Here is a 144,179-nt window from a genome sequence, read left to right on the forward strand (position 1 = left end):
AAAAAGTTTCATGCATAGTCTTTTATTTATTTTACTTGTTTGCGTATGTATTTATCATAGTGTTATGAAGAGTCACAGTTGCCTGGCCAGCTGCAGAACTATAACTCTGATCATCACTTCTACCCATTTCTTTCCCTGGCCCTTAAACCCTGCCTCAAAATACCAACCACTCTGCATTTTCTATTTAGCATCCTCTTGATGTCTTAGAATACTTTAATCTAACATGACTAAAAAAAAAAGTTGTTTAGTTCTAAATGTCCTTTGAGCTTAAAAAAGAAGGGTGGGGGGCAGGTATTATGCTCATAGCAGCACTATTCACAATAGCCAAGAGGTGAAAGCAATCCAAGTGTCCACTGTCGGGAATGGATAAACAAAATGTGATATATACGTATAGTGGAATATTATTCAGCCTTAAGAAAGAAGGAAATTCTGACACATGCTACAACATGGATGAAACTTGAGGTCATTATGTTAGGTGCAACAAGCCAGTCACAAAAATACAATTACTGTGTCATTCCACTTGTGTGATGTATCAAATTCACATAAACAGGAAGTAAAAGGGTGGTTACCAGGGGCTGGGAGGAGGGGCACAGGGGAGTTGTTATTTAATGGGTATAATTTCAGATTTGCAAGATGAAAAAGTTCTGGAGATCTGTTTCACAACAATATCAATATGCTTACTACTGAACTTTACACTTAAAAATGGTTAAGATGGTAAAGTTTATGTTATGGGTCTTTTACCATAAAATTAATTAATTAGTTAATGCAAAAAGGTTATCAGGCTAAATGTAGCCTTTTTTCCCACTGAACACTACTAAATTATAATTCATGTTGCTGTATGTTGTAGTTATTTTTACTGTTGTAAGATACTATTTTCCTTCTTTCTACTTTCTTTGGTTTATTTTGGTGGTTTATTTTGCCTCACTCATTTTCAGCATTTTTTTTTTAATTTATGCATTGATGGCTATAATTTTTCCTCAATATTATATGTTTTAGTGTAATATAGCTAATATACCACATGTTTTAATATGAATTATTTCTGTTATTTGCAGAACATGTTCTAAGTTACATTAAAACTTCTTCTTTGACCCATGGGTTATTATTTTTATTACATAAAAATTATCAAAAGTATACTTTTTAAATTACAAACACATTAGGATTTTCTAATAACCTTTGGGTTTCCAGCTCAATTCATTGTGTTCAGAGAACCACAATATGTGGGTCATTTTTCAAATGTTCATGTGATTGAAAAGAACGTCATTCTTTTTTTTTATTTTGGAGTATAGTTACGTCGTGTTAGTTTCAGGTGTACAGCAAAGTGAATTAAGTTATACACGTATCCACCCTTTTTTAGATTCCTTTCCCATATAGATCATTACAGAGAACTGAGTAGAGTTCCCTGTGCTATACAGTAGGTTTTTATTAGTTATCTATTTTATATATATTAGCGTGTATATGTCAATTATTTTCTAATTTTGTTCACAACTTTATATTTAAGCCATGAGCTTTTTAGAAGTATAGATTGTTTAAATTTCCAAATAATGAAAAATTTCAGTTTCTTGTTTTGGAATTCCTCAAATGTTTCCTTCTTAATAAGGGCACCAGTCACTGTTTTTAGGGCCAGTATAATACTTGTTCTTTGAAATTTGCTGAAATTTGCTTTACAGCTTAGAAAATAATGAATTTTTATAACATTATATGTGTCTATCAAATCAAGCTTAATTGTGTCATTCAAATCTATATTTTCTTCTTACATCAACAAGAGATGTTTGGTAAATTCTCTACCATGACATTGGATTTGCCAATATCTTCTTACAGTTTTATAAATTTTTGAATATTCAAATTAATTTATTAGGTGTATACATGTGTGGAATTTTTATATCTTCTTATGAACTGAAATAGTATTGTATAGTAAACCTCTGTATCCCTAATGATGCTTTTTGTTCTAAAGTTTTTAATATTTTTTATATTAATACAGTCACACCAGCTTTCATTTAATTAGCATTTACCTAACATACATTTTCCATCCTTTTACTTTCCAACTCTCTATAGCTTTATGTAGGTCTGTCTTACAAATCAGTATATGGCTGGATTTTAAAAATTCTACTCTATCACTCTCTCTTTTTTCATTGGCAAGTTTAGTTCATTTATATTAACTGTGATTATCATCTTACTTTTTTACATTCAATTTCCCTCCTTTTGCTATATTCTTTTTCCTTACTGTTTTTTTTTATTTGATATCTGTAACTCTCTCTGTATAGAGAGTTGTACCACAAACTGGATGGCTTTAAAACAACAGAAAAATACCGTTTTACAGTTCTAGAGGCTAGAAGTCTGAAACCAAGGCGTTGGCAGGGCTCTGCTCCCTCTGGAGGCCCTGAGGGAGAACCTTCCTTGCCTCTCACCTGCCTCTGGCAGTTCCTGTTTGTAGTTGCATCACTCCAATCTGTGTGTCATTTTCACATGGCCTTCCTCCCTGCATGTCTGTGTCTCTGCATCCAAATGTTCCCTTTTTTCTTTTTTTTTCTTGGCCATGCCACACAGCTTGCACGATCTTAGTTCATCTGTGAAAGCATGGAGTCATAACTATCGGACCGCCAGGGAATTCCGCAAATGTTTCCTTCTTAATAAGGGCACCAGTCACTGTTTTTAAGGCCCATCCTAATCTAGTATGACCCTCATCTTAACTTGAGTACGCGTACAAAGATCTTATTTCCAAATAAGGCCGCATTCACAGGTACTGGGGGGGTTAGGTCTTGAACTATCTTTCTGGAGACAAATTCAACCCACAACACCCTCCTTTCAAGATTAGAACTTTAAACACATTTTCATCTTCCTTTCTTTCCCTTTATACCCTGTCATCTTGGTCTTGTGATATTTCTTAACATTTAGATCCTGGGCTGTTATGTACACAATTTCTCTCTTCATTTTGCTTATCTTTTTACTTTTATTCTGTTTTATTATATTGTGGGGTTTTTTTACACAGTTATTTGATCATTCTAACTTTCCATATCTATTTGTAGCATTTCCTAGATTTGTTCCTCTTCACATTTGAAGGCTTGCTTGAAAACCGTTTGTGGATCTTTGTGTAGTGACCCTTTTGAAGCCTTGTATGTCTGAGATTGTTTCATTAAGCTCTGACATACACATGGAAATTTCAAAGGATATAAAATTCTAGACTAAAAGTTTTGTGCTTCAACCCATTGAAACATTACTGTCTTCCTGCATCTGTTTCTAATGGGAAGAAGAAGAACATCATTTGTTTGAAGGTCACGTGTTTTTCTTTTTTGAAATTTTAGGAGCCTTTGTAATCTGAAGTCTTTCTCATTTCTTCAATTCTGGGGAAAATTCTACATCGTTTCTTCACATACTTTCTTCATTATTATTTTTCTCTCCTTCTAGAATCAATTATAGTAGACGTTAGCACTCTGTCCTCCATATAGCTTAGCTTTTTTTCTATGTTTTTATTTCTTTTCTATTTTGTATTTCTTTGTCCTCTCCTGCTTTCTTCTTGGGAGAGTTTTTCAATCTGTTTAACTCATCAGCTGGTTCTTCTATTATTTATGCCAGTGTGTTCTTATTTCAAATTATTTTCTTTTTCATACTTGATATTTATATTAGGTTCTTTTTATGTTTTTGTGCCTATATTGTCCATTTATATTTTTTCACATATGTATTAAGTTTGTTTATTTATTTTTTGGCTGCACTGCACAGCTTGTGGGTTCTTAGTTCCCCAACGGGGGATTTAACCTGCGCCCTCTGCAGTGAAAGCATGGAGTCCTAACCACTGGATGCCAGGGAAGTCCCTTAAGTTTATTTAAATATCTTGGTCCATTTGTTTCTAATACTCCCAGGGATCTCTGGTTTGTTATTTTTCTTTTGAGATAATTACACTCCACAAATCTATCATTATTTTAGCTAATGAAGTCATACTCCCCAGGGGTATCTAATAATGGATGATAGGAAAGGGCTCAAAAACGTGCAGGAGCCCACACCCTGGCTCTAACATCCTGAGTACAAGGAGTAAGCAGGGATGAGCCTTAGAGTGGAAAGTCCCAGGAGTCATAAAACAAGTTAATCACCCACTTCTGTCACCAAGCAGCACTTCAGGTCAGGACTCGTGCATGTTGATGCCCAGATCAACAGCCCAGACCAATTAAATCAGAACCCCTGGGGATCTTGAGGTGGGGAAACTAATCCATTTCAGACTTCTGGCACCAGAACTATAAAAGAATAAATGTGTGTTGTTTTAAGCCACAAGTTTGTGGTCATTTGCTACAGCAGCAACAGGAAACTAATACAGCTCAGCTTTCCCTTTTTACTTCAGTCACAAGAAGCGTATATCAATTTTTATAATTAAAAAATAAAAAGGAAAAGGGATTATTTCTGATTATTAAAATTATCTTTGTATCCTGTGAGATTTTTTAACATGTATGCATTACATGTTCAAAAATAAAATATTTACATTAAAAAATAAGCTGAAGGATGCAGATTTATGTTGTTATCCATGGACCACGCAGCAGTCTGACATGTCCAGGAGGAATGTGGGTGTCATGGGCCAAACAGCCCAGGGACCTTGCCTTTGGCAACTTCATTTTTGTTTTTTATGTTATCGTTTGTTTCATTTGTTTGGTTTCCTGGAACCGTGTTCCTGGTGGAAATATAGTATCTCAGAGGTGTATAATGACCTACCAAGGAGACAACGTTGTGATTTCAGTGTGTTAGCCTGCAGCATTGTTAACCAGCCATATTACCAACAACTTTAATAATGACAAAAAAAACAACCACCTTAGTGAATATCAGCTTTCTGTGTGATGAGGGTATTCACAGCTACTCTCTCCTTTACTAGTGTTGGTCCAAAGATGTGGAAATAACCCCAAGTAAATCTGACCCAGTTTCTTCTTTGTTCTATTTTTTATCTTGACAACCCAAGCCCCTGAAGACTGGGACATCCCCAGTGCCTTAGACCCTGCCCTTACAGTGTTGCCCCCCCATCCCAACCCCACCACCACTTCCAGAATGTCCTTTTTATACTCCCAGAAACACTGTACTGCCTTCCCAGAAAAGGAAGAGACCCAGGACTCTCCATGCCTTCCTTCACTTGGTCCAAACTGTAATGTATGCAGCAAGAATTCCATGATGTTTGTACAAGGTAGTTGGCATTTTCCTAAATTCAAGACTTGTCTTCTTTTACTCCCCACTCCCCAATTTTGTTTCTTTAGCCTTTTTTTGTTTTTTGAGAGTGTTTTTTGGGTCAAGAATGGGAATCAGTAGTATGTAACCTTGCTCTTATGTGTTCATATTTCTTGGGTATCCAAATTTTCTAATTTTCCTAAAATGACTCTGTATAGTTTAATTTAAAAATAAGTTTCACCTAAATTTATTTTTAAATTAATGTCATTAAATTGTATCCTAGTGTTTTCCAGTCAATTAAATCTTGCAACAAATATTTGAGCTTATAAAATGTTCTGGGATGACATCAGCTAAGTTGCAATTGTCTGTTTAAATCGAGCTTCTATTGTTCCTTTAACTATGACAGTTATATGAGCCAACCAGAATGTACCTCTGCTCAGGAGAATATAGGCAAAAATGATACATTAATAAGTTTTAATTTTACTCTGAGGCATTCTTTTTGAGTTTCAATCCAAAACTATTATAAACAGGATAAAAACGTCAGCATTTAGATTAATAGCAGGATTTGTGTAAAACATTTCCTTAATTATAATCTACTTAAATGTGTGTGTGTGTGTGTGTGTGTGTGTGTGTGCGCTGTTTAAGCGATTTTTTTTTTTTTTTTTTTTGCGGTACGTGGGCCTCTCACTGTTGTGGCCTCTCCCGTTGCGGAACACAGGCTCCGGACGCACAGGCTCAGCAGCCATGGCTCACGGGCCCAGCCGCTCCGCGGCATGTGGGATCTTCCTGGACTGGGGCAGGAACCCGTGTCCCCTGCATCGGCAGGCGGACTCCCAACCACTGTGCCACCAGGGAAGTCCTGTTTAAGTGATTTTTGTTGTTATTGGTTTCCAGAGAGAATCCCTTACTTGTGTTTCTTATATGACAATTTTGTGTTTCTGGGATGCAGAGTTGAAAAATATGGTGGCAGTTGTTCTGAAACACTTGTCTTCTTATTTTGCTCTTTTAAATTTTGCAGTCAAGCAATAATTCTCTTTTAGAAATACGTCTTCAAAAAAATTTAAATCTCAGTAAATCATGCAGAAGTAGAAGTTGACAAGACTGGAGGAAGTTCAGTGAATCTTGAAGGAAAAGTTTCAAAAGATAAAAGCAAGTAAATACTGCGAGGGTGTTTACTTCCTCTTGAAACTTAGAAAGACCTGAGCCATATAAGTGCTACATGAACCCAAGATGCTGGGTTTTTTCACTTTTCTGCTTTTTGAGAGACTGGAGACAAAGCCCACCTATAGCCATAGCAAGAGCTCTCGGAGCCAAGGTGGAGCTTTATCATTTCAAAAAAGACCAATTTTGATTATAAGAGCCTACACATGACTCAGACCAAAAACCTTCATACTCTAGAGACTCAAAAACATCCTAGAACTGGTCCCATTTTGACCAAAATAATAATAACAACAACAACAGCAGCAGCAGCAGGAGAAATAAACCATAGTATCAAGGTATGATGCCAGTAAGGTAACTCATGTCACGTAAATGAAGAAAAGGAAGTAGAAAAAAGGAACTAGTCACTTTGTGCAAAAACTGGGCCATCCTGGGAAGTTGAGACAGTCCTATTTGCAATAAAATGTTCAAGAGTTGGTAATATAGCAATGTAATCTGTGGCTGTATTCCTCAGGAAGTATTTCAAAACTGAGATTATCTCTTAGATCCAGAGGTGGAGAGGAGAAACAGAGGAACAACAGCAATAACATCAAAAACCCAAAACCAAAAAACAATGATGGTATAAGTAGAAAACAAATCATAAAATGGTAGCTATGCATACAACTATATTAATAATTGCATTTCATGTAAATATACCAAAATATTCTAACTAAAAAGACAGAGATTGTCAGATATGATCTTTTTTTAAAAAATGAAACAGTTATATGCTGTCTACAAGAGACACACTTTAAATTTGAAGACACGCTAGATTGAAAGTAAAAGGATGGAAAGAAGTATTCCATGAAATAAAAAGCTGCTGTGTCCATGATATCAAAGTAGACTTCAAGAAAAAGAGAATTTTATCATTTTACAATGATAAAAGGGTTGATTAATCGGGAAGGCAAAATTCTAAATGTGTATGCACTTAATTTTGAAATACACATTTGGAATTTTGTCTTCCTAATTAATCAAAGCAAAAATTGAGAGAACTAAATGGAGAAATAGAGAAACTCACTATTGTAACTGGAGAATTTAACCGCATTCTCAGTGGTTGATAGAACGACTAGACTAAAACTCCTTAGAAGTATAGAAGACACCTGAACTATACTATTAATCACTTTTATCTAAATTGATATTTCAGAGCTCTATTCTCAATATATGGAAAGTTTGCTAAAATAGAGCATATGTGCTGGTACATAAAATAAAGTTCAATAAATTCCAAAAGATTGAAATTTTACACAAAATATTCTCTGTCCACAATAGAATTAAATTGGAAATTAATTACAAAAATATATCTAAAATGTCTCCATATATTTGGAAATTAATACACATCTGAATAATATATGGAATGTATAAGTATCCTTTCTTCCTCTGTCTAGCTGTCACAGTTCTTCTTTTATGAGATAAGCACTGTTGCCAATTTCTCATAAATTCTTCTGGAGGTAGTCTATGCATTTTCAAACATTTATATATACCCTTCTTTATACAAATGCCAGCATACACTATGTTGCAACTTGTTTCCTTCATTTAACAAAGGAAGTCTTTCTATAATTAGTATATTTAAAGATGCCTCATTTGTTACAGTGTATGGTTAAACCATATTTTATTTAACCAGTTCTCCATTGATGGTCATTTGTGTTGTTTCCAATGTTTTGCTTCTATCTAGGGGTGGAATTGCTAAGGTCGAAGGGTAAGTGTATTTCAATACATGATTGAAAATTCCACACCACCTTCTCTAAAGTTGCACCAATTTATCCTCCAACCAAGAACATGTGAGTGTGAAAAAAGAAACAGACTCACAGATATAGAGAACAAACTAGTGGTTACCAATGGGGAGAGGGAAGGGGGGAGAGGCAATTGAGGGGTAAGGGATTAATAGACACAAACTAATAAGCTACAAGGATATATTGTATAACACGGGGAATATAACCAACACTTTATAATAACTATAAATGGAGTGTAACCTTTACAAATTATGAATCACTGTTTTGTACACCTGTAACTTATATAATATTGTACAGCAACTATACTTCAATTTAAAAGAAGAATATGTGAGTATGTAGAGCTCTCTTTTAAAGTATGTATACTCCTGGAAGAGCATCAAAGTAAGAACGTCTTAAAATTCTTCTTTGGAACTAGGAGTTGGAATGGGTGAACACGAACAATCAGTGTGTGAAATAAACTTATATTTAAAAATTCTACCAGCATACACTACTACCCACTTTCTCTTTGCAGAGTGCCCCCAGAGCATTTCCCCTGATGTGAGTTAATACAGGGATCTGGGAACACATGGGCCTCTCAGCCCAACATCCTCATCTCTAGACACGGTACGAACCCTGCTTCTGCCATTGAATTTGAGAAGAAACTCTGCATTTCTGCCTGAAAGCCCAGGATAGTTTATCCCTTGGCAATGCAACCAGGTGTGCACATTTTTTTAACCAATGTTCCTATTTAGCTTGTGAAGAAAATCTTAAATTCAACTCAGCCTCTGTCACTGATGAGATGAAAAGTCTAGAGCAATATGCCAGAATCTTGCTCCTGTTCCTGGAATACCACACTCCTACCTAGAGCAATATCCTGTCAACAAAGTGAACATTACAGCTCCTTGGTGTGTAAAATAGTGCTCAGTTTGATCCAAAGGAGACGATGTGGACCATCCTTTACTACTGAAATCAAAACTGTTGTTATCAATACTTAGTGGTTATTGGAAGGTACATTAGTATACCTCAAGGTTATTAGAGGCTTGAAATATGTTTGTTCAAAAACAAAGTAAATTTTTTTTTTTTTTTTCTGGTACGCAGGCCTCTCACAGCTGTGGCCTCTCCCGTTGCAGAGCACAGGCTCTGGACGCGCAGGCTCAGTGGCCATGGCTCATGGGCCCAGCCGCTCCGCGGCATGTGGGATCTTCCCGGACCAGGGCACGAACCCGTGAGTAAATATGTTTTTTTAATTAATTAATTTTATTTTTGGCTGTGTAGGGTCTTTGTTGCTGTGTGCGGGCTTTCTCTATTTGTGGCGAGCAGGGTCTACTCTTCGTTGTGGTGCGCGAGCTTCTCATTGCGGTGGCTTCTCTTGTTGCAGAGCACGGGCTCTAGGCTCGTGGGCTTCAGTAGTTGTGGTGCACGGGCTCTAGAGCGCATGCTCAGTAGTTGTGGCTCGCGGGCTCAGTAGTTGTGGCTCACAGGCTCTAGAGTGCAGGCTCAGTAATTGTGGCACACGGACTTAGTTGCTCCGCGGCATGTGGGATCTCCCCGGACCAGGGCTCGAACCCAAGTCCCCTGCATTGGAGGATTCTTAACCACTGCGCCACCAGGGAAGTCCAGTAAATATGTTTTTGCAAAATAAGAAACTGATATATTGTATAACACGGGGAATATAACCAACACTTTATAATAGCTATAAATGGAGTGTAACCTTTACAAATTATGAATCACTATTTTATACGCCTGTAACTTATATAATACTGTACAGCAACTATACTTGCCAGTTAAATCTTTGATATTAGTGATTTCCTATGTTTTATCCCTCTGATTTATATAGCCAGCTGGTCAGACTCACAGGCGATAACCTTGAGCTTAAGACTGGTGTCTGAAGTGTGTGTGTGTGATGGGGGAGGGGCAGTCTTGTGGGACTGAGCCCATAACCTGTGGGGTCTGATGCTGTCTCCAAGTAGATAGAGTCAGAATGGAATTATTTGTAGGACACCCAGCTGGTATTGCAGAGTTGCTCGGTATGAGAAAAACACCCACACAGCTGATGGTCACAGAACTGTTCAGTGTGAGTAGAGCTAGGAGGAGACACAGAGGACTTTTCTCTATACAAGGTGCTAGGAAAAGATTGATAGAGTACATCTAAAAAGAAAAGTAGAAGGATAAGACCTTAGAAGAAATTAGTAAACTAGAAAGAAAACATACACATACAAACACACACAAAAACAAGAAAAGCAAAAACTAGGGTCTTTTGGCAGCTTTTTTTTTTCTTTTGAAATAACAAAACATTGGAAACAACTTCAATACCTATAAATAAGAGAATAGGTACATAAAATGAGACCTATTAGTAGAGTGGAATAGAATGATGTCATTTAATGAATGAATGGGAGCATGAGTAAATCTGAAGAGCAAAGTTGAAGAACAAAATCAAGTTGCAAAATGACATGTGCATAAAGTCCCAAGTACATCAAACAAAAATGTCTATTTTATGACTGTACAGAAACTTCCTAAGAACCAAAAGTCTGGATAGAAAGACACTTACCAACTTGAAGAGAGTGGCTAGTTCTATGGAGGGAAGAAGGGAGAGAGGATGAGATCAGGAAAAGACAAAGAAGGGGCTTTAAACATACCTGTCTATTTTTTTAAAAAATATCTGAAAACAACAAGGCAAACATTAACATTTGTTAAATCTGGATCTTAAATGCGTAGATGTTTTGCCCTCTATTTTCTGTCTGAAGTATTTTGTAATTAAGAAAAATATTTTATAAAAGAAAAACTTGTGTTTTGACCAGGAGCTTATGTGAAATTATGTTTATTTTATTAACTTGTTTATCATACACTGTCTTCTTAAATATTACAAAGTTAAAATTTAGCTGGCTTCCATCCAAAACATGTGATAAATGAGTTTGCTGGGGTTTGACACTCTGTTCTTTATCTGTCTTTGGCTTGTCTGCCCTTTCTTGGGAGCACAGTGTTGTGGAAAGAACCTTGGCCAGATCAACAATAACAAAGAAAAACACTCTGTTTCCTATGTAGAGGAAGGATGGCATCCTCAGATAATAAATGTTTAATTCTATCAACAACTCAGGTTAAATATATTAATTATGGGCCCTATCAACAAATTTCACTGTTTCAGAAAGATGCATCTGTTCTATACACAGAAAAGCAAGCCATCCTTCAAACATGAAAGCTGCACAGGACGTACTGTGCTGGAGAAGGCTACCCCCTTCTGCAGCTAAGTGGCAGAACCCTGCCATGTGGTTCTCATCAAAGTCCTCAAAAGTGCGTTTCACATCATAATCTAAAGAGACGACCCTAGATTAAATGCAGGCCCAACACATATACATTTCAGGGTTTGGTTGAGGTATTGCGATTGTATAACATATGTAGTCATTTCTGGTACATAAATTGGATTGTTACAGGCCCTTACAGAATCCATAAAGAACCCTCCTACTTTTTATATTCTTTCTGACAATACTTTGTGTAAATCATTGACGTTTATCCGTTGAATTTTGTTAATTGGCTGGTATGGCTTCTGTGTCCTTGTCGGGTGACTTTGGGATATTAGTGTTGAGCAAGGAGAGAGGAAAGGAACACATGAGCCCCATAGGGATGGTGCGAGTGCTGGCAGGGTGGATGAGGGGAGTGGGGAAACCAACAGGGAAAGGGCAGAGAATCCACCCCAAAGCTAGGATACCCCCTCCTTACCTGCTCCTGAGACTACCCCCTGCTATGTGTCACCAGCCAAAGCGACCCAAACCTCTCAGCCCCCAGAAGGAGACAGAATAATGGTCCCCCAAAGAGGTCCGCATTCTAACTCCCAGAATGAGTGAGCATGTCCCTTACATGGCAAAAGGGACTTTGCAGAATTGACTTAGGTAAGGGTCTTGGGTTAGGGAGGTTATCCTATGATCTGGGTGGGCCCAATGTAATCACAAGGGTCCTTATAAGAGCTGGGTAGGAGGGTCAGGCTCACTGAAGGAAATGTGGTGATGAAAATAGAGATCAGAGAAAGATTCAGAGGAGACAGACAGACAGACGGATGGAAGACACTGGCTCTGAAGGGGGAGGAGGGGCCCTGAGGCAAGGAATGCAGGTGCATCAAGAATCCAGAAAAAAGCAAGGAAATGGATTCTCCCCTGGAGCCTCCAGAAGGGACACAGCCCCGCTGACACTGATTTTAGGCCTTCTGACCTCTTGTACTGTAAGACAATGAATTTGCTGCTTTAAGCCACTAAATTTGTGACAGTTGGTTATGGCAACAATAGAAAACTAATACCTCTCTCCACCCCAGTGAAAAGTGACTGACTTATAACTCCATTCCTTCAAATCTTGATGGCCTTTCCAGTTTTCAAAGTTTGTGTTTTATGACTACTGACTAGGTGGCTACGAGGAAACCTTGCTGTTGTGTTTTAATAGGCTGAGCGCACTTTACTATAAACAAATTATGAGTCTAATGTGAAAGACTTTCAGAGCTAAAGGCACTGGGGCCACAGAAGTGGGGTAGCATTCCACTTACATTTCAGCAGACAAGAAAGATGGGAGCCCCACACCCACAAGACAAGGTAGCCACTTGCATGAACACCCTCCTTGTCTTTCTTACACAACCTTGGGAATATATTTTCAGTTCCAGGAAAACAAAATTTCTCAACTAGCTGAAGCACTGAAACAAAACTCTCTCCTCATAAATATAAGCATATTTCTAAGAACCACATATACCTGAGAAAATATGAAACAGAACTGACACTTGAGGAAACATAATTTGCAAAGGAGACCTGAGGAAAATAATCATAAGTATCCTCAGAGAGATGAGAGGTTATCACAATAAGAAAGAAAAAAAATGGTATTAAAAAAGTGATCAGAGTAGTTGGAAAATAGAAACAATTATCATTCCCCAACTTGACAAACAAATCTCAGTACATGAGTTGAATTATGTAATGGAAATAAGTGAAGATTAAATTGGTAACCTGGAAATGCAAGCTGAGGTATTCTTCTGGAATAGAGTGCAAAATAAAGAGCAATGAATTTTGAGAAAAAGAGGCAAGGAAAACAGATACAAGAGTCCACGGAAAGTCTAGCAGGACTTGTGGGGGAAAGTCATACCAGATACATCTAACTGAGATTTTTGTTAAGGATAGAGCTATTTAGGTGCCAAAGAAGAAATAAAGGAAGGAAGAAAGGGGGAGAGGGAGGGAGGTAAGGAGGAATGAAAGAAGGAAGAAATGGAGAGAGGGAAGGAAGGAAAGAAGGGAGGGAGGGAGGGAGGAAGGAAAGAAGAGCAAAGTGCTAAACAGGCTACCTACAAATATTTTAAGTAGACTAGCATATGACCTCACATCTGCAAGCTATCCATAGAGGAATATATTATTTCTATAACAAAATCATTTTAAACTTAGAATTCAAATACAGAACCAAACCATCATATAATTTTGAAGGCACAAAAAATATTTTCAAATTACAAAGATTCTGTAGAAAGTTTACTTCTCATGGAACCCATTCTTAAGGAGTTACTAGATGACGTACTTCACTAAATAACAGCAACAGGGACTTCCTTGGTGGTCCAGTGGAAAATAATCCTCCTTACAATGCAAGGGACGTGGGTTCGATTCCTGGTCAGGGAACTAAGATCCCACATGCCGTGGGGCAACTTAGCCCACGCACCACAACTACTGAGCTTGCACGTCTCTACTAGAGAGGCTGTGTGCTGCAAACTACAGAGCCCACGCGCCCTGGAGCCTGCTCGCTGCAACAAAGATCCTGCACGTCTCAACTAAGACCTGACGCAGCCCAAAATAAATAAATAATCTTAAAAAAAAAATCTTAAAAAAATTAACAACAAAGTTGGAAAAAAGCCATCATGGAATTCAAGAAATAATGGAAAGTAATGAAACCAGTAAGATCATGAAATTTTACTTCTATATGGCTTTGAAGCATAATACGACTTAAGAAACCATTACTCTAAAAGTAGAGGAATCATGGTTTTAAAATAATAAAAATCTGCAAATAACGATGTCACATGCTTTTCAGAAAATCAATGCAATGAGTAGACAAAAAGAGGGATTGAAAGTGCCAAACCACTGCCTGTTCAGCTTCTGAGGGAAGCAGTAAAAAAGATGGATTGTCAATGTTGATAGAAAAACACAAAGTTACCAATTTGGATAATAATAATAAGATGTATAACTTTCAAACCACAAAAATATTGAAAAAGGAAGGATAGAAGGGATGGGGGAGAAGGAGGAAAGGAAACAGGAAAAGAAACAAGAACACTTAATAGGTTAAAATAAAAGTAAAATAAATGGGAAACGTACATCAAGGTAAGAAATATAATACTAAATATTTCAATTAATGCAGTAAAAATAAATGGGTTAAATCCAGTGTGTGTGTGTGTGTGTGTGTGTGTGTGCGTGTGAGCAGGAGACAGAGATTCTTAGACTGACCTTAAAACAAAAACAGAAATGAAATTTAGCTGTACACTGTTTACAGAATACACACATAAATCAAAATGACACAAAAATGGAAAATAATGGGGTAGAAACAGGTAAACCAAGTAAATGCTAGCACTTTGGAACTATTAATGTCAGCCAAAACATAATCAAGCAGAAAACATATTTTGTTTAAAAGATACAAATAAGAGAAGTGCCTTCTGTGGAATAGGGAGAGACAGAGAGAGGAATATAAGGGTGGCTCGACATACAAAATTTGATCAATATAATACAGCACATTTACAGAATGAGGGACAAAACGAACACGATTATCTCAATTGATGCAGAAAAGGTATTTGACAAAATTCAACACCCTTTCATGATTAAAACAAACAACACTCAACAAAGTAGGAAGAGAAGGAAATTATCTCAACATAACAAAAGCCATATGTGAAAAACTCAGAGTGAGCATCACACTCAATGAAAGCTTTTCCTCTAAAATCAGGAACAAGGCAAGAATGCCCAGTTTCACCATTTGTATTCTACATAGTTGTAAGCTCTAGCCAGAGAAATTACGCAAAAATAAATAAATAAAAGAGATCCAAATTGGAAAAGAAGTAAAATTATCTCTGTTCACTTATGATATGATCTTCTATGTAGAAAACCCTAAAGATTACTCACACACACACACACACACACACACATGCTGTTAGAACTAATCAATGAATTCAGGAAGCAACAGGATATAAAATCAATACACAAAAAACAGTTGCATTTCTATACACTAGAATGAACAATCTGAAAAAGAAATGATAAAAACAATTCCATTTACAACAGCATCAAAAAGAATAAAATACTTAGAAATTAAGTCAACCAAGAAGGTAAAAGACTTGTACAATGAAAACTATAAAACGTTGCTGAAAAATACTAAACAAGATATAAATAAATGGAAACACATTCCATATATATTGATTGGAAAACTTAGTATTGTTAAGATGTCAGTACTACTCAATGCAATCTACAGATTCAATGCAATCCTTATCAAAATCCCAACGTCATTATTTGAGAAATAGAAAAACTCATTCTAAAATTTCTATGGAATCCCAAGTGAACTTGCATAGCCAAAACAAGTTTTTATAAGAAGAACAAAGCTTTGGAACTCAAAATTCCTGATTTCAAAACTTACTACAAAGTTACAGTAATCAAAACAGTGTGGTACTGGCACAAAGACAGACATACAGACCAATGGAATAGAATAGACAGCACAGAAATAAACCCTTGTATATATGATCAAATTATTTTTGACATGGCTGCCAAGACCATTCAATGGGAAAAGGATAGTGTTATCAATAAATGGTGCTGGGAAAACTGGATATCCACATACAAAAGAATGAAGATGGATCCTTACCTAACATCATACACAAAAATAAACTCAAAACGGAGCCAAGGCATAAATGTAAGACCTAATACTATAAGACCTAAAACTCTTAGAAAAAAGCATAGGTAAAAATCTTCACAAATTGGATTTGGCAATGATTTCTTGGATATGACATCAAAGGCACGGAAAACAGAATAAAAATTTTTAATTGGATTTCATGAAAAGTAAAAAATTTTGTACATCAAAAGACAGTATCAACAGAGTAAAAAGATACCCTATGGAAAGGGAGAAAGTATTTGCAAATCATATATCTGATAAGGTATTAATACCCAAAATATAGAGTACAACAACATAAAATTTAACAACATGAAAACAAACAACCTCGTTCAGAAATAGGCAAGGGGAAACTGGAACACTTGTGCATCGCTAGTGGGAACGTAAAGTGGTACAGCTACTGTGGAAAACAACATGGCAATTCCTCAAAAAAATTAAAAATAATATTGCCACATTTTCAGCAATTTCAGTTCTTGGCATATACCCAAAATAGTTGAAAGCATGGTCTTGAAGAGATATTTGTACACCCATGTCAATAGCAGCATTATTCACAACAACTAAAACTTGGAAGCAACGCAAGCGTCTATCAATGAATGAAGAAGTATAATGTGGTATAACCATACAATGGAATATTACTCAGCCTTATAAAGGAAGGAAATCCTGCAATATTCTTCAGTATGGATGAACCTCAAGGACACTATGCTAAGTGAAATATCTAGTCACAAAAAGACAAATATGAAATGATTCCACTTACATGAAATACTTAAGATAGTCAAAATCATAGAGACAGAAGTTAAAATGATAGTTGCCAGGAACTGGGGGGAAATAAATGGGGAGTTACTGTTTACTGGGTATAAGATTTCAGTTATACAAGATGAAAAGAGTTATGGAGATGGACAGTGGTGATAGTTGCACAACATTATGAATACATATATAATATCACTGAGCTGTACACTTTACAATGATTAAGATGGTAAATTTTATATTATGTGTATTTTGCCACAATGAAAAAAATTAGAAAAAAAGAGATGCTCAACTTCCTTTATAATTAATCAAATAAAAATTAAAACAACAACAAAAAAGGTAGAGATCAAAAACACTGTAACAGAAGTTAATAATGTCTTTGATGTGTTAATTAGTAGACTGGATATGTCTGAGAGAAGAATCACTGAGCTTGAGGATATGTCAATAGAAACTTCCAAAAGCAAAGAGAAAAAAGACTGAAAAAAAAATGGAACAGAACATCCAAACACTGTGGAACAAATACAAAAGGTATAACATACACATAACAGAAATATTAGAAGAAGAGAGATAGAAAAAGTACACAAAAAATATTTGAAACAATAGTGACTGAGAATTTTTCCCAAATTAAAGTGAGACACCGAACAACAGACCAGGAAGCTGGGAACACCAAGCAGAATAAATGCAAAAACAAAAACAAAAGAAACAAACAAAAACCCAAAACCCTACACTTAGGCATATCATTTTCAAAGGGCAGAAAATCAAAGATAAAGAAAAAATAGTGAAAGAAGCCTTCAGGAAAAAATCTTACCTATAAAGGAACAAAGATACGAATTATATCAAATTTTTCCCCTGAAACCATGCAAGCAAGAAGAGAGTGGAGTGAAATATTTAGAATGCTGAGAGAAAAAGGAAGCCAACAACCCAGAATTCTGTATCCTGCAAAATTATCCTTCAAAAGTGAGGGAGAAAGACTTTCTCAGACAAACAAAAATTGAGGGAATTTATTGCCAGTAGACCTGCAAGAAATGTTAAAAGAAGTTCTGTAGAGAGAAGGAAAATGATATAGGTCAAAAACTCAGATTTTTGTAAAGGAAGAGCATTGGAGAATGAGTAAGTGAAGGTTAGATAAAAGCTTTTATTTTTCGTACTCTTATTTGTTCTAACAGATAACAGTTTGTTCAAAATAATAATGGCAACAATGTATTTTTGTGTATGTTTATGTATGCTTATGTATAAGTGAAGTGAATCACAGCAGTGATAAAAGGGATGAGAGGAAGGAATTAGGAATATTTTGGTTTTATAAGGCACTTGTATCACCCATGAAGCAGTATAAGGGTATTCAGAAGTGGACTTGGATTAGTTGTAAATGCATATTGCAACCACTAGAAAAAGTTTAAAAAGAAGTATAATTGCTATGCTAAGAAAGGAGAGAAAATGGAATCATTTAAAATGCTTGATTAAACCCACAAAAGGCAGTAAAAGAGTGGGAGACAAAAATAAGAACAAAGAACGAGGGCAACAAACAGAAAACAGTAACAAATATAGGAGATATTAATCAAACTATATCAATAACCACTTTGAATGTCAATGGTCTAAATGTACCAATTGACGTTTAGATTACACAGATTAGCAGTGGATCAAAAACAAGACCAAACTATATGTTGACAACAAATAATCCTCTTAAAATACAAAGACACATATAGATTAAAAGTAAAGGGATGGAGAGAGATATACCACGCTAACACTAATCAAAAGAAAGCAGGAGTAGCTCTATTAATTTCACACAGAGCAAACTGCACAGCAAGGAGTTTCTCAAGGATAAATAGGGTCATTAGATAAAGGGGTCAATTCTCTAAGATGATATAATAATCCTTAATGTGTTCACATCTAACAACACAGCATCAAAATGCGTAAGGCAAACACTGATCTGGAAGGAGAAATAGATGAATCCACTTATATAGTGAGAGATTTCAACATCCCTGTATCATAAGTAGACAGATCCAGTAGGCAGAAAATCAATAAGGCATAGTTGAACTCAACAGCACCATCCATCAACTGGATGTAACTGGCGTCTATAGACACATTTATCCAGCAACAGCGGAATACACGTTCTTCTCAAGCTCACATGGAACTTCCACTAAGATGGAACACTTTCTAGGCTATAAAACACACCATAACATATTTGAAAGAATAGAAATCATACATGCTTTCAGATGACATTGGAATTAAACTACAAATTAATAACAAAAAATAGCTGGAAAAATAGCTAGTGTGGGATGCTGGTAGCTGGGGGGAGCCGTGCATATGTAGGGCAGGGGACATATGGGAACTCTGCTTTTTGCTCAGTTTTGCTGTGAACCTAAAACTGCTATAAAAAATAAAGTAGAGGGGAGAATTAATACAGAAGCAAAAATTAAATAGAAACATTACCAATAAAAATGTAGACATATTATCAATAAAACCAACATCTTAAAAGTAGCAAGTGTGATCAAGAACATTAGCTGAAGATTTCTGAACCTTCTAAAAACGACTAACATTATAAACATATATTTATATCAAGCATGTCTGCTATTACTCAATCCAGAAACAGTGCCATTTAAGCAAAGTAAGCAGAGAAAGAGAGGTAGTGCCAGACTCTGATGAAGAATACAATGACAGAATTGTCTTATAATTTGAAACATTTGGAGAAAAATAGCCTATGAGAATTAAATGTATTCAATATACTGGAGTCAAAATCATCGAACAATTTAGTTTTAAAAGTTTGGTGGAAAATGAAGTGCAATTTAAAATCCTTTATTTTAACTGAGTGTTTCCAGAAAACAGTTCTCTCTCCTCACAAAAAGAAGCCTAATATAATCTCATCTTTAAGCTCTAAACTGATTTTAAATCAAAAACATAAAAGTAAATAATTTTAAAGCCTTAAATTAACTCAGCTTCACAAACTATTTGTGGCATCCTCATTTTATCTGTAATGCCTCTATTCAGTCCTCCAAACTTCTCTTTAAAATGATGAAGGCATACCACAGAAGGAAGCAGTCCTCTTCCAAACTGCGAGAGCAACTATGCTTCCATTTTCTCCGCCTCCGGCGAAATCAACCCTTGTGGGTGCTGAACTGTAATTTGGTCCTGAGCACTGTTGCGCAGTCTGTCTGTTGTCTTCAGTATAAATAGGCCATTTCAGAACAGAAAGGCTCAGATCTAATAAAAATGTGATGTGGCTGAACTTTGCCAAAAAAGAAAAGAAACAAAAAAAGAGACAGTGACAGACAGAGAAAGGAGGAAGATGGCAAAAAAAAAAAAAAACCCCAAAACAAACAAACACCAGCAACCAAAAAATAAAACCAAAAACAAAAACCCCACAGGCTGTAAAAATTCTCAAAAAATTGGACAGTGTCAAGGCTTTGATGGTGACCTTCGCTGCAGAAATTCTCAGATAACTGAAGAGCTGCTGCCCTCTCATGGAGAACTGAAAGATCTCATTTAGAAGCATTGATTCTGCAATCACACATTTACATCCTGCCTTCTCTTTTATTGGACTATTAAAAAAAAAAAAAGGCACAAACATTTTCTATAGAAAATGCCCATTCTTCTTGATACATAATTTTCCTTTAAAAATAATTAATTTAAATTTTGATGACCCTGGTATTATATAGCACAGGCATATGAAAGCACTAAAATATAGAATTTCACTTTAAGTTTTTACTTGGATTTAGATGTCAAACTCTTTGCCCCACACACGACTGTGGAGAGAAACAGTCTGATGGGACAGGTTACAATTCTGCCCTGAACACACACTTTACAAATCTAACAGTGAAATTTCAAAGTTTAGAGAGCAGCACAGTTGAAGGTTATCTTCTTGCCCCATGTCCACCTTCCCTGCAACATCCTGATTGAAAAATCAAAAATCTTTCCTTCTTATCTTTTGTATTGTTGCCTTCCCAATTTCAGGTCTTATCTCAAGCCATGCGATCCTAGCAATAGAAATGGGCAAGCTCAAGACCTAAAGTACAATAATAAATTCACTTCCAAGGAACTTTCATATCTTAGTAGCAGAGCAAAGCAACATGCCTTTTTCTGCAGGGGAGGATAATATGCTATAGTGTGCATTTTGATCAAGGGAAAAAATGACCTCAAAATCTAATTTTTAAATTGTCTGTCTTGTTCTACTATAATAGAATATAAATTCCAGGAAAGTAGGGAACCTGTCTGTCTTGTTCTAGGTTGTTAGGCAATTTGAAATACTTCTATGTGAATTAGAAAATTAACACTGGTTTACACAGTGACAGCCATCATTTTTCCACTAGCACTTGTGCCTTGGTTGCATTTCTAAGTTTTTCAAAACATTTGATGCCATGTGGATAAAAATTTCTCCATCCATCCACAAAATAAGATTGGTTTTCTTTTAAATTTGAATTCAAAGAGGATAAAGTTTTAGAAACTACTGTATTTACTTCAGTCTCTATTTTCAAATACTAACCTAATACTTATCCTTTATAAGACACATTCTTGAAAAAAAGAAAAGCTCTTTTTATCCAGTTTTATTGGAAATATATTAGATATTGTAAGACATTTAAAATGTATATCATGATGATTTGATATAAATATACATTGTGAAAGGATTCCTCCCATCTAGTTAAATGACGAATCTAACATGTAATTTATACAAATGATATTTATCACTGGAGCTTGAAATGGGATTTCCAATAGCTGCATCTTAATCACTTAGAAACTAAGTGAGTTTTGGTATTTCCATATCCTCTTTGAATGCTTCAATAAGGAACTCTTCTCCATCAAATTTGTGTAAAAAGTAAGGCTTTTCTAACTTTGTTCACCTACTTTTGACCCCACTCCAGTGCTGTACTCTTTTGAGCTTGCACTTAGACATTAACATGGTTTTAAAACAAATCTGAATTCCTGTATTGTGCACATTCTTCAAATTTTTCCAAAGTTGGAAGAGAAAATCTAAAGGAAAAAGTCTATTTTTGATTTTATCTCCAAGTATAGAAATTGAAGAAATCTCCAAAAATAAATTTTATACACACACACACAGTAGAACTTCAATGGGTGTTCGTCATATTATTCTTTATAACATATATACATTACCCATATTTTCTTATAAACGTGAAAAAAATTAATGAAATAAAAACAAGAGTACAGGGTTGCAATATTATCAGATTAAGCAAAATTCAAGGTCCAAATGAATTAAACAAGATAAAGGGGCGTTTATGTAATGATAAAAGGTTCAAGCATAAAGAATATGTACATTCTGTTTCCTTATGGACTAAATAACATAAAGCTAAAACATGTAGCTCTACAGGAACTTGATAAAATCATCTATCATGATAATATCCTTTAACTCTTTCAGAATTTGACAGCTCCAATACACAAAATAACAATGTTATAGAAGATGTGAAAGATACATTTTTTTTTTTAATTTTTATTTTTTTGCGGTACGCGGGCCTCTCACTGTTGTGGCCTCTACCGTTGCGGAGCACAGGCTCCGGACGCGCAGGCTCAGCGGCCATGGCTCACGGGCCCAGCCGCTCCACGGCATGTGGGATCTTCCCACAAATATATCTATTAAGTAAAATATGGGGCTTCCCTGGTGGCGCAGTGGTTGAGAGTCCGCCTGCCGATGCAGGGGACACGGGTTCGTGCCCCGGTCCGGGAAGATCCCACATGCCGTGGAGCGGCTGGGCCCGTGAGCCATGGCCGCTGAGCCTGCGCGTCCGGAGCCTGTGCTCCGCAACGGGAGAGGCCACAACAGTGAGAGGGCCGTGTACCGCAAAAAACAAACAAACAAACAAACAAACTTTGTTCTCTGTAAATGATGTGTATTAAATTTCTAATATCCATGAAGCATTTTAAAAAATGAATCAAAATTCCAACTCTATTATTTATTAGCTGTGTGACCTTGGAAAAGTTACTTAATTTTTCTGAGTTTCTATTTCCTTCTCTGTAAAATAAAAACTGTCACACCTGCTCACTGGATTGTTGTGACAATTTAATAATTTTTTTCTACCACTCTTAGAGACATCTGTAACACATGTGTCTTTACATAATGTATTCCATGCAGTACAGTGTGGTGAATGCATTTGAAGTTTAATGATTAATGAGTGAAAGCCAAGCACAGGAACTGGCACCTAGGAGATGGTAAATAATAGCGTTTTTTTTCTTTCTGTAATTATCTCTCTTCTTGGTACCATCTTCCCCAACTTGCATACTAGTCCTTTTCATTCACATCACAGCTCTCCTCTACTTGGGAAATTTAAATGCTCTGAACTCAGCAACCCCACACACTGCAACAGTGTGCCAGGTAAACTGCTCTTGCCCTTGGTTGCCCTGGGCTATACAACTGCAAATCTAAAATAAGTAATGATAAAATATGAACAAACCAAACAGTAATAAAAAAATTCTTGGCCACCAAGAAAACCTTAAAGAATCCCCCAAAATACAGAGATTTTATGTTCCACATTCTCTAACCATGACTGAATTGTAAGCTAGAAGTTTACAAGAAGAAAAACTAACCTAAAGAGAAAAAAACAAAGTCCTTACAATATGAAATTAAGACACTCTGAATAGTTTCCTACGCAAACATATAATTAAAATACATTACAAATAAAAGAATACTTGATATCAAAATATCTGGAACATAGCTAAACTATATACAGTAGAGAATATTTAAATGTTTCTATTACTAAAAAAGACTGACAATAAATAAGTATGCAACTAAAGAACACTTTATAAAATTATAATAAATCAAAAGAAAGCCGGAGAATTAAGAATCAAGGATGACCCAGCCCCCCACACTCCTTGGGGGTCTGGGTCATCATCCTTAATGATGCCCAGCCCTTCTGGGCATCACACAAATTTTTCATAGCAGCTTTGTTTGTAAAGCCCCAAATTGGACAATTAAAATGCCCTATAATAGGTGAATGAGTAAATGAACCGTGTACAGCCATATTATTAATTACTACTTAGCAATAAAAATAAAAGAACTGTTGATACATGCAACAACTTGGATGCATCTGAAGGGCATTGTGCTGAGTGAGAAAAAGCTAATCTTAAAAGGTCACATACTGTATGATTCTAGTTACATATTGGGTTGGCCAAAAAGTTCCTTCAGTTTTAAAGTAAAAATAAAAGACACATTTTTCGTTTTCACCAAGAACTTTATTGACCAACGTATTCACCCTTTTGTTCCACTACCTTCTGCCATTTCTCAGGCAACTTCATAATTCCATCTTCCCAAAACTTTTATCTTTTTGAGCAAAGAACTCTTCCAGGTGCCTTTTACAGTCTTCCAGGGAATTGAAAGTTTTTCCATTGAGAGAACTTTGTAAAGAATTTTGTAAAGAATAAATGGAAATCCAAAGGTGCAGTGTCTGGTGAATACGGCAGATGAATCAGAACTTCCCAGCCGAGCTGTAGCAGTTTTTGCCTGGTCGTCAAAGAAATATGTGGTCTTATGTTATCCTGATGGAAGATTATGCATTTTCTGTTGACTAATTCTGGACACTTTCCATCGAGTGCCACTTTCAGTTGGTCTAATTGGGAGCAGTACTTGTTGGAATGAATTGTTTGGTTTTCCGGAAGGAGCTCATAATAGAGGACTCCCTTCCAATCCCACCATATACACAGCATCACCTTCTTTGGATGAAGACCGGCTTTTGGTGTGGTTGCTGGTGGTTCATTTCACTTGCCCTACGATCTCTTCCATTCCACATTATTGTACAGTAACCACTTTTCATCACCTGTCATAATTTGTTTTAAAAATGGAACATTTTTGTTACATTTAAGTAGAGAATTCCATGGGGAAATATGATCAAGAAAGTTTTTTTTGCTTAATTTATGTGGAACCCAAATATCAAAGTGATTAACATAACCAAGCTGGTGCAAATGATTTTCAGCACTTGACTTGGATATTTTGAGTATGTTGGCGATCTCCTGTGTGTTATAACATTGATTGTTCTCAATTAATATCTCGATTTGATCGCTGCCAACTTCAACTGGTCTATCCGACCGTGGAACATCCTCCAATGGGAAATCTCCAGTGCGAAACTTCGCAAACCACTTTTGACACGTTTGATCAGACACAGCACCTTCTCCATACATTGCACCAATCTTTTGTGTGTGTGTTTCAGTTGGGTTTTTAACCTTTCTTGAAATAATAAAGCGTAATATGCCAAAAATGTTGTTTTCTTGCATCTTCAATATTAAAACTGCTACACAAAAATTCACCAGTTTTGATGTTTTTTTTTAATGCACGCTATGACAGCTGTCACAATACAATCTAACAAACTTGTTTCGAATGAAGTTAAAGACAGCCAAGTACTACTAGAGCCATCATACGGAAAACCAAACAAACTTCTTGGCTAACCCAGGAGCATTCTCGAAATGACAAAATTATATAGTGGAGAACACACTGGTTGCTGGGGGTTAGGGATGATGGGGGAAAGGGGAGGCATGACTATAAGAGGATAGAACAGGAGAGAGCTTTGTGTGATGGAACTATTCTGTATCATAAATATGGTGGAGGTTACACTAATCTACATATGTGATAAAATGTAGAAATACACACACCTATTGGACCAACGTCAATCACCTGGTTTTGATATTATAGTCATGTAGGATGTAACCACTGGGGGAGACTGGGTGAAGGGTGCATGGGACCTCTCTGTACTATCTTTGCAACTTCTTGCAAATCTATAATTATGCCAAAATAAAAAGGTTTTTTTAAAAATAAAGGATAAAATTATTAAGTAGAATTTAAAATATTGATAAAATAAAATCTTGTTCTTTGAAAATACAAATAAAACATATTAAACCCCAACAAGTCTGACCATACAAGAGAGAAAATGACAATACATAGTTAGGGGATAAGAAACAAGGTAAAACCCCAACTACAGAAGAAATTAGGAGACCTTATATATTCATCTATTTATATATGGCAATAAATTTGAAAATTTATGGTAAACTCATCTACTATAGGCCACTTTTCTAGCTAGGGCCTCCCTGGATGGCCACACAGCTTGTGCTCACTGAATTCACTCCCATAAAAGACGCCAGAAGTCTACAGGGTGGAGGGGGAAACACAATTGTATGCATGAGCTGCCCTTTTCTTGGTGCTGAGGACAGATCAATTTACAAGATTCCCTTGAGATAGCTTATAGATGCAAGAGCTACAAACATGTAAGTTGAATCCAGTAGAATATTTTTAAAAAATACAATTCAGACAAGTAAGATATATTCCTAGTATGTAAGGATGGTTTTGCAACAAGAAATCTTCAACATGATTCCTACATTAAACAAAACAATGAAACCATTTGCTTGTATCAATAGGTGGCAAAAAATAAAATAAAACTGAAAACATTCAGCTGCCATTCCTCATAAGACTGAATTCAAATATTAAAAGTAGGGATGTAAACCAATATTCTAATTAGGCTATTTATTGAAATAAAGAAAAAAGCAAATAGTACATTAAAAGGCAAAATACTGAAACTATTGCCATAAAATCAGGATCAGATAAAATTATCTTTACTCACACATATTATTATGAACCTAGATAATAAGAAACACTAAAGAGATTAGTATTAATAAATTCATTAAGATGATGTTTATAAGAAACATATAAACTAATTTTTCTTTATTACAGAGAAAAAGAAATAAGAAAAAAACCCATGATATACTATAGTAAGAATAAAATGCCTAGGAATATATTAACAAACATAGCTAGGGGGTTTATATGAAGGAGATTCTAAAATTTTATTGAAAGACATAAAGCAAGAACTCAGTAAATGGAAAGATATGCCATGTTTCTGGATGGGAAGACTTTTTAAAATGTCAGCTTGTAAGTTAATACATAAATATAACGAGGCTCCTGTCAGAATTCCAAAGAACTTTATTTTGTAACTGGATAAAATGATTGCTGAGATAAGATGTTAAAAAAAATTGCAAGGGGGAAAACGATTTATAAATACATTGCAAATCAAATCATTATTTGGACTACATTTGTGGAACAGAATAGAATCTAGAACTAATTCAACTGTGTATCTATTGATTGAAGAAACATCCATGACCCGTCTAGTACTTAGGCCTCTTCACCCCACATCAGGCACTCATACATGTTTGTAACTGTGATCTACTCCCAGAATCTCACTAGCAAGCATCTCTCCACTGGTGCCTGTCTTTCTAGCTCACTTGCCTTGATATATCCATTCCAAAATATTTGACCCTACTGGGAACACCCATCCTTTGGTTCTACAGTTTCCCCCCATCAACAATTTCTTGTTGACCTTGCTAGTTAACAATGGCTGTTCATTTATATGTGGAATCTAAATAATACAACTAGTGAATATAACAAAAAAGCAGCAGACTCACAGATATACAGAACAAACTAGTGGTTGCCAGTGGGGAGAGAAAAGTGGGGGGGGCAGTATAAGGGTAGGGTATTACAAGGTATATACTATTAGGTATAAAATAAGCTATGAGGATATACTATACAATATGGGGAATATAGCCAATATTTTATAATAATTATATATGGAGCATAACCTTTAAAAATTGTGAATTACTATATTGTACAACTGTAATTTATATAATAATGTACAGTAACTATACTTCAATTAAAAAAATGGCTCCAGCGTAGGAGGGTACCCCCAAGCACGTGAGTTTGTTTGTATGTCCTCCCAAAAACATGTCAAAAGTATATTAAAGAAATTGAAGAACAAATCTTCTTAGCAGTGAGGAACATTATTATTCTAGATTTATGCAAAATGGAGAAAAGGTGAATGGCTCTATTGGATAAAAGAGGAGAAACTGTAGGTCTAGAATTCGCAGGTGGAGAATACAAGAGGCCAGAGCCATTCTGCCGGGGGTCACAGAGGAAGCCCCAGGCAGTGTCAGGCATAGTGGAGATGGGAGGAAGAAGGGGACCAAACATTGTACACAAGGGAACTTTTGGATGTCCTGGTAATAGGAAGGTTCCAGATCTTGTGATAGCGGTTTCATAAGTGTATGTATTTATTAAAACCCATCAAATTACAGTCCTAAAATGGGTGAATTTATTTTATGTAAAATATACTTCAATAAAGATTTTTTAAATTGCCTTAGGAACTTATCCTCCACAGATACGAAACAACACATACGGTTATTCACTGCCCATTCACAGGCAACTGGTTGAATAAACTGTGCAACCCAGGACAATGGAGGACTTGCAACCATAAAAAAAAAAGAGGAAGAACGCTACAAACTGAGGATACATGGAGTGATTTTTCAGGTTACACTGTTAAGTAAAAAAGCAAGATTCAAGAGTGTCTACAGATGCTACCTTTTGTATAAGAAATGGAAAAAAAGAATACTGCATAATTTTTGCAAAAACAAACATAGGAGGAATAAACCAGAACCTATTGATAACTACTACATATGGGGAAGGCAAGATCACAATGGGGTCAATAGGTTTGGGAACGTGACTTGTCTGATTTAGCTTTTTATATGGTATTGACTTTTGAGCCATGTGAAATGTTTTAATTATTCAAGACTAAATTAAAAGGGGTGAAAAAAGTAACCCTAAAATTGAATATATGCAGGAACAAATGAACTTATATCAAATAGATAGTAAGACCACATAGAAAAATATGTATTCAAGTAATTTGAACACTTGACTATACATCCGTAGTGAGATAAACACCTTAAGGTTAAAAAGAATGCAAGTGAATTTTGACGTTTTCTTAGCAGGTTCATGCTTGGTAGATCTACTGGTATTATAACTCTGAAGTCATTTTGTAGAGTGATTTATTCGTATTTCTATTCATGAAAAGTGAACTGTGCAAGAGGTACGTGTAAACAGACATGTTTATTAATGTACATGGTTATTTATGCTCTCTATCCAGCACTGCAAGATTTATTAGTGTTGTTTTAGAGAAAACTTAGATGTTGTTTGTGTTTCTAACCGAAAAAAGGTGGTATGAGTGTGACACACAGGAATATTTAAGTAGCTTAAAATTCCTAGTGAAGGAAATATGGCTAAAGGCACGTGAATCTCAAGAGGACAGCTGCCTCGTGGCCAGGAGCCTGTCCTATTTCCTGACACGGTGGCAGGTGCAGACTTCAGAGGCTGGGACATGCAGGATGCCTTAGAGCCTGACGTGGGGTTGGCTGTCAACATCTAGGTCTTCACAACGCAGGGAACCTGGCAGCATCCTCAACAGGTGCCTCATTTGCACTTATTGGCTCTCCTTAGAAATCACTGTATCATTTATTTCCAGTTCACTCTTCTATGCCAGTTTTTGCCTGTTGAAAAGACCAAAGAGACAAACTGCTTGCAGAAGAAAAAAGGAAAATTCACATATACACGTATGGAATGAGAAACTATAACCTTAGAAAAATAATTTTCAAATGAGTATACCCAATTTTGTTCCAGAAAAAATTTAAATCTCAAAAGGAAAAAAACCCCACTGTTTTCTCTATGTGAATTATAAAAACTGACTTAAGAATAGAAAAGCTAAGAAGACCAATAATCATGATATGCTAATAATAGCTAAGCTTATTGAAGTGTACTCTGTCAAGCTTTATACTCCCTAATTCATTTAATGCCCAGAACAACCCTACAAAGTATTGAGACTATTATTATCCCATTTTCAATTTGAAGAAACTGAGAACCAAGTCTAGGAAACTTACAACAAACAGGCAATACCCATTTTTAAAATTAAGTATTCCAGCATGTAGAAAAAGATAGAATCCCCAATTTTATGAATCTTGCAAAACATGAGGTTAGCACCAACAGAAACAATAGCCAAGTCTCACTATGACTACGTAAGAAAAAAGCAGAAAGCGGTGGAAAGCTCTCCTAGGGAGAGTTCGGCCTGTGGAATTCTAAGAAGACCCCTGGCCTTGGAGAGGCTGGGAGGGCTGGTCGAGGAGCTAGCTGCATGTTAGTTGCCTCTTTGGAAGGCCGCAGACCCTAACAGCAGTTGTGAAATGGGGGGCTCCCTCCAAACACTTTGTCAAAAAGAGATTCAAAATGATATTAGAAACAAAACAGATGGCTGTAATTTCCTCTGAATAAATATATGTATTAAAATTACAAATTACATTTTTTCTATTTTACCTAGAAAACAAAGAAACCTTATTTTATTTTATTTAATTAATTAATTAATTAATTAATTTTTGGTTACGTTGGGTCTTCGTTGCTGTGCCTGGGCTTTCTCTAGTTGCAGTGAATGGGCGCTACTCTTCCTTGCGGTGCGCAGGCTTCTCTCATTGCAGTGGCTTCTCTTGTTGTGGAGCATGGGCTCTAGGCACACGGGCTTCAGTAGTTGTGGCTCGTGGGCTCTAGAGCGCAGGCTCAGTAGTTGTGGCTCACGGGCTTAGTTGCTCCATGGCATGTGGGATCCTCCCGGACCAGGGCTCGAACCCATGTCCCCTGCACTGGCAGGTGGATTCTTAACCACTGCACCACCAGGGATGTCCCAAGAAACCTTATTTTAAACCAAAGTACCAAATTGATTAGTCAGCTGGATAGACAGAAAAGTCAACAGCTTTTCCTTATTAGCAACAAGTTCATAGATTCTGAAATGAGAAGACCAACTCTACACACACACACACACACACACACACACACACACACACACACACACACACGAGTTCTTAGGAATAGTTTTGAAAAAGAAGGTTCAGGACCTATGTAAAGAAAACTATAAATATAAAAACAGTATAAAATCTGAATAGACAGAAAGATATCTCATTTCCTAATGGCAAGTCTTACCATTAAATTATCAGTTTTCTCATAATTAACATAGAAATATTTATCAGGTGATTCCAATTAGAATTCTAGTTTTTACAGACTGAAATGATTAAATTCTGAGTTTAAAAATTTTAATTATGCACTATTTCAAAGAAATTCAAAAGACAAACCACTAATTGTGACAAGACTTCAGGAATATATATTAGTGACAAAAGACTAGTATCCACATCACATTTTATAAAAGACCTCTATTAAAAAAAGGAACCACAAAAAGGAAAAATGGGCAAAGGATAAAGTGAAAGAATCATATGTAAAAAAACAAATTGAAAACAGTGAGAAAGGACTTCCTTATCAGCCATGAACATATTATAGAGCCACTAACGTCAAAACCTTTGTTTTGCCAGGCCTCTGCTACAGTCTGATGGAACCCACAGAGCCCTTCTAAGAACGTTTTTTAAACATAAATGAAACACACGGGACTAAAGAAAACCAATTGCACTGAAATCCATAACCTTCTAAGGTGAAGAGAGCCCAAAATAGAAGGCCAAAGTAGATTCTAGTACTTACGGGAATTTTATCTAGGGCAAGATTGGGGTAAGTGGGGTAAAGAAAGTTTATTTAATGTGTAGTACTGACACAACTGGCTACCCATATGAAAAATAAGATGGCTCCCTACTTTGTGTCATAAGCAAAAGTGAATTCTAAGTTATTAAGGATTTAAAAAGAAAAAAGTAAAACAAAAGTCTCAGAAGAGGTTAAGGAGATTGCATGTACAGTCTAAGAGCCGAGGAACCCAAAAGGCATAAAATATTAAAAAATAAATTGTAAGAAAAAATATAGCATAAACAAACTGAAAAACAAACACTGGGTTAGAAAAAAATGCTTAAAACTTACATATATATGGGTTAGTATCTGTACTATACAAAGAGCTCATATAACATAATAAAACCAGGAAAAAAATTGAACAGAAAAACTGACAAATGATATGAATAACCATTTCAAAAAAGAGTAACTCCAAATAGCCTACAAACATGAAAAAATGCTCTGCAGAAAATGCAAACTAATGTACATCAAAGTGGCAAAAATTAAATTCTGTGAACACCTCCTACTGCTGATGGGGAATGCAGGGGGAAAAACAATACCCTTACATATTGCTAGTAGAAATGTAAATTGTTACAGTTTTTTTTTGGTTTTTTTTTTGCGGTACGCGGGCCTCTCACTGTTGTGGCCTCTCCCGCTGCGGAGCACAGGCTCCGGACGCGCAGGCTCAGCGGCCATGGCTCACGGGCCCAGCCGCTCTGCAGCATGCGGGATCCTCCCGGACCGGAGCACGAACCTGTGTCCCCTGCATTGGCAGGCGGACTCTCAACCACTGCGCCACCAGGGAAGCCCTGTTACAGATTTTTGGAAGGCAATTTATAAGATCTATCAAAACTAGAAAATATATACACTTTCTTTGGCCCATAGATCCAACTCTTAAATATCTATCCCATAGAAACAAAACGATATGTGTACAAGGATACTTATTGCAGCACCATCTGCAAAGGCCAAAATGGAAACAATATAAGTGCCCATTCCTAGAAGAATGGTTAAATAAACTGTGATAATCCATACCATGGAATATTAACATTGTACAATCATTGAAATAGATAATAGATGCATCCAAGTTGGCTTAGAGGTATTTTCACAGTCTATTGTTAGGTAAGAACAGCAACATGCAGAGATGATTATACAGACAATCTCATTCTTGTAAAATAATGTATATATACATACTTGCATACGATTAAAGAGGCATGGAGAAATACAGAAAGGGTATACATGCCAGGTTGTAACAATGATTATCTCAGGTGGGAAAGGGGAAGAGTGAGTGTTGGGATGACAGAGGAAATTAAACCAAAAAACATGAGACCCTATAAAATAAGGAGTCCTTAAAATTATATATATGTATATATCCACAAATAAATATATGAAATAACCTCACTAAAATATTAAGTTACTTAAGAAGAATGGTTTTTCAAGTGATAGTCATCAACATACTGAATTCAATGTACAAAGAGCCCCTACAAAGACCATATACACTCACAGAGCACACATTTGGTTACAAGAAAAAAAATCCAACTCAAACTGGCTTAAACCAAAAGGGAATTTATTGGCTCACATAAGTGAAAAGTCCAGAAGTGTAGCTAACTTCAGGTCCAGTTTGATCCAGGGGCTCCAGATTGCATCAAGGGTCCAACTTGGACACACTTTTATTTTCTTAGTACCGCCCTCAGGCTGGCTCCTTTAAATAGAAAAGCTGGCTGCAGCAAGTTCAGAATTATCACACCACATCTCCAAGAAAGTGTCTTCTTCTGCAGTTCCTGAGGAAGCCTCAGCAAACATCTTATAACTAAGTAGCCTCATCTGAACCATTTACTGTGGGGACTTGGGGGGAAGTGGCACTGGTTAAAGATAACCACGTCAGCTCCAGAGCTGAAGGTGCGACAGTCCCATCCAAACTGCATGTGTGATGATGGAGGGCAGTTATCCAAAGAAAAAGTGGGAGGTGGATGCCAAATGGGCAAGCACAACATAACAGGAACAAGGAATAAAAGAAAATAATACAAATATCCAATAAAATATTAAAAGTGCCCAACCACACTAGTAATCAAAGAAATACAAATAAAATTACATAGTTTATTGTTTATCAGGTTAATAAAAGAAAAAGAAACATTGCTTTTGTGTGTGAGAGAGAGATGGTGAGGGGGCAGCTCCTGTGAGAACAGAAGCTCACAGTACTATTGGAAACGTTTGTGACAAAACAGTTGTAACTAAGAGGCACTAAAGCAAACTTTATACCACTATCAGAAATGTTACTGATTCCTAAATATGAAACAAAAAGCTAGCAACAAACAGTAAAATTTAAAGCCCATAATGTAACAGAAGTTGAGCATGTTTCTTTTCCTCCAACCTGATAGATGTTCCCATTAAAAATGATAATAAAAAATAAAAACGGAGATTCCTGGGTAAATCTATATTCCTTAGCTCCAAGTGTTGACTCAGCTTATTTCTTTCTGTTCTCTTCCTTCAACAACATTTCCAGACAAAACCCAAGATGAAATCTATAGTTGATTACCCTCAGCATAGCTGGGGTCAGAACTAGTATATCTTCTAAAACTGATTAAATGCTTTTATTCCTATCTCTAACAAGGGAAAATAAATGAAGGACGCAAAAACTTCATAAGTATGACTGATGAAATGGACCCCAAAATATAGAAGCATAATGCTTGAATACTGAAAAGACCTACAAGCTGTTGGATCTGGAGGATTATCCCAGTTCACTTGAAAATCAGTTAGAAAAAATATATATTAAACTGTATTTAAAGACATTATAGATATGAGGTAGGTTTGTGCTATCCCACACTTAAAACAGAATCATGTAATCATGTATATTTCAAGTATGCAAATTACAATGAATCAAAATCAAGTCCAATTTCACTGTATTCAGTTAGAAAGCCAAGTGTGAATTTATAGATGGCAACTGAGTACTTGAAATGAAAACATCCCCTAGATTTCAATTTTGAGCTGAAAGGCTGTTCTCAGATTTAATAACTTTTCCCATATCCAATTACAAATAGGAAATTAAGGTGCCCTAAGTCTCCTGATTTTGTACCTTTACTAAGTCAAAGATTTTCACTAAGAGACCACCTACTCTACTACCTTAACTTCTAGGTCAAATGATTTACACAGTTGGTTTACATCAATGGGATTTACTCTATAACCAAAAATCCTGAAAATCTTCTATTACACATAACAAAAGAATGATAAACCTGCTATGTTAAAACAAAAACTAGCCGTAGCAGAGGGAGCGGTGGTTAAGAGTATGGACTCAGGAGTGAAAATGCCTTGACTGGAATCCAGGCTCCATCACTGACTAGCTCTGTGATCTTTGGGAAGTTACTTAACCTATCTATGTTTCATTATCCTCATCTTTAAAATGGGCATAATGGCAGTACCAACCAATCTCTTAAGGTTGCTGTGAGGTTTAATGACATAATCCAGCACTTAGAACTGGACCTGACACCCAGTAAGCTTTCAATAAATGTTAACTATTACTGTTAATATAAATTGAAGTTATTTTTTTGTTTAGGTCTATCTCAGTACTCCCAGACTCAAAACACTATATTCTAATTGTTCTGATTTTCTCCATCTGCAAAAGGCACTTTTTAAAACTACTACAAATGACTGAGAAATGAAGAACTGACAAAATCCTGTTAAGTGACTAATTTTAGATATCACTACTACTTCACTTAGAAAACCTACACTATGAAACAAGAAGCTTGCAACAAAATAGTGACAATGTGAATAACACTGTATTCAGGACTTCCTCAGCTGATGAGAGTAATAGGGAAATGTATAATACTTCCTGCACAAATGCATCTAGGGAAAGCAGGCTATATTTATTTAAAAACTATAAAGGTTACAATATAAATCAAACAAAATTAGTTGTTAAAAGTTAAGTGACTCATATGTATCCAAATTCTGACCAAATCAAGACAATCCAATGCACAGAAAGAGTATTACATAGTTCAAGGAGCAAAAAGCAATAAACAGAAATGTCAATACAGAAACTACATAAATATACAAATCTACAGTTTTAATGTAACAACAAGTCGTTAAGTACATGTGTTAGCTATCTTTCTCCAACATTAAAGTAGTATATGTTTCATATTTAGTAAAAACATACATAATGCAGAAAACCTTTAATCAAATGTAATGTAGTCTAACAAGTGTGAACCACGTAGAATGTAAGGTTTTCTTATGTGAAGAGGTACATTTCAGCCCATTATCACATATATTGCAAAGGTGACCCACAAAAATGTTTATCATTTGTACCTGTATACAGAGAACAAACTGCCTAGAAATTAATATTTCTTATTAATCTTACTGAGGGGTATTAGAGTAACCTGCCTGAAAGGACAAATTACTTATCTGGAGGCTTAAAATAGCAGAGATCAATGTAAATTAAATATATGAGTGAAAAAATATACAGTGTACAACAGCAAGAGGTTAGAAAACTGAATACTGTGGAGAAGATTTATTAGTCTGTACAAGTTGGTTTTGATAAACTATTGGCTACTTGTTACAGTAAATTACCAAGATTTTCATTGCAACAGTATTTTCCCACACACATCAAAATCTGGGAGCAATATGCCTTTCTCAAATTATAATTTAGTGTCTTTTCCCCCAACCCTCAAAACACAGAAGTAGGCTTTTGAGTATCAACTAGCCATTTATGGAAGTCATAAGATACAGATATTCATTAACATTACACAAGCTACGACTGAAGTGCCTGCACAAACACCACCAACATTTATGGAAAAAGGTGTTGTTTCTAAAAGTGGTCAAAGTACTACATGAGTTACGTAAACACACCATTCCTGTCCTTCTGAAAACAAAATGGGGGGAAACCTTATTGCCATCCTGTCAAATACCACATAAGCAAAAATGCTGCACAAAGGGTCATGAATCCCATGTACATATCACAGAATTAAAACTCCAGTTAAGCAACTGAGCTACTTGTGAACTAAATTAAAAGTAAGACCAAACTTCTTTAACATATCGATGCTATTTTAGAAGCATCATCAGAACAAACAGAGATTTAATTATAAATTGGCCTGGACTACATCCTGTAAAGAGAAATTTGCTTAGTACTAAAAGAGAATCCATCAGCAAACATCCTAGAAAAGTTATGGAATCATGCTCTTTGTTATTTCTGAAGGGAAATTTGCCAGGTTTGATGATACCTGTATGTCTCTCAGTGGTCCTAGGAGTTCTACATACCAATTAATTCAGTAATTGATGAGTATTTAAATGAAAAGGACACCAGAAATAGACCTTGTATCAACATACACTAGATAAGTGGATTTTTAAAAAATCACATGATGAATGTAAATCATAAAATCAAATGTACTTATAAAGGTACACCTATTTTATGTTACATAAAAAACTGCAGATTGCAAACTATGCATGCTTACCATAATGTTTTACCTGGAAACAGTCGATAAGTGGGATTTCTCGCAAGTATTTACTGCCATGATACAAAACAAATATGTGCAAACTGCAAGGACCCTAAAATAGCAGTTGAAGAGTTTATATACAGAAAGATGACGTTATCCGATCAAATATGCAAGAGATGGAGCTCCCCAGAGTTCATAACACAGAGCAGTAACCACCACAGGGCCCTCCCCCTTGCCCTTCTTCCCTGTGTGTCAGTTTGACTCCTTTATTCTGGTTCTCACTTTCCCACAGTCCAGGCGTCTGAATGATCTTTTCAACAAGTTCCTCAAAAGCACACTGTACGCCATCACAGGTTTTTGCACTTGCCTCTGAAATTCAAGGAAAAATGTCAGAGTATATTCTCTTCTGATCATATTTCTACGTTTTTCTGGAAAACTATTACAGCAGAAATATCAGCGGATGATATATAAAAAGCCAAATCTCTCCCCACAGGTTTAAGATTAGCGAATTTCCTGCAACTCTCAAAGTTGAGCTATTTAAGTTCTATCTATAAGACTAGCGGTATATAAGCCCAAGATTTTGTGATAGAGTTGTAAATTTTAAAGCCCTACTCAAATACTACGCCAAAGTTCTTTCCTTAATTTTTTTAGTTCTTAATATTAGCCCCTGAAGCAGGTATCATTCCCGTTTTAGAATAAGGAAATCTAGGCTCTAAGTTAAACAATCTGGTTGCTCTGTGCCTGGGACCCAGCAGCTATAGGTGGTTGGATAAATGACATACAACCATGAACACTAGTCCCATTTTAAATTTATGCTTATGAGACGCATGTGGACACTTAGCCCTGCTCCCCAATCCAGCCCTGCTCCCCAATCCTGTATTTCCCCAGTGACTACCTTTTTTTCCAGTCTGAGATGACTATTTATTCCGTCATCTTAAAGCTCCTCTACCTCAGCTGATGATCTAGCTCTATATTGAGAAAACCCGAAACAACCTGGCAAGAACTCCTGATCATCCCACTGACAGGGTTCCCAGCCCACCCACATCTGTATCCTTAGGCTTTGCCTTCACTCCTGTTACAACAGGTGAACCATCCCGGCTGCCGTCTGAGGCCCCCCTTTGTCTAGTTCCCGGGATCCCATCCCTTCTCATTCACTGAAAAATCATGTGCCCTCTCTTCTGGATTATACCAGTCAGCTTCAAAGCCCACCAAAATTATTGTCCGTCTCATTAAACACCCACCCGCCCAACCAAACAACCTGCCCTCCAGCCCACACCTCCTCCAGTAGCCACCTAGTTTCTCTACTCTCTCAAAACTGTCACAAAGAGTTGTCCATATAAGTTGTTTCCACTTTATCTCAAAATTTTCTTCAAACTACTCTGATTAGACTTTTGTTCCCACCACTCCATGGAAACTATTCTTGTCAAGACTACCAAAGCCTGTGCCTTGTCAAATCCAACGTCCTTTTCTCATTTGACCCCTTGCAGCATTTGATGTGGCCGACCGCCTTCTTCCTTTAAACACTTGGTTCACGTGGCCTGCAGGACACTGAACACTCCCGGCACCTCCTCTCTCCCTGGCGTATCTTTCGCAGCCTTACTTGCTGGCACTCCTCTTTCTGCTGACTTCTGATTGCTGGAGTGCCCCAGCGTTCAATCATCAGCCCTTTTCTATCCAGTTTTTCCTGTAGTGATTGCTCTAATCCCATGACTTTAAACGCCACCTAAATGCCAGTGACCACGATGTCCACTGGTTGTCTGAAAGACAGGTCTTACGTCTAAGCAGAACTCTTGGTTCCCTATTCCTCTGCCTAAACCTGTTCTCATCTCAAACTTCCACATCTCAGTTACGGCACCACCATTCACCCAGCTGCTCATGCCAGAGACCTGAACTTATCCTGACTGCTCTCTTCCCTTATCCTCCACACACAACCTATGTGCTGTCAGCTCTACCCTCAAAGCGTCTCCTGGATCTGCCAACTTCCCACCAGCCATGACTGCCACCACAGTCAGCGCCACCAGCACCCCTCATCTAGGCCACTGTAAGAGAATAAGCACCCTCTTGCTTCTGCTTCTCACGGGCCATTTGCTACACAAATGAGTCTCTTTAAAAGAATATCAAGTCACAGCACTACTCCCTTGCTTTCCACCTTGCTTAGAATAAAACTCATTTCTTTACCATAGCCTAGGAGGTCCAACATGACCTTTTAAGATCTCTTGTCCCATCATCACCACCCTTTCCTCCAGCACACGCTCTGCTCCAGCCCACAAGCTTCCTTCCTGTTGCTCAGACACACTAAGCTGGTTCCTACCTCAGGAAATACTCGTTATTCTCTCAGCCTGAGACACTCTCCGTCTTGATCTTCATACCACGAATTCTTGCTCAAATGGCACTCTCTCAAAGAACTTTTCCGTATTACCTCCCACCCTGGTCATTCCCTCTTCCCTTACTATGTTTTATTTCCTGCATAGCACTACTTACTTATACGAGTCTGTTTCCCAGCCTGGAATGTAAACTCCCTGAGGACAGGAAGTTGGACCATTTTGTTCACTGTTGTATCCTCAGTGTTCAATAAATATTAATTGAACAAACTAACATATAGAAATGAAAGACACCTAGCAAGTAAGCAGTAGAGATACTACTCAATCCCTGTCTAAAATTCCCTACACCTTCCACTTACACCACCCCACTTCTCTTTATATGTGATGTTCTCCCATTTCCATTTCCTGATTCCTACTGGGTTCTAATACAGTGGAATAGCTAAAACAGTAATTCCTAAGGCTGGCTTCACATCAGAATTAACTAGGGTGTTTCTTATAAACTGCCTTCGAGGCTCTGTTTCAGACCCGTGATAAGTAAGGCCCAGAGAGTGTAACTTTTAAAAGCTCCCAACTGGTAGAGCCAGTCCACTATGCCAGACAAGGGGCCAACAAACATCTTCTGTAAGTGGCTAGAGAGTAAATATTTTAGGCTTTGACGCCATACTGCCTCGCACTGTAATGGCAACTCTGCCATGAAGCACAAAGGCAGCCACAGACAGCAACGCAGGTGAGCGGGCATGGTGTGTTCCCATACTAACAGTGGGGCCACATCTGGCCCGTGCTGTATTTGCCAACACTAGCTCTACCGTGCTTCTCACATATTAACGTGCATACAGATCACATGAACATCTTTCTCAAATGCAGATTCTAATTCAGAAAAACTGGGCTAGGGTCTGAAATGAAGCATTTCTAACAAGCTCTCAGGTGGTGCCACTGCTGCCAGCACATGAACTAGCAGGTGCGACTGCAGGGCTGGGTCCCTGGCTTTCCTGAAGGAGAGGAATGGTGTGACTCTTCTGTAAGGCTTCACATGATGTGAGATCCTATTCTTTTTCACAGAAAGAAAAATAAGGAACCTGGTTCTACAGTTGGTTAGTTTTATAGCACAAGACAACCATGAGCTATATACACACATTTTATGGTTCATAAAGAGAACAATGTAACAGAAACTCCATTTAAAAACTCTTCATTAATAATGAAAAGATAAAGATTCACACACCTACCTATAAATAACATGGAATGCTTCCGTGCAAACTTCAGGCCTTCATTTCTGTCAACTTCACGATTTTCCTAAAAGATAAATCAAAGATTAAGAAAAGCTACCAAAATATAGAGCCAAACTGCCAAGTGTCTGACTTCTCACCTTATCAATTTTATTTCCAACTAGCATGTTTACTATGTCATTTCTCGTGCAGTACGTTTCCAACTCATTTAACCAATTATCCAGTTTAACAAAGGTGTCTCTTCTTGTGACATCATAAACTGAAATAAAAAGAATCATTTATTAAATATCAAAAGTAAGAAACAATGGCATTACATTTCTGATATGTACTAGGAACTGACATTACTATACAGACAAGTCTGTTTTTTAAGCCTTCAATGCTTAAAAATCAGTGCCTACTGATCCAGATGGAAGAAACAAGTGTATTAAAAAAAAAAATGCATTTACACACATACTTCAACTTTATTTACATATGTTGTGAGAGAAATGAAATTATATCCTATGTGATAACTGAAAATTAAGCAAAACAACAGCTGTGTCTCCATTTATAACAATAAAAAAAGTTTGTCTGAAAACCAAAAGGTGTTTAGATTCAAATCTGTGGCAAAATACCAAAAAATTTTACATAAATTTCAGCATCTATGACCCTGTTACTTTATTTCTCACAAGGACCAGAATTTGAAAATTTGAAAAAATATGTGAAGTTAGTGGGTGGAATCCTGATCGTCTTCCTCTGCTTTCACTTTCATCTCCCATCACTCTGCATTTTACTAAAGAGCTTATTAATTTAAAGTGTTTTCTAAACTTAGGAGATGCTGAACCGAAACTATGAGAGTCACTGTCAAATTAACAGAAATGAAACTAAAGCCTCACAAGTCATGATATATAAGAAGAGATTTCTCCCTACAATTGATCAATATTCATTTTAAACAGTTTCTCAGGAATATTAAGAACAAGCACTTTTCAATAAATTACATTGAAAATCCACACTTGGCTTTTAAGTTCTGTGCGATTATAAATCAATAGTACTAAGTGCTCTGTGCTATTTTTCAAGACTAAGAAAACAGATTCTGCTAAGCAACCAACACTCTCCTTCTTTTATAATCTGGCAGTTAATATTTGTAAGCTGCTGACTAAAGATTGGTTTCTGGTAATACTCTAAGACAGACCAATGACAGGAGGACTGGTCCTCAATTATGTCCTCAGCAACACGCGCTTTTAAACCAGATAAATTATAGGGGTGTTTTATTTTAGGTAAGCGATTTTTAGGTTGTACTTTTAAAAATGTTTTCTATGTATCTTCTTTCAGAAAAATGCATAAATCCAAACCACTCCTTAGTACATGTGTCTGATCTTTATTTTTTAATTGCTAGACAAAGGGCTGAAACAAAATTTTAAAAGTGTAAATATTCATTAATATTACATGAAGTTAACGTAACTTCAAGTCACATAAAAGTAGCCCTAAAGAAAAATGAAAGAAAAACTTACTGACCTTCACAAACAAGGAAAATTAGAAATTCCCCAGTAATAAAACAATATTTTTTAAACGGTATATTAAAGTAAAACCTTACCTAATATAACACCCTGTGCACCTCTGTAATAGCTGGGAGTTAATGTTCTGAACCTTTCTTGACCAGCAGTATCCTAAAAGTGGCAATAAATTATTATTAAACAAAACAAAGTATAAATAAAAACCTTCAACATACTAATTTAAAAGCAGAAAGTTGAACAGCATTATTAAAATATCAAGCTCATTTAAAACTTAAAATTTAAATAAGACATTTTTTTTTTTACTGACAAGTGTAACATAAAAACTAACAAATACTGCCTCATCTCTAGAAAAAATGTAACAAAGTATAGGTTTTCTACAATTTTGAATTTAAGATTTTTATCACACATGAAACTCATTTCATTGAAAGCCATTGTTCTCAACTCCAGTGGCACAATAAAATTTCCTGGGAAATGAAAATACAGACGCCTAGCTTGAACCCATGAAGATTCTGACTTAACTAGGGTATGACAGAAGTTTTAATACTCTTCCCACCAGGTGATTCTGACACAGAATCAAGGTTGAGAACCAATGATTTAAAGAGAATTACAGGGGTGTTTTATTTTAAGTAGGCAATTTTTAGGTTGTACTTTAAAAAATGTTTTCTATGTATCTTCTTTCAGGAAAATGCATTAAAACCAAACCACCCCTTATTACATTTCTGACTCATATTAGGGGTAATGAATATAAGACGTACACAAGCTAGGAAATGTAAATTTCACAAGGAAGGGACCACATCTGCTCAATCACCAGTTTAACTCCAGAACCCGGAGAAATTCCTGCCATAGAATAGTTGCTCAACTTTTGTTGTAAACTAATTAGCAAGTCTCTTCTTCTGGGCCTGGTTCCTTCTGTCTTCTTTCTACCATCCTCGGACTGTGGCTCAAGTCTACCTAAGATTAAGCAAAGCAGCAGTTGGTAAACTGCTGCCTCAGCCCACCACCTGTTTCATTATATGTTTTTATTAAATAAAGTTTTCCTGGAACACAGCCAGACCCATTCACTTATGTACTGCTGGACGGCCCACCTTGGGGTTGAACTAAATATCTTCCAGTCTTTTAAGAAAAAGTTTGCAGTCTGCTAATGTAAAATAACCTGAAGAAAAGGAAAGACGTACATCGAATGTCAACAACTGCCGTCCCATGGCTGTAAGTGTGAGTTCAGCTGTGGGGCAAGCAGAAGCTCAGATGGATCAGAATTTATAACAACTATATAATTTATATGTTTAAATAGTCAGAAGTTAGATCTTTGCTTGCCTTCAAAACAGGCATTTGCAGTAAGTAATAACATCTTTGTAAGATAAAGGAAGCAGAGCTTATTATATGTGGTTTTATTTTCTGATGGAAGAAGAGAGGATTATTAAAGACAGAAACGGACAAAGCTGGAAAGGATCTAGAAAGGCTAAATGACAGAATGTGGGGAGTAGAAGTGAGGGAAGGATGTAGAGAAGAACCACCTCAGAGGTGGGTGCCAAGTAGGTGGTGGTGTGTGGGCCGCACTTTCGGGGGCACAGGAGGCAGGGCTGGGCCTGACTCTATTCTGTTTGAATAATCCTAGAAGGAGCATCCAAGTGGGAGAGGAGCTGATTTTATTTACATGAAGTAGATTCATATATTTCTAATCCTGAGTGAGAAGGCCTTCCTAAATATGACATGACACCCAGATGCATGAAGAAAATAACTGATTTAATCATGTAAATACTGAACCCTTGGTATGGCAAGAACACCCCTCCCCAACACCATGCTCTCTCCCCGCGCCCCCCACACTCATCCTCAACAAGATTTGAAAGTAAATGACAAACTAGGGGAAAAAGTCTGCAGCATATGACAGAGTTAGTATTACACACAAGAACATTAATGTATAGTCCTCTTAAATAAGATTTTAAAGACAGATGACAGAGTGGAAAAAATGTGGCACATGACAAAAAGCTAGTATTTTTATTATATAAAGACTTTAATCATGAAAAAGATGAACACTAATATAAAAAGGGCAAAGCATATAAGAAAATTCATTAAAATATAATCAATAAATATGCAAGAAAAAAGCTCACTAATCAAAAGAAATGCAATATAAGTGAAAAATTATTACTCAGAAAGGCAAAAATGAGAAAGATTAACAATATATAGTACAGAAGACCTTTTTCCTATACCCCAATGTTAAGTCTTCATATTCTTTGAGACAGTAATTCAGCTTCTAAGTATACACTGTAAAGTAACTGGACAAGTACACACAGATGTAAAAATTAGTATGCTCATCACAGCACTTCTGATCTTTGTGAAAAACTATTAACGGTGTAAATATCTTAAGATGGTCATTTAAACTGATGTACTTCTATATTTATTGACACAGAACAATGTACATAGTGTGTTGGGGGGAGGGTGACAAGCAGGTGAATCCTTTCTTTCAGAAAGCTGCATATACAACACGTGTAACAATGTGCATGTGTCTGACATATTTTATAGGATGTTCACTAAAATGCAGACATTGGTTAAAGATGAACTTTCTTCTCTCTTAATTTCATACTATTTTGATTATACTTTTTAGAATGAAACTATATTATCCTTGCAGTCAGGAGAAGCCTCTCTTATTTAAAAAATATTTATAAGCCTATGATAAAGATGTCACTTCAGTAATACCTGCCAACCTTTTTATTGAGCAGGAACTAGAAAGTAAATTAAAAACAAACAAACAAAAAACCTCTTGTATGAAAGTAAGATCTCACAGCAACCATCAAGCCTCAGATCCTATTCTAAATTGTATATGTCACAGCAGGAGCAAGGGCAGAAGAGATAATAAATCAAACAAGAAAAACACGGAAAATCAGGCTCCACTTCAGTTCGGAAAGAAGGGAGCATTCTTAAACTTCAATATATATTTTACTATGGTCTAGTCCAACATTTTCCAAATTGTTTCTTGTTACACATTACTGTACTGATTGATATTAAACATATTTTGGGGAAGGGACAAACAGGCTACCAATCATGTAAAGCATTGTATCTTAGAAAAAAACACAAAAAAAACATAAGACACACAGTCATTTGGAATAAAGTGTGTGTTAGAAATAGTGTGCCATTCAGAGAATGCCATTAACATGAATGAGATCATACAATGCATGAACACTTGCTGTTTCAATCTGTAATTGACACCCACCCAGCCAGCATTTACTACTTAGCCACCGAAGTATGACTCAATTTGATGACTGCAGACCAGTCCTAATATTATTATCATGTTATAAAAATATACTTAGATATTTAACTATAGCGTATGTGGGAATTAGCTTATGAGTATATTTTTATATGTAATATATTTAATATATAAGCAATCGTACTTAGATGGAGAGACAGAGATAGGAAGGAAGGAAGGAGAGGCGGAAAGAGGAGCAGACGGACGCAGACTGAGTAACCTGGGCGTTCCGGCAGCTAGTGCTACCTCATTCAGCACTACCAGGAAGAGGTCTAGTTAGCAGAGAATGCGGATCAGAACAGTTGGGTTACCAGGCAAATGAAAAGACGCTAGTAAGTAAACACTCAGCATCAGTATTTAAAAAAAATCCAAAGTTGGCAAGCTCAAATTTTATAGATATTTACACTAACAAACATGAAAAATCATTTTTTCTATCGCTTCATTCCCTTCTCCACAACAACTGTCTTTAGCATTAGTTCAGAGTAGGTTGTCTTTTTAAAACTTTAACGAAACACATTCAATAACAATGATTCTCTCTGGCAGACGATGATTTTTTTAATACGCTGTTTTCAAATATTCTGAAGGGATTATATATTTTAAAAATCTGAGTAAGTAAAACAAGTCTCTGCCTGATTACAGAATTATAAGATGTAACTATTTATGTCTATCCTTTAATCAACATCAAATCTCCCAAGTTATTAAACACACATTGTTCATTCACCTCTAGAACACTACACACATCAATTTCTGCTTCTTCAAAAAGTACAAGTTTAATATTTACACAGAATACATTTTAAAAATTCTTACCCATATTGCAAGTTTAGCCTTATTTCCATCCACTGAAATTGTTTTCACCTTAAAGTCAACACCTTGGAAAAATGAAAATTTTGATAAGAATTCCAGTAAAACATACATTTTAAATCAATTACCAAGAAAATGAAGAAACAGAAAAGCCACTTTATTAAATGCCCAAATTCACATCCGAATTCTTAGAGTTATGGATGTGAAGATAGAAGAAAAAGTGTCACTAAAGTTTAGCAGCTTAGAATTTAATCGAGAAAAATGAAAACCAAATGCTTGTAAAATTTATTCACCTACCTGTACTTCTTGAAAAAGCAAACGTTTTATTGAAAAAAATGAAAGTGTTAAGGTGTAAGGTGGTGATCGACCCGGCACATTAAAAGCCAAGAGCTAGAGTTCACCGTGCTGATGTAGAGATCTCTGGCTGACTGTGGGTTGGGGCACTTTCCCAGGGCCCCCTAAGCTATTATTAGGAGCGTTGTCCACAGCTCGCCAACACCCTAAGTCAGATTCTGGCTGTGGGCAGCTTGGAAGACTGGTAAAATTATAAAGGGGCCCCTCTTTTCTCGCCTTAAGAATTCTTTGTTTTTGTTTGTTTTTATCCTAAAAAACAGTATTCATTTTATATAACCTTATCAATATTCACTTGCTACTGCACAATTGCAAAAAGAGAATTTACACACAAAAACGTTTATGCCCAATCCTTTAAGAATCTTCATAAGTTAAAGAGGAGTGCTCGAAGAGCAGTGAAATCTGTATGTACTGATTTACATGAAGAGAAGACAAGTTCCGTAAGAAGTCACATTGGGCTCTACTACAGCAGCACCCAAAACCTCTCCCTGCCCTGGAAAAGGACTTGACACATGCCATCTGGCTTAAATGACAGTAACTGCCCACATGTCTTAAGAGAGTATCAGAAATAATGTGCAGTCTATCCCACTGGCCAGAGGGAAAATATTAACTCAAGACACTTGGAAAGAAACTTTCAAGAGATTTTAGCTTATCACAATTAATTCAAAACAGCCACAACTAAGATGATATATGTAAATGCTCAAATACTAAATGCTTCCTAGAACACCTGTCGCCAATATGGAAATATATTAGTAATTCTTGGATGATTTCTGATAATCCATTACACACACAAATTAGGTAATAAAAACGCATTTCAAAACATGCATTACACCAGGTCTTTCTGCATGCCAAAGATTAAAAAAAAACAGGTGTCTTGGGCTAAGGTGATAAAGAAGTTGATGAAGTCATTCCTAGAATGTCAGGCAACCACAAGTTAAAGGACAGTGCCAATTGCACAGTCCAAGGAAAACCTAAGTGCAGTTTCTTTGAGGCAAAACAAACAAAAAATTCTATATATTAAGTAATCTTGTATTCACCAGGTCTAGATAAAGAAATCTGCCACACCATTTTTATAAAAAATATGAAATTATTTACATTTTACTCATATAGCTTAAAAAAAAGACACCCAAACTTGAGAAAATGTGGATGAAGAAATGGTTCTGACTTGGTAGAGGTACTAAATGAAGGCCACTGGTAGACATCGCAAAGAGACGGCCTGTCACACATGCTCCACAGTTAAATTCTCAAGGTTCTTCAGAGAAGATAGAAAGAACTTTTCTATTCTTAAACACCTAAGACAAATCTGCTCAAGGGCAGACTGCTACCAGCTAGTCTACCCAGGAAAAGAAACTCAGTGTTCCCGGAATGTTTGTGTTCTCCTTCCCTCCCCCAATATCCTCTTTCTCTTTTATAATTTCCTGCATATATTTCTTGGCAGTCTAATGACTTTCTCTGTCGTACGTATAATTTGCATATCAATAACTGTCTCCAAGTTACTCTTCTGACATGTTAGATTTGAAAGCTACAGATAACACCCTCAGGAAACACTGCCCCTGGAGTCCTACCATCAAAGTCAAGAGACAGGCAACCTGAAAGGGTACCTCTCCTGGACACAGGACCTTCAGTTCTCATTCATCCTCCCCTGGTTCCTCTGGTGGATCTCGTGTGCAGACATTGATCTCTTTAGCTCTTAGATGCTCAAACTGCTTCTTCACCAAGTCTGGGTCTTCTGTTTTGCAAGTGGCTGTTAATTTGCCTTATTGGTGGCAGCAGTGGGAATATTTCTGATAAATTTTATTTTGCCAACTTCTCACTACATTTGATTAAACTATCTTTTCAACCTTCTCATGTGGATGACAAACGAGGAGCTCATAATAGAAGCAGACTGTTTAGGAAAAAACACTCCTGTGTTTCTCCTCTACAACATTGAACGCTTCTGTGACCCAATACGTAGGGTTTTTCCCACAACTACCAATTCTTTGACTTTCCAGGGACACCAGCTGGGTGTCCCACGATTCAATTCAGTTCTGACACGATCTACCTGAAGTTAAGAGATAGATCCCACAGGGTAAGGGCGAAGTCCCACAAGACTGCCACACCCCCATTTCAGAGTCCAATCTCAAGTCCACGTTGTTACCTGTGCTTCTGACCAACCGGCTATAAATCAGAGGTTCCCATAATCCCTCCTCAATTAGATTAATTTGATATAGTAGCTCAAAGAACTCAAGAAAACAGTTTACTTACTTACTAGATTATCATTTTATTATAAAAGGATACAACCCAGGAACAGCCAGAGGGAAGAGATCTGGGCACAGGGCAAGGTATGGGGAAGGGACACAGAGTTTTCATGCCCTCTCCAAGCATGCCATCCTTCCAGTACCTCCACATGTTCACCAACACAGAGCTCTCTGAACCCGTGGGGTTTTTTTATGGAGGCTGGACTGATTAAATCATTTGCCTTTGGTCATTAAACAAAACCTCCAGCCCCTCTCCGCACCCTGGAAGTGAGGGAGGTAAGATAGGGCTGAAAAGTTCCAACCCTCTAATTATTGGGTTGGCCAAAAAGTTTGTTTGGGTTTTCCATAGCATCTTACAGAAAAACCTGAACGAAATTTTGGGCCAACCCAATACATGGTTGGTTCTCCTGGCAACCAGCCTCTATGCTTAGGGGCTTTCTAGAAGTCACATCATTAACATAAACTCAGGTGTGGTTGAAAAAGGCTTGTTATGAAAATACAAAAGACATCCTGGGAATTCCCTGGTCGTCCAGTGGTTAGGACTCGGTGCTTTCACTGCTGGGTGCCAGGTTCATTCAGTCCCTGGTCGGGGAACTAAGATCCCATAAGCCACGTGGTGCAGCCAAAAAAGAAAAAAAAAAAGAAAAGAAAAACAAAAGACATCTTTAATGATTCTTATCACTTAAGAAAATCCAAGGGTTTTCGGAGTTCAGTGCTAGGAACCAAACATATATTTCTTATCATAAATAACAAAATCATAGAAGAACTGTCACTTCAGCTTTTCTCTAGTTGTTCATTTGGGCTTGCATTTTTAATACAATATTCAATTCTGTTCCTCTGCAGGAATCTTTTTATAGGCACACGCCTATTTTATGAAGGTTAAGTTAGTTAAAACTAGATAATATAACCAATAAAGCCTTTGAAACAAGCAATAAGTGAGACATGAAAATTTACCAAAAGTAATATCAACTACACTGTAAAGAAATACCAATGAATGGGAAACCAGAACATATCAATGGAATCATCTGCCTTATCAAAAGAAAAACCAGCAATCAAGAGAAACTGACTCAGAACTAGCAAAGATGTTAAAACTAGCAAAAAAGGATATTAAAAACACATAACTGTATATCACATGTTCAGAAAGTTAAGCTGACGTGAGAGAGATTTTAAAAACCCATACCAAACATCTAGAGATGAAAACGACAATGTCTGAGATTAAAAAAAAAAATACACAGGATGGGATTAACAGCAGATTAGAGAATGCAGAAGAAAACACAAGTGAATACATAAGAAAAACCTGTAACTAACATCACATACTCATTGGTGAAGAACTGAAAGCTTTTCCCCACAGATCAGAACAAGATAAGGATGCATACTCTCACCACTTCTATGCTCAGAGTACTGGAAGTCCTAGCCAGAGCAATTAGGCAAGAAAAGGAAATAAAAGGCATCCATATTGGGAAGGAAGAAGTAAAATTATCTCTGTTCACAGACAACATTTCTTACATGTAGAAAATCCTAATGATTATATTCCACACACATACAAAAATATTGTTAGAACTAATAAGTGAATTCAGCAAAGTTGCAGGATATAAAATCAACATGCAAAACTCAGTTGCATTTCTATACCCTAGTAATGAACAATCCAAAAAGAAAAATTTTAAATATCATTTCATTTACAATAGCATCAAAAAGAATAAAATGCTTTTAAAATAGATGACAATGATAATAATAATAATAGTATTCAGGAATAAATTTAACCAAGGAGCTTTAATATTTATACACTGAAAACTACAAAACACTGCTGAAAGAAATTAAAGAAGACACAAATAAGTGGAAAGACATGCTGTGTTCATGAGTTGGAAGGCTGAATATTGTGAAGATGACAATACTACCCAAAGCTATCTACAGATCCAACACAATCCAATAAAAATTCTAAGAGCTTTTTTTGCAGAATGGAAAAGCTGACACTCAAATTCGTATAGAATTACAAGAGGCACTAAATAACAAAACAATATTGAAAAAAAAGAATAGTTGGAGGACTCAAACTTCAAAACTTACTACAAAACTACAATAATTAAAACAATGGTACTAGCATTAAGTACAGACATTGAAACCAATGTAATAAATAGAGAACCCAGAAATAAACCCTCACATATATAGCCAACTGAGTTTCAACAAGGAAGCCAAGACCATTCAATAGGAAAAGGCCAGTCCTTTCAACAAATGATGCTCAGAAAACTAGATATCCAGATGCAAAAGAATGAAGTTGGACCCTAACCTTACACCATATACAAAAGTTAGCCCAAAATGGATCAAAGATGTAAATGTAAAAACTAAATCTTAAAAACTCTTAGAAGGATAGGAAAAATTTTTCATGACATGGGATTTGGCAAAGATTTTTTGGATATAACACCAAGAGCACAGGCAACAGAAGAAAAATAAACTGGACTTTATCAAAATTAAAAACTTACATGCATCAAAGGGCAACGTCAAGGGAGTGGGGAAAAAACCCTCACAAAATGGGAAAAAAATATTTGCAAGCCAGTTATCTGATAAGGGATTAGTATTTGGAATATATGAAGAATGCCTATAACTTAACAACAGAAAGCCTTATTCAAAAATGGGGAAAAGGATTTGAATAGACACTTCTCCAAATAATATACACAAATGGCCAACAAGCACAGGAAAAGATGCTCAACATCATTATCCATTAGGGAAATGCAAATCAAAACCACAATGAGACACTACTTCATATCCATTAAAACAGCTACAATTAAAGAAAAAAGTGAAAAATAACAAGTGTTAACAAGGACATTAAGAAATTAGGATGCTTGTGCATTGCTGGTAGGAATGTAAAATGGCACAGTCACTGTGAAAAATAGTTTGGCAGTTCCTCAAAAAACTAAAAATAGAATTACCATATAATGTAGCAATTCCACTCAGTACATACCCAAAAGAACTGACAACAGGAACTCAAACAAATAATTGTACAACAATGTTCACAGCAGTATTATTCACAAAAGGCAAAAGGTGGAAGCAACTCAAGTGTCCATGGACAGATGAATGGATAAACAAAATGTGGTATGTACATATAATGGAACATTATTAGCCATAAAATAGAATGAAATTCCAATACATACAGCTATAAAATGGAATGAAATTCTGATATATGCTACAACATGGATGAACCTTAAACACATTATGCTAAGTGAAATAAGCAAATTACAAAAGGACAAATATTGTATAAGTCTACTAATACAAGGTATCTAGAACAGGCAAATTCATAGAGACGGAAGGTAGAACAAGTTACCAGGGACTGAGAGGAAATGTGGAGTGGGAGTTATTGCTTAATTGGTGGAGTTCCTGTTTGAGGTTATGAAAAAGTTCTGGAAATGGATAGTATTGATGGTTGCAAAACAATGTGAACATAGTTAGTGCCACTGAATCATACACTTAAAAATGGTTAAAATGGTAAATTTTACCTTATATATATTTTCACAATAAAAAATAGATAACCGGAGAATCTTATATCTATGAAAGAATTTAAATCTGTGGATAAAACCTTTCCATGAAAAAACTCCAGGCCCCAAATGAATTCTACTGAACATTTAAATAATAATCCATTAAAAACAAACTCTTGCAGGAAGCTGAAGAGGAATGAATACTTCCTTAGTCAGTCTATGAGTTCTATAGTACCACGATACCAAAACCAGACAAAGACACTATAATTAAAGAAAACTCCAGATTACTATCCCTCATGAACATAGATGAAAATCCTAAACAAAATTTTACCATAAGTCATCCAAATAGGTGAAAAGAACAGTACAGCACAACCAAGTGACGTTATTTCAGAAATGAAAGGTTGATAATAACATGGGGATAAAAAAAATCAATGTGGATTTTACTATTTTAAACCAAAAAAGAAACTTCATATGAACATCTCAACAAATGTGGAAAAGGAATTTAACAAAATCCAACATGCATTCCTAATGAAACCGCTCAGCAAACCAGAAATAGAAGGAAACTTCCTCAACCTGATAAACAGCATCTATGAAAAGATACAACTAACAGCACACTCAATGGTAGAGACTGAATGTTTTCCCCTTAATATCAGGAACAGAAGAAGGATATCAGCTCTCATCACAACACTGCACTGGAGATCTTCAGCCAAGGCAATAAAACAAGAAATAAAAGGCATCCAGATTGGAAAGGAAGAATGTAGCAACCCAGTGGAATCTATGGGATTAAAAAAGCACCTAGAACGAATAAGCAAGTTTAGCAAGGTTGGAGGACACTAAATAAACATTTAAAAAATCAACATTATTTCTATATAACAGTAATGAAAAGAAACAATATTTTTTAAAAATTTACTACCATTGTACATAAAAACCTATAAAATACTTAGGGCTAAATCTCACAAAAGATGTGAAAGGTATGAGGCACTCTGAGGCATTTTACCTGCACCTAAAGGTCTCAGGTGTTTTTGCTGCAGCACCTACAGCACTGTGGCCTCAGGAGACCCCAGAAGCCAGGAAATAGGGTCAGGCCTGGGCCTCTGGGGTGGGAGCACTGAGTCCAGGATGCTGGACCACCAGAGAATTCCTGTGCCCAGGGAATATTAATCGGTGTGTTCTCTCTTGGAGATGTCCAGCTCGACCCCAAGACCCAGCTCCACCCAACTGCCTACAGGCTCCCATGCTGGAACACCTCAGACCAAACAACTGGAAAGACAGGAACACAGCCCCACCCATCAGCAGATGGCGTCTAAAGTCATACTGAGCCCACAGCCACCTCTAAATACACCCTCTTGACACGGCCCTGCCCACCAGAGGGACAAGACCCAGCTCCACCCACCAGTGGACAGGCACCAGTCTCTCCCACCAGGAAGCCTGCACAAACCCCATGACCAGCCTCACCCATCAGGGGCAGACACCAAAAGCAAGCAGAGCTACGATCCTGAAGCTTGCAGAATGGAGACCACAAACACAGAAAGTCAGACAAAATGAGGTGGCAGAGAAATATGTTTCAAAGGAACAATATAAAAACCTGAAGGACTATTAAATGAAGTGGAGATAGGCAATCTACCTGAAGAAGAATTTAGAGTAACAATAATAAAGATGATCCAAGATCACAGAAAAAGAATGGAGGCACAGACCAAGAAGATATAAGAAATGTTTAACAAAGAGCTAGAAGATTTAAGGAACAAACAGAGATAAACCATACAATAACTGAAATGAAAAATACATTAGAAGGAATCCATAGCAGAAAAAATGAGGCAGAAGAACAACAAGAGAACTGGAAGATAAAGTAGTGGAAATCACTGCTGTGGAACATAAAAAAGAAAAAAGAATGAAAAGAAATGAGGACAGTCTTAGAGACCTCTGGGACAACATTAAACCCACCAACATTTGCATTATAGGGGTGCCAGAAGGAGAAGAGAGAGAGAAAGGGCCTGAGAAAATAATTGAAGAGATTATAGCCAAAAATTTCCCTAACATGAGAAAGGAAACACTCAAGTCCAGGAAGCACAGAGAGTCCCATACAAGGTAAACCCAAGGAGGAACTTGCTGAGACACATATTAATCAAACTATCAAAAATTAAACAGAAAGAAAAAATATTAAAGGCAACAAGGGAAAAGCAAGAATTAATATATAAAAGAATCCCCATAAGGTTATCAGCTGATTTTTCAGCAGAAACTCTGTAGGCCAGAAGGGAGTGGCATGATGTACTTAAAGTGATGAAAGGGAAAAAACCTACAACCAAGAATACTCTACTGAGCAAGGCTCTTGTTCAGATTTGATGGAGAAATCAAAAGCTTTACAGACAAGCAAAGGGTCAGAGAATTCAGCACCACAAAACCAGCTTTACAAAAAATTCTAAAGGAACTTCTCTAGGCAGAAAAGAAAAGGCCACAGCTAGAAACAAGAAAATTATGAATGGGAAAGCTCACCAGTATGGAGGTTCCTTAAAAAACTAAAAATAGAACTACCACATGATCCAGCAGTCCCACTCCTGGGCATATATCTGGAGAAAACCATAATTTGAAAAGATACATGCACCCCAAGGTTCACTTCAGCACTATTTACAATAGCCAAGACATGGAAGCAACCTAAATGTCCATCAATAGCGGAACAGATAAAGAAGATGTAGTAGATATATACAATGGAATATTACTTGGCCATAAAAAAGAACGAAATAATGCCATCTGCAGCAACATGGATGGACCTAGAGATTATCATACTGAGTGAAGTAAGTCAGACAGAGAAAAACGAATATCATATCACTCATATGTGAAATCTCATTTTTAAAAAATGATACAAATGAATTTATTTACAAAACATAAACAGACTTACAGATTTCGAAAACAAACTTATGGTTACCAATGGGGAAACATAGAGTGGGGAAGGATAAATTAGGAGCTTGGAGTTAACATATACACACTAGTATATATAAAATAGATAACCAACAAGGACCTACTGTATAGCACAGGGAACTCTACTCAATATTCTGTAATAACCTACATGGGAAAAGAATTTGAAAAAGAATGAATGTAAGTATATGTATAACTGAATCATTATGCTATATACCTGAAACTAACACAACATTGTAAATCAAATATACTCCAATAAAATTTTTTTTAAAAAAGAACATTATAAGTGAAAATTTAAAAAAAAATGAGCCATACACCTAGTGTAAAATAAAAAACTATAAAACTTCTAGAGGAAAATGCGGGAGAAAATCATTGCAATCATCTGTTGAGCACAAGATATAACACTGAAATCATCATCCATAAAAGAAAAAAATTGGTAAGTTGGATTTCATCACAATAAACAACTTCTGCTTTTAGAAATAACCTGTTTAGAGAATGACAAGAGGAGCCACAGACTAAGAAAAACACATTTACAAAGCATATTTCATCTAATAACGGACTTACATGCAGAATATATAAAGAACTCAAAACTCAACAATAAGAAAAAAACCAATTAAAAACTGAACAAGACTTGGACACTTCACACACACACACAAAATATATACATATGGATAGCAAATAAGAACTTTAAAAGATGCTCAACATCATAAGTCATTAGAGAATGCAAAGTAAATCACAATGAGATTACCAATACACACCTATTAGAATGATTACGATGTAAAAGTCTGACCATACTAAGTATAATGGATGGGGCTACAGAAGAACAGGAAAGGGGCTTCCCTGGTGGCGCAGTGGTTGAGTCTGCCTGCCGATGCAGGGGACACGGGTTCGTGCCCCGGTCTGGGAAGATCCCACATGCCGCGGAGCGGCCGGGCCCGTGAGCCATGGCCCCTGAGCCTGCGCGTCTGGAGCCCGTGCTCCGCGACGGCAGAGGCCACAACAGTGAGAGGCCTGCGTATCGCAAAAAATAAATAAATAAATATATATATATATACTGCTAGTGGGAATGTAAAATGACACAACCACTTTATAAAAAAATGGACAGACTGTTTTCCAAAGTTAAATATGCATTTACCATATGATCCAGCAATTCCATTATTGGGTAATTACTCTAGAGAAATAAAAATTAATTTTCATGTAAAATCCTGTACTTAAATGTTTTTAACACGTCTATTTATTATCACCAAAAACTGGAAACAACCCAAATGTCCTACAATGGGCAGATGACTTAACCAGCTCCGAAATGGAATACAACCCACCAATAAAAAGGAACAAACTATTGACACGCAAAAACTCAGAGGCAGTTCAAAGGCATCATGCTAAGTGAAAAAACTCAGGTTGGAGGTTACACACGCTATTCCATCTATATGACATTCTCAAAAACACAAAACTATAGTGATAAAGACCTAGCAGTGGCTGCCAGGGAATAGAGACGGGGAAAAAGTGTGCCTGAAAAAAGATGGCACTAGGGGAACTCTTTTGGATGTTGGAACTGTTTGGTATCCTGATTGTGGTAGCGATTACATAACCATATACATTTGTTATAACACATATTAAATTCAAAGAACTCTATACCCCCAAAGAAGTCAATTTTACTATATCATAATTAAAAAAATATTGCTATCTACTTGGAACATAATAGATCAAAAATACTTTCTGAAAGAATAAATTATCAGAGAACATGTAAAATTTCTGCTTCTTTCCAATTTATTTTGCTGCCGAAGTAAAGATGGATTTTGTAAAACTGTTCCATGGGCTTTTAAAATAATTAGTTCTTCATTCAAAATATTTCTTGACTGTGTTATTCTATTTCCCATGACCTTATCTGTATCTTTTGGATCTATCTAATTATGAAAGAGACATAACAAATTTCCTAATATAAATGTATTTTCATCAAATTCTTCTCTTGTGTTTTAAACAGATTTGCTTTTATATATCATTTCTGTGTTTGGTGCCTACTTGTTTATGACTATTATAGCTGTTTTGTTAATTAATTTGGCTTTTCATCATTACATAATATCCTATTTGATTTTGTCCAGTGCATTAGCCCTGAATTCTACCTTAAATCATGTTATATTACCACCTCTGCTTCTATACTGGTGCATCCCTTTATTTCAACCTTTCCATATTTCTTTTAAGTACTTTTCAGCTCCAATCTGGCAATGTGAATTATTAGGAGAATTGGACCCATTTACATTTAATTAACTGATAAATCTAATTTTGCTGCTTCCCTCTTATGTTTAGCATTTCTGACATTCTGTTCAAATCTGTGTTTGATCTTTTTCATTGCTGAGTTGTAATTCTGTGCTGTAATTAAAAGAATACCAAGTCAGGAGGCTGGATTTAGTCTCAGCCCTCTTACTAAGGTCTCGATAGCCAACAGCTTATTAATTAATCTCTTTAAGTCAATTTCCCCCTTCTCATGAAAGAATATAAAAATTCCTGGTTTATCTGCTATTTAGTTATTTTGGGGGAGGGGGTAGAGGATAACAGGAGAGGGGGCATCAAGACAGATACGATAAAACCTTTAAGGATCCAAGGAGAACAAGATTAGGAGGACCTAGATCCCCAAGTCTCAGTTTACAAACAACCTAAAAAGTATTAACAATGAAATGTGCTAAGTGCTCTGCTCCCCCAGAAGACAGAGCTGAGAAGGAGTGAGCACTGGAGGCGAGGAAAGACGGTGAACAAGGTTACAAAGATCCAAGTCTGGGAAATGAAGAGACACCAGGGCTTTCCGTGGAGACTACTTAGAGGGAAAAATGGTTATGGTGCCTGATGGTCTTATGGCGGCTAGCAGTAGCAAGATAAGAACATCTGGAGGGGAAAGAGGAGTGTGGAGGAAGGTCTTGTCAGAAGTAGGCTAAATTCTGAGGCTAACCTGACTCTTGCTGATGGACATGAGGCTGGCAGAGGGGTGGGTGGCTTTACTCCAAATGGAAGTCATTATCCAATAAATAAGAAATAAAATGACCAAAAAAAGCCTGGAAATTAGGAAACACATTCCTAAATCAAAGATTTCAAATATTCAAAGAGGAAAGCAAAACTGAAAATTTAAACTATGCAGAGAGCAATGAAAAACAAACAGCCTATCACAACCTATGGGACACAGTAAAACTTGTTCTTAGAGGACATCTGTATTAAAGAATAAAGACTAAAAAGAAGGGAACTTAATACTCATCTTAAGAAACTAACAAAATAAACCAAAATAAAAGTAGGAAGGAGAAAGAGGGGAAAAATAAAGCAATTCCTCAAACAATAAAATAGATACATTCCTTAAGGAAAAGACAGACCAAAAAAATGTACAAGTTTAGAAATGAGGGAACGTGAACACAGATAATGAAGAGTTTAAACGAATACGACAGGGACTTCCCTGGTGGCCTGGTGCTCCCACTGCAGGGGGAACGGGCTCCACCCCTGCTCGGGAACCAAGAACTAAGATCCTGTGTACTGGCCAAAAAAAAAAAGATACTACATGCAACTAACTTAACAAGTGAGTTGGGATTTTCCTTCCTAGCTGCACTCCTAAGACTGTCCTAAGAAACAGAGAACATGAAGAGGTTGTAACAGTGAGGAAGAAGCTGGATCAGACTGACTCAGATGAAATATAACCTTCATAGAACAGATAATTCCAGTAGTATTTAAGCAAGTAAGGACAATTTAAAAAGACGGAAAGCTCCTTCATTGTATAAACTAATACAACTTTAATACCAAATTCTGATTTTTTAAAAATACAAAAAAGGAGAGTCCATCTTACATATAAAAATAGATGTAAAAATTCTAAATTAGTCAACAGAATCCAGAAATACATCAAACAAAATGAGTGAAGGCTTATCTAGGAAAGCAAGGACATTTCAGTATAAAAAGGTCTATCAACCATTAGTCAGTGCTGAAAAGGCATACAAAGAACATCACAACCTTTCCTAATAAAGCCTGTAAGTAGAATGGAAGAAAGAAACAATCTATATATGATCAAGACCATTTGTCATTATTCTAAAGAAAGAAATGTCAGAGCCATTTTTATTACTTTAACATGTTTAATTGAATGAAATATTATGAAATAGAATAGTTCTACTTTACTTTCTGAATTATCTCATATTCCCAAGTATTTTAACAAGTTTATGTTGTGGCATTAAACAAGATGTATAAACTACTTTGCATTTTAATTAAATTATCTTTCTGTTAAGTAAGCCCAAACTATAAGGTAACTTGTGTATGAAATCTATCTGACACCTGCCCTTAGAAGCCAAACGAGTCATGGGTATTTCTAAAAACTTACCAAGGGAGTGATAAGAATCACTGATCTAAAGTCAACCAACAACAAGCAAAATTTGTCTAACTTTAGTTGAAATGTATCAACCCTCAAAAAACACTTTCACATATTGTAACAATTATAAGTCTTAAAGATTAAGAAATAGTTTGTGAGCCTGTCTTAAGTAGAGAGCCAGTTTTAAATTTTCTAATTTTTTTACTTGAAAATTTTTACTTAAAGTGCTCTTTTTGTATTCAAAGGTTACCTAAAATAGGGTAAATTAAAAAAACAAAAACAAAAAGCAAATTTTGCCTATTTGATCATACTATATAAAGTTAATGTAACTACTTTCTATATCCATGCTTAAATTTCAACCAATTGTATCTATGCAGTTGATTAAATACCTCAGGTAAAGACCTGATTAAGCACCATCTTATGGCCTGACCATAGCAAAAAGAGAAATCTAATGCTTATTATTTCCCCCCCAAATATTCCCATGTAACAAACAAAAACCTGGTCAAAATATTCTTACAATTTTGTCTGTGTGTTTATTTTTATGTCAGATACGTTACCTTGGATTATATATCATTAAATATTGGTTGTGTTTCATTATGTTTCTTCTTTTAAGACTCAAACATACTATGTAAAATCTCCTTTTCTGATTTCCATATCTATCATTTTCTCACTCTAATTTAATATTCTTATTCATTTTGGTAAATTCTACCCACTTTTCCATTCCTAGCTTCTATGTTCTTTATTGTGTTTCCCAGTTTCTACTGTCCCTTGTGATCCTTCCAATCTCACCTTCATTTCAGTGATGGTTTTATTTTCTTATCTTTTCTTTCTTTCCACTCAATCAGCTCACACTGCATTTTCTCATGTAGTCGCACTATCTCTTCCCCGACCTCTTATATCACTGTTTTGTGCTCTCACTGATAAATATTTCCATTAAGCCTTTTAAATTCATGGCAAAATGTTTGGTCATTATTTTCATCTTCTTTACAGCAATATTTTTTTCTGGTGAGGATTCTTCAACTGTCCTTTGTTTTTCCATTCCTTTCTTCCTTTTCGATTCTTGAATGGTGGTAGTGGCCTTGAGCTGGATTCTTTTTTACTAAGTCATAGTTGAAAGTGGTGAGGTTTTCCTGGACAAGCTATTTGCAGGAGGTTCATGCAGAAAGCCATAGTGGATCAGTTCTGCACTGGAAAAATTTTGTCTTGATTCAGGGTTTTACATGAGAATCAGTTAGTTTTTTATTTCTCAACATTCAGAGGAGATAGGCAACCTTGAGGTTTTTCAAAGGCATCTATCTCCTCCCCGACTGCTACAGAGACAGACAAAATGCAAAAATGGCTGGTTTGTATGACTCCTTGTTTGGCTTCACCTTCCCAACTTCTTAAAACCAAACCAGATGCAGGGCAACTCCTGCCATTAGCTTAAGAAGCCATTTCGCTTTCACAAACAAGGGATATAGGTTTTGCACCTCACAGTGGGCCTCTCAACCTCACGAAGCACCTCTTGCTGGCTCCGAGCTCTGCAGCCCTGGCATCGCCTACTTCCTCCTGCAGGCGGCCTGTCTGTCCCCACTGCTCTTGGCAGCCATTCCACCTGTTTTGTGGCTTGGTGTTTTAGCTGCCTTCTAGTATAGTGGTCTACGGGGCTGGGGTTTTAGTTTCTCCCTCTCTTTGTTATTAGTCAATTGCCAGAAAGCAAAAGATGAAAATGCCAACTCTATAGTACCATTTTCAAGCCCCAAATCCAATAATTACCTTAATAGAGTATGTTATACAAGACAGAAACTTGAGTGTCTCACTGTATTACTGAAAGATAAAGGTGTGCTTTCCTTACTATTATACTGTGAGGTAAATACTAATTTTCATATGGCCAGTAACAACTGGGCTAATTATTTTTATTTCAAAAACTCATGTATATTGGTTATAACCTAAGGCAGAAAATTATCTGATGCCAAAATGTAAAAGATACTTTACAAGACCCAAGGCCCATAAGGGGAACAAATTATGTATATTCTCATCAGTATGCTACAATCTTGGTATTTGCTTTTAAAGCAAAGCCTTTTTAGTAATAAAGACAACGAACGATCTGTCAATCTGCAAGTCCCCAGTTACATTTGGGTTTGAAATGAAGACAGATAATTTATAGTTTATATAAGATCACTCCCTTAGGAAAATTTTAACTCTAGGCAAGTTTATTTTACTGCCAGTTATTATTCTTCTACTCCTCGCTTATCCAATAACAGGTATGTTCTGAACAAAATCAAGTTTTATTAATAACTGATTTTTTAAAGGAGCAAATGATATACCAAAACCAAATTAAATAGATTTTGAATTACTAGTGTTTTAAATGATTCCCTTTTACACACATAACAGTAAATCTGTCAATGTTAACATGTCATCCAAAAGCTAAGTAATGCCTGATATAATTTATTAAACATTTAGAGGCACTGTGAGCTCATACTGATAGAAAGAAACAAAGAATTCTCCTTTACAGAATTCTAAATAAGAAATGGAAATGGAAGGATGGAATGTGAAAAACCACCATAGTTGGAATGACAGGATGACAGTTTACAGTGGAGAGACTTGGTGTACATCATCTTAAGGAAGCAAGTCCCATCACCAGTAATGGCACAAATATACATCATGCTCTGACAAGCACTTCTGAGGAATTCCTGACCAAAATGCATAACCTGAATCTAACCAGGAGGACACACGGACAAATGCAGTTGAAGGATATTCTACAATAACTGGCCTGTATGTGCTCTTCAAAAATGTCAAGGCCATGAAAGACATAGAAACAGTGAAGAACTGTTCAGATTAAAAGAGACTAAGGAAAAATGACAACAAAATTCAATATGTGGGCTTCCCTGGTGGCACAGCGGTTGAGAGTCCGCCTGCCGGTGCAGGGACACGGGTTCGTGCCCCAGTCTGGGAAGATCCCACATGCCGTGGAGCGGCTGGGCCCATGAGCCATGGCCACTGGGCCTGCGCGTCCGGAGCCTGTGCTCCGCAACGGGAGAGGCCACAACAGTGAGAGGCCCGCATACCGCAAAAAAAAAAAAAAATTCAATATGTGATGCTGGACTGGATTCTGGACCAGAAACAATTCTTTTTCTTTGGTATATAAGACATTAGTGGGACAACTGATGAAATCTGTCTGTATACAGGAGGACACTATCCATGTTCATCTAGAAAATACACATTAAAGTACTCAGAGGTTAAAGACATTGAAGACACTCTGCAATTTTCTCTCAAACAATTTGAAAAAAGCAAGAATACTGTGTATGTGTATGTAGACAGTGAATGATAAGGCATATGTGATAAATGTTAACATTTGGGGAATTTGATTAAGATATACAGGAATTCTTTGAACTATTTTTACAACTTTTCTCTAAGTATGAAATTATTTAACAATAAAAAGGAAAAAAAATCAACCCAGTTAATAGAAACACAAGGATCATCTTTACTACATTCTACTCATCAGATCATGAAATTTTAGAGCTGGAAGAAAAATGTATTCTCTCACCAAAATTCCTCAACTTACAGAAGACAAGGAAGTGAATGACTTGCTCAAGATGACAACGTTCAAGGCAGAGCCAAGACTATTATCCTGCTCTGACTCAGCTCTTCCTAGTGCTGCAAGCTGTCTCTTGTTCCTTTACATTGTCACCTACTCCCTAAACATGTGACACCAGAATATTTAGCTCTATCTTCTCATATATCCTAATAAGCTGGTGTGACAAACCACTTTCAGGCAATCTAAATTTCATTTTTAAAAGGCAGTTATGTATTACTGCTTCTAACAGTCTTAAATAACTAATATCAATAAATATGCTGCCAGAATACATGCCAGATACTGTACTGAGTGCTAAAAATACAAAATTAACACGCTCTACTGCTGGGTGATACTGCTAGGTCCATTATGACAGAGACCAAGTCTGCATTATTGAACATTATAACCCACCTCTCAGGACAGTGCCTGGCATGCAATAAACATTCAAATGACTGTATGCTGCTAAATAACAGACAACCCATAGCACAGGAATGTGTATACAGATAATCGTAATATCCACAGTGTTAAAAAAGTACCATGAGACAACAGAAAAGGACGTTTTTTTGCTTGGTGAGATCTACAAAGGCTTCAGAAATTTAATGACTACCAAAGTTAAGACTTGAAAGACAAATAAGATTTTGACAGACATGGACGCAATGGGGTGGTGAGAGGATGGGTAGGGGGAGTTAGATGAAACAGCCTGAAGCAAGAAAATATTTGGCATTTCTACTGAATTTTTAAACATAGGCTTACCTATTGTTGCTGCAAGCTCTGGATCAAAAGTATCATCTGTGAACCTCAAGAGCAGGCTAAAAGAGATGTTAAAAAGACAGATTAGTAATTTGTCTTTTCTTTCTAATCACTTGATAAATCTTCCTGATTGTTTTATTTCGTCACTAGTTAGATGCAGATAAGAATAGCTGATGTAGTCTGCTCCCAGAAATACAGCCTCAGGGCAGGTATACACAGAGGAATTAAATTATTGGAACGGCAATTAAAGAGTCCCAAAAGCAAAGTAGTTTTTACTAGAAAATATGTTCCCTATGCTCCCCTGCTCAATTCCCCACGTGTGAAAACGACTGTGTTTTTTGCTTTTTTATAACTGTATTGGTATGTCCTTCTGAGAAAATGATATTAGCAAACATGTGACACTTTAACTGACATGGACAAAAAGGGGAAAAGTAAGTCTTTTGGAATGCAACAAATTAATTTTTTAAAAAATCTAATGCATAATTCACTCTGAATTCAGGTAAAAACAGAAAGGTGTGAAGTCTAGCATTTTGAAACAAGTAGTTAAGACTATTACCCAAGTGGAAAGAGATATAATAAAAAGTGAAGGCAGAAAGGTCACATGATGGCCAGAGCAGGTAGCCTCTGGCAAATGCTGGGTGGGGTGTATGAAATCAAGGAGGCAACATGGAGCTACCAAAAGCTTTCACCGAAAGGAATGGCAGGAACTTCTCTTTATCTTGAAAACTTAATGCCAGCAATAAAATGCAAGAAAAACAACAGAAGACAACTGCCATGATTATAATAAGAGATCATGAAGGACTAAACCTAGGAAATGGTAAAGAAACTAGAAAGGAAGGCATGAAATGAAAAGATACCGTAAGAGTACTCCAAGATTTTGTCTCCCAGAATTATTTTGTTTAACATAAGGCAGAAGTGTCAGTTATTAGCTCTTCAAAATAAAATCTAAGCTTTTGTTAAAGCCCTAGATATATAAAATTAATCAACTGCCCCTCACGTTATCGCCTAAGTAGGACGAGACCATTCTATTGACCTATTTGCATTAATAAAATCAAGACAAGCCCTATCTCATGTCTGAATTGCAGCAAAAAAATGTATGAATATTTCTATAGATTATAATTATTGCTGCTTAAGATTTTTTTTTGCCCACAGGGTTGCAAAACGTAATGGCCTCTTGGTAGCGAACCCAGTGTCATTAATTCTATTTGAAGGATTAACTCTCCGTTTCCTGGTTTTGCTTTTTGTTGATCATAAAACCAGCACCACAAAAGCAAAGTAAAAAGAATCATATTGTAGATTTTTCTACTTAACATTGAACACTCTTGACTATAACTCATTTTACTTACCTCCAACATGAATTAGGTGACAGCACTAATAAGAATCTTAAAACACTACTCATAAGAATTTTCTTCTCTGCCCAGCATTAAACTTCAAATCAATAAAAGTGAAGATTTCGCTGAAAATTTCAGTTACTCACAATTTAAGAATAGAAAGGTTGTGCATCTATACTCAGTCACCAAAGAAAATATTATTACAAAAACGTAGAACCTTGTTGAGTAGTAATAATAACACCATAATAACATAAATAATAACAATGGTATTGGCTATTATTTATTAAACATCGACAATGTGGCGGACACTGAGCCAGCCATTTTTCTTTGCTTGTCATTAATGGTATTTTGTCAGGAAAGACAAGGGTGTAAAGCAACAAATTTTAATACAGACTTCGAGTATAAGGCAGCAGATCTTAGCCAGGGGTAAACTATTAGCTCGAAATGTATTCTAAATTCTATGTGTACATTTTTCTAGGCAGGGAGTCTATTTCTCTATTAGATTTGACAGGAACCCACAACCCGAAAATGATTAAGAGCCACTGCCCTAAAGGATGTACGTTTAAGCCTTCATATTTTCAAAGTTAAAGGAGCAAAATACTCTCCACGCAGAGCTATAGATGGAAGGGGACCACCAATCCACTTGGAGACCAAATCTGTCATTAATCAGTGCGATTATAACTAACACCCATTTCTCAATTTACAAATGAAATTGGTCAAAAAGGATGGGATAGAAGGGGCACAGGAGGGACAGCAACTTAAATAACAGAAGGTCTCTATAATCCCTCCCAGTTTCTGAAACACCTGGCTACTTCTTCACTTCCCTATGGCTAGCCACGGAATCAAAGACCATTACACATTTAACACGTGATAGGGTCTGAGAGATTTCTACCCAACCTCACTTTTTGAACAAAGAAATGAAGGCCTGGAGTGTCTGAGTGACAAAGGTCACACAAGTGGCAGCACCAGTTTCATCATTCTCATCTCCTGGCTCCTCTCACACATGCTCATTACACTCCAAGTACGGAATAAACTGGAAAAATAACCCACTAGTTTGAATTAGTTAAGATGTCCTTTGTTGTGCAATGATTTCTCAACAACACAAGTGATACATCACTTCCACTAACTCTAGATTTATAAAGAAATAGAAACCATTGGTTAGAACAACCCTGTAAGATTATATCCATGACAAGTGTTTTTGTACTTACCTTAAAAAGATAGGCTTCTAAAGTCATTTATTCTCATCTTATCCAGAAAGTGTTCAAAGTTTTTTCCATAGCATATGACATACACCAAAAATGTATATCTAGCCAGAAAAATAAGCCAACTTTCTCCTTAAATGCAATCCTTTCTTGAAAGAGGTAAAGGTGTTAAAATTTTGCAGTGAGTAGTTGATAATTCACCACTAACTATTGAGAAAAAGTCTGGAGCATATTAGATCCAAATAAATTTGTTTGAGGGGAGGGAACCAAGGGAACCAGTAAATCCACTTAACAGATTTTACTCTAGAGGAAGAACTTCAGTTATGTGAACACTGCACTGCAGTTAGCTTTCAAGTAATCACCCATCTAACACATTTAGAAAAGGTGCCAATCCACCATGTTTGGGGCTGAACCACATGAAAGGACATTCAACCATTCCTAACTTCAAAATCAGCAATTTCATATGTCTTAACCTAAATGAGGGTCACATCTCAAGAAGAAAACGGTCACAAGGCCAAGGAATTCCTATTAAGACAATGTTTATATATTACCTAGCTTTTTAACCCTCAAATACAATAGATGGTGATCATGAAAATGATTTTATTCAGCCCTTTAAGTAACACACACACACACACACAAATCATACTTATCTTTTTAGCCCATAGTGTTTCATTAAGTTATTCCTTCTTAGGTACAAATCCCTCACTCTAACATACAGAGTACATTAAATGAGAGAAACTATGAAAATGTACTGTCATGCTTTAAAAACACATAAAGTTTCAGAATATATTTACAGAGTAAGGTTTCAAATACTCAAGTATTTTATTTATTTTTCTTTTTTTTTTTTTTTTGCGGTACGCGGGCCTCTCACTGTTGTGGCCTCTCCCGTTGCGGAGCACAGGCTCCGGACGCGCAGGCTCAGCGGCCATGGCTCACGGGCCCAGTCGCTCCGCGGCATGTGGGATCTTCCCGGACCGGGGCACGAACCCGTGTCCCCTGCATTGACAGGCGGACTCCCAACCACTGCGCCACCAGGGAAGCCCTCAAGTATTTTAAAAAAAAAGTAAGACTTCACGAAGTAATGTGAAAGATAAGTTTATCAGGAGGTATAGCTAAAATATGAAATTGCTTGCAGCTCCTGGAATTTGTATATTATTTGAAGATCAAAGCAGCGTAGAATACAAGGAGCTCGTAATCATACGGCGAGGATACCTTCACCTGGAGAACTTTGTTCCAGGATGTGGATGAAATCACAGCCCTCTTGCGATACGCCCCAGGCTCCACGTCTTCCCTTGTACTCAACTCTAACTACTGTCAACGTTACTTTCCCCCAAGAAAGAAGAGACACATGCTAATGTGTTCTTTTACCTCTATATGATGCGGCACAATGACAAGTAACAATCACACTTGATTTTCAAAAGCGGCCCACAGCTTAAGCTCTACCTTCTCAGGCTAAAGTGAATTATTTAAGCAATCAGAAAACTGAAGAGTTCTTTCACAGCTGACTCATTTAAAAAAAAAGAAAAAAGAAAAAAAAAGCGGTTGATGGGTGCACCGTAATAGGCCAGGAATGCGACCTACGGCGTCGCGAAACTTCCCGTGCAGAACTTGACGTATTACGAGGCAGGCCGGCCGAAACTCCAGCGGTAGAGCTACACCTCTCAACTCGCGGGGTGCAGGGAGCCTGGCCCGGGGGCCCAGAGGCCTCGCCCTCGGCCGAACTCGGGCCCAAGCCCGCCCGCCGCGCCCTAGGCTCCTCTACAGCAAACCGCCGGCCGGGCGGCGGCCCCGGAACTGTTTTCCTCTGGGTGCGACAGGAGGCGAAGCGATCCAGGGAGCCGGGCCTGGCAGAGGCCGTGGACCGGGCGGCGGGGTGGCGGGGCCGCGGGGCCGCGCGGCCGCGCAGCGAGAAGGCCCGGAGGCCGCGGGCGGAGGCCGCCCCAGCTCGGGCCGCGCCCGGCCGTCGCCGTTTACCGTTCCCGCCGCGGCCCAGGGGACAGCGGCCACCGAGACGGAAAGGGCCCTGTCACCCTCGTCACGGCTCGCAGAGCCGCCTCACCTGGACTTGCCCACGCCACTCTCGCCGATGATGAGGATCTTCAGGGTGGTCAGCACGTCTTCGTCCATCCTGACCCTGCTCCGCTCGGCTCACAGCTGGCCGCCCCGCTCCGCCTCTCAGCCCTTCCCCAGGGGGAGCTGCCGCGCATGCGCCCCGCCCCGCCGGGGCCACCTTCCTTTCACACCGGGTGTTTAGGTTGCAGGAGCCCCGCACGCCCGGGTTCCGCCTGGAGGTAGCTCTGCGTCGGCGCAAACCCAAGTCCCAGGTGTCCTTCCGGGGAGGGCAACTCCTCCCTTGCGCAAGCGCAGAGGGAGAGCGCCGGGTGTGATTTCACCCGGTTCGCAGGCTCTTCCCTTTCTCCAGCCCTCATTTAACCGTCCTTCCTTGCTGCACGTACTCGGAAGAGGACTGAGTCAGGGGAGTATGGTTCTCTTTGATTTCAATAGCTGCTCGAAACAGCTGCATTGCAGTGGCAAGAGTCTTGTGCGCGAAGGCAGATTATCTTAGTTTTAGGTCCCAGCCACCGTATAACCGCTTTGCGTTACCTAGACTTCTGAGCCTGTTCCCCTCAGTCGGCACAATTATACTTCTAAGAACAAGACCGGCGTCTTAGAATTATTATGAAGATTAAATGAGTTAATTTCTGATGGCACTTTGTAAACTCAAGTGCTCTATAACAGGTGTGATCTGGTATTATTAACTTCCTGGCTGTTTGACAAATACCCTTCACACCTCACTTCATATTCAGAGAGATGTAAACCTCACATAGATCAGGTGCATACAGATCTCTGGTGGTGCAACTCAAGCCAACTGTTACTCATAAGAGCTGCTACACCACAACTGCAGGAATGTATGTACATGCTTTGTCTTCTTGGCAAGCTATAAATCTTAGTGAGGGCGCCAAACCTCATGTATAGTAACTAACAAAGTGCCTGGTACGTGGCAGACACTAAATAAACATTAGCCTCCCATCTTATCTTCTTTTACCTGCAGCTAATGCCAGATACAATAGATATTTAATTAAAGAATACATGTTAATAAAAGTTAAAATAAATTAAGGAATAATCTTTTTAAATACCCAGAAAAGCTCTTGTGTTAGATAACCAAATGATATCCCACCCGCCGATACCCTTCTCCTCCTTCAGGTCTTTGCTCTAATGTTGCCTTCTTAATGAAGGCTTCCCTGTACACACTACTCGAAATCTGCAAATCCTTCCAACATTCCCTATACCTCTTTCCATTGTTTTTCTGCATGTATTTACTGCCCTCCGATATATATTCTACTACTTTGTTCACTGTCTAATCTTCCCCAAAGAAAAGGGAAGCTTCATGAAGGCAAGGATTTTGTTTTGTTTTGTTCGTTCTACCCTCTGTGTCTAGAGTAGTTCCTGACATATAATATGTGCTAAATAAATATTTGTTAAATGAATTAATTGAATGAACATTCTTCCATTCCTAACTTTGGAAGGTGATGTCAACCAGGCAACCTCAACCTCTCAAAATAGCACTTGAAACCTCAATCAAGACTATCCAGCCTACTTTTGGCCATGGCATCAAGAGCTTATTAGTGAGACTCACAATATTGTCAAGTTCTCCTGCTCTGGGGCAGTGATTCTAAAAGTGTAGTCCCCAGATCCCTAGAGATCCCCTTCAGGGGCGAATACAAGATCAAACTATGTTCACAGTTATTCAAGATGCTGTTTACTTTTTTCACTCTGGTTCTTTGATACGACAGTGGAGTTTTCCAGAGGCTATATACAGTGTGATAGCAAAACAGATTGAAGGCAGAACCAGATCTTAGAATTCAGCTATTTTCTATTAAGCCAGACATTAAAGAGATTTGCAAAAACGTAAAACAGTGCCACTTTTTCACTAATTTTTTGTTTTAAAATAATTATTTTCATAAACATTTATACTAACTAGTAATAGGTTTATTATGTTTTAAGATGGTTTAATACATATGTTTAAAATTTTCTCAGTTCTAATTTGAATAGTAAATATGAATAGTCATCAGCTCTTTCAAGTCCTCAATAATTTGTAACAGTGAACAATAATCTGTACAACCGAAAAGTCTGAGAACTGTTGCATGGCACAGCTGCCAAGATGTCTCCACGTGGGTCTGTCCAGGTGCAGAAAACCAAGCTAAACATGAATCATGCTGATGTCATCGTCTTCTCCTCTATACTAGCTTTTCCTCCTGATTTCCTTTTTAAGGAATGACATTAACAGCCACTCACCTTCCTCAGCCTCACTACCCACATCCCTTAAGCATCCTGAAATGTATCCACTTTCTTCACTTCTACCATCACTGCTAATGTCAGGTCAGCACCTCAGTTTCTTGCTGATCACCTGCCCTGTTAGCTGCCCCGCTGGCCTTCCTGCCTTCATTCTTCTCTCCCCTCAGGCTCTTCTCTACCCTGCAGCCAAAGTGGCACTGCTGAAGTGCAAACCCAGTCCAGTCATCCCACCTTCTTTTTGTTGCTCACTGCCCTTCCAAGTATTTATTATTTTATCATAGGCCCTGGTTATCCCTCCAACCTCGTCTCTTGCTATCTCACGCCTTGCACTCTGTGTTCTGGCCAAATTAAACTCCTTTCATATTTCCAGTGAGCTGTGTTTGCCAGTCTCCAGGACCTTGTCATCCCTTCCGCCTGGAGTCCTCTTCTTTCCTCTGCCCCGAGTCCCTGCACATACGCACACTTTTGCTTGGGCAGCTCCTACTCATACTCCATGTTCCAGCTTTTGGATCTATTTCTCTGGAATGATTTCTCAGGCCTCCCAGGTCAGCATTACATTGTGTTCCGATAGTGTCCTATGCGTCTATTGTGGTATGTACTCCACAGTATTATAATTGCTTGTTCTCCTACCAGAATGTGTGCTTCTTGAAAGCAGAATTGATTAGTGTCCTGTTCACTGTTCTGTCTCCAGCATGCAGTATAATGCCAAGCATAGAGTAGCTGCTCAAAAACTATTTGTAAATATAAAAACCTCAAATCAACTTCAGAAATTTGGAACAGTGAGGTCTTCTTTTTTATTTGTTGCTTATCTGGGTTGGAGTGTCTCTTGAATCTCTGTCTTGAACATTAGGGGAAGAAAAGCCTCGGGAACTCTTAATGCACAACCATTACCAGGTATTGCCAGAAAGGAAGCAAGCATCTTGCACAGGTAAGGCAGGGGAGTATTGTTTGTGCTAAACAGGTGACACAGAAAGTAAATGCTCTGAAAATTCAGACAAGAGTAATTGACCACTGAGGCTTAGGGCCACCAGAAAAGGCTTCAGGAAGGAAGCAGGACTTGAAAAGGGGTACAGTTTAGACAAGTGCAAGAAAGGGGGTACCGCTTCAGGCAGAATGAATCTAGCATAAACAAAGGCATCAGGACTCTATGTAAAATATAACCTTTCAGATGGATAAATCTGGCTATGTACAGGAAGAATTAGGGAACAGACAGGAGTAAAGACATTGTGGACAAAGAATGTCACCTGCCATATCAGTAAACAAAGGATGCCACCACCAAGCTGTCAGCTACTGCAGCCGCACCCAGAGGTGTACCCTGAGGGGGCTCAAAATCGGAAAGAATAGGATACTGGCAGTAGACAGTGAAGATGCATATCAAAGGAATGATTTCAATAAGCCCAGACTCCTGCATCTTCCCGTGCATAGAAAAAATGCTAAATCCATTAAATTGAGATGTCTGTTTCTTTAATTAGCAGTAATCTTTTGATGTTTGACCACCTGTTTTATGTTTTTTTCCAAAAACTCATATATATGCTGGCTCTTTGCTTACCTCTTTGGAACAGTCCCTCAGAGCTATCTGAGAGACTGTATCCCTGGCTTAACTCCTCTGGTAAGTCAACCAAATAAAATATAATTCTCAACTTTTAGGTTGTGCATTTTGTTTTTAGTCCACAGCATGGAGACCTCATAGGAAATTAGGGGAAGACCTGAATGTTGTGATGGGGGTTGGGGACTGGAAATGGAGGCATATATACAAACGACGCAAGGAACAATTGCCCCATGCCCAGTGAAGGATGAGGAGAAGAAAACGGTGAGAAAAGTATCAAGAATTTCTCTACTATTGTAAGTCTCAGTGCCACCAATAAGCAGGCAAACTTATGACAGAAATGGTGACGAAAATGGGTTACATTTCAACCATGTTGAATTTTATGTGAAGGTACACCCTGGAGGCAAAATTTTTCAGAACCCTTTTAGAGCTGTGCTTCTGAAATTCAGGCCAGATAGCAAGACACCAAAACAGAAGTATCAGGAAGATGACATTCCTGGCCAACAGTCTGGCCTGGGGGATCTGTTTCCCATATGCACTGTTTTGTTTTGTTTTTAACATCTTTATGGGAGGATAATTGCTTTACAATGTCGTGTTAGTTTCTGCTGTATAACAAAGTGAATCAGCAATACGTATACATATATCCCCATATCCCCTCCCTCCTGAGTCTCCCTCCCACCCTCCCTACCCCACCCCTCTAGGTGGTCACAAAGCACTGAGCTGATCTCCCTGTGCTATGCGGTTGCTTCCCACTAGCTATCTATTTTACATTTGGTAGTGTATATATGTCCATACCACTCTCTCACTTCGTTCCAGCTGACCCTTCCCCCTCCCCGTGTCCTCAAGTCCGTTCTGCATGTCTGCGTCTTTATTCGTGTCCTGCCCCTAGGTTCTTCAGAACCATTTTTTTTCTTTTAGATTCCATATATATGTGTTAGAATATGGTATTTGTTTTTCTCTTTCTGACTTACTTCACACTGTATGACAGACTCTAGGTCCATCCACCTCACACAAAAAACTCAATTTCGTTTCTTTTTATGTCTGAGTAACATTCCATTGTATATATGTGCCACATCTTCTTTATCCATTCATCTGCCGATGGACACTGACATTGCTTCCATGTCCTGGCTATTGTAAATAGTGCTGCAGTGAACATTGCGGTACATGACTCTTTTTGAATTATGGTTTTCTCAAGGTATATGCCCAGTAGTGGGATAGCTGGGTCATATGGTAATTCTATTTTTAGTTTTTTAAGGAACCTCCATACTGTTCTCCGTAGTGGCTGTACCAATTTACATTCCCACCAACAGTGCAAGAGGACTCCCTTTTCTCCACACCCTCTCCAGCATTTATTATTTGTAGATTTTTTGATGATGGCCATTCTGACAGGTGTGAGGTGATACCTTATTGTAGTTTTGATTTGCATTTCTCTAATGATTAGTGATGTTGAGCATCCTTTCATGTGTTTGTTGGCAATCTGTGTATCTTCTTTGGAGAAATGTCTATTTAGGTCTTCTGCCCATTTGTGGATTGGGTTGTTTGTTTTTTTGATATTGAGCTGCATGATCTGCTTGTATATTTTGGAGACTAATTCTTTGTCAGTTGTTTCCTTTGCAAATATTTTCTCCCATTCTGAAGATAGTCTTTTTGTCTTGTTTATGGTTTCCTTTGCTGTGCAAAAGCTTTTAAGTTTCATTAGGTCCCATTTGTTTATTTTTGTTTGTATTTCCATTTCTCGAGGAGGTGGGTCAAAAAGGATCTTGCTGTGATTTATGTCGAAGAGTGTTCTGCCTATGCTTTCCTCTAAGAGTTTTATAGTGTCTGGCCTTTCATTTAGGTCTCTAATCCATTTTGAGCTTATTTTTGTGTATGATGTTAGGAAATGTTCTCATTTCATTCTTTTACATGTAGCTGTCCAGTTTTCCCAGCACCACTTATTGAAGAAGCTGTCTTTTCTCCATTGTATATTCTTGCATCCTTTATCAAAGATAAGGTGACCATATGTGTGTGGGTTTATCTCTGGGCTTTCTATCCTGTTCCACTGATCTATATTTCTGTTTTTGTGCCAGTACCATACTGTCTTGATTACTGTACCTTTGTAGTATAGTCTGAAGTCAGGGAGTCTGATTCCTCCAGCTCCATTTTTCTTTCTCAAGGTTGCTTTGGCTATTCGGGGTCTTTTGTGTTTCCATACAAAATGTGAAATTTTTTGTTCTAGTTCTGTGAAAAATGCCCTTGGTAGTTTTATAGGGATTGTACTGAATCTGTAGATTGCTTTGGGTAGTACAGTCATTTTCACAATGTTGATTCTTCCAATCCAAGAGCATGGTATATCTCTCCATCTATTTGTATCATCTTTAATTTCTTTCATCAGTGTCTTATAGTTTTCTGCATACAGGTCGTTTGTCTCCTTGGGTAGGTTTATTCCTAGGTATTATATTCTTTTTGTTGCAGTGGTAAATGGGAGTGTTTCCTTAATTTCTCTTTCAGATTTTTCATCATTAGTGTATAGGAATGCAAGAGATTTCTGCGCAATAATTTTGTATCCTGCTACTTTACCAAATTCATTGATTAGCTCTAGTAGTTTTCTGGAAGCATCTTTAGGATTCTCTATGTATAGTATAATGTCATCTGCAAACAGTGACAGCTTTACTTCTTCTTTTGCAATTTGGATTCCTTTTATTTCTTTTTCTTCTTTGATTGCAGTGGCTAAAACTTCCAAAACTATGTTGAATAATAGTGGTGAGAGTGGGCAACCTTGTCTTGTTTCTGATCTTAGAGGAAATGGTTTCAGTTTTTCACCATTGAGAACAATGTTGGCTGTGGGTTTGTCATATATGGCCTTTATTATGTTGAGGTAAGTTCCCTCTATGCCTACTTTCTGGAGAGTTTTTATCATAAATGGGGGGGGGTGAATTTTGTCGAAAGCTTTTTCTGCATCTATTGAGATTATCATATGTTTCTTACCGTTCAATTTTTTAATATGGTGTATCACATTGATTAATTTGCATATACTGAAGAATCCTTGTATTCCTGGGATAAACCCCTCTTGATCATGGTGTATGATCCTTAAAATGTGTTGGATTCTGTTTGCTAGTATTTTGTTGAGGATTTTTGCATCTATATTCATCTGTGATATTGGCCTGTAGTTTTCTTTTTTTGTGACATCTGTGTCTGGTTTTGGTATCAGGGTGATGGTGGCCTAGTAGAATGAGTTTGGGAGTGTTCCTCTCTCTGCTATATTTTGGAAGAGTTTGAGAAGGATAGGTGTTAGCTCTTTTCTAAATGTTTGATAGAATTTGCCTGTGAAGCCATCTGGTTCTGGGCTTTTGTTTGTTGGAAGATTTTTAATCACAGTTTCCATTTCAGTGCTTGTGATTGGTCTGTTCATATTTTCTATTTCTTCCTGGTTCAGTCTCAGAAGGTAGTGCTTTTCTAAGAATTTGTCTGTTTCTTCCAGGTTGTCCATTTTATTGGCATATAGTTGCTTGTAATAATCTCTCATGATCCTTTGTATTTCTGCAGTGTCAGTTGTTACTTCTCCTTTTTCATTTGTAAGTCTGTTGATTTGAGTCTTCTCCCTTTTTTCCGTGATGAGTCTGGCTAATGGTTTATCAATTTTGTTTATCTTCTCAAAAAACCAGCTTTTAGTTTTATTGATCTTTGCTATTGTTTCCTTTGTTTCTTTTTCATTTATTTCTGATCTGATCTTTATGATTTTTTTCCTTACGCTAACTCTGGGGTGTTTTTGTTGTTGTTGTTGTTCTTTCTCTAATTGCTTTAGATGTAAGGTTAGGTTGTTTATCTGAGATTTTTCTTGTTTCTTGAGGTAGGATTGTATTGCTATAAACTTCCCTCTTAGAACTACTTTTGCTGCATCCCATAGGTTCTGGGTCGTCATGTTTTCTTTGTCATTTGTTTCTAGGTATTGTTTTATTTCCTCTTTGCTTTCTTCAGTGATCTCTTGGTTATTTAGTAGCGTATAGTTTAGCCTCCATGTGTTTGTATTTTTTACAGTTTTTTTTCTTGTAATTGATATCTAGTCTCATAGTGTTGTGGTCGGAAAAGACACTTGATATGATTTCAGTTTTCTTAAATTTACCAAGGCTTGATTTGTGACCCAAGATATGCTCTATCCTGGAGAATGTTCCATGAGCACTTGAGAAGAAAGTGTATTCTGTTGTTTATGGATGGAATGGCCTATAAATATCAATTAAGTCCATCTTGTTTAATGTGTCATTTAAAGCTTGTGTTTTCTTATTAATTTTCATTTTGGATGATCTGTCCATTGGTGAAAGTGAGGTGTTAAAGTCCCCTACTATTATTGTGTTTCTGTCAATTTCCCCTTTTATGGCTGTTAGCATTTGCCTTATATATTGAGATGCTCCTATATTGGGTGCATAAATATTTACAATTGTTGTATCTTCTTCTTGGATTGATCCCTTGATCATTATGTAGTGTCCTTCTCTGTCTCTTGTAATAGTCTTTATTTTAAAGTCTAGTTTGTCTGATATGAGAATTGCTACTCCATCTTTCTTTTGATTTCCATTTGCATGGAATATCTTTTTCCATCCCCTCACTTTTAGTCTGTATGTGTCCCTAGGTCTGAAGTGGGTCTCTTGTGCACAGCATACGTACAGGTCTTGTTTTTGTATCCATTCAGCCAGTCTATGTCTTTTGGTTGGAGGATTTAATCCATTTACATTTAAGGTAATTATCGATACGTATATTCCTATTAACATTTTCTTAATTGTTTTGGGTTTGTTATTGTAGGTCTTTTCCTTCTCTTGTGTTTCCTGCCTAGAGAAGTTCCTTTAGCATTTGTTATAAAGCTGGTTTGGTGGTGCTGAATTCTTTTAACTTTTGCTTGTCTGTAAAGGTTTTAATTTCTCCATCAAATCTGAATGAGATCCTTGCTGGGTAGAGTCATCTTGGTTGTAGGTTCTCCCCTTTCATCACTTCGAATATGTCCTGCCACTCCCTTCTGGCTTGCAGAGTTTCTGATGAAAGATCAGCTGTTAACCTTATGGGTGTTCCCTTGTATGTTATTTGTCGCTTTTTCCTTGCTGCTTTTCATATCTTTTCTTTGTATTTAATTTTTGATAGTTTGATTAATATGTGTCTTTGTGTGTTTCTGCTTGGATTTATCCTGTATGGGACTCTCTGCACTTCCTGGACTTGACTGACTATTTCCTTTCCCATGTTAGGGAAGTTTTCAACTATAATCTCTTCAAATATTTTCTCAGACCCTTTCTTTTACTGTTCTTCTTCTGGGACCGCTATAATTCGAATGTTGGTGTGTTTAATGTTGTCACAGAGGTCTCTGACACTGTCCTCACTTCTTTCCATTCTTTTTTCTTTATTCTGCTCTGCAGTAGCTATTTCCACTATTTTATCTTCCAGATCACTTATCCATTCTTCTGACTCAGTTATTCTGCTATTGATTCCTTCTAGAGAATTTTTAATTTCATTTTTTGTGTTGTTCATCAATGTTTGTTTGCTCTTTAGTTCTTCTAGGTTCTTGTTAAACGTTTCTTGTATTTTCCCCATTCTATTTCCAAGTTTTTGGATCACCTTTACTATCATTACGCTGAATTCTTTTTCAGGTAGACTGCCTATTTCCTCTTCATTTGTTTGGTCTGGTAGGTTCTTACCTTGCTCCTTTGTCTGCTGTGTGTTTCTCTGTCTTCTCATTTTGCTTAACTTACTGTGTTTGGGGTCTCCTTTTCACAGGCTACAGGTTTGTAGTTCCTGTTGTTTTTGGCATCTGCCCCCAGTGGGTAAGGTTGGTTCAGTGGGTTGTGTAGGCTTCCTGGTGGAGGGGACTGGTGCCTGTGTTCTGGTGGTTGAGGCTGGATCTTGTCTTTCTGGTGGGAAGGACCGTGTCTGGTGGTATGTTTTGGGGTGTCTGTGACATTATTATGATTTTAGGCAGCCTCTCTGCTAATGGGTGGTGTTGTGTTCCTGTCTTGCTAGGTGTTGGGCATAGGGTGTCCAGCAGTGGAGCTCACTGGCTGTTGAGTGGAACTGGGTCTTAGCATTGAGACGGAGATCTCTAGGAGAACTCTCGCCAGTTGATATTACATGGGGCTGGGAGGTTTCTTGTGGTCCAATGTTCTGAACTTGGCTCTCCCACCTCAGAGGTTCAGGCCTGGTGCCCGGCTGGAGCACTAAGACCCTGTCAGCCACACTGCTCAGAATCCTTGCTGAGTTCTCTCCGCCTGGCACAACTCCCTCCCCAATGTCCTGGTACGAAGGGCTGAGGTAGGGGGGAGGGGGCCTCATATGCACTATTATCCTTAAATCCCTAGAAAAAAAATAGTCATTTTTTCTCAGGCTTCAGACATTGTCCTTTTCTTTATGGATCCATGCTTCTAGTATTAAGTCTTTCTGCCATATTGAGAAGATATGATCAGCTCATAAAGGTACATCTAAGGGAATATTTTTACGACCTGAAGCTTGGGATGACCTATGAGCAAGCCCAGTATGGAGGTAGGGATTGTAATTAAGAAATGACCTGGAGGTGTGATGGGAGGGCTTCTGGAGTCTGTGCTGTCTGCAACATGCCCACAGCAGCAGCCCCAGAAAGGGACAGGACAGCAAGGGAGAAAAAAGATCAAATTTGGACCTTTGATTTTTCTGCACCTTTTTGCTGTTTCTCTCAGCATCAGTGCAGAGAAGACTAGAAATGCTGCTGGCAGAATTCACATGCTCTGAACAGGCACCAACACGAGCGTTGTGACTCATGGCTTATATGGGGCTAATTGTATCCGAGCGTAAGAGGCCTTTGTGGCTACAGCTCGGGTGCTCCTGGTGAGAAGAGCCATACAGTATCCCTCTCCTCCCTCCACCCGAGCTCATTTGCCCCGGCTGAGCAGAGGCTCCAACAACCCCCACCTTCCAGACATCTCCAGCTTCTGCAGATATGCACAGGAGCCTGGGTTTGCAGTCCAGGAGGAGTTGTTCCCTTGTGTGGCTGTTTTACTAAGGCCCCAGGGACTTGGGAGAGATGGGTGAGAGGGAAAGTCTCTGGAGGAGGTAGCTGGCCTGCCCTCTTGACTCTGTGGGTGGGATTTCACCCTAGGATAAGAGAGGTCAAGGTCAAGAGCTGGAGTAGCCAGAAGAGGCTTTGTTGCTTGACACAAACAGTGCTGTCTCAAGGCCCACGGGACGGGAAAGCTTAGACTGGGAAGAGGGCCTCGTGCTGTAATTGACTCTAAAACCCACACAATATCACTTCCTACCTGCAATTCACATCCTTGATACACATGGAAGATGTCAGGACTTGTCCCACGAGAATATAACTTCTCAACCCAGTTGTAGTGTCAAAGGAGTGTCTATTTAGGAATAGGCTGCCAGCCCAGCACCACTTCAAAGCCTCTTGCCCTTTGCTCTCACCTCAGTGTGCTTGTGTTAAGTATGTCTATAGTTCCAGTATACCAAGAGGCACTGTCAAATACAGAACATGGCAAGTCTGGGCCCCTACCTGACTCTTGTCTACCTGGAGCTCTTGAGAGCACAGGTCTTCCCTACTGTCAATGCTAGGGTGTCAGTGTCTTCTGGACATCTAGCCAGCTGGCTGGAAACTGCTTCCCACTTCATCCCTGCCAGCCCTATTTCCTGGAGGCTGGGTCTTGTTCTTGGTTTTCGCTAGTTCTGAGAACAACCTGGCTCTGTATCTATGCTCCCACTGGCCTCGTTCCACAGCAGGTTTGTGTCCCTTGTCCTTTAGATCAGGTTCTCCTTGTTGATAAACTGGACTGAATCTGTCCACTTTTGTTAGTTTTGGTCTTTTATTGCTAGAAAAATTCTCCCACCTTCTATTTATGATATTTTTATATCTGCTTTGTGTCTTATTGCACTGACTAGCATTTCGGAAAAAAATATTAAATAATAATGATAATAATGTGCATCACTTTTTTCTAGTTCTTAATTTTAATGGGACTACCTATAGAGTTTCACCTATTGTTTGTTATAACTTATTAATGTAATATAATAATGGATTTTGTTATATTATTCTATGCCAAGATAAATCTTGACTGATTTTGGTGAATTATTCCTTTACATACTGTTCAATGATATTTTCTGGTATTTCATTTATGAGTTGGCTTATATAAATATATTCCTAAGTGAGACTGATTTACTTTCACTTAGAGATGAAAGAGCACAACAGCATTGCTCTAAGATGATCACAGGTAGAGTGTACATACAGGCAATTCTTTGTGGAAGGGCTTATTGTGGTAGGCATCTGCTGTTTCTTCTACTTCCCCTTCATCTTGCTAGCACTCTCCTAATTTCCTCGGGAAATGCCTCCCTCAGTGTCATTTGGGAAACGATCTCCATATCACTAATTTTAGGAAGAGGCACACGGCCAAGGCCTGGCTCATCAGCTCAGTCCCCTAGTCAAAGTGATTTAATTCATGGATGGACACATGATTCAATGGGATGAAATTCTAACACTCTTATTGAAATTGTCGGAAGAGAGAATTGCATTTTACAAGAGCTGCTGAGAGGTTAGAACATGGGAGTGGAGCTATTGGGAGCCCTGTAGCTATCATGGATAAGGAACCTGAATGGAATAGAACCCAGAACCCAGAGGAAGAACGGAGGGCCAAGATGTGGAGCCAGAGGGCTCCTGATCAACCTGATTGAGCCAGTTACGCACAGATCTTTCTGTTACGTAAGCCAGAAGTTTCCCCTTTTAAAGAAAATTAGGCAGTATTTTAAACATATAGATCAGAGTAGTGAATAATACAGTGAAACCCAGTTTTATCAAATCTGTTAAGCATCCATACTTTAGACGTTTTTAAAAGAAAGCATTAAACATTAAAGACAGATTTGAGATACCCTGATCCCTCCTCTCAACCCAGAGACAATTACTGTCATAAATTCAGGGTTTATCATGTCCATACATGACATTATATTTTTACTACCTATCTATCCTTAAACTTTTTTACATATTTTTAAACTTCATAATTTTATCAAATTATACAGATACTTCTTCAACTTGACATTTTCATTCCATGTTATGTTTTGGAGATCTAACTGTGTTATGAGATGTAGCTCTAGTTCACTTAAAGTGCTGTATTCTAAATTCCATAAAGCTATGTATTCATCATTCTTTTTTTTTTTTTTCGGTACGCGGGCCTCTCACTGTCGTGGCCTCTCCCGTTGCGGAGCACAGGCTCCGGACGCGCAGGCTCAGCAGCCATGGCTCATGGGCCCAGCCGCTCCGCGGCATGTGGGATCTTCCCGGACCGGGGCACGAACCCGTGTCCCCTGCATCGGCAGGCGGACTCTCAACCACTGCGCCACCAGGGAAGCCCTGGGCTGTATTTTTGGACACATTCAGAACATTATTGGAGTTTCTGAGATGCCTAAAACTGAAATGGAAGGGAGCTCCAAGGAGAGGTTGGGAAGTTGCAATGCTTTTCAACCCTCTAGAAACACATGGAACTTTTAAACTATCAATGCTGGACCTTACTTACCCCTCAAGAGATTCTGATGTCATTGGTTTAGGGTGGGCGTATTTTTTGTTTGTTTTGGTGGTTTGGGGAGGGTTGTAATTCTTCAGATAATTCTCACATGCTACCAGGGATGAGTTCCACTGGGGTAGAGAATTCTCTGAGTTCAAGGTCTCTTGTGCATTGAGACAGTGTAAAGTGGTGGTTTTGGTGATTCTGGGAGCAATAGCTTCACATGGAATTAGTGTGAGCTCTGCTGGGAGAGCTGTAATCACTTATCAGAATAGATAATACCCATGGAACACAAAGAAATTTGGGAGTTCTTGGGTGACTAGGAGAGAACCTCACCTAGGGAGGGCTCACGGGCTCTAGGAAATCCCAGGAAGAGGACCTGGGAGGTTTCTCTCTCCTCTTGAACCTTTAAACCACAATATTAAAACAGTCACTACATGTTCAATGACTTGTGTACAAATAATGTGAACAATTCTGCTTCATGTGGTGAACTTCTGATTGAATGCAACACAGTAATAAAACCAAGTTACTCACTGCAGTGCTCTTGGTTAGAGAGCATATGCTGGCATATACAAACTCTGTCATTAGAAAATGTTACCCTAATTGGTAGAGGGAACAAAGAGGTTTCTGGAAAGCTTGTGATGTTGTGTTTCTTGTTCTGGATGTTGGTTACACAGGAGTGTTCAGCTTATAAGAATTAATAGAGATGTACACGTATAAATTGTGTGCTTTTTTCAGTATGTATTTTATACTTCAATACAAAGTATTAAAAAAATAAAAAACCGACTAACCACTGCTTCCTTTCATGATGTGTATCAGGGTGGCTAGATATTTCTTATCAATGGGAAAACAAATGTCTGTGTTGAACTCTTCCGCTCACAGAGCTTGGGATGAGGAAAATGGGGGTGGAGTGGGGACATAGGAAAGACAGAAACTGCAAGGTCTGCCATTTCTTCAGAGCTGCACAGGGGTGAGCTCCGGAGAAGATGGATTTTCGTTTGGCAAAATGATAGATGCATCTTTGAATACGCAGAGGTGGACCCCAACCTGAGAGAGTGGAAAGCTAATTGCTCTGTAAATGAAGGGAATCTAATTTAGGGGAGAGCCAAAGGTGAAGGGACCTAGAGAATCAGGGAATAAGAGGGGATACCTGAGGGATAGGACTGATTAACCTGTGTGATGACAGATTGAAGCCTGGGGAAAAGATGACCAGAAAGAATGGGATGAATTCTGAGATGCAGTGGGCAAAGGACTTTTAAGATAAGAGGTATCTAATATTTAATGCCCAATTGTTCATGTGGCTGCAATGAAAACTCCCTCCACTGTTGCAAATCCCCACTAGCATCTGCTACCCTAGCTACACCTGCTGTCTAATATTACAAACCAGCCGCATGGAAGGGTAATGTAACTTACCAACCCAGAGAGAGTGTGGGTTGATTTGGTTATTTTAACTGGCCTGGTGCAGAACACTGCATTGAATTTTCTTTTAATGATGCTACATGCCTGCAACTTGGTGCTTTGGGGCCAGAATCTTAAATTGTAAAATGGAAAAGTGTGACACCCCATAAAAAATGACCTGGGCCCCTAAGGAGATAACTAATTCTGACACATAGATTATAGTTGCTATTTTTACCTCCAAGTATAAAAGATCAGTGTCTCACTGGCAGCTGTTATGTGGGACAAGAGCAGTTAAAACTGGAAGTCAAGATGGTAAAAGCTAGATTTCTTGGGAAAGATACTGAACATCTGTAAGTTTGTTTCCTCATCTATAAATGGAGGGAAATAACTCTCCTGTAGACATTATCCAAGATCTAAATAGAAGAATGTATTTGAAGCAAGTCCTTTAGCAAATGGCATATAGTAAATACTCAATAAATATTACCTCCTTTCCTTCTTCCACTTCCATAATATTGTATGTAGAACTATTTTGTAACTCATAAAGCCATAAAAACATTGTTGGTAAAATTAGTGGGAACTAAAATTTGTTGATTATTTGAAAAGCATATTACTTTATAAGAGAAAATTTCCAGAAGTGGAAACAGTATATTTTTTGTGTGTGTGTGCGGTACACGGGCCTCTCACTGCTGTGGCCTCTCCCGCTGCGGAGCACAGGCTCCGGACGCACAGGCTCAGCGGCCATGGCTCACGGGCCCAGCCGCTCCGCGGCATGTGGGATCCTCCCGGACCGGGGCACGAACTCGCGTCCCCTGCATCGGCAGGCGGACTCCCAACCACTGCGCCACCAGCAAAGCCCAGACACAGTATTTTTATGCAGTAAATTAAATTAATAGTTTTAGTACAGTGATTTTCAACCAGGATTGATTTTGCACCCCAGCAGACTTTGGCAGTGTCCGGAGGCATTTTTGGTTGTCTTAAGTGGGAGAGGTGCTACTGGTATCTAGTGAGTGGAGGCCAGGGATGCTGCTGAACATCCTGCGATGCACAGGACAGTGCCCTACAACAAGGAAATATCCAGCTCAAAATGTGGATGACACCACTGTTGAGAAACCCTGTTTTTGTGGTAAGGCAAGTGAGTCTGGTTAGTCTTGGTTTCAACTTCGTTGATGCCCACATACATATTAGCATTCCTTAAACTTAGCGCATTCCTTCCTTAGCCTGTGAACTCTCATAATGAATGGGAAAACTCCTTTCTAAATTGACCCCTATGATTATGTATTTAGACACATAAATTATGCACCTGTAATATCAATGCAAAGCTTGTGTTGTGCCCAGAAAAGTCTAGAAAACACTGCCATTAGACATTCTTCTTCACGACCCACTAAAAGATATATTTTATTTTGTAGAGTGTCACCTTTTTGTAGACCTGAACAGTGCTGCCTATCTCAAACAATACTTAGTAAACCAAATTCCACCATCCTCCACTCATTTCATGATTCAACAACGAGGATGGAGCTCTTCTTGGTAGAGAAGGTGATCGCTTCAGAGTAAGATCTGTCATTCATACCAATTCAAATCTTCATTTTAGAGATCAGAATGAGATGACTCTAAGGTAGAAAAAAATTGTTCAGAAACATTTCTATTACAGAATAGTTGTCAGGAATGTTCTTCCTGGCTATGACTATAACAGAGGGCGTAGCCATTAGGACCGCTCTGTGTAGCTTCTTCACCTCCCCTTGTCCAGGCTGACAGGGACAGAGTAAAGGGACAAAGTAGGTGATTAAATAGCGTTAATCCCACTAGCGAATCGTAAGTAGAGAGAGAAGCATGGGAGACCCTGTATAATGGTCACTCAAGAAAGCAGGCTTGCTTGGCAACAAAACCATGCAGTAGAAGCAGGAGACATGCCCTCAAACAATAAAACAATGGTGGAATGAGACCTACATCCAGCCCACTGAAGTCTGCAAGTTAATGATCCTTGAGAAGGGGCTTTTTTCTACGTGCATTAAGAGCAGAAATATAGGGGAAAGGTGACATTATACTGAAACCTGAGATTGTTTACCATATTTTAGTATAAGTTACACCTTTTTGCTCATTTCCATAGTGCCATGACAGTCTTGGTTGAGCCATATAGGGTGGAAAACTCCTCTGCCCAACATGTAGGAGGAGCTAATGACTGAAGACTCCCAGAATGAGGAAGAAGGTGGTTTTCTACCCCTCCCCACTTTTCCTTGATTATAAAAATATAGTTCACCCAGCTCTTGGGGCAGCACCCTCTTGCCTGCCCACTTGTATCTCTCACAAGCATCCTATACTATTAAATCCACTTCTTACCTCTCAATCACTTTGCCTCTCGATGAATTCTTTCTTCGTGAAGACACAAAGAACCTGAGCTTCAATAAGTCCTGAGACCAGGTGTGCGGTTTCAATCAGAAGACTGTGGATTTGAGTCCCCTCCTAAGCCAGGATTGCGGGTTCAAGTCCCATATGAGGTGCGACTGGGTTCGAATCCCATCCTAAGAGTGTGGTTTCAAGACCACTACTGCTTCTGCCCTATCACTGGCTCAGTGACAGAGCTTGGCGGTCCAACAGCAAGACCAGAGCTGGGTCGGGGAAAAGGTTCCTAGGAAAGTGCGCTGGAACAAGCATCACGGGGTTGTCCTAGAGTAATAATGACCCTCTCCTTTACTTTGTATTTTCACAACGCTTTACTTATTGGATGCTTTTAACAACCCAATGATGTAGGCAAGGTAAGTAATTTTATCCCTAGCTTACAGATCAAAGTAACAGACCTATAAAGTTTGAGTGTCTTATTCTAGATCATGCAGCTCTTAAGTGTCTAGATCTTCCAGCTCTTACTCTAGACTTCTGTACACAAAAATTTAAAGTTTAACCTTATGGTCCTTTTCTTTCAGTTCTCTTGATTTGATTTGCTTATCCTAGTTGTGAAGGAGAACTGGAGGTACGAGGTTGGCAGAGCAGGGCCTGCAGGGTGCAGAAATGGGGCAGAAATCCTTCACCAGAGCAAATATATGTTAACTCGCTGGTGTTCTCCAAACCAGAAAAGGAGCAGCCTTACAAAAATCTTTGAGAAAATCGTTTGTTTCCTAAAAAGTCATTTTCATATCATAATCAATCATCCTGGAAAGATTTTTTAAAGTTAGCCTTTAAATAAAATAATAAATAACTTTGTTCTTGCCTAATTTTACTCCATTACTCTAATTTAAACCATACTCCTGTGATTTAATATGTTTCCCTTCAGGACGATGATTTTAAACATTTGAAGATGGCTTGTTAGCAATGCCATGGCCTGAATGCATAGACTTATTCCCTTCATTAACTCTCTTAGCTGTTTATTCTGCCCTGAAAGGATATTTAGTCCCCTTAACTTCCTCTTACTCAATATGATTGTTTTCATAGAGAACGTACAGATCTGTCTTTCTTTCTGAGAATGTGGAGTCACACGTGTTCCAGTTATAGGAAGTCATTTTGATGAGGGTTCTTTTGTGTTCATGTGTTCAAAGGTAGTTTTAGTTTTTATTTTTTGTTTGTTTTCAGAGGGGTTAAAAGTTTCACAGTGAACTCCTAGTGCTATTTAAAGTTATGAATTGTTTTATATAGCTGCAAAATTATAGGTTGTCTTTATAACTATGAAGAACAAAACCAAGAATGTAGTATTCCTGCAGCAGTGGAGAGGCCGTGAATTAAAAATATGTACTTTCTAACTTCTAGAAGCACATCTCAGAGTTATCCTGTTACTCCTTTTTGCTACTGTACTTTGAAGACTCATAGCTTCAAAGATATACCAAAAGTCTGAGTAAATAGATATGATTCATTCACTACATCCATAATGAGAGAGGCTTCAGCGGGGGAAAAAACAGAACTATTCTGTTCTAGTATCATCTACCTTGTCCGTGAAAAATGTGTTGCCTGCCATATCAGTAAACAAGGGGTATCGCAGCCATCACATTACAGCCAATGACAGTGTGCCCCGAGGGAGCTCAGAATGGAAACAGGAAGCTGCCATCCAGCAGTCACCTGCTGCACGCCCCCAACCCCCCCGCATGAGAGAGCACAGGACAATTGTGCACCTCAAAGGAATGATTTCAGCGAGCCCAGACTCTTGCATCTTCCCATGAATAGAAAAGTGCTGAATTTTAACTTGAGATGTCTTGTTGTCTTTAATTGATGGTCATCCTTTGAAGTTCCAACTACCTGGTCTTTGTTGCAAAACCTCCTATATATCCTGGCTCTTCCCTTACCTCTTGAGAGTGGTCCCTCGGAGCTATGGGAGAGTCCTGTCTCCCAGGCTTGAAGTCCTCAGACTATCCATCAAATAAAACAACTCTCAACTTTTAGATTGTGCTTTTATTTTTCCAGTCAACAGCTTCTAGGAGAACACAGGGAGACAATTTTGTTTTTTGTTTTTTGTTTTTGTGGTACGCGGGCCTCTCACTGTTGCGGCCTCTCCCGTTGCTGAGCACAGGCTCCGGACGTGCAGGCTCAGCGGCCATGGTTCACGAGCCCAGCCGCTCCGCGGCATGTGGGATCTTCCCGGACCGGGGCACGAACCCGTGTCCCCTGCATCGGCAGGCGGACTCTCAACCACTGCGCCACCAGGGAAGCCCTAGGGAGACAGTTATTTTAAGAGTCACTATGAACTTAGAAATAGCACAGATCAAGAGGGACAAGAATGTCACCGGATGAAACTGATTTGCTTAAGTTCATCAGCTTTTTAGCATTTTAATCCTTGTCTATCTTTGAAATATGCACTGCTTTTCTTATAACTGAATGTTTCTTTTCTCATCTTCAATCTATTTTTTAAGACAGCAAAAATTTTATTGTTGCTGGCAGATGCGGCTTCAGTGAACAGTAAGTTTCTTGGGACCACATAAACCAAACCAAGAATCAATCAATCTCTCTCTCCTCTTTCTCTCTCTCTCTCTTTTTCTCTCCCTCTTTCACACACACACACACACACACACACACACACACACACACACACACACACATTTTATTGTAAACTATTACCTACATCTAAAATGTACATGTATATTTTAACAAATACTTAAAAACCATATGCCGGTGCAACCATCACGCAGGGAAACAGAAATGTTCTAACACAGCAGCAACCCACCTGTGTAGTCTTTCCTATCCCCAACCCCTCCTTTCCATGAGAGGACACCATTTATCCAGACTTTTATGCTAATCATCTCCTGCTTTCTGTTATATTGTTATCGTACATGAATGCATCCATAAATAATGTTTACTTTTGCTTGTTTTTAAATTTCTTAAGTGGGATGATATATTTTGTCTTGCTCTTTTCTTAATTTTTAAAATAAGATGCACCTATATTGTGTGCAGCTGTAATTCATCCCATTTCATTGCTATGAATATTTTACTTCATAAAATCCCACAATTTCTTACTCCTTTCTCTCAGTGATGACCATTTGTATTGTTTCCAGTTTGGGGTAATTTTATGAACACTGTTGTGAACATTCTTGAATATGTATCCAGGACATAGCTAGGAGTGAAATTTCTGAGTCATACCTGGTAGGCATATCCTGACCCTAACCATACAGCGTTAAACCATCTCCCAAATTGTTGTACCGGTTTAAACACTCCTTCATTCTACGTGTGAGTTCTTGTAGGTCCACAGCCTTGCCAACTCTTGGTATTGTGAGACTAAAAAATTTTCAGTCATGTAGCAACTTATATATTGCTGCCAGGAGGTTCAAGGAAAAACAAAGTTGGAAGGGAGGGGTACCATTCTAGCAACTTTTCTGGAAATTCAAAGTTTTTATCAAAAAGCTGTCTATGCTCAATCCCAGCTCACATGTTCAACCAGTGGAGCTCCACATACCATGTGTCTAGATACTTAAAAGGGATAAGTCCATTTTTAGGGCTTTCTGTCCTTTTCTCTTGGTAGAAGTTCTCTAAATGTTCTGAATACTAGTTCTTGGTCAGTTGTATCATTTTTAAAAAGTCTTCTCCCACACTGTGGCTTGTTTTTCACTTCTTCTATTTTTTATTTTAATGAAATTCTTAATTTCAATATAATTGAACTTATAAATATTTTACTTTAGGTGCTTTGTTGTTATTTCTCATGTTTAAGAAATTCTTCCCTAGATAAATAACAAGGTTCTACTGTATAGCACAGGGAACTATATTTGATATCTTGTAATAACCTATAATGGAAAAGAATCTGAAAAAGAGTATCTATATATCTATATATATCACTTTGCTGTATGCCAAAAACAAACACAACATTGTAAATCAACTATATGTCAATTAAAAAATTTAAAATTAAACAATAACAACAAAAAAAGAAATTCTTCCCTTTCCTGAGGCAGTGAAGACAGTCTCCTTTACTGTCTTCTAAAACTATAGTTTTACCTTTCCCATTTTGGTCTTAATCAGATTGAGTTCAATTTTAGTATATGATGTGAGGTTAGAGATTCAGCTTCATTTCATTCTATTCCATATGGATATCCAATTACCTCAGCACTTTCACTGAAAGAACTTTCCTTTCCTTCTATTCTGCCTACCACTTTCATACAGCAAGGTCCACATATGCATAGGACTGTCCACGAGCTCTCTATTTTGATTCAATTACTATTCATCTATTGCTGCACTAATAGCAGGCTTCTTAACTAGTAGAGCTTTGGAAATGGTCCTGATATCTAGCAGAGGAAATCCTGACACCTTACACTTCTACTGCAAGAATATTTGGCTACTTTTGGCCTTTTAAAATTTCATATACATTTTAAGTTTAGGCTTTTTTCTTTTTTGTGTAAATTTTGGAATCAACTTGTCAAGTTTCACAGACACACACACACAACAACCTGTTGGAACTTTTCATGAGATTTCACTGAAAAAAATATTATTGAGATTGTTTTGAATCTACAAATCAATTTGTGAACATTAAAATTTTTGCATTATTGAATCTTTTAATCCATGAACATGGTACTTCTCTTCATTCATTTAAATCTATAAATGTCTCTTAACTTTTTCATTTCTTCCTCTAAAGGTTTTGTATATCCTTAGTGAGATTTATTCCTAGATAATTGACTTTGTTTGATGCTATTGTAAATCATGATTTTAAGAATTTGCTGCTTTATGGAAATACAATTGGAGTTTGTGTATTGATTTTAAATAGAGCTACCTTGCTAAACTCTCTTATTAACTCTAATATTTTATTTGCTTATTATATTGTTTTATCTACAAACACAACCATGTCATATGTGAATTATGCCAATTTTATTTCTTCCTTTACAACCATCAGACTTTTGTGTCTTTCCCTTGCTTTATTGCTCTGCCTAGGAGCACTACTAAAATGCTGAACTGAAGAGGTGATAATGAACATCCTTGTCTTTTCTTGAACTCAAGGGAAACTTCCAGTGACTGACCATTATATCTGAAGCTTATGGAAAGTTTTTGGGTCTACAAATAATTTTCCTTCTATTCCACAATTGCTGGGAGTTTTGAATCATAAATGGAAATGAATTTTATCAAATACATTTTTCTGGATCTGTTGAGGTTATTATAGGATTTCTTTCATTTGTCAATTAATTACATTTATAGATTTTTTTTTTTTTTTTTTTTTTTTTGTGGTACGCGGGCCTCTCACTGTTGCGGCCTCTCCCGTTGCGGAGCACAGGCTCCGGACGTGCAGGCTCAGCGGCCATGGCTCACGGGCCCAGCCGCTCCGCGGCACGTGGGGTCTTCCCGGACCGCGGCATGAACCCGTGTCCCCTGCATCGGCAGGTGGACTCTCAACCACTGCGCCACCAGGGAAGCCCTATTGATTTTCTGATGTTAAATTTGTCCCTTCCATATAAACCCTCCTTGGTAATGATGGATTATCCTTTTTACGTGTTACTCAATTTGATTTGCATGTGACTTTGCTTTCCTGTATTACCCATGTGAGGCTTTAGTATCAAAGTTAGGCTACTCTCACAAAAATCAGTCTTCCCTTTTCTTATTCCTGTTATCTGGAACATTTTGTGCAGATTGGTCTTCTTCCTTCCTTTAATTCTCGGTAGTCCTCACCAGTGACATCACAGGGGCCCAGAGTGTTGTGCTTTGTAGCTATTTGACTGGTATGATTTCTTGGATTTTAAAAATTGTTTATTTGATGATTATTAAAGTTTTCTCTTCCTTTTTGAGTTTGTTTTAAGGTTTGTTTGTTTGTTTTAGGAATTTGTCCATTGTTTTCCTATGTTTTTGGCATGATGTATATTTTGTTTTGTTTTATAATATCTTTTAATCTATTTCATTTCTGTAAATCTGGGAGGTGTTTCATTTCCATTCTTGATCACTGATAACTTTTCTTCTTTTCTTCAGTTGGTGTTCCCATAAATTTATCAAATTTATATCTTTTTAAAAAGAGTCAACTTTGGTTTTTTAAAATCCCCTCTGTTCTGTTGATTACCCATTTTATTTTTTTTTCCTTACTTCTCCTTGATTAGATTTATTTCAATGGTCTTTTTCTGTTTTCTTCTGATGGAGCCTTATTTCACTGGTTTTCAGCATTCCTTCTTCTCTATTATATTCCTTAAGGCAAAGTATTTCCTTGAAGGCTACTTTAGTTGTATCCCATTATATTAATGCCTCACGTGAGTTGTCATGACAGTTTAGAATCCCAAGGAGCCTTATCCACAGATCAGGTCTGCACCCACCTGTCAACTCTATCCCACGGGCTTTCACTGAATATGCAGAGGTGGTAATCCAAAGCCTGAGAGCTGAAACTTCTGAATGTTTCGTTCAGTGCAAGGCATGGCCTGGCAGCTTCCTATGGCTAAGGGGTGTCAGAGGGCTGAGACAAATCCCCTACTGAGTGCACTTTCCAAAGCCTGAGGGTAGGCTGCAGAGAGACCTCGTGAGGCCCTGATTGGGGTCATAGCTGAAAAGCAAAGAGAATTTCCCATGGACACAAAAAGCTGGCAGCTAGAGAGAGATCTCCCAAGCAGAGAGATATCTCCCATGGTTTAGCAAGTTGGTAACTTGTCTATAGAACATAAAGAGATCTGTAGGGTCCCAAGCTCTGCTAAAGGGAAAATGCTAGTTCTTCCCTCAAAAAATTTAAAGCTAGTGATGACCTGAATCTAACAAACCGGCAACAAAGTCCACACTCATCCCAACTACAGATTAGATGAGCTCAGTCCCCCACGCCAAGAGCCTGACTGAAGAACTGAAATGCACTTTTCTGGGAATAAATATTATTTAATTTCCTCTCCATTTATCTTTTCTACACAATATCTCATCTAATTGCAAAAATTATGACATATTTAAAGAAGCAAGAAAATATGAGCTAGGGTTGAAAACAAGGAAACAGTCAATAAAAGCAGATCCAGAGAAGACCCAGATGTTGGGCTTATCAGACAGGGACTTTATGTAACTACAATAAACACGTTAAAGGCGCTAGTGGGTAGAAAATGCACACTGCACAAGTAGATGGGCAAAATCCACAGAGAGCCGGAAGTTGTAAAAAAGAAACAAATAGAAAATATATAACAGGTATGGGAGTCATTCGGTGAACGTAGCAGACTGGACACAGCAGAGAAAGCAATCACTGAGCTTGTACACAAGTCAGTTAAAACGGTCCAAAACTAAACAGAGGTTAAAAATAGATGGAATCTGAGTTCTGCCAGACAATAACAATAATAGCCTAACATTGTACATGTAATTGAAGTCCAAGGAGAGGAGAGAGAGTGACACACAGGAAAAATTTGAAGAAATAATGGTTGAGAAATTTCTTCAATTGATTATGATATCAATCCACAGATTCAAGAATCTCAGTGGACTCCAAGTGGGGTAAACACAAAGAAAACTGCTCCTAGACGCATCAGAGTCAAACTTTGCTAAAAAACAAAGACAAAGAGCAGATCTTAAGAGCACCCAGATGGGGAAAATCTTTACTTTCAGGGAAACAATGATAAGAATGATGGCTGAATTCTCTCAGAACCATGCAGACCAGAAAACACTAGAACCACATCTTTAAAGTCCTGAAAGGAGAATTAGGAAAAAAGAGCACCGGCAAGCTAAAATATTATGTCCACTGGAAACACCCTTCAAAAATGAAGGCAAGGGGGCTTCCCTGGTGGCGCAGTGGTTGAGTCCGCCTGCCCATGCAGGGGACGCAGGTTCGCGCCCTGGTCCGGGAAGATCCCACATGCCGCGGAGCGACTGGGCCCGTGAGCCATGGCCGCTGAGCCTGCGCGTCCGGAGCCTGTGCTCTGCAGCGGAAGAGGCCACAGCAGTGAGAGGCCCGCGTACCGCAAAAAAAAAAAAAAAAAAAATGAAGGCAAGGTAAAGGCATTACAGAGTAACGCTGAGAGAACTCACAGCCAACGGTCACTGCAGAAAACGTTAACAGGTTTTAGGTTGAAGGGAAATGATACCAAGTGGAAGCAAGAATCTTAGGACAAATGAAGAGACCAAAAGCTAAATATGTAGCTTTAGACTCACTCGGCGTAAAAGCTTGGCTTTGAAACCCATGTCACTGTCACCAACACTCTGCCCTAAGGGAAGGGGGGCTTCTCCACCCAGAGTGTGGGCTCTCCACCTGCAGTAAAGAGGTGGCCACCGTCTCCAGCTCTCCGGTGACATTTGGGAAAGCCTCCCCCCTACAAATGTTGTTCTTGGGGCTCTTTATCTCTTTCCTCTTGACTACACTCTTTAAAAACAAATCATTTTATATTGAAACAGATCACTCCCTGCCAGCAGTGTGCCAGAAGTTTTATGTATCAGAAGTCTAGACAGATACGGAAAGAAAAGAGAGGCTTGGCAGGGCTGGGAGTGGGTACGTGGAGTCGCTCTGACCAGCTTACAACAGAGCTCATACACAGAAGCCCAGCGGCTGAATGCCTCTTTGGTGTTTCCGTCCAAGAGAATTCCTTGTTCTAGGCAGGCCATTGAGGAGAGTCAATGTCTTTTTCCTTATTGCTGTTATCCCTGCTACTTTAGTGTAGAATTCACAGCACATGGAGCCCCAGAATGTGTCCCTTAGACCACCCCCAGTGACACAATACTTGTCAGTGTACTTGCCTTTCAGCTTTGTAAACAGCTATTTTCCCCCTTTCCAGCACTTTTTCCAGCTGTTGGCCTTTTGTGTATCTTCTCGGGTATTTTAATGAGAAAGTTAGAGAGGTCACATCAGGTAAGTCTAGCCTGTTTTTTGACAACTTTTTATTACTTAAATTTTCATATATACAGGAAAGTTGAAAGAATTTTACAGGGAATGTCCATACAGCTTCCACCTAGATTCAATAACTAAAGTATTGATTTTGCTTATTAATGATAAATTTTCATTTTGAGACACACAAAAAATAGAGTTTAATTTAAGCAGATTGTTATTATGCACATTCTCAGGATGTATGAGCATTAAATATGCTTTATAATATTAATAATAAAAATATTTAACCAGAGAAATAAAAACTGGAGTATAAATAATTTTTTTCTATAAATGATATGTCAGCATTACATTAATAAATGGAGAATTTAAGTAATCATTTTAACAGCTAATGTTTTAAAAATTTTTGTGAGAGTCACTTGAATAGTTTTTTACAACTATCCACCTCATTCTATAGATTAAAGTTGGTTGAATGAAGGGAAAGTAGAAATAAGTGACCTTGATGTCAATTTGGGCCTATGTTGTCCCAAGTAAAAATTTACCTACACTATAAATCAATTTAGAATTCAAGAAATCTCCTTTTATAGCTAATTTTTAAGAGGTTATTATATAGTCATGTAGTTTCTCACCAGATTATGGGAACAAGACTGAGAAGACTCTGCTCACCTTTGTGATTCATCACCTTCCAGCACTTTCATGATTTGGGAGCAAACAGCAGCAGTAACTGGGTTGACTTCTTGAGAAGCTAAAGGATGGCCTCAAAGTCCTTTAAAAGGAGTACTAAACTCCAGTCTTCTATAAAGGCTATGCTTTATACCAAAACTTTGTTGTAATATTCTTCCACTTTACATTTTTCTCCTTGTAATATAGCATTTTAAATATCCCAGCCACAGGACCATAAAGCAGTCTTAGCTCTTACATAACAATTCCCTGCATATTATTATTATTTTTAAAATTGCATTTCTCTGGCACACATTACAAAGAAGTTTTCCTACAGATCAAAACCAAAGGCTTGGACTGAGCCCATGTTTGTTTCAACTTGAATCACCACCCATCTGGGCCTGACTCAGGCTGGCAGTCCAAAGGGAAAATACTGCCTCAGTGTATTATAACCTCTGGATCTGTTCCCCTGCTCAGGAGCACAGAAACAGATTAACTGGGGGAGGTGACAGGGCAAATCTGACTGGAGGTGAATTCCGGGAGGCAGCAGTGTTGAGGGCAGCCCAGCCATTTGGCAAAGAGTAAGCAGAAATGACTTCTGAGAGGAACAGTTTGAGAAAGAACAAAGTTGCCCATGATTCCTAAGCCAGAGTTTGCTGAAGCGTTTTTTAGCTAGAAATGCTTTCAAGACAAGACTTTTCCTTCTGGAGAAGCTTAAGACCTGAAAGTCAGCCATCTTTGGCTATTACAAAACTTCACAGTGTATAAAATTTTAAAACAAAGACTTGTGTTCAAGAATTCACTTAAAAAGCAACTAGAATTGATCTGTTCTTTGCTTCTAGAGGTCCTTTCCAACTCTAGACTTTTATTTATTCTAAAAATAGAATCCTTCTTCAAGTTAACTTTCAGGAAAAGGAAGGGTAGTTTTATTAGATAATTATTGTTCTTTCCTTTTCCCCATCGACCAGGTTTTGCCCGGTGAGTAAACAGTGTCAGTCGGCTGAGTCTTTCCAGCTTTAAATACCTGTAGTTCTCTAAGCCTCCAGGATATTGCTTATCAAGGACAGGCATTGATTACTCTCTACCAAAGGGTCTAGCAGCGTGGTTGGTCTCCTGAAAAGCTGGCGAGGGGGAGGCGTTATATGTCTTATTCGGGGTTAGTCAAGAGTCCAGAAGCCTGGGAGGCCATACTGGCTGCTCTTGGAGGTTTTATGGATGTGACTGGAGAAATACGATAGTGTTTCCAGCTGCTCCATTTAGTGGCCAGATAGAATGGGACAAGTTACTTAATCTCTAAGGCCCGTTTCCTCACCTGTAAAATGGGGCTATTGGTAACACCTACATCACTGCACTGTTTTTTGGATTAAACGATATAGAAACAGCACAGAGTAAATGTTAAACATATGTTAGTCATAACTATCAGACATCTGTGTGTGTGTTTGACTCATGTAGCTGCACCAAGACCAGATTTATTTGTGCCAGTAGGACTGCATTGTCAGCTTTAGTCAGATATATCGTGTTTTTAAACTTCTTTCATGATTGTGAAAAGATCACCAAGAGGAAGCAGTGAGCTGACAGCGGAGGCAGAGGGAGAGTTGGAATTCCTGGAATGTTTGTTCCCAACCTCCTTTCCAGCTCTCATCACCAGTGAAAGCTACTTTTTTGGACCAAGAGAAAGCACTCTTGGGAGCCTCTATGGAGCAGGCTTTGTGTGTGTGTGTGTTTTTAAGTTCTTCAATAAATACATGGGTCCACAAAGAAAAACCAGTAGAAAGAAACATTGTGGATGTAAAAAACATCGTTGAGACCGCACTAATGCTTGGGTACTTTTGCTGCTTATATTTATGAAGAGACCCTTGAAATTACCCAGAAAAGTGACCCAAATAGTCACAATGTGACCGTGCTTTTAATTTCACTAGTGTTCATATGGCTACAGCTTAGTTTCAGATAAATTCGCAATAAATGAAATTACAGAATGCAGTTTGTCTCCCCAAGGGATGGTTTTATTGCTTTTGCATCCATTTTGCTAAGTATGTTTTCAAAGTAGAGGCCTGTATACCTAGTCATAGTAAATAAAATCATTGGATATTAGGAAATAGGCATCACTGAAAGATGTTCAGATTCTTGGAAATTTTAGTTTTTTCTTTCATATCTTCTATTTTCTAAAAAAAAAAATGTAATTAGTTTTTTGCTTCTATTGCCAGAGAAGCACAGGAGAACTCTATTTCCTTCCCATTTGAAAGATGTAATATCACAATCTCGATTCTGACTCCTGTTCAGACATTCTGAGCCACAGGGGAACCTGCCCACATTCAATTTCACAATGTGGGTGCTGATATCATCGGGAATTATCTTATTGTTCCATTTCCAATAATAGAGAAAAAAGTCAGAAATTCAATATGACTCTACTAAATAGTAACAACATCTCTCAGCATTTATAACACATTATATTCTGGTATCACCCAAGGTGCTGAAAGAAAAGATTTTTTTCCTAGCTTACATAAATTCTTGATTTTCATCTTCTGAGATGTTGCAATGCATGCAGATGTCTCATAATATTATAGGTATCTTAATTTTATACACAGACAGTGACATGAAACTGAAAGAATTTAGTCCAACCACTGTTGTGAATGTATTTCCATATAAATCCCCAATCTAATGTTAGACTAATTTCTGCCATAATGTAGACACTTCAGGGAAATGATAAAACCAGGGACACGTGACTTTGAAAGTCTAATTGGTGAAAGAGCATTAGTTTCTTAAAACTGGAAATGCTCTACTTTCTTTTAGACATATTTTACCTGGAGCAATTTATAACATTAACACATTTCCTAATCATGCTCTACAACAAGAAGTCAGTGCCTTACAATATTCATGGAATAGTGAATCTTTTACAATTAAGGGGCCAAAGTTACAGCGGATTGTCAATTGAGGACGTTAACATCAAGTAAAACCCAACATCATTTCATCTCAAACATAACATGTCCAAAAGCAAGACTCTTGATCCCTTCCTGCCAACACAAATCCATTTCTCTAGTGTTGTCCAGCTTAGTAAGTGGCACCCCCATTTGCCCAAAATATTTGCTCAAGCCAAAGGCTTGGGGGTTATTCCTAACCCCTTTATTTCTCTCATACTCAAAATCCAATTTAGCAGCAAATTCCTTTGGCTCTACCTTCTCCAGTTATCCCAGGTCCAATCACTTCTTACCACCTTGATCTCCAGCACCCTGGTCTAAGCCGCCATAGTTTCTAGCCTGACCTACAGCAACAGCTGCCTAGCTAGCCTCTGCTTCCACTCTCACACCCGATAATTAGTCTATTCTCCACACAACTGCCAGGGTAACCCTCTTAAAATATTGATTAGATTATTTCACTCCTCTTTGCTCACAATCCTCCTATGGTTTCCATCACGCTAGAAGAAACCCATATTCCTTCCATGGCTTACAGGGTTCTAACTGGTCTGGCTCTTGTCTTTCCGAGTGAATGCTATTTTCATTCTTCCCCTCACTCTACTCCACCCCAGCTAACCTCCTTCCCACGCCTCACCAGGACCTGGCCCGTGTGGTCCATCTACCTGGATGGAAGCTCGAGATGTTCTTTTGGTTCACTGTCTCTCTTCATTCAGATCCCTCCCCACATGACCTTGTCAAAGAGGAGAGAACACTCACCTAAAATAGCATCTTATGTCACTCTCTAACCCAGTGGTCCTCAGCTCTGGCTGTGCATTAGAACTTCCTGAGCAACTTAAACTTTGTGATGCCCAAGCTGCACTTCCAGGTAACTGAAATAGAATCTCTGCAGGTGGGACTAAGGCTTCAGCATTTTTTAAAGTGCTCAGTTGTTTCCAGTGTTGAGCCAAGGTTGAGCCCCACTGCTTCAACTCCTGACCCTGCTTCATTTTTCTTCATAGCACTTATTACCACTGATATAACATTATATGTTTGTTTTCTAGAATTTGCTCTATGTGTTTAGAGACTTTCTATGTTTTGCTCACTGCTAATTCCTTAAGACCTAGAACACTTTGCAAATTATAGGGATTCTTAATTAATTTCTTAAGAGGAAGAACATTCCTTCCCCAAAAAACAGAAAAAAAAGATAGTTTCAGAAAGAAGAGATGGTCCTTTCAAAGAAAGAAAAATTGACTTTACACTGATTTATTTTTTAACTTTGAATAAAAAAATTGTATTGATATATTACATTGTGTGTTGTGTGATGACTTTCCATTAGATGTGGGTTTTTTAATGTTGTTTCTTATAGCTATCTTTTTTCTTCCAGTTTTATTGAGAGATATTTGATATACAGCACTGTATGAGTTCACAGTGTACAGCATGATGATTTGACTTACATACATCATGAGGTGATTACCACAATAAGTTTAGCGACCATCCATCATCTCATGTAGACACAAAATAAAAGAAGTAGAAAAACATTATTTTTCCTTGTGGTAAAAACTCTTAGGATTTGCTCCCTTAACAACTTTTATATGTAACATACAGCAGTGTTAATTATAGTTATCCCATTGTACCTCACGTCCCTAGTACCTATTTATCTTATAACTGGAAGTTTGTGCCTTTTGATGCCTTCAACCAATTCCTCCCCCCACCCAACACCCCTTTCCTGCCTTTGGTAACCACAAGTCTGATCTCTTTCTCTATGCTCAATGCTAGTCAATTGTTCGAGTCTACCAATTTGTTTAATTTGTCCCTTGTTAAAGAATATCTATATTATATTGTTTCCAGGCTCCAGGCTTTCACTATTATAAAGAATGTTGCATTTCTTATATAATCCTCAAACTCTATGAGAGGGGAACAGTTTAATCCCATTTTACAGATGAAGACTAGAGAGAGGGATAGGGAAATGAAGTAATTTGCATAATCTCATGCATGTAGTAAGTGGAAAATGTACAATTCTAATCCAGAGCCTGCATTCTTTACTACCTTCCATTGTCTTCCTGCCAACAAGGGGAACTGTATTAGTATTTATCTACCATGTTAAGTAAGGTATTGGAGGCATGCTGCAGAGTGTACAGACTGGGGCTTCAGGAGTGTTTGTAATATGTTATTTCCTTAGCTTAGGTCATGGATTCGCACGTATCTATTTTTGTGGTTTGTTTTTGAAACATAAAGCATTTGTTTATTTTTGTGTTTCTTAATTTACGTCAATGTCACATATGAACTTTCATATGTATCATCTATTACACAATTAAAACTGTTAAAAATCCCAATACTGGTAAAAAGTTGTGTGGGTAAAATCTAAGGACAAGTTCTTCAGATTGCTTTAAAATTTCTGACCTATTCTTACATGGCTGGGGAAAGGAGAGATTGCAATGGTGATTTAGGAACCCATGGAGAGCAAATCTCAAATCTGGTCACATAGTGACCACCACGGCAATTATTCATCTGACATCCCTTTTCTAGGAACTATTCTTTTCCCAGTATTCATGGTTATGGTGGGAGACATAATGATCCTACTTCCTGGATACAGTTGATTGGACCAAGAGAGGACCCTTGGGACAAGATATTGTTTCTCTGGTAATTCATTTCCTGGCCTGAGTCAGCTGGTCTATAAGCAGTCACATGACTCAGGCTAAGCCAATCAGTGTCCTTTACCTAGAATTTTAGAACCAGAACTGGGAAACTATTAAGATTCAAACTCAAATCTGCTAGTAGACTTTTTTTTTAAAAATTTTTTGGCTGTGTTGGGTCTTCATTGTTTCATGCAGGCTTTCTCTAGTTGTGGCGAGTGGGGGCTACTCTTCATTTCAGTGCATGGGTTTCTCATTGCGGTGGCTTCTCTTGTTGCGGAGCTCTGGCTCTAGGTGCGTGGGCTTCAGTAGTTGTGGCGCACGGGCTCAGTAGTTGTGGCTCACGGGCTTAGTTGCTCTGTGGCGTGTGGGATCTTCTCAGACCAGGGATCGAACCCGTGTCCCCTGCATTGGCAGGTGGATTCTTAACCACTGCGCCACCAGGAAAGTCTCTCTGCTAGTAGACTTTTGGAGAAAATTTCATTTGCATTAAAAAGAAGGAATAAAAGGCAGACAAAAAAACAAAAAACAAAAAAACCGACAAGCCACAGGGAGTCTTGATGGCATTCAAGGCTTGATTCCAGATGTTCCTGAGGCCCAGCTACACCCAAGACCTTCCAGAGCTAAGTTGTTTTGTAAGAGTCCCACAGTATCCATTTAATAAATTACTTTTTTTCTAAAGTACTTTAAAAAAAAAGTTTCTGTTTTACCTGAGAGAGTTCTAATTTCCTTAGGTCAATTAATCAGCAGGTGGTGCTGCAAAGGTATAAGCAGACAGCTATCAGGACAATAAGGACTTCCTGTGCTAGCCACTGAGAGTTTAATTGGTTATAGACCCACAACAGGTATTTATACTGAACAGCCAAAAGAAAATACAGTTAGCAAACAAAGAAGTATACCCTACTGGTCATGACAAAAAAAAACAGACAAAAGTAAAATCACCAGAGTTGCAGAACTTCCTTTGCCAAAAAAAAAAAAAGAAGTTTTAAAAACTAAAAAACAATTGAGAGGCAAAGTAGGAATAATGGATCCCAATCAACAGGAATAAACCATAGAAATTCTTCTGTGCAAATGCATCAGTTTTGTGTAAAATAAAGGAGGTGGACCAGATAACTGTCTACCTCCTTACTACCTCTAAAATTCTTTAGCTCTGATGTTAAAAACATTAATAGCAATTTACAACTTTTGTAAAGTCCTGAAAATATGACAAAAATTATTTCACATTGAACATCACTGTCAAAAATGGAGGTCTTAGCTGACTTAATACCAATGATAAAATCAGACCAAGTGGTTCAGAATATGCTTTATTGGCTAGTTAACAAGTTTGGGTGACTTGTGAAGTATCAGATATAGCCCATGCTCTGTAGATGCTAAAAATATATAGAAATGTTGTGTAAAGATCCAAGAAAGCAAAATCCAATCCCTATCATTTTATTTCTCCATGGGTTTTAAATTAAAATCACTACTCAAGATCCAGCTCGTATTTATTTCCATTTCAAAGTCTAGTTTATTTTTCCTTTCACACCAATGATTCACTTTATCAAGAATAGTTTCTTTATTGTGACTTAGTACTATATATATATGTATATATAATTAGAGTAACGATTACAGAATATTTTTGACAAGTATGGAAAAATAGTAGTTAATGTTTTCCATCTGTTTGCTGCATGCTATGTCACCAAAAGAACCACTGAGCCTACAGAATCAGGAAACGCCTATGCAAGTACATGACAGAAATATAAATGTCTAATGAATTAATTTTGATCACTTACACATTTTTGTAAATGTTACCATATGTTGTTTAAATTACCCATTATCAAAATTAGTGCACAAATGTTGTCTCTTCCAGAGCTTCACTCTGGGAAGTTTTAAAAATTATTTAAATTTATTTGTGTAAAATGTATTGTCATTTACTTCTAGATATCTATTTTCTAAAATTAAAGTTCAAGTTCTGAAATCTTCCTCATAAGAGCTTTAGTGGTGCTGTCGCAAGTCTTCTGTTTGGTAGATTTAAGTTCTCCAAAAAGTAAAAACAAAGAACTATATCTAATGACCTCAAATTCAAACTACATCTTGCAGAAAGGGAATGCAGAATGTGTTACAATTTCAATCTGCAGGCTTGGAAGGCATTGCAGATTGTTCGTGTTCTAGGAAGTCACCATAGCTTGGTTTCATGTTGGGACCCGTCCGTCCCCATCCCACCCCATCCTTCTGAGGGATTGTGCTGGAGGAAGAGACCTCAGTCAGAGCAACACAGAGAAGTCTAAGAAACCCTTTCTAGATGAATCTATTTCACCAACCTGGCACAAAAATGGAGGTCAGAAAGCCTTCCCATAACCAAAACAACTGTTCTAAATATTATAAATATTGGCTTAGTAATTTGTTGTTTGTTGAACAACGATTGAGCAATTATAAAGCCAGCACGTCCTAAACTCCTTGGAGGCAGGTGCTCTAATTATGCCCATTTGACTCGCCCAAGGTTACACAACTAAGAAGTTGCCCCGCTGGGGGTGAACACAGGTGTGTCTGACTATGGAGCTGGTGCCCTGACCGGTCCATAATGCTCCCTCTAAATAACCAAGTGTAAATGGCCAGATTTATTGGTACAAATGACACAAACATAACTTCCCGCCTTCTTGTCCTACGCTATGTTATCAGGGATGTAACTAAGCAGACTTTCTGGTCTGAGATTTTTAGTCTTATATTAATGTTTACAGAATGTGGTTTATCCCAATTAGTACTGCACATGCAAATTCCACACAGTGAAAATTTAAAGAAAAAATAGGCCTGAAATCACACGGCTCTCCCACTTGCAGTACTGGCAGAATAGGAATCAAAGAATCTGCACTGCTCTCCATTCACCAAACTGCTGAGTCAAGGTTAAGTCCAGGGGATAAGTTTTGGAAACACGAAAAACCTTGAATACATGCACACATGTACACTGTGCCTGAGGAGAGGTCACATATTGGATATTCGCATCCCAAAACATGAAGAACCATTGCACTAAAATCTTTTAAATTGTAAAATTGTGATTTCCCACATAACTTATATAGGAAGAATGTTAATCCATAAAAGAAAACCTGGCCTGTTTGTTATATTTCTCATGATAAAGTAATAAATTAGTATTGTGATTTACTCAAAAACAAAGTTAGAGAAAAACTAAAAATGGTTGCACTAAGGTTTACAATGCACATATGATACAACTGTGTTAAAAGAAGCAACACTAGATTGGTGTAACGTGAATTGTTTCATCATGAACACATGTCTTAGAGTCTCCGAGAAATCTTTCCTTCACTCAATCCTGACAGTCAGAACATAAAAGGTGACTGTTCATTAAAGAAAACCAGACATCTCAAGTTAAGGAATTTAGTGCTTTTCTGTGTATGGGAAGATGCAGGAGCCTGGGCTCACTGAAATCATCCCTTTGACGTGCACCTCAGTGATCTGGGGTCAGTACCCTGCTCTTCTCCATCCTGAATCCCCTCAGGGTGCACAGCTGGGGGCAGCTGCAGTGGCTGCGGGCCTGGTGGCAGCAACATCCTTTGTTTTCTGACAGGGCAGGCGACATTCTTTGTCCACAACAGTCTAGAACCGTCAGGCACAAACTGAAGCTGCTGTGCTCAGGCAGAATTTCTTCTTCAGGGAAGACTTAGCTCTGCTCTAAAGATCTTTCAAATAACTGATTCAGGCCCATCAGATTATCTAGGATAATCCCTTTTCCTTAACTGGTTGTGGACTTTAATCACATCTACAAAATGCCTTCACAATAACACCTAGATAAGCGTTTGACTGAGTAACTGGGGACTACAGCCTGGCCAAGGTGACACACAAAACTGACCATTACAACAATCACATGTATATGAATGTATATACACATCTGTATTCTGATCCAGATGCACTGTTGCACTATGTGTGTGTAGACAGACAAATGGAGCGTTCAGGAGGGATGCACACTAAAATGATAACAATGGAAGAGAGTGTATGTGGGGAGATGAAAAGGGGAGTGGTGTAGGGCAAAGAGGAGATTAACTTTTCACTCTTTATAGTTCTGGTGGGTGATGTTGATACTGGGGAGAGAATGCATGTGTGGGACCAGGGAGTATTTGGGAAATCACTGTACTTTCTGTCCAATTTTTCTGTGAACCTAAAGCTACTCTGAAAAATAAAGTCTATTTTTAAAAAAATGACAGATTACCTACAAATAAACAGCAATCGGGTTGGTAGCAGAGCTCTCATCAGCAAAAATAAAAGCGGAAAAATATCTTTTATGTACCCAAAGTAAAGAACGCTGAACCTAGAATTCAATACATAATAAATTATCATTCAAGAAGGAAGATAATTCAATATGTATTCAAATAGGATATACAATGGAATATTAGCCGTAAAATGGAACGAAATTGAGTTATTTGTAGTGAGGTGGATGGACCTAGAATCTGTCATACAGAGTGAAGTAAGACAAAAAGAGAAAAACAAATACCGTATCCTAATGCATATATATGGGATTTTAAAAAGCGGTACTGATGAACCTAGTGTCAGGGCAGGAATAAAAGACACAGACATAGAGAATGAACTTGAGGGCACGGCGGGGTGGGGGGGGAAGGGGAATGTAGGATGAAGTGAGAGAGGAGCATTGACATATTATGGGGAAGGAAGCACACCTCTGTGACTGTATTAAAAGTCATTAAAATGTACACTTTCAAATGGCTAATTTGTATGGCATGTGAATTATATCTTAATGAAGTTGTTAGAAAAAAAAACAAATATGAAAATATAATAGTTTACTCCTCACTGACATTTGTGAAGAAACTACTGAAGAATATGTATCAAAGAGGTAGGAGGGAAATGCAATGGTGAGCAAATCCATTTGGATAACATATTGCTAAACTAAATTAAGTACTGAGTTTGAAAAAAAACACAATAATTTTCATGGATGTGTTTAAAAATCAGAATGAAAATTCTGGATAACAATACTATGGAAGTTGATGGTGAAGTGTTTCAGCATGAAATAAAAAAATTATAAATATTTTGTTGCTTTTGGAAGAGAACAGAGTTAATAATTAACCTTAGAATATGTTAAAGAAATGTGAAGCTAACACACATGTTAAAAATGTAAGGGTACCTTTTAAAGAAAACCACAGAAGTTAAGAAAAACATACTAATCCAACAAAAGGAGCAAAGGAAAACAATAGACAAGGCAAATGGGGATAAAAGCATGGTAAACAGATGACACAAAATAGGATAACTTCCAAGGAAGTTAGTACATTTTTGAAAATTTATCTTTAGAACACTACTCATCAAAACCTGTCAAATAGTTAATCCAATACTTAAGTGAAAATGTGTAGTTTTAAATGTGTTCATTATAAAACAAGAAGCAGTGGAGCCTAAGAAATCAGAAGAACGACGAAAATTGGAGGAAGTAAATAGAAGCACAGGTAGAATTACAGAAAGAGAAAGATCAAAGAATTTTAAAATAGAGCTAATTGGAAATCAAAACCTGTTTCTCTTAAAAGAGTAGCAAATAGAAAAAGTCTGCTTAAGGAAAAAAGAGAGTACATGCAAGTTAACATTAGGAATGGAGGAAGGCCGGTAAGTACAGATAAAGAACAGATTTTTTTAACCTTCAAAAACACATGACAATGTTACGACAATTAATTTTAAAACAAGTGACATTAAGACATTTCTAGAAAAATAAAACTGTCCACCTCTTAAAGGAGCCAGACGCAGATATTTGACAGAAGACACTTAGCAGCCTCCAAGGCACAAGTTATTTCTCTGTTGCAGAAACCCTTGCAGGGAATAGAAAAAGAGAGAAAGCTGTCCAGCTTTCTAAGGGGCTAACATAACATTGTTACCCAAATCGGACAATAAGAGACAATTATAGGCCCATCTAAACTATCAACGTGAATGCAGAAATGCTCTATAAACTATCAATAAATTGAACCCACATTGTATTCTGAAATCTAGGGTTTTCTAGCATTTTTCAAAATTAGAAAAGTATAATAACACTGCTTTCCTGTACATACATGAAGAAAAGAAGCCATATGGTCTTGCCAATGAAATAACAGATGTGATTTGACAAAACTTTAACTCATTCATTTAACAAAAAAGAACAAAATAACATTGTAGCAAAACGTCCTTACCTTGATAAGGTATCAAACTGCAAACAAAACCAAGAAGCCACTCAGTGGCCAAAGTATTTCAAATAGTAATGGCTCGTATTGAAGTTCATATTTTCAATAATTTTGCGCATATTAAATAATTTAATCCTCATAAGAACTACGTGAGCTAGGTATTATTTTCTCCATTTGATAGATGGAAAAAGCGTTGCAGAGAGAGGTTAAGTAACTTGCCCCAAATCACACAGGTAGTAAGAGCTAGAGCTGGGATTTGAACCCTGGCACATTAGCCTCAAAGTCTTACTTTAGGATGCCATAATGCCTTGAAAAAGATCCAAAACCTCTTAATTTCTGTTGCCCACATAGACCATGCATTCTTGGATTGAGTGTGGATTCTGTCTAGTTCTATTTAAGCAGAATTTATGTAGATCCTAGAACTTGTGTCTCAGGGGCACTTTCCCCTAAGGTCCCAACATCTGTTTCAGATTTAGAATCATCCTCAGCAGATTCCTGAAGAGAACCTATTATTTGTCCTTCTGAAGTCTGTACCCTCTGGGGCCTAGTGAGGATCAATGCCCCTGCCATGTTCTCTCCCCCCAAAATCTAACTTTTTTTCAACCTTTGGATATTTTCCATGCCCTAAGTAACTTACTTCACTTCAGTGGAATGCAGATGGCCTTCCCTTTGCCACAGTGCCTTCTGTGGTGGAGACCCACGACACATGACACAGACTGGGACTCTTTCTGGCTACATCTCACCTGCTTCTTTCAGGAAGGTTCCCTTAGGTTTATATTTCTTATCCTGACCCTTACATTGATCCCTTGCCTTCTTGAAAAACCTGTAAACCAGCCCTGTTTGCTAGGACTGAGTGCTCTCCCTTGATTACAATCCGTATCCGTGGGTGAGATCCTCTATTCCACCAACCGATTTTCGATCCTCAGTCGGTTGACTCGAACCATGCAGAACCGAGGATGTGGAGGGTTGACTGTACTGGCTAGGTCATATAAAAGACTTGAACATCCACGGAGTTTGGTATCTGCAGGGGGTACTGGAACCAATCTCCCTCGGATACCAAAGGACTATTGTAATTTCCCTTGATTTGGGGCTCAGATATTTGTTTTCTAACATAGTCCTCTCATCTTGATGTGGAAGGTCTAGCATAGGCAGAAATATGAAGTCAATGAGTTACTGAATTATCAGACCGTTCATTGTTTAGCTAAAGCTTGCCCATTTTCACCTCCTTGACTCGGATAAACTCATCTAGGTTGCCCTCTCCCAATCACCCCATCATGTACTTCATGAGGGGGGTCAATCGCTTTTGTCTTCCTTGGTTCCTTTTAGCGTTTCTCCTCTTCTCTGTGCTTCTTTCTTTTTTAAAAAATACGTTTTCTTTTCTAATTAATTAATTAATTTATTTATTTTTGGCTGTGTTGGGTCTTTGTCGCTGTGCACGGGCATTCTCTAGTTTCGATGAGCGGGGGCTACTCTTCGTTGCGGTGCGTGGCTTCTCACTGCAGTGGCTTCTCTTGCTGCGGAGCATGGGCTGTAGGTGCAGGGGCTTCAGTAGCTGTGGCACGTGGGTTCAGTAGTTGTGCCTTGTGGGCTGTAGAGCACAGGCTCAGTAGTTGTGGTGCATGGGCTTAGTTGCTCCGCGGCATGTGGGATCTTCCCGGACCAGGGCTCGAACCCGTGTCCCCTGCATTGGCAGGCAGATTCTTAACCACTGCTCCACCAGGGAAGTCCTGTGCTTCTTTTTTGAGAAGACTTAACTCTAGAAGTTCTTGGTCCCCTAGGGCTCAGGAAATACATTGGCAGTGGGCAGGGTGCTCGCTGAATAAAATGAAGTGTGCTCAGACACAAGTGCTTAGGGACAGCTATCTCATCAATGGATTCTTTAGTGAAGCCATACTGGCCACTTTAATAAATAAGTCCCAACATTTTAGTGGTTTACCACAATGAAAGTGTGTTTCTCACTCATGTAACAGTCACTGTACATGTTCCTGGTGAGTGAGTACTTATCCTGACCATGGTGATTCAGGGACCCAGGTTCCTGCCAACTTATGGTGTCACAGTCCAAATGGCCTCTTTTGTTGCCTGTGTCTAGATGGCAGATGGGACAGAGAACTTCTTAAAGGTCTTGGCCTATAGGTGAAACACATCACTTCCATGCATATTTTGTAGTCGACTACTGATCTCATTGTCACATGTGTAAGTCAAAGGAATTAGAAAATGTAGTCCTTGATAGGGCAGTCATGTTTCAATTAAATTCCGTATTACGGAAAGGTAGCACGATGTTGGTTGAAGCAAGCACTCGATGCCACTTCTTTACATTACATTAAAATAAATTTCCAGATGGATCAATATTTAAATGCACATTTTCTCCTCTTCAGCAAGTGGTATTGGGAAAGCTGGACAGCCACTGTAAATCAGGGAAGTTAAAACACACCCTCTGGGCTTCCCTGGTGGCGCAGTGGTTGAGAGTCCGCCTGCCGATGCAGGGGACACGGGTTCGTGCCCTGGTCCGGGAAGATCCCACATGCCATGGAGCGGCTGGGCCCGTGAGCCATGGCCGCTGAGCCTGCACGTCCGGAGCCTGTGCTCCGCAACGGGAGAGGCCACAACAGTGAGAGGCTGCGTACTGCAAAAAACAAACAAACAAAAAAACACACCCTCTCACCATACAAAAAAATAAACTCAAAATAGCTTAAAGACTTGTTAACATGACACCATAAAACTCTTAGAACATAGGCAAAACATTCTCTGACATAAATCATGCCAATGTTTTCTTAGGTCAATCTCCCAAGGCAATAGAAATAAAAACAAAAATAAACAAGTGGGACCTAATCAAACTTACAAGCTTTTGAACAGCAAAGGAAACCATAAATAAAGCAAAAAGACAACCTACAGAATGGGAGAAAATATTTGCAAATGATGTGACTGACAAAGGCTTAATTTCCAAAATATAAAAACAGCTCATTACAACTCAATAACAAAAAAAAAAACAACCCAATCAAAAAATGGGTAGAAGACTTAAATAAACAGTTCTCCAAAGAAGACACACAGATGGCCAATAGGCACATGAAAAGCTGCTCAACATTGCTAAAAATTATTAGAGAAATGTAAATCAAAACTACAATGAGGTACCACCTCACACCGGTCAGAATGGCCATTATTAAAGAGTCTACAAATAACAAATGCTGGAGAAGGTGTGGAGAAAAGGCAACCCTCCTAAACTGTTGGTAGGAATGTAAATTGGTGCAGCCACTATGGAAAACAGCATGGCAGTTCCTTAAAAAACTAAAAATAGAACTACCATATGATCCAGCAATCCCACTCCTGGGCATATATCCCGAGAAAACTCTAATTCAAACAGATATATGCACCCTAATGTTCACAGCAGCACTATTTACAATAGCCAAGGCATAGAAGCAACCTAAATGTCCGTTGACAGATGAATGAATAAAAAAAGATGTAGTACATATACACAACGGAATACTACTCAGCCATGGAAAAGAATGAAATAATGCCATTTGCAGCAACATGAATGGACCTAGAGATTATTATACTAAGTGAAGTAAGTCAGAAAGAGAAAGATAAATACCATATGATATCACTTATATATGGAATCTAAAATATGACACAAATGAACTTATTTTTGAAACAGAAACATAGAAAACAAACTTATGGTTACCAAAGGGTAAAGGGGGTGGGGCAGGGGTAAATTAGGAGTTTGGGATTAGCAGAGACAAACTACTATATATAAAATAGATAAACAACAAGATCCTACTGGATATTGACTGTATTCAACATCCTGTAATAAACCAAAATAGAAAAGAATATGAAAAAGAATATGTATTTATATGTATAACTGAATCACTTTGCTGTACACCAGAAACTAACACAACATTGTAAATCAACTATACTTCAGTAATAAAAAAAAGGAGTGAATTTTAAAAATTTAAAGTAGATTATAATCACTGAAAGGGAAACAGCTGTCTATTATGAAACAAAATCCAGAACTCATTTTAAAAACATTAGTTAATTCAACTACAAACAGAAGGCATGGCAACCAGCAAAATGGGGATGGGAGAGTAGGGGGGTGGGGAGACTCATGGCTCAAAATGGTCATTTCATTAGTATATGAATGGTTTCTATAATCAAGAAGAAAATTCTAACAGTCCAAAAGGGAAACCAGGAAAAGATATAAGATGATAGTTCACCCAGAGAGGAAATATGGTGAGTCTAAGCAACAAATTAAAAAAGTAAAATCAAAATAAGATACCAGTGGCACAACTCAAACATTTTAATGACATTCTGGGACAGGCTGTGGCAAAACAAAACTTCATGCACTGCTTATGAGGGTGTAAACTGATACAGCTTCTATGGATTTCATCATTAACTCTGAAATTTAAAATGGGATATCCTTGGGCTTCCCTGGTGGCGCAGTGGTTGAGGGTCCACCTGCCGATGCAGGGGTCACGGGTTCGTGCCCCGGTCCGGGAAGATCCCACATGCCGCGGAGCGGCTAGGCCTGTGAGCCATGGCCGCTGAGCCTGTGTGTCCGGAGCCTGTGCTCCGCAACGGGAGAGGCCACAACAGTGAGAGGCCTGCGTACTGCCAAAAAAAAAAAAGGGGGGGATATCCTTTGGCCCAGTAAATCCCTTTCTACAAAAACATCTCACAAATATAGTTCTTGTGCTCTAAGTAAAAGACATTCATTCACTTAGCACTGTTTATATCAGCAAAACACTCTAAAAGACCCACAGATCTATCAATAGGGTTATGGCTCATTAATTTATGTTTCACCCATACACTGGAAAATTATAAAGCAATTCAAAAGAGTAAGATAACTCTACATGCAGTCATGTTAAGATCCTTTGACATATTTGGTGAACAATGTAATCTGCATACACAGTGCAATAATACTCATGGAAAAGATATACCTGCATATATTTTGATATGCCTGCAAATGCAAAGAAAACGGTTTGAAAGGATAAACACCCACTTTTTAACACTTCCGTTAAGAGGAGGAATGGGACAGAAGGAAGTTTTAGGGCTGGCTTCTGGGTTATTTTCTTCTTTTCCACTTTTCATTCTATGCATTTACTTCTAACTTTTTACAAGGAGAATGTTATGTCTGTAGTTAAAGAATAAAAACAACTAAATTAGGTGTACCAGGTTCACCAAAGCCTTACCCTGAGAACCATGCTTCTGGATGATCCGCCCAAAGGTAAAAGCTGCCACTTAGAACACATGACATATCTGTGCCATTTGTGTGTGTGTGTGTGTGTGTGTGTGTGTGTGCGCGCGCGCGCGCGCGCGGGGGGGGGCGCGACCGTGAACCAGCCAAATTCTGCCAATAAATTGTGAGTCCTGTAGGACAGGCACGATTCCATTCGCCTGTAACACGTGTTTCTTGTATTCACTGAATCGTGAGAGGCTGGGCGCAGGGACACATTTGGGGCTGGTTAGGCTACCATGTGGCCGCCAGCAAAGCTCCAGCCTCCCGGCGCGAGCAGCCTGGGCTCAAACAGACTCCCTCAGAATTTCTCCAGGAAACCGTCGGGTGGGTGGAGATGGGCGCTCCGTCCAGCAGCGCCCTTCCAATCTGCTGTCCTGTTTGAGAACGTCGCCTTTCCTTCCCGGAAATGAGCCTTAATGCAGCTAAGGTTGCGCCAGAGGCGGTGCCCGGGCGGGAGGCGGGGCAGGAACCGGGGCCCGTAGCGCAGGGGCCGGAGGCGGGGCCGGGGCCGGACTCGGAGAGCTGGCCGCAGCCGCCGGCAGGGCCCGGCTCCGAGCCTCTCCCGGCTGCAGAGCCCGAGCCGGAGCCGGTCTCGGCGTCGGGTCCGGGACGGGAGCTCGAGCTGGGCTGGGCTGCGGGGCAGCGCGCAGGGGCCCCGCCGGAGTCGCAGCCTCTGCCGGCGTCGGAGTCTGAGAACGGAGTGTCCGAGAGGCCCCGCTGCCACACCGACTGCCTGGAGGTGCCGCTCTCCCGGGCCTTCCGGCGGCTGGGATGGGAGGTGGGCTCGCACCCCTGGATCTTCTTTCTGCTGCCCATGGTTTTAACGGCCGTCCTCGGCGCTGGCCTGATTCACCTGCCCAAGGAAGAAGAAGACGTCGAGGAGCAGTACACCCCGATAGGGAGCCCCGCGAAGGCTGAGCGACGCTTCGTGCAGGGACATTTCACCGCCAACGACTCCAGTCTCTTCTCCATCGCCAGGAAGAGCACCGGGGTCAATTATGCTTCCATTCTAGTGGTCTCCAACACCAACTCGCTGCTGGAACAAGAAATCTTATCAGAAATTAATGAAGTGGACGACGCGGTTCAGGCTTTGACTGTGACACAGGCAAACGGAACCCAGATCCTCTACAATGAGGTGTACTCGAAGAACCAGGGCTACTGTGTACCCTTCCACCCACTCTTGTTCGCCTGGAAAACGAACAGTGTCCTCAACCTGAAAAACATCACCTTCCCCGTCTACAGCCTAGCCGGCCAGGTCGTGTACCTGGCCAACATCCTTGGAGGAACTGTGTTAGGCAAGAGCATGGGACTGAGCCAGTTACTCCTGGAGGCCAAAGCCATGCGGCTGCAGTACTACCTGAAGACTGGCGAAGGAGAGGACAGCGAACGCAGCAAGGCGTGGCTGATCCACTTCCTGAACCAAGTTGGCAACCTTGAAAAGAGTCTGGCCTTGAAGAAGATCCAGGTACCTAGCGGCTGGGGCTTTACAGGGAGGCCAGGAGAAGGTGGGAGGGATAAGAAGACTTTTCCAACAGCACTCCCTAATTACTTGATGGAGCCCTTGACTTGAAGCTGGGTGTGTTCTGCTGTATTTGGTCCTTAATCCAACTTTCTTAACATAGCGCACTGAAGAATGCCACAAAAGAATCTAAAAGAGTGGATATATGCCTATGTATAACTGATTCACTTTGCTGTACACCTGAAACTAACACATAATTGTAAATCAACTATACAACAAAATTTTTTAAAAATAAAATAAAAAAGAGAGCTAAGACGTAAAAAAAAAAAAAAAAAGCCAGAAATCTTAAATCCTTGGTAACATTTTGCTGAAAAACACAAATTGTACATCCTCAAGGTTGTTCTGTTCAGTACAGACATTGATCTTAAGGTTTAGTTTGGTTTTCTGGTCAAATTACTTTGAAATTTTTACTTTTAGTTAAAGTCTTTGCTGTTTCTGGGAGCCCCCTAAAATTTGTTTAGAGTTCAGTGGAATAAAAAAAAAAATCTATAAGCAAAAGTTCCATGGTTTTGTTGAAAAAGAATGCTGAGCATTTTAAAAGTAAATTATAGCATAGTGCCAGGCACATGTTAGCTGTTCAGTAATTGCTGGGCTGGCAAACCTAATACTCTGAACAAAACTGGTGAAAGTGAGACACCTTCTGGAAAAAGCCTTTGAATACCCAGTCCTTAATGAAATGATATTTGTGCAGTTAAAATAGTAAAAGATAACAACCTAATAAAAATTTAGAAAAGCCAAAATGTCTATAGTTATCAATGATTTTTTTATATAAGATTCAGATTTCATATATTCAGGAGTTTTAAACTTTAGATTTTTGAAATAAACTTTGGAAAGCATGCCAGAGATTTGTGGGAAGAAGCAAATCTTTATTACCTTCTTTATTCTAAAATCATAATCCACATAGTTTGATTCTTTACTGAATTTTAACGTTTCAGTCAATAAGCTATAGTGTTTCAATATCATTTGTAACACACACAATATCGGAATTAAAAGTTACTTATCTGAGTATCGTTTTGTGGCAGATGGTCTACTTTACATCACTTTCTAGACAACTGGAATTTGAGCCAACTTCTATGACAGTGATCCCCTTGTTTCACTTGGCATACCTTCTAATCATATTATTTGCAATCACATCATGCTACAGATAAAAGAATTTTATTAGTTTTTTAAACACTAACTTTAAAAAATATTTTATTGTGGTAATATATATGTATATAATGTATACACAATATATGTAACATAAAATGTACCATTTTAAAAACCATTAAAAAACAGTTATTTATTTAATTATTTGGCTATGCCAGGTCTTAGTTGCGGCACATGGGATCTTTATTTGCAGCATGTGGGCTCTTAGTTGTGGCATGCAGGCTCTTAGTTGTGGCATGCGGGATCTAGTTTCCTGACCAGGGATCCAACCTGGGCCCCGTGCACTGGGAGCATGGAGTCTTGACCACTGGACCACTAGGGAAGTCCCTAAAAACCATTTTTAAGTGTACAATTTAGTGGCATTAATTACATTCACACTGTTGTGCAACCATCACAACTATCTCTTTATAAATATGTTCCATCACCCCAAACAGAAACTGTAACCATTAAGCAATAACTCCCCATTGTCTCCCCCAAGTCTTGGTTACTTTTTAATCTACTTTCTGTTTCCATGATTTTGCCTATTGTAGAGATTTCATATAAGTGGAATCATACAATATTTGTCCTTTTGTGACTGGCTTATCTCACTTAGCATAATGTTTTCAAGGTTTATCCATGTTGTAGCATGAATTCCTTTTTATGGCTGAATAATATTCCATTTTATGTATATACCACATTTTATCTACTTATCTGTTTATGGGCCCTTGGAATATTTCCGTCTTCTGACTATAGTGAATAATGCTGCAATGAACGTTGGTGTACAAATCTCTGTTTGAACTTGTTTTCAATTCTTTTCAGCATATGCCTAGGAGTAGAATTAGTGGGTTGTATGATAATTCTCTGGTTAGCTTTTTGAAGAACCACCAAACTATTTTTCACAGAAGCTACACCATTTTATATCCCACCAGCAATGTGTAGGTTTTCCAATTTCTCCACACCCTCACCAACACTTATTTTCTGTTTTATTGATTATAGCCATCCTTGTAGGTGTAAAGTGACATCTCATTGTGGTTTTGATTTGCATTTCCCTAGTAACTAATGATGTTAAGTATCTTTTTTATGTGTTTACTGGTCATTTGTATATCTTCTTTGGAGAAATGTCTATTCAGGTCCTTTGCCCCTTTTTTTTTTTTTTTTTGTCTGTGCCACACAGCTTGCAGGATCTTAGTTTCCTGACCAGGGATTGAACTCAGGCCCTTGGCAGTGAGAGCGTGGAGTCCTAACCACTGGACTGCCAGGAAATTCCCACATTTGCCTATTTTTAATGAAATTGTTTGTCCTTTTGTTGTGTTGAGTCCTATTTTTGATGAGTACTTTATATATTTTAGATATTAAATCCTTATCAAGATATATGATTTGCAAATATTTTCTCCCACTCTGTAGATTATCTCTTTACTTTCTTGATAATGTCCTTTAATGCACAAAAGTTTTAATTTTGATGAAATTCAACATATTTATTTTTCTTTTTGCTACTTGTGTTTTGGTGTTATATCTAAGAATCCATTGACAAGTCCAAGGTCATGCACATTTACCCTGTGTTTCCTTCAAGAGTTTTATGGTTTTAGCTCTGAAATTTAGGTGATTGCAATTTTTAATTCATAGTTGTATGTGATGTGGAGTAGGGGTCCAACTTAATTCTTGTACATGTGGAAATTCAGTTGTCCAAGTACCATTTGTTGAAGAGACTCTTCTTTCCCAGTTGAATGGACTTGGCATCCTTGTCAAAAAACAATGGGCTGTAGATGTATGGGTTTATTTCCAGACGCTCAGTTCTAGTCCATTGGTCTATATGTCAATCCATATACTAGTACCACTCTGTTTTAATTATTGTAGCTTTTTTATAAGTTTTGAAATCTGGAAATCTCAGCTGTCCATTTTTTTTTCATCTTAAGGTTATTTTGGATATCCAGGGCTCCTTGTGAATTTGAGTGTTGACCTTTCCATTTCTGGAAGAAAACGCCATTGGAATTTTGATAGAGATTGTGTTGAATCTGTAGATTGCTTAGGTGAGATTGTCATTTTGACAATATTAAGTCTTCCTCCCCATGAACTAAGAATGTCTTTCCATTAATTTAGGTCTTCTTTAGTTTTCATCAATGTTTTGTAGTCTTCAGCATACACGTCTTTCACTTCTTTGGTTAAATGCATTCCTAAGTATTTCATTACTTAAAACACTAAATGGAATTACTTCTTTAAGTTCGTTTTGAGATTGTTCATTGTGCATGGATAGAAACCGCTGAATTCTGTGTGTTTATCTTATAACCTGCAGATTTACTGAATTTGTTTACTAACGTTAGTAGTTTTCTTGTGGAGTCTTTGGATTTTTCATATATATAATCATATAATCTGTGCAAAGAGATAGTTACAATTCTTCCTTTCCAATTTGAATTCCTTTTATTTCGATTTCTTGTCTAATTGCTCTGGCTAGCACTTCCAGTACAATATTGAATATCATTGGTGAAAGTGGGCATCCTTATCTTGTTCCTGATCTTAGGTGGAAAGCTTTCCATTTTTCACCATTGAGTATGATGTTAGCTATGCAGTTTTCATTATTGACTTTATAACTCTGAGGAACTTTCCTTCCATTCCTTGTTTTCGAGTGTTTTTATCATGAGAAGGTATTGGAATTTGTCAAATGCCTTTTCTGCATCTTTTGAGATGATCATGTGGTTTTTATCCTTTGTTCCATTAGTGTGGCGTATTACATTGATTGATTTTCCCATGTTGAACCACTCTTGCATTCCTGGGGTAAATCCCATATGGTCATGATGTATAATCCTTTCAATATGCTATTGAATTGTGTTTGCTAGAATTTTGTTGAGGATTTTTGTATCTATATTTATAAGAGGTATTATCTGTAGCTTTCTTGTGATACCTTTGTGTGGAATTGATATCAATGTAATGATGGCCTCATCATATGAGTTAGGAAGTGTTCCCTTCCTTTCAACTTTTTGGAAGGGTTTGAAAAGGATTGGTATTAATTCTTCTTTACATGTTTGGTAAAATTCACTAGTGAAGCCATCTGGTCCTGGACTTTTTTTGTTGGGAGGTTTTTGATTACTGATTCAATCCTTTTACTTGTTACATGTCTGTTGAAATGTTCTATTTCATCTTGAGTCAGTTTAGGTCTTTGTGTATTTCTAGGAATTTGTGCGTTTTATCTAGGTTATCCAGTTTGTTGGCATAAGTTGTTAATAGTAGTCTCTTATAATCCTTTACATTTCTGTAAGTTCAGTAGTAATGTCCTCACTTTCATATCTGATTTAGTTATTTGTATCTTTTTTATTTTCTCCTTAGTCACTCTAGATAAATGTTTGTCAATTTTGTTGATCTTTTTCAATAACCACTTTTGGTTTTGTTGGTTTTGTCTATTGTTTTTCTATTCTCAATTTCTATTCTCAATTTATCACTGTTCTAGTTTTTATTATTTTCTTCCTTCTGTTAGCTTTGTGTTAGGTTCTCTCTTCTTTTTCTGGTTCCACAAGATGTCTAAATCCACAAAGTGGTTTGAGATCTTTTCTCTTTTTTAATGTAGCTATAAATTTACCTCTGGGCACTGGTGTCACTACATCTCATAAGTTATGGTATTTTGTATGTTTGTTTTCATTTTCCTTATAAATTATCTGCCTAGATGTTTATCCATTATTGAAAGTGATGTATTGAATTTGCCAACTATTACTATAGAGCTATATATTTCTCTCTACAATTCTGTTAATATTTGCTTCATATATTTTGGGTCTCTGTTTTGTGGTTAATTTATGTTTATAGTTGTTATATCTTCCTGATTCATTGACCTTTTTATCAATATATAGTGTCCCTCTGTCTCTTTTAACAGTTTTTGAAATAAAGTCCATTTTTGTCTGATATCAGTATAGCCACCCCTGATCTCTTTTGGTTACTATTCATATGGAGTATCTTTTTAAATCCTCTAACTTTCAATCTATTCATGTCTTTGGATATAAAGTGAGTCTCTTGTACACAGCATATAGTTGAATCATGCTGTTTTATCCATTCTGACAATATCTGCCTTTTGATTGGAAAGTTTAATTTATTTAGATTTAAAATAATCGCTGACAAGGAAGGACTTGCTCCTGCTGTTTTGCTGTTTGTATTCTGTATATATTATAGCTTATTGTTCTTCATTTCATCCACTTATGCCTTTTTTTTTTTTTTGGCCATGCTGCACAGCTTGTGGGATGTTTTCTTTAATACTCATCTTTTTTTTTTTTTTAAATTTTATTTTTTTTTGCTGCTCCACGGCATGTGGGATCTTCCCGGACGGGGGCACGAACCCGTGTCCTCTGCATAGGCAGGCGGACTCTCAACCACTGCACCACCAGGGAAGCCCAGCTTGTGGGATCTTAATTCTCTGACCAGGGATTGAACCCAGGCCCAGGCAGTGAAAGCTCCAAGTCTTAACCACTGTACCAGTGAATTCCTGATTTATGCCTTCTTTTATGTTTAGTTTCTATTTTTCTAGTGAGCTGTTTTGATTCTTTTTTCATTTCCTTTTGTGATGGTTTTTAGAGACTTTCTTTGTGGTTACCATGGAGATTCATATAACATCTTAAATTTAAAATGATCTATATTAAATTAATACCTACTTAACTTTTAACTATGCTGCTTCTATACATCTCTGTCCTCCCTCCCTTATGTTGTTGTCATAAATTGTATGCACTATAACATAGATTTATAGTTATTTTTATGTCATTGTCTTTTAAATTCTGTAGGAAGTAAAAGGTAGAGTTACAAACCAAAAATACAATAATACTTGTTTTTGTATTTGCCCATGTATTTACCTTTACTGGAGATCTGTATTTCTTCATGACTTCGGTTACTTTTTCTTTTTCCTTCATTTCAATCTGAAGGAGTTCCTTCAGCATTTCTTATAAGACAGGCCTAGTGATAACAAATTCCCTCAGCTCTTCTTTATCTGTAAATGTCTTAATTTCTCCTTCATATTTGAAGGAGAGTTTTCTGGACACTGCCTTGAAGTTGATCGGTTTTTCTTTTAACACTTTCAATATCATCCATTGTCCCTTGGCCTCCATGGTTTCTGATGAGAAATCAACCTTGATACTTATTAAGTATCCTTTGTACGTGATCAGTTGCTTCTTTCTTGCTGCTTCCAAGACTGTCTTTGTCTTCATCTTTCAATAGTTTGATTATAATGTCTCTTGGTGTGGATCATTTTGAGTTTATCCTACTTGGAATTTGTTAAGTTTCTTGGATTTGTAGCTTCATGTCTTCTATCAAATTTGGGAAGTTTTCAGTCATTTTTCTTTAAATAGTCTTTCTGCCTTTTTTCCCCTCTCTTCTTTTTCAGGGACACCCATTATATGTATGTGGGTTTGCTTGCTGGAATCTAACAGGTCAGTGAGGTACTTTTCACTTCTTATTTCTTTCAGCCTCTCAGACTCAGTAATTTCAATTGACCTATCTTCAAGTTCACTGGTTCTTTATTATGCCTGCTAAATCTGTTATTGAACATCTCTAGTGTTTTGTTTTTTATTTCAGTTGTACTTTTCAGCTCTAGACTTTTAGTTCCTTTTAAGTTTTTTTTCTATCTCTTTATTTAAATGATCACTTTGTTCATACATTATTTTCCTTATATCCTTGTCAGTGCTCACCTTTAGTTCTCTAAGCTTATTTAGGACAGCATTTTATAGTCTTTATCTACTAGGTCCTGTCTCTGTCTTTCCTGTCAATTTATTTTGTTCCTTTGCCTGATCAATACTTTCCTATTTATTTGTTTGCCTTGGGATTTTGTTGTTGTTGTTGTTGTTGAAAACTTGGCATTTGACTATTATAATGTGGTAACTGGAAATCAGATTTCCTACCTCCCCAGGGTTTCCTGATGTTTGTTTGCTTGTTTGTTTAATACTGTAGTAGTTGATCTTCTTAGTGACTTTCCCAAACTATTATTGCAAAGATTGTATTCCTTGTTTATGTTGTCACTGAAGTGCCGTTCCTTAGCTTGTGTTCAGCTAGTGTTTTGACAGAAATTTCTTTGCATTCCAGGAGCTCTCGCAGTCTTTTCAAAATGGTTGTGTGCCTGGACTCTCCTTCAACACTTACCCAGGGTTATGCCATGACTGGGGATTAGCCATAGGTGAAAAGCTTAGTGTCTTAAGTCCTTTTTGAGCATTATATCTTGCCCTGGGTGACTTTCTAAATTCCCCAGTATATACAGGCACTTGTGAATATTCTAAACTCCCAGAGAAATGCTCCCCAGCTTCTGCCTTAGGCAGTCTTTTGTATGTTTGGGCTGTAATCTTTTGCCCTATGCATGTGAAGTTTGTTTATTCAGTTTGTGGTGTTTCCACCTTTCTCAACCTGAGTTTTGTGTTAGACAAAACAGAGGCGTGCCTTGCATCAGTCCTTCAGGTAGTCCCTAGGCAGTTTAGAACTGATATATAAAATATTACGTGAATAAGGTCTGCTCTGCTCCTTCCAGAAATAAGGACATAGTCCCACACTGGTAACATGGGCCGTTGATGCTTTAAGACTGCTGTTGCTTTAAGACTTAGCTTTAAGACTCTTGTCACTTTAAGACTATGACCAGTTTAACACATCTGCCACTTTATTGTCACTGCCACTTTAAAACTTCTATCCCACCAGAGAGGGAGGTGAAGTAGGGCATATAAACTCACTACAAACTTTCCTACTGTTTTAAAGGCCCCCTGCCTTTTTTTTTTTTCAGCCCTCTGTAAACTTTTGACTGTTTTCCAGAGATCACAGAGTTGGTTCTGACAACTTCTGCTTGTTTTTCTATGTATCGGTTGGGAGGCAAGAAGTGGAAAATTCTTACTCTACATTTTTCTGATGTCTAGCAGTAAACTCTTATTTTTTAAACCTAATGACTTAAAACAAATTTTGCCCATTAGCAATAGTATGCAATCAAATGGAATAGTAACAAGAACTTTTGGCTGGTTTTGTTTGTTTCGTATATGTTTATTACCTTACATGTTTGCCAGTTATGATTAGTTGTGTCATTTGGAGGCAGATATGCTGATAGAGCTAAGAAACAAGTCTTTATTTCTATTATAAATTTGAACTAGTACTTTTAACTATACAAAAAAGTAAGCTCTAATTTAATTGACACGGGCATCTCCATTGTTCTGGTGTGGAGTTTACTTTGTTAAGCACTTGTTATCTAGGCATTAGGGTTAGTTTGAGCTCTTATGGCCGGAAAGCTAAAATATGAAAAATATAAGCCAAGAACAAAGTAGAATTTAGATGTAGAAAGAACCTCACAAATAATATTATTCTAATGATTCTCACATCAGAGTCACAGAGAGAGCCCTAAAACCACATATTCTGAGGCCCTGCCCTATTGAATCAAGTATCTGGAGGCTAAGTCTGAAAATCTATATTTCAAAAATTTCTCCAACTTATTCTCATAAGTACATAAGTTTGGGGGAAAATGATATAATTTAACTCTCTAGTTTAAGGTGGAGAAAGATGTGAGGCTCCAATAGGTAAAGGGACGTAACCACACCGGGTGCATCTGTAGAGTCAGTAAGCTAATTTATTACTTTGTTATTCTGGAGAGGAAGATCACATCCCTTAGAAAATAAAGAAATGAAAAAAGAAGGAAGAAAAAAGGAGGAAGAAGGGAAAGAAGGAAGGGAGGAAGGGAGGGAGGGGGGAGGAAAGAAAGCAAAATTCAGCCGTGTTAAAGTTAGTAGGATAAATAATTTTTTAAATTAGTACGGAATCTATAAGGTACCAAGAACTAGTTTGACAAAAGTCTTCTACTGGATAGTTGGTTCTGAATATACAAAGTTATGTCAATTCTTGCTTATCTGTAGCAAATAATTGTGAACAGTAATGCAGAAAATCTTATATTGAAGGCAATTAGAAAATGACTTACATTTGTCTTTGAAGACTTTTTATGCTTATATAACCAACATATTGGACACACAGGACACATGAGGTGTAAACATAAAGCAACTTTATTTTCATCTCCCTCTGTTCCCTTTAGGTTTTGTAGGTAGAGCAAGTTCTTCCTCTGCCCCATAAAAACTGAGGCAGGCCCTGTGACTTTCATTGTCATTCTTAGGTAAGACAGAGTCCTCCAATCAGAATTAAAATGTCCATGTCCATGTAATAAACAAAAAGTGGTAACTTGATTTGAAGCTGAGGTTTCCCCCTCTCTTAGCTGGAGCACACTGCATGGGAAAGCCTTTTATGGGGAAAAAAGGGCTTCCCTGCCCTCTTCTATCACTTCTTATCTTGCTGTACTAGTTCCTGGGTTGGAACATGCCCAAGGAGAAGAGGAAAGGGAAGAGGAAGATTCTCAAGCCATACATGCTGAGTGATGGTCTAATAGATGCTTTTTCTGGGTTTGAATATACAACTGATTTTCCTGTGAGAGCTTTTGTAAGTTCCTTGACATCTCTCACTCCCAGTTCTCTGTTATCACTGAGAATCTTATCTCTGTTCTGGGTGGGGCCTCCTAGACAGTCCCTAAGATATCCCCATCCTGCCTGTCTCACACACTTATATATGAAAGTTATTCCTTGCCTACATGCATTTACCTCATACAGAACCATTATTCAAACACATTTTGTGGTTCCATATTTACTGTCTTGCAGTGAAGTCATTTAAACAGTAGTAAGACTTTCTCAAAAGGTATACTCCAAATTGAACTTCATTGTATAGTAAGTACTGGTATGTTGAGCTTCCAGACTATTTCAAAATTGTCTGACATTTTGGAAATGACAAAACTTACACCAAATGTGAGATCAATTTCAGAAAAAAATCCGGAGAATCTTTCGGATTCAAATACACTGTAAACTATTCTTTAGTCTTGATAGACATCATCATCTTTCAAGGAAGATGTGGATCCCTCACCAAGCGTATACGTAGATTGTATTCTAAGTGGGATGATTTCTAATTTAGCCTCCCCTTAAATGAATAGAAAATTCAGAAAATTGGCCATTTTGCTGCCAGTGATGCCTAACTGCCTGAGCATTGGAATCATATGAAGACATTTTTAGACACTTGGATTCTGCAGCTTCTCTACAAACCTATAGATCAGAATCTGCAGAGCTGTGTTCCAGGACTGTAGGAATCTAAAGTTCTAAGACTCTCCTAAGTCATTCTGATAAACTGCTTAACCAAGGTCCTTCTTGGGGACTAGAAAATCTGCAAGTGTGTTCACCAAACAGTGCTCTACATTCACATCTTCCCTCCGTTGCCTATTGAACATTAAAATAAAGGTCATTTAGAAAAAGTCAACACAGCAACTAGTCAAAGTCAAGTCACTCTAGCCAATAACATACCTCACTCCCCCATCCTCTGAAAAATTTACACCAACAAAATCCAGAAACCTGAAAGAGGGAATGGGGATAAACATGTCACATGTAGCTTTTATCATCATTAATCTTTCTGATTTCACAGTTCATCTGTGTTACTTTCTTATCTTAAACTCCTATAAACCAGTATTGTTACTTTAAGAAGTGTTTGTTATAATCAAAGTTTGTCATAACGAAGACATTTACTTTTGCTCTGGAGTGAGACTGTGTGAGTGTGTGTGTGTGTGTTGTGTGTGTGTATTTTTGGGCCCTGAGTTTAACTGACAACATCAGCAGTTTGAGAAAAAGTGAGATACAGGCACAGTGTAGGTTCTTTTTTTTTTTTTTTTTTCTGGTAGTAATAAGAAAGTTTAGCTATTTTAATGTGGTCCTGCCTGAATAAGGTCTTTAGTTATATTCTTGCTGTTTTGGAATCAGTAGCTCCATTGGCTTAGTTGACTCTCCCAGTTTTCAAACCAGACTTAGTTTCTCTCTCCTGCTAAAAATATCTAGAGGCAGGTATCAGTCATTTGTTTTGGAGCAGTTAGCAAATGAGTAAAGTAGAAAACCAGAGGCTGTTGTCAGTATTTTAAAATGTAAAGTCATGAGTATTGGGAGGAAAAGTGTTAAACCCATTCCTTAATTGCTGTGTATGTATTCCCATTTCTGTTGGTCCAACCAAGAAACAGGCATAGCTTGTGTTACTCAAAATGGAGTACATATCACATATTTTTTGCAATTAGTAGCCACTTCTCTAGAGCCCACTTCTCCATCAGAGGAGAGTATGAAAATCTTTTAGAAGGAGGCTTTACTTTTTTTTTTAATTTTTATTTTTTTTAAACAGCAGGTTCTTATTAGTCATCAGTTTTACACACATCAGTGTATACATGTCAGTCCCAATCTCCCAATTCATCACACCACCACCACCACCACCCCACTGCTTTCTCCCCTTGGTGTCCATACGTTTGTTCTCTACATTTGTGTCTCTATTTCTGCCCTGCAAACTGGATCATCTGTACCATTTTTCTAGGTTCCACATATATGCATTAATATACGGTGTTTATTTTTCTCTTTCTGACTTACTTCACTCTGTATGCCAGTCTCTAGATCCATCCACATCTCTACAAATGACTTGATTTCATTCTTTTTATGGCTGAGTAATATTCCAATGTATATATGTACCACATCTTCTTTATCCATTCATCTGTTGATAGGCATTTAGGTTGCTTCCGTGACCTGGCTATTGTAAATAGTGCTGCAATGAACATTGCGGTGCATGTGTCATTTTGAATTGTAGTTTTCTCTGGGTATATGCCCGGTAGTGGGATTGCTGGATCATATGGTAATTCTATTTTTAGTTTTTTAAGGAACCTCCATACTGTTCTCCATAGTGGCTGTATCAGTTTACATTCCCACCAACAGTGCAAGAGGGTTCCCTTTTCTCCACACCCTCTCCAACATATGTTGTTTGTAGATTTTCTGATGACGCCCATTCTAACTGGTGTGAGGTGATACCTCATTGTAGTTTTGAGTTGTATTTCTCTAATAATTAGTGATGTTGAGCAGCTTTTCATGTGCCTCTTGGCCATCTGTATGTCTTCTTGGGAGAAATGTCTATTTAGGTCTTCTGCCCATTTTTGGATTGGGTGGTTTGTTTCTTTAGTATCGAGCTGCATGAGCTGTTTATATATTTTGGAGATTAATCCTTTGTCCGTTGATTCGTTTGTGAATATTTTCTCCCATTCTGAGGGTTGTCTTTTCGTCTTGTTTATGGTTTCCTTTGCTGTGCAAAAGCTTTTAAGTTTCATTAGGTCCCATTTGTTTATTTTTATTTTTATTTCCATTTCTCTAGGAGGTGGGTCAAAAAGGATCTTGCTTTGATTTATGTCATAGAGTGTTCTGACTTTGTTTTCCTCTAAGAGTTTGATAGTGTCTGGCCTTACATGTAGGTCTTTAATCCATTTTGAGCTTATTTTTGTGTGTGGTGTTAGGGAGTGATCTAATCTCATACTTTTAAATGTACCTGTCCAGTTTTCCCAGCACCACTTATTGAAGAGGCTGTCCTTTCTCCACTGTACATTCCTGCCTCCGTTATCAAAGATAAGGTGACTGTATGTGTGGGGGTTTATCTCTGGGCTTTCTATCCTGTTCCATTGATCTATCTTTCTGTTTTTGTGCCAGTACCATAGTGTCTTGATTACTGTAGCTTTGTAGTATAGTCTGAAGTCTGAGAGCCTGATACCTCCAGCCTCGTTTTTTTCCCCTCAAGATTGCTTTGGCTATTTGGGGTCTTTTGTGTCTCCATACAAATTTTAAGATTTTTTGTTCTAGTTCTGTAAAAATTGCCATTGGTAATTTGATAGGGATTGCATTGAATCTGTAGATCGCTTTGGGTAGTAGAGTCATTTTCAGTATATTGATTCTTCCAATCCAAGAACATGGCATATCTCTCCATCTGTTTGTTTTATCTTTAATTTCTTTATCAGTGTCTTATAGTTTTCTGCATACCAGTCTTTTGTCTCCCTAGGTAGGTTTATTCCTAGGTATTTTATTCTTTTTGTTGCATTGGTAAATGGGAGTGTTTCCTTAATTTCTCTTTCAGATTTTTCATCATTAGTGTATAGGAATGCAATAGATTTCTGTGCATTAATTTTGTATCCTGCAACTTTACCAAATTCATTGCTTAGCTCTAGTAATTTTCTGGTGGCATCTTTAGGATTCTCTATGTATAGTATAATGTCATCTGCAAACAGTGAGAGTCTTACTTCTTCTTTTCCAATTTGTATTCCTTTTATTTCTTTTTCTTCTTTGATTGCTGTGGCTAGGACTTCCAAAACTATGTTGAATAATAGTGGTGAGAGTGGACATCCTTGTCTTGCTCCTGATCTTAGAGGAAATGCTTTCAGTTTTTCACCATTGAGAATGATGTTTGCTGTGGCCTTTATTATGTTGAGGTAGGTTCCCTCTATGCCAACTTTCTGGAGAGTTTTTATCATAAATGGGTGTTGGATTTTGTCAAAAGATTTTTCTGCATCTATTGAGATGATCATATGATTTTTCTTCTTCAATTTGTTAATATGGTGTATCACATTGATTGATTTGCATATATTGAAGAATCCTTGCATCCCTGGGATAAATCCCACTTGATCATGGTGTATGCTCCTTTTAATGTGTTGTTGGATTCTGTTTGCGAGTATTTTGTTGAGGATTTTTGCATCTATATTCATCTGTGATATTGGCCTGTAATTTTCTTTTTTTGTAGTATCTTTGTCTGGTTTTGGTATCAGGGTGATGGTGGCCTCATAGAATGAGTTTGGGAGTGTTCCTTCCTCTGCAATTTTTTGGAAGAGTTTGAGAAGGATGGGTGTTAGCTCTTCTCTAAATGTTTGATACAATTCACCTGTAAAGCCATCTGGTCCTGTACTTTTGTTTGTTGGAAGATTTTTTTTTTTTTTTTTTTTTGCAGTACACGGACCTCTCACTGTTGTGGCCTCTCCCGTTGTGGAGCACAGGCTCCGGACGCGCAGGCTCAGCGGCCATGGCTCACGGGCCCAGCTGCTCCGTGGCATGTGGGATCTTCCTAGACCGGGGCACGAACCCATGTCCCCTGCATCGGCAGGCGGACTCTCAACCACTGCGCCACCAGGGAAGCCCCTGTTGGAAGGTTTTTAATCACAGTTTCAATTTCATTACTTGTGATTGGTCTGTTCATATTTTCTATTTGTTCCTGGTTCAGTCTTGGAAGGTTATACCTTTCTAAGAATTTGTCCATTTTATTGACATAGAGTTGCTTGTAGTAGTCTCTTAGGATGCTTTGTATTTCTGCAGTGTGTGTTGTAACTTCTCCTTTTTCATTTCTAATTTTATTGATTTGAGTCCTCTCCCTCTTTTTCTTGATGAGTCTGGCTAATGGTTTATCAATTTTATTTACCTTCTCAAAGAACCAGCTTTTAGTTTTATTGATCCTTGCTATTGTTTTCTTTGTTTCTATTTCATTTATTTCTGCTCTGATCTTTATGATTTCTTTCCTTCTGCTAACTTTGGGTTTTGTTTGTTCTTCTTTCTCTAGTTCCTTTATGTGTAAGGTTAGATTATTTGAGATTTTTCTTATTTCTTGAGGTAGGCTTGTATAGGTATAAACTTCCCTCTTAGAACTGCTTTTGCTGTATCCCATAGCTTTTGGATTGTCATGTTTTAATTGTCATTTGTGTCTAGGTATTTTTTGATTTCTTCAGTGATCTCTTGGTTATTTAGTAACATAGTGTTTAGCCTCCATGCATTTGTGTTTTTTACATTTTTCCCCTGTAATTCATTTCTAATCTCATAGCACTGTGGTCAGAAAAGATGCTTGATGTGATTTCAATTTTCTTAAATTTACTGAGACTTGATTTGTGACCCAAGATGTGATCTATCCTGGAGAGTGTTCTGTGCACACTTGAGAAGAAAGTGTAATCTGATGTTTTTGGATGGAATGTCCTATAAATATCAATTAAATCTATCTGGTCTGTTGTGTCATTTAAAGCTTGTGTTTCCTTATTAATTTTCATCTTGGATGATATGTCCATTGGTGTAAGTGAGGTGTTAAAGTCCCCCACTATTATTGTGTTAGTGTCGATATCTTCTTTTAGAGCTGTTAACAGGTGCCTTATGCATTGAGGTGCTCCTATGTTGGGTGCATATATATTTATAATTGTTATATCTTCTTCTTGGATTGATCCCTTGATCATTATGTAGTGTCCTTCCTTGTCTCTTGTAACAGTCTTTATTTTAAAGTCTATTTTATCTGATATGCATATTGCTACTCCAGCTTTCTTTTGATTTCCATTTGCATGGACTATCTTTTTCCATCCCCTCACTTGCAGTCTGTATGTGTCCCTAGGTCTGAAGTGGGTCTCTTGTCGACAGCATGTATATGGGTCTTGTTTTTGTATCCATTCAGCCAGTCTGTGTCTTTTGGTTGGAGCATTTAATCCATTGATGTTTAAGGTAATTATCGATACGTATATTCCTATTAACATTTTCTTAATTGTTTTGGGTTTGTTATTGTAGGTCTTTTCCTTCTCTTGTGTTTCCTGCCTAGAGAAGTTCCTTTAGCATTTGTTATAAAGCTGGTTTGGTGGTGCTGAATTCTTTTAACTTTTGCTTGTGTGTAAAGGTTTTAATTTTCCATCGAATCTGAATGAGATCCTTGCTGGGTAGAGTCATCTTGGCTGTAGATTCTTCCCTTTCATCACTTTAAGTATATCATGCCACTCCATTCTGGCTTGTAGAGTTTCTGCTGAGAAATCAGCTGTTAACCTTATGGGAGTTCCCTTGTATATTATTTGTCATTTTTCCCTTGCTGCTTTCAATATTTTTTCTTTGTCTTTAATTTTTGCCAATTTGATTAGTATGTGTCTCACAGTGTTTCTCTTGTATGGGACTTGCTGCACTTCCTGGACTTGGGTGGTATTTCATTTCCCATGTTAGGGAAGTTTTCGAGTATAATCCCTTCAAATATTTTCTTGAGTCGTTTCTCTCTCTCTTCTCCTTCTGGGACCCTTATAATGCGAATGTTGTTGCGTTTAATGTTTTCCCAAAGGTCTCTTAAGCTGTCTTCATTTCTTTTCATTCTTTTTTCTTTATTCTGTTCTGTGGCAGTGAATTCCACCATTCTGTCTTCCAGGTCACTTATCCGTTCTTCTGCCTCAGTTATTCTGCTATTGATTCCTTCTGGTGTAGTTTTCATTTCAGTTATTGTATTGTTCATCTCTGTTTGTTTGTTGTTTAATTATTCTAGGTCTTTGTTAAACATTTCTTGCATCTTCTTGATGTTTGCCTCCGTTGTTTTTCCAAGGTCCTGGATCATCTTCACTATCATTATTCTGAATTCTTTTTCTGGAAGGTTGCCTACCCCCACTTCATTTAGTTGTTTTTCTGGGGTTTTATCTTGTTCCTTCATCTGGTACATAGCCCTCTGCCTTTTCATCTTGTCTATCTTTCTGTGAATGTGGTTTTTGTTCCACAGGCTGTAGTTCTTTTTGCTTCTAGAAGGAGGCTTTCATACTTTTTGTTAGCCAGATACATATTGAACCAGCTTTGAAATACAGGAGCTATTTAGGATCATGTTTAGGGCTAACTGGAGTCACAGGTGGGTGAGAAGACAACTGGATATAGGTACTTCCATTTGCTGTTGCGTTCCATTCACACTCCTTTGAAGATCAGAGTGGAATTAACCATCTGCAGTGTTTTAGTATATCTTTGTGGTCCTGAAATGCCAGTCAGTGGATTTGTGCTTGGCTAGATGTGTAAGAATCAACCAGTATAGTTTGATAAAAGTACAGATTCCCAAATTTTCTGTCTCCAAACTCCCTTTTTTTTTTTCAGCCGATCTGGGCTAGTGCCTGGAAATTAAACTTCTCCAGCAGACAGGTATGAGAATTATTGCCCAAGAGGGCTCTGTATAGGTGTCCAATTCAAGAATGTTATGAATTGCTGGAATTTCAGTATGGAAGCTACCACTACAAGTTCCATGATTTTTCCCTCCAAATTTACAGGTGTGACTGTATACGAAACAAAATGTGGGTTGCAGCCTTTGGAGTGATTTCTGCTGCCTTGGCACTGGTGAGTGGCTTTGGCCTGATGTTGTACATTGGGGTGCCATTTGTGATCATAGTTGCAAATTCACCATTTCTTATTCTAGGTGAGGCTGCACATTGTGTGTGTGGGGGTGTGGGGTGGATAATGGAAGGGGATTGTGTTACATTAAGCAGAATAAGTATATTTAGGTGGCTCTACAGGTCCAAAATGGGGCATCAGGAAAGAAGAAAATCAGATGGAATTCTGAGTCTTTAGAGTTAGAAAAATCTAGTACCCCAAATGGAAAAACACAGACCAGGGACATGAACAGGCAGTACACACACACACACACACACACACACACACACCCCCAAACACACAAAATCCAAAATACTAGTCGCTGAAAATATAAGAAAAAATATTTGACCTTTCAGTAAATCAAGGGATACAAGTTAAAACAAAAGTGAGACACCTTTGTTTTCTTTTGTTATTAATGAATATTAGCAAGATTAAAGGTTTGGGGAATGTTGTATGCAAATGAACACTCATGTTCTGCTGGGGGAAGTTTGTAAATTGGTGCACTTTTAAAATACAACTTTGCAACAGATCAAAAGAGTTAAAAATTTAAAAGGGAATACCTTTGACCTGCCAACTCCACTTCTAGGAGTTTGTCCTAATTATTGGACAAGTGCTCACAAAGTAGAACGTGTATTTCATTTCAGTGTGATTTAGAATAGGAAAAAACAAGAACAACCTAATCCCATATCGACATGGGATCGGTCCACTCAAACATAGCATATTAAAGTTTTGGAATCCTATTCACTCTTTAAAAAGAGGTAGATATAAAGTGTTAAATGAAAAATGCTAGCTATGAAACAAGATGTTTAAAATAGATATACAAATATATGTGTATGTTTATATAGAGCAAATTCTGGATGGCTATACTTAAAATATTAGCAAGGATTATCCCCGAAGGGTGGAATTACAGTTGTTTAAATTTTTTCTTTGCATTTTCCTGTACTTTCAGGATTTATTTTACAATAAGCATGAGAAGATAAATATGTTTATATTTTGGAAAGTAGGCAACTTGGAAGAAATAATATTTGATTTCTTAGGGGAGACAGTGGAGGAAACCTTCCTAGTACACACTCACACTTAAAATATAAGAAAGCTCTCAGTGTTCCCACAGTCATACATAACTATAGTTAAAATCTATGCAACCGATTTAATATAAAGCATCTTCATACTGTCTGTGTATACATTGAAGTATGAGTGTAGGTGTGTGTGTGTGTGTATGAGTGTGTGTGTGTGGGGGTTGTGATTTCAGTAACTCAAGAAATATACGAGGACAATTTTTGAACAAGGTTCTATAAAGAAAAAACTGGTTTTTAAATACCTAATAAATATCAATGAGTTTATTCGTCGTCCTTAGTACCTCTGATTCTTCCCTTTTGTTCAGCTGAATACAACTGAAATCCACAAAGCTGGCAGCAGGGGGAGTGTCGGGATGCAGTTTATGACACACTACGTAAACCTGTGTCAGTGTAGGCCCTCGTACCGCATGTTAGTTCCAAGTACTGATTTTGTATCAATGTACACAGAAACAGAGGTGTACATGAATGAAAGCAGTAGAAAGCTTGAGGCAGACGAAATTTGTCTGCAACATGCTCATGCTGTCCTTTGTAATCCCATTTCTTCTCTGTGGTCCTCCTCTCCTAGCCTTCATTGATGGTTTCAAAGTCCTCAGATGTTCTCCTGTCCTCTTTATTCCAAACCAATCAGGAAACGTCATTGTGGAAAAGACTGATTACCTTAGTAGGCATTTAATATGTAAAGGATTCTTAATATTTACTTTGGTGCATATTTCTGATCTCAAGAGAGCCTGCATTTTATTGTGATAATGCCTTAACCTGGGCAAGTGAAGTTTGAATGATAGCCTTCTGGGTATCAAAAACAGACTAGCAGGAAAACTGCATTTGTGTGTGTGTGTGTGTGTGTGTGTGTGTGTGTGTGTGTGTGTGTGTGTGTGTCTATAAACTATGGGGTGCCTCTACAATCAGCACATTGATAGCTAGATGCTAACTGTAGAACAGATAAATCCAGCTCATATTTTAAGCAACAGTATGTTGGCTCAACATTAGTGCACTAGAATAAAATGGTTTATGGGAGAAAATGGTCTCTCAAGTATTCTAATGGAGTCAAGGATACATTGCTAATCCCACTTCACCTAACACCCAGCAGCCAGGTTTCCTGACTCATCATTGAAACACCCTAAATGATGACTAGGAGTAGAGTATACTGTGCTCTGTGCAAATAGGAGTACGTGCAAAGCACAGAGCTACTACAGAGCAAGGAGCGATAAGTTCTGTTGTGGATTCAGAGGCAACCAGAGAAAGCATCACAGAAAGAAGTATCAAAACACAGATTGAGGAAGATAAATAAGACCTTAAGAGATGGACAAAGAAATGGTGTGAACTGATCTGTTTAATGTTTAATGGATGTTCATATGTATGAAGATTCTGTTTCTTTTTTTAACAGGCGTTGGGGTCGATGACATGTTTATCATGATTTCTGCCTGGCAGAAGACCAACCTCATGGATAGCATAAAAGAACGGATGTCCAATGTCTATTCAAAAGTGGCAGTGTCCGTTACAATCACCACCATCACCAACATCCTGGCCTTCTATACAGGAATTATGACCTCTTTCAGGTCCGTACAATACTTCTGCATCTATACAGGAACAACCCTTCTCTTTTGTTATTTTTATAACATCACCTGTTTTGGAGCATTTATGGCCCTGGATGGTAATAGAGAAGTAGTTTGTCTATGCTGGTTGAAGAAACCAGAAACTCCTGACCAAAAATGTTCCTCGTTAAAAAAGCCCTGCGGCCTCCCATGTAATTCTCTCCGAGACAAACATAAAGCTGATATCCGCCCAATGAATTTGTTCTTTAGAGACTATTTTGGTCCTTTTCTCACAAGCACTGAGTCCAAGTTTTTGTAGTGCTTATATACATTTTGTACATCATAAGTAGTATATATGGGTGTTTCCAAGTGCAGAAAGGTTTAGACCTCTGAAATTTGGCAAGTGATGACTCCTACATCACACCGTATTTTAATGTAGAAGAAGAACATTTTTCAACTTATGGTCCCAGGGTTATGCTTATTGTTACTGAAGCTCTTGACTGTTGGGAAGGAGATGCTAGGCAAAAATTGGAAAAATGTCTTGTAGATTTTGAAAACAGTGACTATGTAGATTAAAATCTTACAGAGTTTTGATTACGAGAATATGTGAAATATATGGAAAACCACCATCACAATGTAAATGATAACTTTTGTAAAAAATATTCCCAATTTTGTAATAGATTCTCCACTTTTTATGTATGATATTAACATTACATCATCACAGGAAATCATCTGTTCCCGGGCCTTCATTCAGACCATGGGTGTTTCTTCTTCAACCAATAAGAAGCTGATGTTACTCCAGTTCCGAGACATGGCCGAAAAGTGTGAAATTCCCCTAATGGTGTATAACCAGGCGTTCATATATTTTGATCAGTATTCTGCAATAGTAGAAAACACTGTTTGAAATGTAATTGTTGCCTCAACACCTATGTTCATTGTTTCCTTACTGTTAATCCCTCACCTGCTGTGTTCTTTGTGGGTAACTTTTGCTATCGCTTCTGTGATTTTGGGAGTAACGGGTTTCATGGCATTCTGGAACATCAATCTTGATTCCATATCCATGATTAATCTTGTCATTTGTATAGGGTTTTCTTTTGATTTTTCTGCCCACATTTCCTATGTATTTGTTTCCAGTTCAAAGCCCTCAGTAAACCAAAAAACCATCGAGGCATTGTATCTGCTAGGCTACCCTGTGTTGCAAAGTGCAATTTCAACAATAATAGGAGTGTGTGTCTTATCTGCAGCTAAAGCATACATCTTCAGGACATTTTTTAAGATTATGTTTCTTGTTATGGTATTTGGAGTTGCTCATGGCCTAATTTTTTATTCCGGTATTCTTAACCTTTTTTTGAAAGTTTGACTAGTCACTAACCAATCAAAGACCAATTATAGAATTCCTGATTGCCCCAATCCAATCTGATAAAAATGTGCTATTAAGAATAGTCAATAAACTAAAAACAAAGGGATGTTTCCTTGGTGTGGAGATCCCATTTTAAAATGTTATTTAAAATATCCTGAGAAAAATTAATTAGTCTTACATTAAAATATCTTTGCTAAATTAGGAAGTGTTGTCATCTTTATTATGGTCTATACAATCAAGCATAAGTATAACTTTCCAGTTATTTTTTCCTTTTATTTCATCATTAGTAGTTTATGCCTGGAATTCAGATATTTTATGTATTATGCTATAAATGGAATATTATTTTCATTGTACTTCCCATATGCATTATTAGGTAAAAGTGCAACTGATTATTATTTATTCTCCTAGCCTGGGGTTTTTCTATGCATGTTCTTAGTGCTGTATTTTGCTGAACTGAAGTTTTTAAGTTTTGGAATCCAATTTATCATTTTTTTAATGGTTAGTGTTTTCTGTGTCCTCTCTAAGAAATTTTTGCCTAATCCAAGATTACAAAAAATTCATCTATGTTTTCTTCTCAAAGCTAGTAGTTTCATCTTTACATTTAGGTCTATAATTCATAGACCCATGTTTGTTGGGAAGTACGGATAGAGGTTCATTGTCTTCCCATTATAGTTATCCAGTTGTCCCAGCAGCATTAGTGAAAAGACTGTCCTTTCACCATAGGGATTAATTTGGCACCTCTGTCAGAGAATCAATTGACAGTTTATGTGTGGCTCTGTTTTTGTGCATTGATCTGGTTTTCTGTCATACCACACTGCATTGGTTACTGAAGCTTTCTAGTAATTATTGAAATTAGGTAAGGTATCCAACATTTTTCCTCTTTTCCAAATTGTTTTGGCTATTCTAGTTTCTTTGCATTTAGATACTAATTTTAGAATCATTTGTCAATTCATCAAAAAAAAATCTGGGACTTTTGATTGGGATCGTGATTGGGTTATGGTGAATCTACAGATCAATTTGGGGAAAATAGATATCTTAGCAGTATGGAATCTTCCAATCTGTGAGCATGGTTTATCTCTCCATTTTTTATATCTTCTTTAATTTCTCTCAGGCATGTCTTATAGATTTACATGGATTTACTTCTAAGAACATTAATTTATTATATCATTGTAAATATTTTAAATCCCCTTTCCATTTTTTTTACTAGTACATAAAAATAAAATTGGTTTTGGTATACCTACCTTATACTGTGTAATCTTTTTAGGTTCATTTATTAGTTCATGTAGAGTTTTTTAGTTTCTCTAATAGTTTTTATCTATGCAATTATGTAAAGGTCACATAAGGACAATTCTGTTTCTCCCTACATAAACTTTATCTTGTACTTATCTTATTGCACTGGCTTAAAATGTCCAGTAAAATGTGGGAAAATGTACTGCAAGCAGACATCATTGCCTTGTTCTCAACTTTGTAAGGAACGTGCAATATCTCAGGCAGTATGATTATTACCTGGAAGTTTTTCATAGCCGTCTTCTGTCAGATTGTGGAAGCTCTTTTCTACATGTAGTTTTCTGGGATGTTTTAACATGAATGGGTATTAAATTTTGTCAAATAATTTCTGTCCATTGACTGAGATTATCGTGTCTATTTTTCTATCTTAATCTGTGAATGTGACAATTTATATTGAGTGATTTTTTAATATTATACCAACCTTGCCTTCCTAGGATGACTCACATTTAGTCGTGGCATGTTATTATTTTCATATATTGCTGTCTTTGTTTTGTTAATATTTTGTCAATGGTATATGTTCCTGTGTTCATGAGGCATATTGGTCTACAATTCCTTTTTTTGTGATGCCTTTCTCAGGTCTTTATATCAGGGTTATGCTGCCCTCAGGAAACAAGCCAGTAAATATATATTCCTCCTCTTCTATTTTCTGAAATATATGATGTATGGTTGGTATAATTCTTTCATTTCTTACTTAAGTGTTCAGTAGAATTCACCAGTGAAGTCTTCTGGGCATGGAGCTTTTCTGGGAAGGATTTTTATTTCAGATTCACTTTCTTTAACAAATAGAAGGCCATTCAGATGTTCTTTTTCTTCTAGGGTCAATTTTGGCATGTTTGGTTTTATAAGGAATTTGCCCATTTTGCTAATTGGCTAATTGATTATTTTCTTACCATTTTAATGTCTAGTGATGTCCCATGTGCAGTTCTTGATATTGGTAATTTGTATTATGTACCTTTTATTTCTTGATCAAGGGATTATCAATGTTATTAAATTTTTCCAAGAACCAGCCTTTGGCTTTATTGATTTCTTTTATTTCTCTATTTGCTACTTGATTGCCACACTCTTTATTCATTCTTTGAGTTTAACTTTCTCTTCATTTTCTAGCTTTTTAAGGTGGTAGGATAAGTCACTGATTTTAACATTTATTCTTTTCTAAGAAAGCTTTTAATGTGATAAATTTCCTTCTAACTAGTCTTTTAACTATCCACAAATTTCTATATGAGGGGTGTTCATTATCGTTCATTTCGAAATAAGCTCGTATTTTCCTTGTGATTTCTTCTTTGACCATGAATCAAACAATACCTTTATTTTCTCTTCATCATTTAAGAATAGTTTAACTAAGCGGTCCCCAACCTTTTTGGCACCAGGGACCAATTTCATGGGAGACAAATTTTCCATGGGCCAGGGAGGGTGGGGGATGGTTTTGGGATGATTCAGGCAAATTACATTTATTGTGCACTTTATTTCTATTATTATTACATTGTGATATATAATGAAATAATTATACAACTCACCATAATGCAGAATCAATGGGAGCCCTGAGCTTGTTTTCACTTGCCACTCACCGATAGGGTTTTGTTATGAGTTTGCAAGCAATTGATTTATGATGGTCTCTGTGCAGTCAAACCTCTCTGCTAATGATGACCTGTATCTGCAGCCGCTCCCCAGCGCTAGCATCACCACCTCAGCTCCACCTCAGGTCATCAGGCATTAGATTCTCATAAGGAGCACGCAACCTAGATCCCTTGCATGTGCAGTTCACAGTAGGGTTCGCGCTTCTATGAGCATCTAATGCCACTGTTGATCTGACAGAAGGTGGAGCTCGGGCGGTAATGGGAGCAATGGGGGGTGGCTGTAAACACAGATGAAGCTTCACTCGCTCACCCGCTGCTGACCTCCTGCTGTGTGGCCCAGTTCCTAACAGGCCACGGACCTGTACTGGTCTGTGGCCCGGGCATTGGGGACCCCTGGTTTAACTGGATATAGAATTCTAGGTTGAGAAGATGTTTTCCTTTCAGCCCTTTAAAAATGTCATTGCATTGTCTTCTTGATGCAATGCTTTGATTAGAATTCATCCTTCACTGTTATTTTTGTTAATTAATTTTTATTGGAGTATAGTTGCTTTACAATGTTGTGTTAGTTTCTACTGTACAGCAAAGTGAATCAGCTATATGTATACATGTATCCCCTCTTTTCTGGATTTCCTTCCCATTTAGGTCACCACAGAGAACTGAGTAGAGTTCCCTGAGCTATACAATAGGTTCTCATTAGTTATGTATTTTATACATAGTATCAGCGGTGTATATATGTCAATCCCAATCTCCAATTCATCCCACCCCCTTCCCTGTTTGGTGTCCATATGTTTGTTCTCTATGTCCGTGTCTCTATTTCTGTTTTGCAGATAAGATCATCGACACCATTTTTCTAGATTCCACATATGTCTGTTAACATACAGTATTTGTTTTTCTCTTTCTGACTTAACTTCACTTTGTATGACAATCTCTATCTAGGTCCATCCATGTCTCTACAAATGACCCAACTTCATTCCTTTTTATGGCTGAGTAATAGTCCATTGTATATATGTACCACAATTTCTTTTTCCATTCCTCTGTTGATAGACACTTAGGTTGCTTCCATGTCTTGGCTATTGTAAATAGTGCTGCAATGAACATTGTGGTACATGCATCTTTTTGAATTACGGTTTTCTCTGGGTAAATGCCCAGCAGCGGGATTGCTGGGTCATATGGTAGTTCTATTTTTAGTTTTTTAAGGAACCTCCATACTGTTCTCCATAGTGGCTGTATCAATTTACGTTCCCACAAACAGTGCAAGAGGGTTCCCTTTTCTCCACACCCTCTCCAGCATTTTTGTACTTTTTTTTTAATTATGGCCATTCTGACCAGTGTGAGGTGATACCTCACCGTAGTTCTGATTTGCATTTCTCTAATGATTAGTGATGTTGAGCATCCTTTCATGTGTTTGTTGGCACTCTGTGTGTATTCTTTGGAGAAATGTCTATCTAGGTCTTTCATCCATTTTTGGATTGGGTTGTTTTTTTCTGATATTGAGCTTCATGAGCTGTTTGTATGTTTTGGAGATTAATCCTTTGTTAGTTGCTTCATTTGCAAATATTTTCTCCCCTTCAGTGTTATATTGATCTTCTTTATGGAATGTGCCTTTTTTTCTTCTAGCTTCATTTAAGCTTTTTTTATTATTCGTTTTCAGCCATTTGACTATGATGAGATTGTATATGGTGTTTTTTCTATTCAATCTTCTTAGGTATCTTTAAGCACTGAGGACCTGTGGCTTGATAGTTTCTGTCATATTTGGAAATATTTTAGCATTTATTTCTTCAAATGTTTTCCTGCCACATTGTCTTTCCCCTCTCCTTCAGCGACTTTAATTACAAATATGTTCTCATGATTTTTAGTTGGTTCTTAAAATTGTAATTGTCTCCAAGGTTGCATTTTATTATTAATAAATTGAAATTTATTGATACCTTTGATAAACTCTTCTCTGTAGCCCATATTTTGTTGGAAAAATACTCTTTCTACTTACGGTGAGATTCTTGGTAAGCTCAGGAAAATTCTGCTCAGTAAATGTACTTAATTATGCTTTTATGTATGGAAATATTTAAATATTTTGGTCCAAATATTTTCATCATACTGTCCATTTTTATTTCATTGAGACTGTCATTCTTAGACAAATATTTTTTAACACAAAACTCATCAACTATGTTGTCTCTATTTCTAATTATCTTGAATATTTTGCCAAACAAAATAGAGATATCACAAAATAATAGAGCTTTTCAATTTTTCTATTCATTCCAGAATGTAAATTTATCCCCCAAATGGAAGCTCAGCCAAAACTTTTTCTCACAAGTTATGAGATTACAAAGCATAATTATAAAATGTCCGTCAGGTACAATGTTTGAACTCCCTTATTTGATTTGGTCTTTTTCTTCCTCACTTTTGTAGTGACAGATTCAATGACTTCCTATTTATACACCATGTTTTCGAGAATTCCAATTTGCTAAAGGCTTCAAAACTTTAAGTTCCACTCACTGAACACTTTGATTAAAGACTCACAAGTGATTTTGAGCAAATTGCAACAAAAAATAATAGAAGACTAGTTCACAAACTAGTTGAATAACTTTGTAGGGCACTAGATTGCTTTTCAAAGTAGTTCCTCAAAGAATCAAACATTTGTAAAATCTGTGTAATATTGGGCAGCTAAGAGGGACAAGTGTGTACTGTAATGCTTGAATATTTTTAATTCAACCTCAACTTAAATGGCAAATAATTGTTCACTAACTTTAGGTATTTTATTAGCTCATCACCTCCTTCTTCATGTATCCCTCTGGAGGAATCTTTGGTTACCCATTCATATTTACAAATGAAGCCTATTTTGCTCAGGTCATTGATAAATCCATATGCAATTGTTAATTCTGTGTCTAGTAGCTAAAACTGGTTTCTACTGCTGTTCTGGTATACCACCTATTTTAAGTTTGTCCTGGACGTCTTGTTTTAAATGAAGTATTATTATTAAGAGATGAATTGAAATAAGCCTGGATTGGTTTGATATACCTCTGCTTTTTACTTTCAGATTCTTCCATGGTCTAGTCTAGTGATGTGGATGACACAAGTGCCCTGAATAGAATTTTCACTTTAACATGTAGTTAACTGTGAAAGTCATCCACTGATAAACTGCCTCCCTTCCAGATCCTTTACAAATACTATGTAACTAACATTTCCCTTTCATTGGCAGTGAGCAGAGTGTTCAATGAATAAAACGAAGTGTGGTCAGACTCAAGTGCTTAGGGACAGCTATCTCCTCATTGGATTCTTTATTGGTGAAGCCATACTGGCCACTTTAATAAATAAGCCCCAACATTTCAGTGGCTACATTTCCCTGTCTCCTTTCAGGAAAATTCCCTTAGGTTTATACTTCTTATCCTGACCCTTACATTGATCCCTTTCCTTCTTGAAAAACCTGTAAACCAGCCCTGTTTGCTAGGACTGAGTGCTCTCCCTTGATTACAATCCGTATCCGTGGGTGAGATCCTCTATTCCACCAACCGATTTTCGATCCTCAGTCGGTTGACTCGAACCATGCAGAACCGAGGATGTGGAGGGTTGACTGTACTGGCTAGGTCATATAAAAGACTTGAACATCCACGGAGTTTGGTATCTGCAGGGGGTACTGGAACCAATCTCCCTCGGATACCAAAGGACTATTGTAATTTCCCTTGATTTGGGGCTCAGATATTTGTTTTCTAACATAGTCCTCTCATCTTGATGTGGAAGGTCTAGCATAGGCAGAAATATGAAGTCAATGAGTTACTGAATTATCAGACCGTTCATTGTTTAGCTAAAGCTTGCCCATTTTCACCTCCTTGACTCGGATAAACTCATCTAGGTTGCCCTCTCCCAATCACCCCATCATGTACTTCATGAGGGGGGTCAATCGCTTTTGTCTTCCTTGGTTGCTTTTTGTGTTTCTCCTCTTCTGTGTGCTTCTTTTTTGAGAAGACTTAACTCTAGAAGTTCTTGGTCCCCTAGGGCTCAGGAAATACATTGGCAGTGGGCAGGGTGGTTGCTGAATAAAATGAAGTGTGCTCAGACACAAGTGCTTAGGGACAGCTATCTCATCACTGGATTCTTTAGTGGTGAAGCAAAACTGGCCACTCTAATAAGTAAGTTCCAACATTTTAGTGGTTTACCACAATGGAAGTGTATTTCTCACTCATGTAACAGTCACTGTACATGTTCCTGGTGAGTGAGTACCTATCCTGACCATGGTGATTCAGGGACCCAGGTTCCTGCCAACTTATGGTGTCACAGTCCAAATGGCCTCTTTTGTTGCCTGTGTCTAGATGGCAGATGGGACAGAGAACTTCTTAAAGGTCTTGGCCTATAGATGAAACACATCACTTCCATGCATATTTTGACCATATTCTACTGGTTACATGGCCACACGTATAAATCAAAGGAATTAGAAAATGTAGTCCTTGATTGGGCAGCCATGTTTCAGTTAAATTCTGTATTATGGGAAGGTAGCACAATTTTTGATTGAAGAAAGCACTCGATGTCATTGTTTCTTAACCTGTTTACATTTCACTAAAATAAATTTCCAGATGGCTCAATATTTAAATATAAAAAAAGGGACTTTCCTGATGGCACAGTGGTTAAGAGTCTGCCTGCCAGTGTAGGGGACACAGAATCTAATGCCACTGACCTGACAGGAGGTGGAGCTCAGGCGCTGACGCAAGTGATGGGGAGCGGCTGTAAATACAGATGGAGCTTCGCTCACTTGCCAGCCGCTCACCTCGTGCTGTGCGGTACTGGTCCATGGCCCTGGGTTGAGGACCCCAGGTGTATCACATTGATTGATTTATGTATATTAAAGAATCCTTGCATCCCTGGGAGAAGTCCTACTTGATCACTGTGTATGATCATTTTAATGTGTTGCTGGATTCTGTTTGCTAGTATTTTGTTGAGGATTTTTCTATGTTCATCAGTGATATTGGATTGTAATTTTCTTTTTTTTCTTTTCTTTTTTTTTTTGCGGTACACAGGCCTCTCACCGCTGCGGCCTCTCCCGCTGTGGAGCACAGGCTCCAGACGCGCAGGCCCAGTGGCCATGGCTCACAGGCCCAGCCACTCCGCAGCATGTGGGATCCTCCTGGACTGGGGCATGAACCTGAGTCCCCTGCATCGGCAGGCAGACTCTCAACCACTGCGCCACCAGGGAAGCCCTTCATTTCTAATTTTATTGATTTGAATCCTCTCCCTTTTTTTCTTGATGAGTCTGGCTAAAGGTTTATCAATTTTGTTTATCTTCTCAAAGAACCAACGTTTAGTTTTATTGATCTTTGCTATTGTTTTCTTCATTTCTATTTCATTTATTTCTGCTCTGATCTTTATGATTTCTTTCCTTCTACTAACTTTGGGGACTTTTTGTTCTTCTTTGTCTAGTTGCTTTAGGTGTACACTTAGATTCTTTGAGATTTTTCTTGTTTCTTGAGGTGAGACTGAATTGCTATAAACTTCCCTCTTAGAACTGCTTTTGCTGCATCCCATAAGTTTTGGGTCACCGTGGTTTCATTGTCATTTATTTCTATGTATTTTTTAAATTTCCTCTTTGATTTCTGCAGTGATCTCTTGGTTATTAGCAGCATAATGTTTAGCCTACATGTGTTTGTGTTTTTTACAGTGTTTTGTTTTTTTCTTCCTGTAGTTGATTTCTAATCTCACAGTGTTGTGGTTAGGGTTAGGGGTTAGGGTTAGGGTTAGGGTTAGGGATAGGATAGGAACCCCTTATCATATATATATATATTTTTTTTTCCATTTTTTAAAATTTATTTTTTAATGCCTGACATTGGAAGTTCTACATCTTGAGTTTTGGGTGGTTGTTTTATTTATTTTTTTTATTGGACTACAGTTTATCATCATCATTTAACATATTTCAAACACACACAACACACAGTGTTGCATTGTATAGATGTACTGGAACTTGGTGTATAGTGGGTAGCTATCAACACACACACTTCTTTCCCCCCTGTTATTGTGGTAAGTCACACTGAAATCCATGTCATCGTGACCGCAAGTGCATTTTCCACAGTGTCCCCCACACACCAATTTGTTGTCTTTGGACTTTGTCACGGTCTATGGAGAGAGAGATTTTTATTTCCACTTGTATCGGTTTGAGCGTATCAGCCTTTCCTTTCCAGCTTCTGGGCTTTCCCTGTACATTTGAAAGACTTCCTCCGTTCGAAAGTATGGAATGAAAACCGAGGCATGCATTGTTGTTCTTTGAGCACTTGCTTGGTTTCGGTTTGCCAGTCCACGGCTTCCCTCCTTCGCAGGAGCCAGGATCTCGCTCTTGCACTCTGGGCAGCCCTTGCTGGCCACCAGGCCCCGCTGGCGTCTCCGTGGAATTTTAACCACCTGGAAATCGCGTGGCTAGTGTGTCTCCAAGGCGGCAGATGCCCGCCAATATCTTCCCAGCCTCCTCTCCCCACCCCCGCTCCCCCTGTCTGCTGCCGGGGTCGGTCGTGCCGTGCTATGCCATGCGAAACCGGGAGCTAAGTGCCACGAGGATGCCTCAGGGCCGGGGCGGACGCCCTCCACCCGCCCCGGGACAAGCTCTGGCTTTGGGGCGGCCAGCGCTGCGTCCTCGCTCCCGGGCGCTCGGGGTCTGTCCCGCTTACGCTCGCGCCGGTTGTCGGCCGCCCTCCGGCGGCCTCTTTTATATCGCCTCTTCCGTCTGGAGCTCTGGCGCCCTTGGCGATGGATGGGACGCGGCCTCCGAGCGTGAAGCGGAGTCCCGGGCGCCCGGCGAAGCTGGCGGAACCTCTCCGGGTCACGCAGGGGCGTGGGCGCGGCATTCGCTCGCCGCGTTCTGGGCGCGCAGGCTCACTGGGGGTGGTCGCGCCGCGCTTCCGCCCGGACGTGCAGCCGCGTGGCCCGGCGTACCGGTACCCACCAGCGCCCCTTGGGCTGCATCAGCCACCCCGCGATGGCCCGGCGCTGCGGGGAGGAAAGGGAGGGCGTCGTGCACCCACGCAGACCCCCGTGGCGCGGGTGTTCTTTGCCGACCTTATTAATTTCCCCACTCCCTCTACACTTCCTGCTCCTGAGGAGAAGGCCGACCGGTACGTGCTGAGGCCCGTGGAGTGTGGAATGGACGCAGTGGCGGGCACGCTTGAGTCCCAGTGGTTGGATTCTTTCTGATAGAGTTTTCGGAGTCGCACGCAGGAGGTGGGGACCGCCCCGGGCCATGAGAGGTAACCTGGGTAGGGTGGCACGGGTGTGGGTGTTGTCCCTCTTAGGGCCCAGTCGTCGGAGGTGCGTCTGCAGAATTTTCCCCAAGTCGCCGTCGAGAGACATTGATGGACCGGTACCTGCCAACTTGGGCGAACTGGAGAGGGCATGCCCCGCCCACTCTGCCCCTCATTCCTGGCACTCCTCCCCCTCCCGCCCCCCTTTGCTGCCACGCTACCCCTGAGATGGCCGTGAGAGCTCTGGGGCTGGCAGTGATGGGGTAGTGCTGGGGACCGGTGGCTGGACTGAGCTGCTGGGGGACCCCTGTAATTTGTGAATAGCCAGCCCCCATTGCTGGGTGTGGCAAGTTTTTCACCTAATGTTGGCGGGTTTTTTTTGCTGCTAGAGAGGTGTGGTTTTCTTCAGTGCGTGTTGCCAGGGACATTGGGCTTCTGGACGTGCATAGTGCTCTGGGTTTGACCACAACTTTGCACCTGGCTCTCCCCTTGCTTCTTGAGCTGCCTGCCTGGGCGTGTGCATTGGCTCTTAGGTGTGTGTCCAGCTGACCCAATCCTACATCATA

The 144,179-nt window shown here is 38.2% G+C and overlaps 2 protein-coding genes across 2 annotated transcripts; one reads left to right on the forward strand and one right to left on the reverse strand.

The window, feature by feature from the left end:
• Positions 1-35,443: 35,443 nt before the first annotated feature.
• On the reverse strand, positions 35,444-67,896 carry RAB18 (RAB18, member RAS oncogene family). The gene is made up of 7 exons (XM_067705832.1): positions 67,641-67,896; positions 63,052-63,107; positions 45,463-45,524; positions 41,495-41,567; positions 40,065-40,183; positions 39,925-39,991; positions 35,444-36,749 (listed from the first exon to the last, which is right to left on the reverse strand). Exons 1-7 carry the CDS (start codon positions 67,706-67,708, stop codon positions 36,574-36,576), a joined length of 621 nt encoding a protein of 206 aa, XP_067561933.1. The 5' UTR covers positions 67,709-67,896; the 3' UTR covers positions 35,444-36,573.
• Positions 67,897-111,208: 43,312 nt separating this feature from the next.
• Positions 111,209-135,837, forward strand: LOC137206765 (patched domain-containing protein 3). The gene is given in 6 exon segments (XM_067705845.1): positions 111,209-112,438; positions 113,515-113,631; positions 129,472-129,622; positions 132,037-132,492; positions 132,495-132,828; positions 132,830-135,837. Coding segments are annotated over 6 exon segments (2,376 nt in total). The 5' UTR covers positions 111,209-111,379; the 3' UTR covers positions 133,089-135,837.
• The last annotated feature ends 8,342 nt before the right edge of the window (positions 135,838-144,179 follow it).

This window comes from Pseudorca crassidens, chromosome 1 (assembly GCF_039906515.1).
Source record: "Pseudorca crassidens isolate mPseCra1 chromosome 1, mPseCra1.hap1, whole genome shotgun sequence".
NCBI lineage: Eukaryota > Metazoa > Chordata > Mammalia > Artiodactyla > Delphinidae > Pseudorca > Pseudorca crassidens.

Coding starts and splice junctions, on each gene's coding strand:
- RAB18 (XM_067705832.1), bottom strand. CDS start 67,708: ATGGACGAAGACGTGCTGACCACCCTGAAGATCCTCATCATCGGCGAG. Junction 63,108..67,640: donor AGTGGCGTGGGCAAGTCCAG/GTGAGGCGGCTC, acceptor CATCTCTTTTAG/CCTGCTCTTGAGGTTCACAG. Junction 39,992..40,064: donor TTGGAAATAAAATTGATAAG/GTGAGAAGTCAG, acceptor TTTATCTTTTAG/GAAAATCGTGAAGTTGACAG.